The sequence below is a fragment of the Pecten maximus genome, chromosome 7 (genome assembly GCF_902652985.1).
Source record: "Pecten maximus chromosome 7, xPecMax1.1, whole genome shotgun sequence".
In the NCBI taxonomy this organism is placed as follows: domain Eukaryota; kingdom Metazoa; phylum Mollusca; class Bivalvia; order Pectinida; family Pectinidae; genus Pecten; species Pecten maximus.
In genome coordinates this window covers 5,725,444-5,828,526 of record NC_047021.1, presented here as the reverse complement: position 1 = coordinate 5,828,526, position 103,083 = coordinate 5,725,444, and the positions used below count along the sequence as shown (strand labels likewise).

General features: G+C 35.5%; 7 protein-coding genes across 10 annotated transcripts; 5 read left to right on the top strand and 2 right to left on the bottom strand.

Annotated features, from left to right (window-relative positions):
* The first annotated feature begins 2,899 nt into the window (after window positions 1–2,899).
* Window positions 2,900–8,588, top strand: LOC117331427 (ATP synthase subunit gamma, mitochondrial-like). The gene is made up of 7 exons (XM_033890136.1): window positions 2,900–3,002; window positions 4,131–4,165; window positions 4,617–4,748; window positions 5,571–5,772; window positions 6,148–6,291; window positions 7,120–7,340; window positions 8,230–8,588. Exons 1-7 carry the CDS (start codon window positions 2,965–2,967, stop codon window positions 8,328–8,330), a joined length of 873 nt encoding a protein of 290 aa, XP_033746027.1. The 5' UTR covers window positions 2,900–2,964; the 3' UTR covers window positions 8,331–8,588.
* A 1,088-nt stretch (window positions 8,589–9,676) lies between these two features.
* Window positions 9,677–32,800, bottom strand: LOC117331426 (protein SSUH2 homolog). Of its 3 annotated transcripts, none has more exons than XM_033890135.1 (13): window positions 32,688–32,800; window positions 28,842–29,257; window positions 27,614–27,778; window positions 27,268–27,337; window positions 26,651–26,780; window positions 26,210–26,270; window positions 25,507–25,631; window positions 24,673–24,735; window positions 23,880–23,983; window positions 20,000–20,092; window positions 19,293–19,395; window positions 16,207–16,305; window positions 9,677–15,915 (listed from the first exon to the last, which is right to left on the bottom strand). In XM_033890135.1, the coding sequence occupies exons 1-13, from the start codon at window positions 32,693–32,695 to the stop codon at window positions 15,769–15,771; spliced, it is 1,584 nt and encodes a 527-aa protein (XP_033746026.1). In that variant the 5' UTR covers window positions 32,696–32,800; the 3' UTR covers window positions 9,677–15,768. The 3 variants fall into 3 exon arrangements, with proteins under 3 accessions (XP_033746026.1, XP_033746024.1, XP_033746023.1); XM_033890133.1 differs by lacking the exon at window positions 32,688–32,800 and adding an exon at window positions 32,037–32,275; XM_033890132.1 differs by lacking the exon at window positions 32,688–32,800 and adding an exon at window positions 31,319–31,519.
* A 3,167-nt stretch (window positions 32,801–35,967) lies between these two features.
* Window positions 35,968–54,000, top strand: LOC117331425 (monoglyceride lipase-like). The gene is made up of 8 exons (XM_033890131.1): window positions 35,968–36,133; window positions 39,703–39,809; window positions 41,005–41,144; window positions 42,167–42,277; window positions 45,811–45,900; window positions 46,463–46,515; window positions 47,332–47,494; window positions 47,809–54,000. Exons 1-8 carry the CDS (start codon window positions 35,988–35,990, stop codon window positions 47,905–47,907), a joined length of 909 nt encoding a protein of 302 aa, XP_033746022.1. The 5' UTR covers window positions 35,968–35,987; the 3' UTR covers window positions 47,908–54,000.
* Window positions 54,001–57,488: 3,488 nt separating this feature from the next.
* On the top strand, window positions 57,489–66,156 carry LOC117331424 (zinc finger protein 69 homolog). The gene is made up of 5 exons (XM_033890130.1): window positions 57,489–57,622; window positions 60,974–62,435; window positions 62,778–62,983; window positions 63,184–63,386; window positions 64,751–66,156. Exons 1-4 carry the CDS (start codon window positions 57,569–57,571, stop codon window positions 63,271–63,273), a joined length of 1,812 nt encoding a protein of 603 aa, XP_033746021.1. The 5' UTR covers window positions 57,489–57,568; the 3' UTR covers window positions 63,274–63,386; window positions 64,751–66,156.
* On the top strand, window positions 63,332–65,352 carry LOC117331016 (early growth response protein 1-like). The gene is made up of 2 exons (XM_033889609.1): window positions 63,332–63,386; window positions 64,751–65,352. Exons 1-2 carry the CDS (start codon window positions 63,332–63,334, stop codon window positions 65,350–65,352), a joined length of 657 nt encoding a protein of 218 aa, XP_033745500.1.
* Window positions 66,157–67,913: 1,757 nt separating the features above from the next.
* Window positions 67,914–73,563, bottom strand: LOC117331423 (putative alkyl/aryl-sulfatase YjcS). Its single transcript, XM_033890129.1, has 5 exons — window positions 73,478–73,563; window positions 72,435–72,671; window positions 71,088–71,297; window positions 70,151–70,391; window positions 67,914–69,222 (listed from the first exon to the last, which is right to left on the bottom strand). The coding sequence occupies exons 1-5, from the start codon at window positions 73,529–73,531 to the stop codon at window positions 68,120–68,122; spliced, it is 1,845 nt and encodes a 614-aa protein (XP_033746020.1). The 5' UTR covers window positions 73,532–73,563; the 3' UTR covers window positions 67,914–68,119.
* A 10,481-nt stretch (window positions 73,564–84,044) lies between these two features.
* On the top strand, window positions 84,045–95,727 carry LOC117331422 (insulin-like growth factor-binding protein 5). Of its 2 annotated transcripts, XR_004533548.1 has the most exons (4): window positions 84,045–84,131; window positions 86,773–86,921; window positions 93,438–93,533; window positions 94,804–95,727. XR_004533548.1 is itself a non-coding variant. In XM_033890128.1 (3 exons), the coding sequence occupies exons 1-3, from the start codon at window positions 86,716–86,718 to the stop codon at window positions 94,883–94,885; spliced, it is 384 nt and encodes a 127-aa protein (XP_033746019.1). In that variant the 5' UTR covers window positions 86,440–86,715; the 3' UTR covers window positions 94,886–95,727. The 2 variants fall into 2 exon arrangements, 1 of the variants encoding a protein (XP_033746019.1); XM_033890128.1 differs by lacking the exon at window positions 84,045–84,131 and having other exon boundaries at window positions 86,440–86,921.
* Window positions 95,728–103,083: the final 7,356 nt, after the last annotated feature.

The following is a 103,083-nucleotide window of genomic DNA, read 5'->3' as shown; positions in this document are numbered from 1 at the left end:
GAAACCTTTTCGTTACACACACTCACCCTCACACACACACACACACACACACACACACACACACGCACTCCACGCGAAAATGTACGTAAGCGACAAACTACGCGACATGAAACCATTCTCGTGCACAATATCGCGCGTGTGCTCAACCCAACTTTCTCCAAAGTCGCATAAATCGTGAAATAATTCAAAAAAGAAAAACATTAGCATCGGAAATAATATTTCAGTCTTTACAAAAGTAAGGTATTTTAGCAGGAGCACAGAAATGTGTACTTGTGTATGGCTTCGGGAATACAGTATTGTTGTTACGGCTACAAAGAAATCAAACAAAAATATCACAGATTTCAAACTGACACAAATCACAAGGACGTACACGCATCTCGTCTGAAGCAGAAGAAAATTGGGAATGGAAGGCCTCTAAATAAATATGCAATTCTAGAATAATAATTCTGATTGGGTTAGGTCAATGACATCGTCGTTCATAGGCAGTACCACAGGGAATGTCAGTTGGTTAGGAATTGATTTTTACAAGCTCGTCAAAATCTAACGGGAGTATTTTGGTCGCTGTTTTGTGTTGTCCGTCCATCCGTTCGGTGCAAACTTCTGTTACTCCTACAGTTTCGTCACTGACTGACTATTTTCACAAAAGTTCTGTTATTTCATTTACCGAATCTTCCAAAGATCTCTGAAATAGTAGACCCGGTAATGCCGATATATACCGGAGTTATCCTGTGTCCCATTTTGAAAGTTATTGCTCTTCGTTATTAATCATGTCCGATCTCCGTAGGATTTTTACTATCACATACAGTTATGATTTTTTAGCAGTATTTTGTTTGAACAATTCATCTTGTTAGACTTTCATATTGTGTGTATAATTTGGCATCCGACTGTCCCGTATTGTACCGCCCTGCTGCGTGAGGCGGTGTCGGGATCAATTTTAAGTTCTCATCTTTAGTTTACCTTGTAATCAAACGAAATGATGGGCACCAAGGAACAATAAATTTATCTATAACATCCAGCAAACATTTTAATTTGATAAGTCCCATAGTGTTTAACGCAAGTTCTGAATCGCCCACTGCCCAATCATGCTTCGACCGACGTATATTATATATGTATACTCAGTGTATATGTCCCTGGTATAATGTCGGAACGTTTCAGTACGTACAGGCGTCGATCCCTGATACTGTGGTATTTCTGACATTAGCTCGGTTTCCTATAATTCCTAAGCCATTACCGCGCACCCTCCGTTAAATCTAATTTCAACAACGCTCAATGAGTAAAAGGATGTAGTTTACCCTGAGTTAATATACCGTGTGTGAATTATCTTGTCCCTAAAAACAGTATTTTTCATGTTATGTAAATTACAACTGTACACACCATATATAGTGTTGCATATTTATTTACCTTCTACAATTACATATATCAAGATTTATATTGCTTTACTTGCATTATGATGTCATATTGAAAATCGATAAAATATATATAAAAAAAACTCGTTCCTGAAAAAGCCACCTTTATTTTTATTTGCAACAGAAGCATGGTATCCAAAGACTTCTGAACTGCAAAAAAAAAGTATAAGTAAGTCAGATAACGCGATCACCAAACCAAGTATATTATACATGGTCATAAACCATTTACATTTGAAGTTGCTCGGATGTGGAAAGCTGATGCACCCGTGGATGCCAAACTGGAACTGTCCAATTTTATACAACCTGCCATATCATGTGCATAGTTTTCATGCTTTGTCATATTTTTGTGCTTTCTTTTAAAATCACAATCATGCTAATACTCTCTCTCTCTCTCTCTCTCTCTCTCTCTCTCTCTCTCTCTCTCTCTCTCTCTCTCTCTCTCTCTCTCGAAGCTACTACGAACAACTGAAAAAAAAGTTGCTAAAAGGGCGGATGATACACGAATTTAAGCAGCGCTCGTTTGCGTGCACTTCTAATCTAATCTAGCCACGCCCTGCCTTAAATGGGATATATCGTGATATTTTCATTGCATTAATACGCAAATCGTTTGGTGTGGTGTGTATTAGCAGAGACATATATACATGTATATATGTCTCTGGTATCAGTGCGTGTTTTGGAACTTTCCACTTTGCGCCAAATAGCACTATAGTCACCTAAGTTTATGAATATTTAAATCCACAATATTTCTTAACTAGTGAGCGATTTACAACGACAGTTAAAGATCTTCATGATCAGAGTTGAAATTACCAACATGGAGACTGAAACTTCGTTTGTACAATTATAGATTATATATACAGCTGTATCAGCATTATCAAATACACTTTCCAAAAGTTGCTTTAACCTCAAATCTGGAGTTCCACCCGTGCCTTACTTTTACTTGGCCATTGCAAGTTTTAATTACTATCTATCTGTGGTGTTTCTGTTGATTGGTATGTTAAATTTTGTTAATGGTCGCAAGAATAGCTCTACAGAGCTAATGTTAATATCATTTAAAACAATACTTTAAATAAAACATGGGCACCGGATTAGAATCCGCATGTCAAGCGTGGGCATATACAGTAGCCGATAGCTGATGGCATGATATGCACGTGGAAAAATATGTAAACTTGTTCAAAAACGGTTAATGCATTTGAACATATAGACCTCTACCGTAAAATAGATGACGTCCTGGGAAAATGTTTCTGATAGGATTAAAAGGGATATTGGACTAGTGAACCGACAGGCAATATATGCTGCCTCTTATATAAAATATAACGCGAGATAAATTGGCTTTAAAGTTGACAGAATTATTCTAAATATATGAGCTTCGGGTTTTTATCTCAGTTTGTTCATTTCAATTCAGCAAGGTAATCACTAAATAATTGTAAACATGCATCAGATTTTTAAAAACGTGGTTTAGGCTATTATAAACTGCGAATGGATTACCTATCATAGTTATCCCCCTTTGCTACCCTTCACCTTGGTTTAGCCTCGTTTGGAGAACTCCAACTCCATCACCATGTTCTCCCGGACAGCTCAAGTTTTCGTTCCACAATGGTTTGTAACTGCATTTTACTTTGTTCGCTTATAACAGGTAGACCCATAATACGTTACTGAATATTTCTATTGAATCCACATTCCTGCCACTGACGTATGTATTCGCTATCGGACGTGCCGGCAGCTTGACCTCTAACTGGAGAGAGGGGGGGTCACCTTTTATATTAGGCTACTTGCATGAACAGTTTGCTCGATGAAAAAATATCTGGCGTTGTTGTCGATATACCTTTTATCTATGTATACAATCTATTTAATTCAAGCGTTTGTCTTGAGAACTGTTTGGACCATAAATATTCGGCTGATGTCTTTTTGCCTATTGTAGAGACCTATCCATACACAAGGTAGAAATTAAATAAGAAACAGCGTTACTGAGTAGGCCTAGTTACCCAAAGGATCGGTAGAATCTAAAATCTCTTGGCCCTTCTGTAGATGGAGAGGCATTTATAATTAGGCGATCATATTCCCCTGTTTGTCAGAGACTAGAGACAGGCAGCATACAAATATAGAAGCCCTTTGGTGCATTCTGGGGTATTCTGGTATTTGTCATTTGGAATTTTCCTGCCTTTCACTCAAGAATTAAGTTGACAACTGGAGTCACCATAAAATCAAAAATTATTTTTGGTTTGTTGTTTCTTTTTCATTGAACAAGAAATATTTAGAGATTAATATACAATGCATACATAAACCTGACTTTTTTCAGTTACAAAGTCTATGAACTTTCCCTTAGATTCTGTTAATTACAAATGAGTGATATAACCAGTATACAGTGTACTAATTAATATATATTAATATAATAGGTTTATAATTTTTAAATCAGCAATTATGGTAAACAACATCTGGCCAGAATACGGATCCTGAGATTATAAGCAAGTTTAATTAGCCGGCTGTGTTTATTCTTGAATGAAAATAAGTACTGTATTTAACTTTATACACAAGTGTGAGGCCTCTAATCAAATATCTATTCTTGAGTACAAATACCAGGGTATGTGTTCAGTATATATAGTACAGGGATTTTCCTACAATTTTTATAACATGGCATGTTAAAACTAAATTATCTGTACGTGACATATCATGTACTCACTTCACCTTTATATATATCTCTAAAGTGTGAAATACTTCCTTTTTCAGCACGCAAGTGCGTGGAATGGCAACATTGAAGGAAAGTAAGTATTTTATTTTTCTTTGAAGATGTATTTCTAGTATAACTCTTGATCATGTTACCTTATTTTAGCGACTGTACAATACTATTCTACAATTTTCTGATGCAGTCTAGGAGGAATTGCTGTAAAACTGGTATAAATGTGTGCCATCCTGCCATTGGAAATGAAGTTCACTATAAAAGAAGCTTATTCCTGCCAACACAATTGCTACAAAACAATCACTGTTTCTTTCACTTCATTTGGATCAGAACAGGAAAAAAAAACCAGTCCAATAGACATTCTGATTGAATTGATTTATACTGAATATTGTGATGATTCTGATGAAAAAAAAACATTTTTCATATAAAATGATACATGTTAATATGCTTTCTGATATTTCACCTGTAAAATCATTATTAAACACATAGTATAACTAATAATTTTAATGTAATGACATTGATTTTTTCATTTTCAGTTCGACTGCGTTTGAAGTCTATCACAAACATCCAGAAAATTACAAAATCCATGCAGATGGTGTCCGCTGCAAAGTTTGCCAAAGCAGAAAAAGAACTTCAACCAGCGAGGCTGTATGGAGAAGGAGCAAAAGGTAAATAGCCATTGAAACAGCATTATAATTTATCTGAGAAGTAGCTCTAAAACATCACTAATTTACAACAGCTACAATAGGATATACCCCAACACAATAAGGGAGTATAGATAGTACATATTCGCATTGTCTGTGCATCTGGATACATATGTGCATGTGTCTGACATTGGCTGGCTCAGTGGTAACACACAAGCCTTTCATCTAGGTGGCTGTAGTTTAATTCCCCGACCAGATGTGAAAAGTTGATAGACTCTCGCATTAAGACCTTTGAGTATTTCCGTCTTGGCCAACAAGAGTGATCAATGTATTTTGATTTACCTACCATATTTTGCAATTGTTGTAAATTAAATAAAGTTAACAAAGCATGTTTACAAGATATCTCTTTGACCTCTAGACAGATTTAGTTGATATTCACACCATAATGATATAACATCACAGCATGAAATTATGCATCTGATTAGATTTTTATGGTCATCATTCAAGGTCAAAGGTTACAATTGACAACTTTTGAAATAAAAAAGAGTGTAAAAAGATATATCTCTGAAAACTGTGCACAGATTTAGTTCATAGTCATAAATTTTGGTGGTTGTTAGGTCATAGTAAAATGTCAGACAGAAATTGACCACTTCAAAATAAGAAGATCGTGCACAAGATATCAGCTACTAAACTAAAAAATTCATAGGTACCACATTTTTTTCTTTTTAACTTCAGATTAAACTGTGTGTGAAATGTATCGATAAAAAATATTTTCAAAGTATAAGTAAATTCACTTTGTCAGTATAATATTTGCTAATGAAATGAAAATGTTGTCCAATTTTCTAGCTTTTTATGAACATACTGAAGTAGCAGCTCCAGAAAGTGCAGAGGCCAAGGTCTTGTTGGCTATGACGTCCGACAGAGGGCTGTGTGGTGCCTGTCATTCAAACATTGCCAAGAGCATCAAGGCAGAGATGACTAATGAAAAAGTAGCCGCAGCATCCAAGCTTGTATTGGTGGGAGATAAGGCCAAGGCTATTCTACAAAAGTAGGTCTGCCAAATAAATGAACATTTAGCAATGAATATTATATAAATTAATACATGAAAATATGAAATATAGCTCAATGTTCTGAATTCATGGAAACCAGCATACACTGTTACTATCCTTATGTCTAGAACAGGGAGATTTTAGGACAGGAAAGAAAATATTTTTGATAAGATTGATAAATTTCACCCATAGCAGAAATACTACTTAAAGATAATCAATTGAAGTTTGAACCAAACTTACTGCCAGCTGTGTTTGCTAAAACATAATTGGCAATTTGCTGTGAAAATAGCTAGATACCCTGAAATAGCTGTCATAAATGAAGTTCAGGGGGAAAAAAGTTGTTTGTAAATTTGTACACTTTTCTTTTTTTTCAGGCCTTTTGCAAAAAATATGTTGCTATCATTCAATGATATTGGAAAAAAACCACCACTGTTTCAAGATGCCGCCACTGTAGCTCAGTCCATCCTGGACTCTGGTTTCAAATTTGATGTCACCACCATGTATTACAACGTCTTCAAGTAAGTTTAACTTACCTATTATGTCACTGCAGAATGGAGGCATGGTGGTCTAGTGGTAGGACGCAGGGCTACGTGACCGAAGGGTCGCTAGTTTGAGTCCAAACATGGACACTGTGTTGTATTCTTAAACAAGATACTTTACTCTGTTGTGTTCCAGATGACTCAGTTATAAATGAGTACGTAGTAGGGCAGTGGGAGAAATGTCATGTGTAAACTGTCCGTGTCGAAATGGCAGCTTCGGCTGTAACTAGGGAGTTGGGAAAGACATTAGCTGGTTGCTAAAGGCCCAATAACCACAGATAATAATATGTGAACTGCTTTAAGATGGCTATGTTGCTGTGATATAGCTGTGATATAGCAGTATATAGAACCACCTGTGGTGATTGTCAACATTGTCAAGAACTCCTCAGATTGTCTAGGATAATCTCATGTAGTAGATAAACTGTGTGCAATGACAGTAATTGTGAAATAATAGGTCAAATAAAAAATATATTGCATACATTTCCAATCTCTAATTCACAACAATGATGTTAAGACTGCATCAAAGATAAAAAAATGTCATTTGATCAGTATTATTGATGGATCCTGACCAGTCAGATTAGATAATTTCACCAAACTGAACTCTCTTTTAACCAAATTTTCATGTCCCATCCATGATTGGTTTGGAGAAGTTTCAGTGTAACTGCTATTGAAGTACAAATGTATACCATTTGAACTCATAAGAACAGGTAAGCAAACCATACCCAATCAGCCTCTTCTACTCATCAGATATTTTCACTGCTCTATTTATTGAAGTTTTCTGTTCTATTTACTTGATTTGTATTTCAGAACGGTTGTTTCCTATGATACCAAACAGCTACCATTATTTACCCCTGCTACGGTATTTGCTTCCAAAAACATCATGCAGTATGATAGTGTTGATCAATTGACCCTGGCCTCTTACAACGAGTTTACCATGGCTAACTTGATCTATTATGGAATGAAGGAGTCCGCCTGTAGTGAACAGAGCTCTAGGATGACAGCTATGGATGGTGCAAGCAAAAATGCTGGTATGTATTTTGTGATAATCAGTCAATGGTGTTTAAGATGTGTAACATTGGGGTATCCACAACCATCCTTACCTGTCAACTTGTCATTTACTTTGAAAATAAATAGAATTTGTCTCGGCTTAAAATTTTCCATTACCAGTGGTATGAATAGTACTGAACAAGCATTTATGAAAGATTTATGGGTCACCTTAGATGAAGTCTTGAGTGACCTGTACAAATCAACTTTTATCTGTCGTTATGCGCTTTCTTCAGTAAACAATATACATTTTCTTCTCAGAAACTTCCGAATGAATTTCAATCAAATTTTGCAAACGAAAGCTCCGCAAGTGGGATCATGATACTTCTGTCACTGGAAAAGCTACCCTAGGAAATGTGGCATCATTGACAGGCATATAACCAAAACATGATTTCGCTTGAGCTGTTGTGCCATCAAACATTTGTAGCAAGTTTAATAAAAATCTGTTGATAAATAAAGGCTAGAAAGGTGTATAAAAATCTCCTATTTCACTTCCCAGATACAGCAGAATCAAAAACTTTTTGAAGATGGAAAGAGTTGCTTAAAAGCTGATTTGATGATTTGACAATTATTTTTAACTTATTAAAGAAGTTGTTTGAAGAATTATTATTTTAGATAATAAATTTGTTTTGTTGCCTTGATGTAATTTGGATTATTTCAATACACAATATCCTTTATATGATTGTTATTGCCTTATAGGTAATACAAAATCAGGTTATATACACCTTGGGTTGTGTTAGAATTCTCTTAACCATGTGTATGGACGAAATGTAGTCTTTCATTAGTCTCAAGGTCTTTTTATGGCTCTTTGGTCTTCATTTCTAACTTCATAGAATTAATGTTTATATCAAATTCCTCTATTTTTCTGTGCAGGTGAAATGATTGATTCGCTGACACTGACCTTCAACAGAACTAGGCAGGCTGTCATTACAAGGGAACTCATAGAAATCATCTCAGGTGCCGCTGCTCTATAACGACAAGTTTTTCACTGGTACCAGTGTGTCTGGGAAGATTTTAACTGTGTACATGCATCACTTCTTAGTAGTGTGACTCAGTACGAATACAAATGATCAGCAGCATCAAAAAGACCCAGAAAATAACAATTTTTTGACTTGACCGATTTCTGGAATTTTGTTTATAAACATTTATTTAAAAGTGTGATGTGTTGAAAGGACTAAAGAGCAGTTTATTTGTGAAAAAAACTAGTGAAGTAAAGTTGAAAGTATATTTATTGATGGTGTTGCATTGTTTTTCATATATTAAACCATGTAGATACCTTCTTCCACTGCTTCGTATGTCGGATGCCAAGGGAAATTGAATTGTAATTATGGTAATTATTGCAATGCATTACATTTTCATATGGGAGTATTATGGTATGTTTTCATCTGTCTGTCCATCTTGCATAAACCTTTGTTTGTCCAGAGATCTCCTCCTGCATTCTCTTTGGAACTTGGTATGTAGTTGTGTTTTTGCTGAACAGCATTTTCATTCAGCTATTTTTAACATTTCATAAAGAGCATGTTTACAAGTACACTCAACAACAGCTCTACTCACAGGTAGCTTTTGGCTGCTATTCGTCAGATGTCATGTGACTGAACAAGGCTGTGGCGGAGGCAGGGTGTGATGCACTCTGTCCTGGTTGAGGTTAGATCTGGAAGCAGTGATACAAATAGCCTCCTTGTTACCATGTTGGACCCAGTGTAGTCTTAGATGTTTTGTCTGTAGGTCTTACCTTCATCCCCCAAATGGTATTGAAGGGCTTGGTGTGTACTGACACTAGAGCTCCCCCTTACTGAAGTTTTCCTGTTGATGTACAGAAGAATGATGTGTCCTTTTGTTGGTTGGTCTTAGTTTACTTCAGTATTTTACTTTAGTACGGAGATACATTTTTTGACAAATTTCTTTGAAACTTAGGCTATTCAATGATGTTATACTTGATTCCCTGAAAGGCATTTTAATACAACTACATGTATTTCTGCCAAAGCAATTGCTCTTTGTTTATTTCTAGTACTTAAATCTTGTTTCAATGGAGATCTCCGACAGTTTTCTACCAAGTTGGTTATTATAATATAATATACAGATGTACTTGTATATAAAGGTTTGTTCCCATTATCAGGATTTCCATGTCAAACCTAACGGGGTAAAGCATCCTTCTTTGGGAACTCTCACCACAAGTCCTAAATGGAAGATAAACATTACAATATCCCATAACACATTTAATATAGGTAAAAATGATTGCATGGCACAACTGGAACTGTAAGCCATTGGAAACTAATTATATTATGTTCATTGGGGTATACAGATAATGTTAACAAATAGATTCCTTTTTAATTTGATTTATTATAGTCATGTTGTCCTGTATATGTAGCAGTGTCCATTGCCAGCATGCAATATTATAACACTGATATATAGAATAAATGTGAGTAGTGTGATGACAAAGAAATGGTATCGCACGCAGTGTCATTACTGAGATGAAGACAGTCGTTATATACTTCTATAACAATAGAACACAACATTTAACAATTTCTAGATAACAAAAATCATTAACTCTTATATAATATATTTAAATAAACAGAAAATGTCAAAACAATGATATACACAACACGTATGTAATAACAATTATCAGGCCATGGATATAAAATATGACCACTGGGTTTTCATACAAACATACCCTTTTCACATGACCACTGGGTTTTCATACAAACATACCCTTTTCACATGACCACTGGGTTTTCATACAAACATACCCTTTTCACATGACTTTTTACACAATGCTGGTCCCTATGTGTATACTTGTGCTATAGAACAAGACACGGATGAACAGCACTATTGAATTTAATTTTAAAATGTAAATATAGTACATGTTCATGTATGTACTGATTAATGAAAATAAAACTTCATTGATCATCGGTGATACTAGGGTCCATAAAGTAAATAATCCAGCAATAAATGAAAACAAACATTAAAAGGGATGTATACTCTTAAAGAGGCTTGCCCGCAGAGAGATCAGAAAAATTGGCTAATAGAAAAAGATTTTTTACACATGACAGATTGTTGGAATTGTTGAGTTTTTCATTTTATTTTCCTTATAAAACGCTGAAAAGTGATATTAAAACCTAATTTTTTTTAAATATTATTTATTTAATCGCAATCCGCAATAAGTCCCCGCTATAAAGTGGAGTCTAATTTGATTGACACATCAAAGAATCAAGCACGTGCACAGTGCCGCACAGTGATAACTTCAAAGGCAGTGGCGATTTACAAAGAAGATTTGCCATTATATTCCATACATTTCCCTCTCAGGTTGAGTTTTAAAACGTCTTTTAAATACATATTCTGTAATTGTTTTCAAGAAATAAAGTCGGAAAGCCTCTAATTTTGTCACATAGAAACGTGTACTGAGGTTTATTTAGTGATCGGAGATGTGCCGTTTACCGGTCCGTCTGCGGGTAAGCCTCTTTAACTATTAAAATAGATAAGTTTTATTCGTGTCCCGATATAGAAATATCCTAAGATGAATAAATGTCTAAATAATTTACTGATCCATAAATTGTTGAAAGGTTGTCCCATGCAAAAAAAGGAAACAAGTTCGTGCATTACCGACTAGTGGAATTTATATTGTCCCATGCAAAAAAAGGAAACAAGTTGGTGCATTACCGACTAGTGGAATTTATATAAGTGCTTAGCTTGTTTACATGTCTTTGATATATCGTGTTTGTTAGAAATACATTGACTTATTGAAAATACATTAGATTGTACAACGCCATGCTTCAATTATTACCCAGACACATGCACCTCCTGTAAACCACGTTTGAAACCTTTGTTGAGATCCAATATATGTTGTGTAAATAAAAAAAAAAAAAAAAAAATACAAACACAACTAACTTAACAAATCAAAATTGTGACCATTTACATGTAAGCCTTCGATTTGTTTATCTAAAGACTTTCATTTTTGATACAGTGTAACTTACACTGAAGTACCATTGTTGAATGGTTGTCCCATCACATCTTACAACATCCATAAAATCACAACACTGGAAATAGGTTCTTTTTTCTTTTTCCCATTGGCTTCATTTTAGTTGATCAAGATGCCCTTCACCAGGACCCAGTTGTTTAAAAGTTGATTAGCTTCATCACTTGATCAGTGAAAATCTCATTTCTCCTTAACTTCAAAACCTCTGTGTGTAGATACCAGAGACATATATACAGATATACTGTATATATGTCTCTGTAGATACTAAGGAGTGTTATAGTTTCATAAAATTTTGTCAAGTTTGTTTTACTAGAAATGATTTTATCAGGATTTTAAAATTGTTGTTAAATTGTGATTAATTTAAGCACCTTTTGAACAACTGGGCCCAGAACAATAATTATACAACTTGATTACACTATGTCTGTGGTAAAATCTGGTAAGCTGATAAAGATCCGAGTATCTTCGGAATCATAATACATGTACATGAAATATGTACAGTAACTTGGGAATATAAGGATCAATATAAGAGAAATAAACATTGATAAGAAAACAAAATAGATTATGAATTATTGTCCGTTAAGATTTACTCTTGAAACGATCCATGGACAGCCATCAACTACATTATCATAAACTTTTACACAATGATATAAAAAGTCCACAAACAAGGGACATCGAATCACAAATCTAGACCACTCTGTAACAATAAGGACATCACTTGACAACAAGAAAAGCATTGTTTAAAAGACACAAAAGTTGTGGTGAAGTCAAATTACCTTTGAGGAATTTTGGAAAAGTTTGCAGTGATAAAAGTTTATAGACGATGACTCAAGAAAGAACACAAAAGGCTAAATGGCTTTTTGCCAAATATTACCAATTTTGAAACGGAAAATATATTCACTAATGTCCAAGCTCTGTACAACAAGGACTTTGCACAAAAATGTATTCTAAGGACTGCGAGTTTGAAATTTGTGCAAAGTTCTGATGATATGTACACCATTTGTGGACCACTTAACACTGGAAAATTACTACAGCACATAACATTTTCTTTCAGCAAAAAACGTCGGGTATGAATTCCAACACAGACAGGATTAAATAATAACTTTAAATTTCATTTGCCGCTTAAAGATTATTAGATTTGACTACCCTTCCAAAAATAGTACTCACCCTGAGGAATGTTAACAAGGAGTGTAAGTTGATTTTCGGGACCACGTCATAGAGGAGGTAGAAAAGGTTGAAAAAGAAAGAAATGAATGGGAACAAGACTGTTATTGACAGGGACCGTTATGTGATGAAGAGGCCTATGTAAGTACATTATCATATACACTGTACATGTATTTCCAGCTGACAGTTGTGAATGCATAAAAAGAGAAAAATTGTGAATTTGATATAAATAATTTACTTCAGAAACCCGATTTACCACTGCAAGTGAATCACAGACTACATCCCATGAATCTATATAATAGACATGTCAGAAAGTGACAAATACATATTAATATATTAAAATTTGTTCTCATATTTAATATCATCTGCTTTAAAAGTATTAGTCTTGAATTGTATATATACATGTATATCTATAATATAAAAGTCAGAAAAAATGATTTGGTTCTGATGTCCAACACCTATACTGATAACAGTTATCACATTTGGTCTTTCTAAAATGTTATTTTGCCCCCACACCAAAATTAATTCAAATTTAAACAACTGGACGATATCCAACATCTTGAGGTTGAACTAGAACGTGGCCCTGATGATATTATGTTTGAAACCTTACTCATACCAATATAAACATACTTGTGAAAAAAAATGTATTTCTTTCAGCAGTAGAAACATTAACATTCAAATTTGAATCACAGAACTGCTGCCATCAAGACATACATAAACAGGTAATACTGCACACATCCGTGATATAAACAAGAGGTCCATGGACCTTATCAATCACCTGAGTTCTGATATGTTTACAGATGGTTGATCTTTGCATTTAATCTAAGATTTAACATATTTTACCCAGGTGTGACCTTGAAGTAGGGGTATATATTCTTTATAGGGTAGTCAATAATCATGACTTTTGACATAAACTGCATTATGCCATAACTTACAAACAGATATGTCCCAATGTAGAAACTGTTCAAGATGTTTTTGATATAAAGCTCACAGCATACCAAATTTATCAAAATCCATTCATATTTACTCGAGTTATGCTCACAAGGTCCAGTGGTAATAAAACTGCTAAGGACAATAACTCTGTCAGTTACTTTGAATCGGTCGCATTGTTGAACTTGTCCGACCTCTTAATGATATAAAACTACATACCAAAGTTCATCAAAATCCATTTATATTTATTCAAGTTATCATGATCATAACATCCAATAGTACTGTAGCAAAGAGCATATCAGATTAAGGCAGCATACTAAGTTTCATTGCAATTCCATCCATATTAATTTACACTATTATAATTATTGTGATGGAAGATGACAGACAAAAGGCGATGACAATAGGTCACCACGAGCATTTGGCTCAGGTGACAGAAATTAATACAAAACTATTGTACAGTTTTACAAAAATTGCTAAATACACACAAATGTACAAACTTTATCATTGTAAAATACATCACATTGTACACTGCAAATCAAAATTTACTACAAAGCATATATCATTTAAAAAAAAAAAGAAATTATCTCAAACAATACACTTGTACATACAATGTATATATGCTATGAAAATATATTTAATGAAAAAAAAACTTAAGCGTATCCTAAATGCAGAACAGTAGTTAAGGAAGGCACTCAAAACAAGTTTTTTCTCATTTTACAGAATTAGAAATACCCTTATGATACAAAATTATTATACAAAAACAGCACAGATATTATTAGAACATTATATATTATATATATACATTATATATCTTTAGTAATAAAAATTCACCAGAAGGATGTTTGCATTTATTATGTATAAAGTGATAACATCACTTTCTCGACTTCCTTGATTACCTTATGAACACTTACTGATGCCAGAATTAAAACAATCATAACATCATATAGTATTGAATATTACTGACATATCAGGACAAAAAGTTGATCATGAACACTTAATGAAAAATATTCACACAAATTCTTGGTATTGTATCATAATATTATTTCAATGTTATATTTTTAAAGTGACTCATTTCATGACACTTGTAAAGAAATGGAAATATTATAGATCCTTATGAATGTTGTTTCATGAAATCATAAATTACAGATGAAAATTGAACTTGAGACGTGAATATTATAATCTAATGTCATGTGAATTACACATATCTATGTTTTAGATATATTTTCAGTCAAAAAGAATTACCCAAATACATTTTATCGTAACAAGAATTACCAGGTAACTAAACAGTAATTTTTTCAGTAACACTTTAATGCCATGAAAAACACATTTGAATAAAAACGCTTTTAAGAAACCACTAACAATAGGACATGCTACTGTAGCAACCGATTCAAACAGGTTATGTAAAAAGACAAACATTGCAAAATAAAGTCAAAGTACAGTATACTGAATGATTCTCATTTATATAATCATTTATCATACGTGTACATTTTGTCTATTCCTTTATGGCACATAACTGTGTAGATCAATGAGACTATTCTAATCATCGTGTAATCCAAACCTTCTAGCTCTCCTGTATCTTTTGCGTGGTTTGTGTGCTATCAAAACCTTCTGGTGTTCATCTAGTACTTTATACATGTATGTAAATCTTTACAGATATTTACATCTTTGTTCTTGCAGTTTGTAAGTAAATCTTTAGAGATATTTACATCTTTGTTCTAGCAGTTTGTAAGTACATGTAAATCTTTAGAGATATTTACGTTTTTGTTCGTGCAGTTTGTAAGTAAATCTTTACAGATATTTACATCTTTGTTCTAGCAGTTTGTAAGTAAATCTTTAGAGATATTTACATCTTTGTTCTAGCAGTTTGTAAGTAAATCTTTAGAGATATTTACATCTTTGTTCTAGCAGTTTGTAAGTAAATCTTTAGAGATATTTACATCTTTGTTCGTGCAGTTTGTAAGTAAATCTTTAGAGATATTTACGTTTTTGTTCTAGCAGTTTGTAAGTAAATCTTTAGAGATATTTACGTTTTTTTTGTTCTAGCAGTTTGTAAGTAAATCTTTAGAGATATTTACGTTTTTGTTCGTGCAGTTTGTAAGTAACAGATATCTATGTCATCTTAACCTTCAAGGAACAATCTAGACTTTCTTTAAGTGTCCAATGATTCCTTTACTACAGACAATATACTTAATTCATAGATTACATGAAAAAATGGATGTTAAGAAACTCAGTCATAGTTTTATAACTGCATTGGTTAAAAGGAACAGCCAACGGTGTTTTAAGACATGCAGGGGTGTTCTGAAGATGGAAAACCACAGTAGCATAATTTTTAAGATGTACGGGTGTGTTCAGAGGATGGAACAGCCACAGCAACATTGCTGTGGGTAGTTGGGAGCATACACCTTGTGTTCAAACCCATACACAAAGTAATCTGACTCCTCGTTCTTCCACTTGTACATACACTGTGTCACAGGTACAATTCTCACCCGGTGTCTCTGTGGAGAAAAAATGAATTAATGAAAAAAAATCTCTTTTACGTAAGACCAACAAATTAATAGGTTTAAATAAAGCATCCCTTGCCTCAACATTTTGTGTGTGTTTGTGCTTGTGTGTATGTGTGTGGAGAGGGGGGAAGGGAGGGTTACAAATGTACATGCAATTGAAATGCTATTCCCACCACAAATTCCCTGTGACCTGATGAAATGCCATCCCCACCCCAAACTCCCTGTGAGGGGATGAAATGCTATCCCCATCCCAAATTCCTTGTGAGAGGATAAAATGCGTACCTGTTGTAGGATCCTCTCTGTTGGATATTGCTGTTGTTGTATCAGATTCCGGGATGCATCGTTTACCTCAGCATCGGGGAAGTGCTGGATAGGCCAGACCTGTGGATGTGATCAAATAACTTAGATAACTTGACCTCACCTCGATCCAAAAGGAACAGGTAATCTAATTGACCTCACCTCGATCCATAAAGGAACAGGTAGTAATCTAATTGACCTCACCTCGATCCAAAAGGAACAGGTAATCTAATTGACCTCACCTCGATCCATAAAGGAACAGGTGATCTAATTGACCTCACCTCAATCCATAAAGGAACAGGTAATCTAATTGACCTCACCTCAATCCATAAAGGAACAGGTAATCCTAATTGACCTCACCTCGATCCATAAAGGAACAGATGATCTAATTGACCTCACCTCAATCCATAAAGAAACAGGTGATCTTATTGACCTCACCTCAATCCATAAAGGAACAGATGATCTTATTGACCTCACCTCAATCCATAAAGGAACAGATGATCTAATTGACCTCACCTCAATCCATAAAGAAACAGGTGATCTTATTAACCTCACCACAATCCATAAAGGAACAGGTGATCTTATTGACCTCACCTCAATCCATAAAGGAACAGATGATCTAATTGACCTCACCTCAATCCATTCAGGAACAGGTGATCTTATTGACCTCACCTCAATCCATAAAGGAACAGATGATCTAAATGACCTCACCACAATCCATAAAGGAACAGGTAATCCAAAATTGTTTTTTCTGCCATTGTTAATTTCTGAACATCATGAAGATTATCATTATCAATATATATTGATTATGTTAGATACAACACTATCAGTTTCAAATCATACTGCAATTCAATATGATGGAGTAAGAACTAAATGTTTAATAATATTAATTCAAACATAAAAACAATGACATTAGACCGGGTAGACAATGGTGATGATGTCTACACAATGACAATAGACCCAATAGACAATGGTGATGACGTCTACACAATGACATTAGACCCAATAGACAATGGTGATGATGTCTACACAATAACATTAGACCCAATAGACAATGGTGATGATGTCTACACAATGACATTAGACCCAATAGACAATGGTGATGACGTCTACACAATGACATTAGACCCAATAGACAATGGTGATGACGTCTACACAATGACATTAGACCCAATAGACAATGGTGATGATGGCTACACAATGACATTAGACCCAATAGACAATGGTGATGTCTACACAATGACAGTAGACAATTGTGATGATGTCTACACAATGACATTAGACCCAATAGACAATGGTGATGTCTACACAATGACATTAGACCCAATAGACAATGGTGATGATGTCTACACAATGACATTAGACCCAATAGACAATGGTGATGATGATGTCACAATGACATTAGACCCAATAGACAATGGTGATGACGTCTACACAATGACATTAGACCTAATAGACAATGGTGATGTCTACACAATGACATTAGACCCAATAGACAATGGTGATGATGTCTACACAATGACATTAGACCCAATAGACAATGGTGATGATGATGTCACAATGACATTATACCCAATAGACAATGGTGATGATGTCTACACAATGACATTAGACAATGGTGATGATGTCTACACAATGACATTAGACCCAATAGACAATGGTGATGATGTCTACACAATGACATTAGACCCAATAGACAATGGTGATGATGTCTACACAATGACATTAGACCCAATAGACAATGGTGATGATGTCTACACAATGACATTAGACCCAATAGACAATGGTGATGATGTCTACACAATGACATTAGACCCAATAGACAATGGTGATGATGTCTACACAATGACATTAGACCCAATAGACAATGGTGATGATGTCTACACAATGACATTAGACCCAATAGACAATGGTGATGATGTCTACACAATGACATTAGACCCAATAGACAATGGTGATGATGTCTACACAATGACATTAGACCCAATAGACAATGGTGATGATGTCTACACAATGACATTAGACCCAATAGACAATGGTGATGATGTCTACACAATGACATTAGACCCAATAGACAATGGTGATGATGTCTACACAATGACATTAGACCTAATAGACAATGGTGATGATGTCTACACAATGACATTAGACCCAATAGACAATGGTGATGATGATGTCACAATGACATTAGACCCAATAGACAATGGTGATGATGTCTACACAATGACATTAGACCCAATAGACAATGGTGATGATGTCTACACAATGACATTAGACCCAATAGACAATTGTGATGATGTATACACAATGACATTAGACCCAGTAGACAATGGTGATGATGTCTACACAATGACATTAGACAATGGTGATGATGGCTACACAATGACATTAGACAATGGTGATGATGGCTACACAATGACATTAGACCCAATAGACAATGGTGATGATGTCTACACAATGACATTAGACCCAGTAGACAATGGTGATGATGTCTACACAATGACATTAGACCCAGTAGACAATGGTGATGATGTTTACACAATGACATTAGACCCAATAGACAATGGTGATGATGTCTACACAATGACATTAGACCCAATAGACAATGGTGATGATGTCTACACAATGACATTAGACTCAATAGACAATGGTGATGACGTCTACATATGACATTAGACTCAATAGACAATGGTGATGACGTCTACATATGACATTAGACCTAATAGACAGTGGTGATGACGTCTACACAATGACATTAGAACCCAATAGACAATGGTGATGACGTCTACACAATGACATTAGACAATGGTGATGACGTCTACACAATGACATTAGACCCAATAGACAATGGTGATGACGTCTACACAATGACATTAGTCCCAATAGACAATGGTGATGACGTCTACACAATGACATTAGACCCAATAGACAATGGTGATGACGTCTACACAATGACATTAGTCCCAATAGACAATGGTGATGTCTACACAATGACATTAGACAATAGTGATGACGTCACTCTGACATTAGACCCAATAGACAATGGTGATAACATCTACACAATGACATACCCGTGGGTAGGTTTCCTCAAATGCTGTTTGTCCAGACACTCCTCTAATAAGATGGTCTGGAAGAGGAGTCCTCTCAACGATGTGGTCCACAGTATGGTTAGTCCTAGTGATGAAATGAAAGGTTAGAATATTTAGATTCAGATATTTTATTTTACAGCTTATCACAATAACAAGACCTGACACAATATCTACATTCACGACCACATTGACACATATCAACCTTTCATACACAATATACTTCCTCATTTGAGGCAGAAACCCTCACACACATGACATGCTACTGGGGTGTATATTAAACCTCATCGGTCTGCCCTCTAATAACTGTAGTTGTATAACCACATTCTATCATTCATTCAGTAAAGGAGACAAATTATTATACCATAATTCTTTTTCAATAAGTCAGAAAAACTCTGATTTCACATCATTTTATCTTCCTACAGTATGATTTACATACACTCAATAATCCAGTCTACACTGTTAAGGATAATATACTTATATCATAGTAATTTATTTCTATGGCAGTTTACTAGCAATAATATTTTCTGAAATTTGTAACATATGTAGAAATACTGGGAGGCACTGAAGTGTCTGAGGAAGTAGGATCATCTGTAGATGGGACTAGCCGGCTTTTGACTAATCCAGTGTATTCAGGGAAAAGATGAAAATGAAAATTGTTTTTTTTTTCTTGTAGCACATAATGAACTTACCAAAGGATGGTGAGCTTGATGTAGCACTTGAGTTGCCTGTAGCCAGCACAGGAAGTACAGGTCACGGAACCACAACCACAGCAAGTATCACATCTGTAACATTAGTTTTAATACAGATATATTGCTGTGAAGATGACCAAATATACAATGTTATATACTCAATACATATTGCCGACAATAGCTGGTGTAGTCATGCGAGTGAGGTACGTGAATACGTCTGTGTACAAGCTTGACCAGGTGTAGACTACTCCGATTGTATAGTCAGGCACAGCCCAACATCAGCTTCGGGACAAGGTGAGAAAAACAACTTCACTTAAAGAAGTCAGCTCGTCACATACATTCACAACACTCCTCCCCGTTTTAATAATTGAATGTGTTATTATCAGCAACAACTGCAGTTGAATTAGAATAATAAGGTCAATCCCAATACCATTGCATGACGGACTTCAAAAATGCATCAACCTCTCTCGTAGCAGGAACTCAACGGCTGCTCACAAACTGAACAAAGCATCAACTCATGTCAGCAATGATTGAGCCAACTGAGCATATTGCCTGACGTCCCCGAACAGCCGGCTCAAAACCGACAAGTAACTATGTAATCGCACAGCAGGGGAAACAGGCAGGGCAACCATCCAACCAATAACAAGTCCTCTGAAGGAATGCAGATCATCCGACAACATTCCCCAGCAAGAGTGTTTCTCCTCGATTCACCATAGGCTCGTGATCCTTGCAGTACTGGCAAACACCTTGGGTGCTGCCCCCTGTCTCTCAGCAGGATCCAACCCAACGCACATCGCTTAGAGACGACCATCATCATCAACGCACCTCAAATGTCCGAGGCCATCATGGGATACACAACCCTGAGTTATGGCATGGGGAGGGACGCGCTCAACCATCTCCAAAGTACCTAGGGTAAGCCACAACAAACGACTTCCCTCTGACGGCGCACCCGATGGGAAAAAGGGCACAATGCAACATAGCCACCTTTGAAGTCGACACCAGCCCCAGTCTTTATAAGAACGACTGACAGGACAACGACCCTCATTCAATAGAGCAAACCCTGCTCTCCGACCTTCCGATGTACCTTCTGCGGTCTCTTCACCATAATATACAGAAATACTATGCAAACGACATTCGATTCCAGAAGGAACCGACAATGACCCACGATCCCTCTGAATAAGGACTAGGCAGAGTCCCAAGCACGCCAGCCAGCATACTGTAGGGCAGTCTAAGAAGTAGGAGTAAGCCCAGCACGCCTTCGACATCTGCACAGACCCGGAAGACATGATACTACCCTCTGTCCATCGATCATGGACAACAACTGCAGGCCTACCATCCCTTCCCCATCATCATTGAAAAAGGTGTGTTCCCCCAATGATAAAGTCACAATACCCACAATGAGGACTGCAAACTCTGTTACCAATCGCATATCCCATAAGGAATCCGGCGACTCTCCGGTCATCCGACAAGGCGCGAAACCCAACCGCAACCAAGACACCCTAAAAACATCTCCTGTCACAAAGGCGGTCCCGCGGAATCCCTTGTCGACCATTCTAGTGCTACTACGACATGGATCTACATCGTGAACATCAATAAAGACACTTGAGGAGATACAGCTCCCCATTTCATTGATCCTCCTAGGTGAATCAGACTGCATGCAGTTAACAGGACAGAACCAATCATGGACCCCAGTTGAAAACATACACCCTGAACTGTTCTAAAACTCTGCCTCGGTTACTATCCTGTACGTACCTTCCCAAGTAAACGATATCAAGTTCACACTGACCCCAGCAACAGCGTCTCAAGAGGGCAACAACGGTTGGTTAACGCTAAATGGTTGGGTGCAAATAGATCCCCAAAGCCTCCGCATGGTTGATCCAACGAGCCACCTTCCTCAGAATATTTCACTCTCTACATGCACTTCTCTCCCCACATAAGTTTGTCTGTTGACGAGACTCATAACATTCAGCCAATCAGCGTCAACCAATCCACAATCAATGACGCCCGTGTCTAAAACTCCGGACCCTTGCACTGTCCGACGTAGCACTTTGTAAACAATTACAGGAACTCCCTCACAACAGGTACCCCTCTCCCAAAAGATTGTAGAAACTTTCTCCCCCTCACCACTGCCTAACTGAATTAGAAAAGGAATCACAGCCTCACCCTCTGCATGTTGAATTACATCATCGCAAGGTGCAAGGGAATGGGCTATTTGCTGCAGAGTTCCGATTAGGAACACAGTTATCTGATGTAGGGGAGGTACCCAGTGAGGGTCTCCTGCGCTTAACCAACATCATCAGGTTATCAATTTCTGCAATGATATCTGCCAGCGTATCGCCCGTTTGCTGAACCCTTTCATTGTTAGCAATCATACTGACAGCTAAGTACTGAACAATAGTACTGATAGTGCACTGCCCTGCGACGTGTGGCTATAAATAGTTTTCACCAACGACACCGTTTATGTACAGTGAATACTGCTGTATAACTATTTATGAAATTGTGCTTTTACTGCAGACACCAATGTTGTGAAGATGACCAAATACAATGTTATATACTCAATACATATTGCCGATAATGGCAGGTGTAGTCTACGATCATGCGAGTGAGGTACGTGAATACGTCTGTGTACAAGCTTGACCAGGTGTAGACTACTCCGATTGTAGTCACGCACGGCCGAACATCCCAGCTCTGGGACGAGGTGACATAAACACCTTCGCTTGAAGAAGACAGCTTGTCACATACATTCACAACAATATCATATCCTTAACACTAAAACATCTCTCAGTAATTCAAACAGGTCTGCATACACACCAGGGGCCATGGTAAAGGTGTCCTGACACTTTATCACTAGCCCTCCGCCATACTGACAATAGACCTTTGGTTTTTCTCCGGGTACTGCGGCTTTCCTCCACCTCCAAAACCTGGTGTGTCCTTAAATGACCCTGGCTGTTACTATGACATTAAAATAAACAAACGAAACCAAGCATACAGAGCACTCATTCACTTTTTATTCCTATCATTTCAACATGGTCAAGGTAAATACATAACTGTACTCTCCTGTGAAGTGACTCTTTGTTGGAAGAAATGATTATATTTCACTCAGGATAATCTACAATATTAGTTCCAGGTCATTCATTAAGATCCAAAACTTTCCCATAAGCAATCTACAGGCCAAACAATACCATAGGACACTTGTTAATTTAGACTGACATCCAAGCATTCTACGACCACCCATTATATTAAACCATATTTTTGACCCCCTTTCCCTAGACAGACATTTACACTAATTGATATGACTAATCTCTTTGACCCCCTAGACAGACATTTACACTAATTTGATATGACTAATCTCTTTGACCCCCTAGACAGACATTTACACTTATTGATATGACTAATCTCTATGTGCTACATACAAGCCAAATGCCGTGCCCATACACATGATCTTGTGATAACAGAAGCTGTTTACAAGTTGCATCACATGTTATATCTGATTTTCTATTACCTTGAAAGTGGTAAAGGTCATTTGAACACAGACATTTATTCCAGCATGTTATTGTGCCTCTTTCTTATTCACAAGATGCTTTTGAATTTCAACTCATTTGACCACTATGACTTAAATGAAGATGGATCAAGCCAATTTATTAGATGAAAACTAGTATCCCAGGAAGCTACTGGCCTAAGTTCATGACCCTGAGCCTCTTTGTATGCGAGAACTCAATAATAATGTAAATCAAACAAATATTAACTCCAGTTGAATCATTTGTACTGTCAAACACAGACAAATGTTTTATGGTATGGACCTTAAAAACAATACATGCTGGAGAATTACAATTGTCTGTTGTATAACTTGGGAATATTGTGTACAAATATTATTTTTTACCTGCGTCTGCCGTTACCATGACACCAAGTACACCTCTCTCTGTGGCTATCCCCGCCTCTGTGCACGGTCCGATGTCCACTTCCATGACACCAGGTACACCTCACCTAAGCAGGAAAACAGAATATTTGATCAGTATTTCTACCTTTAACCACATCCAAGTCTAATGATAAAGGAGAACATTTATTTTTGTGAGGCACGGTGGCTAGTGGTAGGAAGCAGGGATACGTGAACGAAGGGTCACTAGGTCGAGTCACAGGCGCTATGTTGTATCCTTGATATTGTACTCTGTTGTATTCCAGTTGACCCAGCTGTAAGTGGGTACATGCTAGGGCAGTGCAAGAAATGTCACATGTAAGCTGTTATTGCTGAAATGGCACCTCCACCCGTATGCTCTTCAGGGAGATGACAAAGACATTGGCTGGTAGCTAAAGGTCCAATAACCACAGATAACAATTTGACAGCTTTGAGACAGTAATGCTGCTGTGATATAGTAGTATATAAAACTCCACATTATTATCATGTATTATTATACAGAAGAATAACTGTATAGGGCTATCACATAACAGTAATCTATCTCAAGTGGAAAGTAGGATAAACCATCAATATAATGTCCCTAGCTTCTTCTACTGCCACATTTTTGAGGGCCCCATTTTTGTAATTTTTTCCTGTGAGTTTACTTTATTGTCTTTCCATGTCTCAGTTTGCAGATGTTTTTTTTTTACTCAACATATACCAATCAGAATATCTAAGCCACAAATTTTTATGAAACTTCCTAAAAAAAATTGATACATACTCTACCCCTTCCCATACACCGGTGACAGCGGATAAATCCAGACGAAAAGCAGGTGTGACAGGGCTGTAACAGAGCAGAACCAGGTCACAACATAAACAATAGATATAAAATAGTGTTAATATTTCATATATGTTAAGAAATGGATCCATTCTCAGAAAACTTAAATACAATATCCATCAAATGCCCGAAAGAAAACATATTTTCATTTTTAACTATCATTTGTTTTAGGGTTTGGGTTAGGTGTACAATCCAAGTATAGACGAATGATGTGGATTTATACAGTGTACATCATTTGTTAATTACACCAATAAACCAAAATAATTAAAAAATAGAGCTGTAAGCTAATGGCTAACCAGCTACCCATCATTTACGGACACGAAAACCAAAATAGCATTGCAATCCCCACAAACCCTTACATACTGATTTTCAGCTTATTCAGTATACAAAATACTGTTTCCAAGATAATTAACTATTACTAGTACAGGGACTGTTCCACTAAATGGTATCAAGGGTCATAACACTGGTGAAAATCCATGGAACTTGCTGTAAAATCATGGAGACACAAGAACATGCCATGCTTAACATCAAAGTTAAATTGTTGCAATCCATGCATAATCCTAGGAGAAGTAAGCAGTACAAAACCGTGTCTACAGACAGACAGACAGACAGACAGACACACACACACACACTGATTCCAGCTTACCCTCTAGCTTTGTTGCAGGATTATAACTGTCTTTCATTTTCCTGTCATTTTCTTTTAAGTTATTGATTAAGGAGTTTCTTTTAATTGTTACTTAATAACAGATAAAAACAGTTTCAGTATCTTAGCCTTACCTTGACAGAAGCTGTATGAGGGACCTCAAGGTCAATCTTCTGGTTTTGGAACAGGGCACTGGCTTGGGCAGGAATGTCCCAAGGACCTGGGGCCTGGCCATTCATAGGACCATCAATTACTTGGCCTATATACAGAGTCACAGCATCATTGTGTAGACAAGGCGAAAGAGTTCCCTTATATGACAAGTATACCAGCAGAAATAACCTGCAGTATTCTCATGCATACTTGACGAATACATGTATATTACCGTTATTAAAATGCATTTACCATTGAATAATGAACTCCCTAGAGTGCTGACATGTACATACATGTATGCAGGTTGTACCTATATAGGAAAGGAACACTGATAATCTCCTCCCTGACATCTTTCATATCAAACAACATTACATCCTATGTTCGCATTAAACAAAATTTGAATTTGATTTAATTTATTTGATACATGACACACTACCTCACCTAAGTCAACCTATTGTTAGGCAAGTATTGAGGGAAAAAGAGTCTACTCTATATTAATTGAGTGTGGAAGGACGGATGGAAGGAAGGTCAGACTGGTGAACACAACACTTATAGTTCCCCCTGTTCCTGGTGGGAGGGGGTGGGGGCTAATAGATTTTTACCTCGGCTTGACATACGAGATATGAAAAATGATTGATCAGTAAACATCACTGTATACCCATACAGGTAACACGCTGGAGAACTCACCTGTATATGGCTCATATGCCCATGCTGTCTGTCTACCTTCTCCAAAAGTTTCCAATGTGTACTGTCAAATAAAATTATGTTTCATTTTCTAAAGTTGTGAACTCAACAAATGAATATATCATACCAAATTATAGATTGATTTAGAGAACATAGAATTATTGGAACACATGTTATTTCTCTTTTAAATGTCTGTTATATAAAACGATCTTTTATGCATGTTTTGAAAATGGATTAAACTAAATCAAGATAATTCTTCTGAAAGGTATCCTGTGTTATCTGAATTAAAGAATCTGATATCATCAAACCAAGTACAGGATTCTGTGTGATTTGTTATAAGTCTTAATCAATTTCTCATTTACTTTAATTCTCGGTTATCCTAAAAAAATATGCATACACTAGGAATGATTTGAAAGTTCGACAAACAAATTAGTATCGACTTACATGAAATGCACTTGTTGACTTGAGATCCAAATATTTCAAATCTTCCGCGGCTCCTTTACCATAGCAACAGTTTTCTGCTACATGTTTGAGGAGGGCTTCCCTTGCGTCTTGTTCGGTGATGGTAGGAACACTGTAGACAAAAGTACAAATCTATAGAATATAGGAAGATATTAAAGTATGTACTACTTGGTAATAGAACCTGCTATTCAAACGTGTTTGCACCTATTTTACTTCAATTCAAACACCTAATTCTTCTTGTCTCCAGATGACCACTCCAATACGTGTAGAATAAATAAAAGCAGAAATAAATGAAACAGCGACTTCAATAATGTCTTGGCTATATCCCTTCTTTCCTGAGGAGAAGTCCTCAGTCAATTCACATCTTCATTTGGGCCTGATTTTAGATGTACCCCAAAGAAAGCATACCCCTTAGTATTCAATCTAGGCCACTTGGGTTGTTAAGCTTAGCCTACAGTTGACCGTGGTGACATTGGATTGGCCCATTTACCAGGACACACATAACATACTTGTTCAGGATATAAGACAACAATGGTTGATGTAGTAATATCATAAACAATTTATACAAGGTCATTTAATTTTCAAGACAAAATTCTTACTTTGAAATATTTTGTCGATCTGGAGGTGGTCCTTTCATTGCCTCATCATATGATGGAGGGGGCAGCATAGCTGTAAATTATTAAGAAAGCATTATCATCTATTTCAGGTAAAGGAAAAGACAAATTTGTATCCACATTGAGAAGGTTTGTGTTTCAATCAATCTAAATTTAAAACACGTTTTGTACAGATGCTGAGTTGAGAAATAGTTATCAGTAAAGGGTGCATGAATTATCCTTTGTCATCCCACCCTTATGTAATTTCCCTATTCAGGAAGGGTACTGGTGTAAGTACGATCTGACATGGCATATTGAAATCTAAATCATGCTTGAAGCCATTTCCTCTCACCTCCACCGAATCCGACATTAGAATATCCACCGATATTATCCATTTTCTCCAGTGGTGGGGCTGTGGCCTGCTGTGGGACAGCGTTGGGGTTATCATCTACGTCATCCCCGGGCATCTCTCCCTGGTACTGGGGTGGTGCTCCACCCTGGGCTGGAGCTCCAGGACCTGAAGACCATCAACCATTAAATATAAAGTCACATAATAAAATGTTATCTTATTTCACTAACAAGCATTTAAGTTGAAGATAAACCTCTGAAGTATTTCGCTATTGCTAATACACAGCTGGAATCATTTATCAATTAATAATAGAGTAATCAAAACTAAACTTGCTATTCAGAAACTATTTATACAATAACAATTCCATGAAATTTACAAAAGAAAAAAGATGAAACATGAGTGATATTTAAACTCATTAATGGCATTGGCCACACAAAAACACTGTCCATTTCTTTATATATCTATACAAGAGGTCTATGGGCTATAACATTCACCTGAAGTCTGAAATATATAATTCAATCAGACCCTTTTTTGACCCAGTTCATCAGCCTCTCTAGGTCACGTGTGACCCCTGCAGGGTCTTGAAATTCAAAATTTTGGTAAAGCATCTCAAGATCCTTCCATCTATGAAGATTATTTGATTCTTGAGAAGATTTTTGAAATTTCAGTTTACCCTTTGGGCCCACCCTGAGTCAAATGTGAGACCCCAGGGTCATAAACTTCAAAACTTTGGTAAAACACCATAAGACCCTTACATCTATGAAGAGTATTTGATTCTAATAAGACCCTTACATCTATGAAGAGTATTTGATTCTTATAAGACCCTTACAACTATGAAGAGTATTTGATTCTATCTAATTTGGGTCTTTAGAAGAAGATTTTTGAAATTTCAGTTCAGTTTTTTTCCCAGTCGCATAATCCACTGGGTTGTGGAGACCACATAATTATCCATTGGTCATCAAAGCTTTCTACATGTTATTGAAATTCATTCGGTGGTTTCTGAGAAGAAGTTGAAAATGAAAGTTGTTTGTGGATACAAGACGGACGACGGCGGACTGAAGGCGATTAGAAAAGGTCAATTGAGACTTCAATTCAGGTGGCCTTAAATTGTGTAATGATAAAAGCATGTTTCTTTTATCTTGCATATTATGCAAGAAATGAAAATATATGATAATACAATGAGTTGGCAGAAAACAATTATCAATATTTCTTTAAATATTTTCATCCTTACCTCCTGCTGGAGGGGCCCCACCCCCTGGGTATGCCCCTGCTGGAGGGGCCCCACCCCCTGGGTATGCCCCTGCTGGAGGGGCCCCACCTCCTGGGTATGCCCCTGCTGGAGGGGCCCCACTCCCTGGATATGCCCCTGCTGGAGGGACCCCACCTCCTGGATATGCCCCTGCTGGTGGGGCACTTGGGTAACCTCCCTGGGGTGCACCAGGCTGAGGATAGCCCTGGGTTGGCTGTCCTCCTGGGTATCCAGGTGCAGGGCCTTGTGGAGGTGGTGCACCCTGGTATGCACCCTGTGGTGGTGGTTGTCCCCCTTGATATGCCCCTTGAGGGGCAGGATAACCTCCTCCTGGATATTGTGGAGCTCCACCAGGAGGAGCCCCTCCAGGGTACCCTCCAGAGTAGTTTGGTTGCGAACTGCAAATGAAACAAAAACTATGCATTCAAATTTATCATTGAGATCCTATTATCTAATGAACATTTCAATATTTATGTCCAAAGAAAGAAACTATGGTTCTAAACAAATTAAAGAGATCCCAGAGGGGTCTTGGTGCCCACCGTTGAATGATTTTCATATATTAATTTTCTCTGCTAAAATCAAAGATAGCAAATGGCAACCTAAATATAAAATTTGATATTCTTCCAGTACTTTCAAGAATAAAGCAGCAACTATATCTTGGACTGTCAAAATCTAAAATGGCTAGCTGCCTGCCATAATCAGTCAGCAGTCATACTACAGTGATTTTTTCTGGGGGCATTTTGGGGCCAATAATGGGGCTAATGGGACCCATTCACAATTTAAATTATTTCATATTAAAGCCATGCCTAAAATTTCCTTCACAATTCACTAATTTTCTCCCCAAAATGAGACAAAAAAGGCACCATCCCAAATCCGTGAAAAAGTCCTGTAATATATAATTAAATAGTTATTGTAATCCTCTCATAATATTACTACAGGGGCTTGACACATGCGTGAAGCCTCCGTGGTAACATTGTTAAAACCTTCTACCATAATTATTAGAGAAGCTGATATAGAGACAGATATTACACATGTGACTGGTGACTACACTGAATATAGAGAGAGATATTACACATTTGTGACTGGTGACTACACATGATATAGAGACAGATATCACACATTTGTGACTAGTGACTTCACATGATATAGAGACAGATATTACACATTGGTGACTGGTGACTACACATGATATAGAGACAGATATCACACATTTGTGACTAGTGACTACACATGATATAGAGACAGATATTACACATTTGTGGCTGGTGACTACACATGATATAGAGACAGATATTACACATTTGTGACTGGTGACTACACATGATATAGAGACAGATATTACACATTTGTGACTGGTGACTACACATGATATAGAGACAGATATCACACATTTGTGACTGGTGACTTCACATGATATAGAGACAGATATTACACATTTGTGGCTGGTGACTACACATGATATAGAGACAGATATCACACATTTGTGACTGGTGACTACACATGATATAGAGACAGATATTACACATTTGTGACTGGTGACTACACATGATATAGTGACAGATATTACACATTTGTGACTGGTGACTACACATGATATAGAGACAGATATTACACATTTGTGACTGGTGACTACACATGATATAGAGACAGATATCACACATTTGTGACTGGTGACTACACATGATATAGAGACAAGATATTACACATTTGTGACTGGTGACTACACATGATATAGAGACAGATATTACACATTTGTGACTAGATATGATATGGAGAAAGATATTACACATTTGTGACTAGTGACTTCACTTTTTTTTTTTTTGAGTGAAGTTGAACAAGCAAACTATTTTAAAGTCAATTCTTTGTATCCATGTATAATATGCAGTCAATTTAAAAAAAAACCAAAACAAGTGTACATTATAAGTTAACGTTTATGGTATATGGTATATGGAAAGAAGTGCCCAATAATAATAGAGTAAATCCAAATGTAAACTTGTGGAAGTAAGTTCTGCTGAGTTTTCAGAAAAAGAGAGGAACACTTTATTAATTATCAGATTTCCCTTAAAAATATAATGTGAAAAATAAATGAAGAGCAGTTTAAATGTCTATAACAAAATCTGAAACAAAACAATTAGGTCTTTGTTCCTACATACCACAGCTGAGATTGTATTTCCTGTTGTAATGTCCTAAATACGTGTTTGTAGTACTGTCAATACACGGGTGTAATATTACGGAAGTGTACAAGCAGTTATCGGATACAGATTTGTCCAATTAGAGGCCAATAAAGGACAAAAAATATGCACAAAAGGGCACTATGAATAGTCCAAATCAACAGGTCCAGTGTATCATTAAGAGGGCAACAAAATGATTAAAAAAGGATTTTAAAAATTATACATTGTACCTGAAAAGTAACTTCATGATCACTCGTACTATACATACACACCACACTGCATACAAACCTTGCTTCCTCATTTGGGTAGTATAACTTTGATTTATCGTTGTCTAAGTTGACATTGAACATCTTAATTCCTGACTAAAGCACCAGTATTTCGTTTCAGAATAATGCTATTTAAGTATGAAGAAATTAAGAAACATCCAGTGTTGTGAAATACACAATCTAAATAAGGTAGAAAACGCAGCTCCACCAGAGGTTATATATATACATTGGTATGTAACTGAGCACAGCTGCCTTTAGTGTCATGCTCTGCTACACACCAAGCTTAGGTTATTTATAGCTATATAGAATCTTCATAGTATACATGTACGTAAGCACAGTAAATCAACTCCTAATTTAAATAACATGAATATTAAAGAGTCAACATTTTGCCAATCCCAGTAATTTCAAGATTCACTGAAAATGTTAACTAACATATATTATAATCACTGGTGTGAGCCAGTCTTATTCAGGAAGAATTTCACAATTTTGTATATTGTCAGCAGTTCAGAAAAATTCACTACTGCAGGACTATAATTTCTTTTGAAATAATTACTGAAACTCGAGCAGCAGCGAGTGTGTATTTTTGGTTTTGTTCCTTGTTTTTATTTAAGTTCTAGTAATTAATACGTTTAAATGGTATTCATTAGGCCTAGCTAGTTCAAGATGTCCGCATTCAAACAGAAAGTAGATTGTACTTAATTAGGCCATATAAACATACAGCTAGTCATACTCCTGCTTACCTAGAACTCAGTGGTTGTTTTTCAGACATTCTCTGTTAGGTGTTGCGTCTGTTTTTACCCAAGACTATTTTTTCTATATAAGGGATGTGGTCATTATCACAAGGGAAAGGTAAAATACGCTGACACGGATGTAATCATTTTGTCAAAGTCCGTTGTTGTCATATGACCAAACACGCCCACACGTTAGGGTAAACCCTAACTAGGCAGTTAGGAAAGATATTGCACAATCTTCTGACGCCTCGAACGGGATTGCCGTTCGATACACCTCGTTAATTATCATTACGTGTCATACGATTGATTGTGGTCGTCATTAAACGCCGAAAAATGATTCACCCTACTCAGCAGCCACCAAATCGTTGTGTGACTGACAAACTTAACTAAATAGGCTATCTATCTTGTTGATTGTACACAACTAGACCATCCGGAGACGTATGATATTCCTACTACAGCCCATCCCACTTTAGGCATATATATATCCAGAGACCTATATACTAGTATATAGGTCTCTGATATATCTAAACGTTAACGTTACATTTAGTTTTGTTTGTAACGTTAGGCCTACCAGTGCAAAAAGTGTAGACTAACATTTGAAAAGGTTGGTCATTTGAATCATCTAATTTACAATCAATACAGACACATAAGACAACTCACCCTTGCATAGCGCCAGTCTGTGATGAATGTGAAGGTCGATTGATTAGTTGATGGCAATGGTGAAAAAAACGAGGCCGCGTACGGGTAGCCTATGGATAGTAGCCTAGCTTACTTTCTGTATTGTTTGTAGATCACTATATTAAAAGGCCGATAAAACTTCGGATTAAATGCCTCCTGTGCCAGAGAACTACCAAAAGAAATAAATATGATGATTCTGAAACAATATATGTCTGTGATCAGGGACATATTGATATGATATTATATGTCCCTGCTATGATTTATTGTATTATGGTGGAACATGTCACTTGCACCATAGTACGCCAGCATAAACCTACTTCTGTACCAGAAAAAAAATTCAATATCATCAAATATAAAAACGGGATGCTAAGAGCGTATACTTATGAGATTCATGCCAATAGTTGATATCAATAAATGACTCGTGTTGACCAGTGGAAAAAAAACGTTTAACATGTACAGAGACTATATGAGAAATTTATCGTAAAGTTGACTAGCCGCCACCGACCGTTTGGTCTGAATGGAAACGCGTCTTCACGCGGGTTGGCCACACACGTACCTATATGTCTGGTTATCTTACACGTGATGAAAAACTAGAGAATTCAGAGAGCTTACTGGAGATGTTTTTATGTGAATCAGTTACAATAATGTCATTGTATTAGTGTTTTCTTTTTGTTTTTAAATAAAATTAAAATACCCCCCCCCCCCCCCCCCAAAAAAAAAACAACAACAACTAAACACTTTATATGGTTTATATGAATAGCCCTTTTTTATCATGAAAATTATCCATACAACACTATCTTGATCATTTGAACAAAAACAAGTCTGACGCGACACAGATAAACACTATTATATTGTAACAGTGTAAAAAAAATGAATTCCGTAGGTTCTGATTTTATAACTATATATAAACTAGGTCATTTTATCCAAATAAAACAACTCACATTGAAACATCTTTTTTTTTTTCGTTTGCAGCATCAAAACATTTGTGGAGGGGTTCATCGTTGATTACAAACCGTTTGGTTGTGTACCTAACCTTCAATTACAAGATGTTAATTTATGGATAAAACTTCTCAAAACGGATAATTGTGTCATGCATGTTATAAAGAACTTGTAGAGCACAGCAAATAGTGAAGCCAGGATGTAAAATGCATCTCATGTACATTTATTGTATCTCATGAACTGTCCTTCAGGTAGGGCGTAAGTGATCGTCGGAGGCGACTTAATTTGGGATCTTATCTTTTCTCTTCTATCTGAAAAACTTTCTTCTTCCTAATGTCCCCCTTGACAATGTCTCACTTCTGGCCTTTTGTTGAGCGTTCGCTGCTGTGAGGAAGGCTTTGGGTTCTATCCGCTAGCCGAGACATACCAGAGTCTTTAAAAATGGTAGTTGCTACTCCTGCTTAGCGCTGAAGCATATTTGGACCGGGACGACTGGTTCGCCCGTTGTCATCATAATGTGACCGGGTGGGGTGTCCTGCTGGGTGTCTTCGGCAGTATGCTTCAGTGAGGTAGCACTATAAATCGACAAAAAGTTCCGGTCTATCACTAGGAGACTTTTAAAACACGAACATACCGCAGCCTCACAAAACACATGTATACGCACTCACCACACGCATGCATGTCGCACGCACGGGATGCCGTCCTTAAATGACCTTAGCTGTTAAAAGGACGTTAAACAAAAGAAACCAAACCAAACCCAGATCTGGGAGAGTCCATGTGATATGGATTCACCAGGACCCTCCAATAATCACAACGAGGATGACAGTACCACACCTCAAACGACAACACCTGAGGAAAGCGACCAATATTTGGAGGAGTCGAGTGATAATATGTTTGGCGCACCCCTTAAGGAGCAGACTGGGGCCGGTGCAGATGTGCAAACAGTTTGAACCCCAGAAATTCAACATCCGAGCCCCAGACCAAAAAGGGAGCTTCGGAAGCCCGGGTGTTTTATTTAGTTTCGAAAACGTTTGTTGCCATCTACGAATCGTATTTGCGAATAGTCAGCAAAATGAAGTGTAAGAATTGCGGGGCTTCTCATGGACGAGTTGGAGTTCAGTCAGGTCAACAACCTCCGTCGCCATCTTTGTCGGCGCCATGGTTATAGGCCTACCCTCAGCTGTTAATAGGACGTTAAACAAAATAAACCAAACCAAACCAATCATGTAAAGAAGAGCTTAGTAGTCTTGGATTCTATGACGCCTGGTTGACTTAAGTGTGTTCCTAATGAAAAACATGTTTTGTTGTCAGGCGGTTAAATGATATTTTTAAGAGTTGAGAAACAATTTCTCCTGAATGTATCTTATAGCAGCATATTGTAGATCGATTTGAATTGCAGTTGTATCTCACGAAGTATTTAACTGTTAAATTTAGAAAATATCCTTACTAAGTTTAGGATACAAGCACACAATTAAAGTGTTGAAACTGGAAGATATAATATACCAAGGTATCCCCAGAGCCCAAAGACTGTCTTATGTATGGTGTTCCGTTAGGGTCAAATTTCTAATTTCCTAAACGCGATGGAGCGACGGAGCGAAAACACGATGACGAAGGAAACTTTTACCGGCTCAAATGACCTGCAGATGTAAACAGCATTGGAAAAGTCTTTTCAAGGCCTGGACATCTGAAAAAAGCTCGAAAAAATCAAAAGGTCACGGTTCATATTTCATTCGAAACGATACGGCAAAGTACCAGACCACATTAGGATATACTATAATTTATATATATATAGGCTTCACATGTACATTTGTTAGAAATAATATTGATAAATTAATTAACAAATTTGTAAAATACAAGATTAACTCTGTCATTGGGATAGTCAGAGAAAAAAAAACTGCAAGGAATTTCGGACAAAAAATCATGATTTTTTTTTTATGTGGTTACCATGGTTAGGTCTTAAATACAGAACAATTATTTCACTTTTAATACTAGATAACTACATAGATACAATGTGGTTATATAAATAAATGTCTCTGTATTATTATCCTTCACTAGTCTCTGACTAGTCTAGACATCTACTGTATTAAAAATATTGCAAAGATCACAAATGTATACAGTATATCTCATATAGGTAGGCTAATATGCATGGTTAACAGGATATGTTTACATGTAGGCCTATAAAACACGTGGCTTACTTTTTTCAGAATTGTGCATTTTTTAATTTTACATTTGCTTCTCTATAACTGCCCAGACCGGCGTTACTATAAAGTGTAAAGAACGACAACTGTGGATAATTTCCCGCCATTGTGAAAACTGTGGAACTCTTCAAAAACAACAACAAAAATGGAGTCGTCAGCAGATGTACAGGCTAAGAAAACTGAAGTAGCAGTTAATGAAGACAAGATTACTAATTCTCGAGGACAGAAACTTTACTGCAAGTACTGGAACAACGACAAACAGACTACAGAATCTCAAAATAGGGATTATAGGTAGACTTTTGTTTTAGTTGTTCAAATTTGTGCACAACGTCCCTGTCTGTACTAGTGTAGCTCGAGTTTCCTCTGGGCGACACCATGTCTGGTGTAGAGCCAGAGCGCACTACTATATGAAACGTGGACATTCTCTGACACCGGTTGGTGTCGCAAAGAATTTGGTGCACACAACAAAAACGGGCGTGGCATGATAACGCCTACCTTACATAGTAACGCCACGGTATATGGATAAATGAGCTATTTATTTACCCCATAATTCATTTTGTCCCATTCTGTTTTGAACGAAATATCCGTGGAATAATGTTCACCTACTCTCAAGACGACTTTTATTTTGAATTCTAGAGCTGAAAACAATGTATTGATAGAAACATAACAGGCGGCATTCTATTGATCTGTCACCCAAATCAGAGACTTGTAGGATATATACAATTGTACTTCTCCACCCAAATTAATCATATCGACTGTATACTATCATTTGGTAACAGTTCAATGCTTAAATATCAATATTAAAAGGTATTTGTGTTCAGGATGGATACACTTCCTTTAAGACTATTTCTGTAATGTGGCAAGAGGATTCTTTCCTTCAAATAATGCAGGGCATCTAGCTCCGGGGAAGAATCCTTCTTAATTTCCTTAAAATAATCGAATAACCTATCATCCCATCCCCCATCTCTTCTTCAGTGAACCTATTACCTGGTACTTACTATCAAATCTAATTAAATTCCTGCATATCAATATTAACCGTTGTTCCTGTTCTTTCATAGTGTACAACCATATTACATGACTCATCTCCTAGTCTATGACATGTTGAACCAGATAACTAAATTTAAACATTAGAAGTAGAAGTGAGTAACACAGTGTTCCAGCTAGGTCGGGTTAGCAGGGCGCGGCGCCCTGCCCCTAATTCAAAGTTAGAAATGTGCCCCGCCCCTTTTCCTGTAGTACTGCCCTTTTTCTAAGTGTCATTGATGCTCATTTTGCCTCGTATACTCTAAATCCGATTTGCTGAAGCCATGCAATATACAGTCAGTCAGTCACTAATTGGCCACATGTAACACTAGTCCCCTTACCTGTGTTTAGACCCTTATCCACGGTACTGATGTACGCTGCCCGAGGCAGTGATCGGTCAGCTGGGGATCGAGATGGTGTTTTAATAGATTCATTTAACCGTGACGAGTCGATACTGACGATGGGATCGGTTGGTAATCCAATTAAATCATAATCACGACGGCTTTTTGAAGATTAACAAAGTAATGATAATGGATGGAAATGTTGTTTTACTTATGTAAACAACTTTTGACAAGACCGAAAAGAGCCGCACGTTTGTCGTAAAGTTATCCCATGAGCACGTGTGCATTGGCGATCGATCTATATATCTTTGAAATTTTCTTCACGTGACAACACGAAATCCTTCTGGTTTTAACCAAGCAACTTTTAGGTAAATGATCATGAGATCACTTTCCAGTGATTTTCCAGTAATCAAAATGAGCTTTCGGTTGATTTTATTTGATGAAGTTTGGCGGGACGCCGGAAATGGTTCGTTGTAAATGCAGATGTCGCAAATTCCTTGTTGGATTGCGGATTTCTATACAAAATGTTTATTTTTCATAAATAAATATAGGACATATAAAAATATCTTCTCATGTGAATAATGGTTGCAAAAGTTTAGTTTATATTGTGTTATTTTCGTATCAGAAATGCCGACTCTGCATTAACTGCGGGTCATGTGATAGCCAAGTGAATACATTTCTAACAACACGCGGGGACCGTTTGTTTACGAGAGCAACGGAACAAATGTTTGATCAGAAACTTGCGAATCATAACCGGCTCTAATTCGTTTACCATTTCTTATAAGTAATTCAAGAAAATGTTAACTTGCTATAATTTCCTGATTTTAGTTTACCGTTATTTCTAAAGAGTCTAAAGTGAAAGTAGAAATTTACCGCCGCTTACAAGATGCATCGTAGTTATTTGGACGAAGTTTATTCAGATATTAAATAATAGAATTTCTTTTACTTAATCATTTTTTCTCGTATATGCTTGACCACATTTTCTCCTTTGCTCCATAATATCTTCACTTACAATTAGTCGTCTTACAATCACAACGGACAGACCAGAGACCTATATTAATTAGTTAGTATATATATGTAGGTATATGGACAGACCAACTTCTTGTTGAAAATATCGCTCTGTTGACTATAATCTGATAGTAACTTTTTGATTGGACGTAATTATCGTATATGGATTCTATCAATACACCCTTAAATTGAAATAATGCTAATATCATTTTATTTTTGAATTACTCTAGGTCATTACTTTTACCATCAAAATTTAAAACAATATTTGAAGAATAAAGAGAAGAAAGAAGATATTTTTACACACAAACGAAATAATAAAAAAAAATCAACATATTTCTATTTGTCTCTATGAATCAGGTCATATGTAATGCATGAATGTACTCGAATTGTCCTGTAAAATAAGGTAGAAGATAGGTAGGCCTGGAAAAAAAGTCGCGCACAAAAATGCCCTTTTTTTAGGCAGCGCCCTGCCCTTTTCAAATCCTAGCTGGAACACTGTAACAGTTACTTATGATATGTGTTTTTAAAAACATATGACACATATATTACATGGGTATACGTATGATGTGTAAGTATGTTAACATCTTATTGTTTCTGATAATTGGTGGGTCGCTTCAGTATAAAAGAATATTCTACTCTCTGCATTTGTAGCATCAAGTTATAGAAACATATATTTCTGTCATCAGTTGAGAGCTGTATGGAAAAACCTAACCTGATTAACAGCCAGACTACATCTCTCTTCTGTAATTTTTGGTATTGTTTATCTTTCCAACAATGTGTCCACATGCTCTTAGACTATTTCACCGTGGTGATGGACAAGAATACAATTGTTGACTAATTGACCTTTTTGAAACCAAAAATGAATTAGCAGTTCACAGACATAAACTGTGTGCTATTAGTTAATATAGAATTATTTTGAAAAAATCCTGTAGTTAAATGATAATTGGCGTGATTTTATTTTGCTGCATTATTTATACCGTAAGTGTTACAGCAAAAAATATCAACAATTGTTTGAAATGACACGTCACCTACAGAACGTATTTTAATTTTATGTGGATCACTGCACTATTACCGCACCAATACTGCAATAAATAAACTAAACATCTCGTAGAATCATGGGATATGAATCATTTTTATACCACAGATCAGAAGCTATTACTCATACACAGGATCATTATATTACCCATTACTAGTGTACTGAATCTGCTCATTATAATATAATTAGATGTCCGATAAATCTATGTGAAGCAAATTTTGTTGTTTATTTTAGAAATTTATGTACTGACAACAGGTAATTATGTCAAACAAATTTAAGTACATGTACATGTATTGTCAAAGGTGAAGTATAAAAAAAATCAGAATTCAAAGATATTTCCTTGTTATACTTACATTACTTATAGCATGTAGAGTATATATACTTATTGTACTTTTGATTTTCAGTTATAATTGGTTGATCCTGTTTTGAATTTATTTTCATTTGGCTTCCAGAGGATTGGTATTTGTAGCGCATGGCTTAGCTGAACATTGCTTATTTTACAAGGAGATTGCAGAACTTCTCATCGGCAAGGGGTTTTATGTATTTGCTCATGATCATGGTAAGATATGATTTGAGTTTATGTGCCAAAAATTGAATAGAAACCATCTGCCTTTTTAGTACATGACAATCAGATTGTACCGGGGTGTATAATACCACTAATTTTAACACATTCACATATCCTAGTAAGATTGTTTCAGTATTATTATGGTAATGTCAACCTTTTTGAATTAAAAAAAGCCTGCATGTTTAGTTGGCTTGTAATTACTGATAATATAAGCAATTAAAAAAATTTAAAAAAATCTGCATGTGTATATACGTAGCTTCATGTTATCTATAATTGATTGTATTTAAGACTAATTTTCAGATATGTCCCTTTTAAGTCACCTGAGACGAAGTCTCAATTGACCAATTCTGATGGCTTTTGTCAGTCGTTGTTTGACTGTAAACAATTTATGTTTTCCTTTAACAAAATTGTGAATTATATGACCATGGGGTCTCGCGTTTCCCCCTGGTGAGCGGATAGACTTTAATTACTATAGTTTATAAAAGGAAATCACATTTTTGTCTTTCATTTGTTTGATTTCTATTGGAATTCATACTAAGCTAGTTAACATTATGCAGATTGATGGTATGTACATATTGGTTTGACTGACCCCTACAGGTTGATGAGTGGGATCAAAAAGGGTTCAAATAAGTGAAATTTTAGAATTCCTCTTCTGAAGTCCCAAATAAGTTAGAATCAAATACTCTTCATACATGGAAGGGTCTTAAGGTGCTTTACCAAATTGTGAATTTAATTACCCTGGGGTCTCATATGCATGTTTGCTCCTTGGGAGGGGTAAACATATATAACTATAGTTTATTTAAGGAAATCACATTTTTGACAATCATTTGTTAGATTTCTTTCGGAATTAATTCTTACTTGGTTAGAATTAGCAGCTTTGGAAGACAGTTTGATGGTACGCATATGTTGACCCGAATGATCCCCAGCTGGGGTTGATGGATTCGGTCAAAAAGGGTCAAATTCACATGGGCTTCTTGTTTATTATACTTCTTTCTTTTACTATTTTGATGAATGATAACAATATGAAACTTTGCCTTATCCAACAATATTACTAACATATATTGATGACATTGCTGTTTGCATGATTTCATTTGAATGTTGTTGTATGATTTTAGATAACTGCTTGTGTTAAGAATTATCCCTTCATGTGACTATGTATGCATCATCATTAAATGTTGATATTTTTCAGCTGGTCATGGCCAGAGTGATGGACCAAGGTCTCACATTGACACTTTTGATAACTATGTAGAAGATGTTTTTCAACACATAGATCAAGTGAAAGAGAAATTCCCTGAAAAAACACCAGTTTTTCTCATTGGTCATTCAATGGTAAGCTGTACAGAAGCTCAAATGTATCTTGATAGAATCATTGTATTTATTTGTTAATTTACTCCTCATAATGAAATAAGGAGGGTTATACTGGAATCAGGTTGTCCAGTCATCTGTCCGTCCGTAGACACAACAATGTACCGGCTACTCCTCCTAAACTACTGAGGGAATTTCAACCAAACTTTATGGCAATAACCGTTATGAATTGTAGATGTGCGTAATCTATATCATGTTGTAATTTTGTGGTTACCATGGTAACCAGGTTACTATACTTTGTTTTTTGGATGAGGGGGGAATTTTGTCCAGTTAAATCCTCATAAACCTGTGAACTGCTTCAAGTCAAACTACACAGGAGGGATAGGGACCATGTGTAAATGTGCATGCATGATATTTCTCTACAGAGTCTTTGATATCCATGATTACTAGGTTTCAATACCCATATTCTTTTGGAGACTTTGTCAAGACAACTTGGACAACTCCTATATAGCTATCAGTTTGTCCTATATAGCTATCAACTGATTTCATTTGAAATACACAGGAATGTTAGGGACTCATAATGTGTACATATGCTTGCAGGTCTTTTCCCCACAAATTTAGGTCTCTGTGGTAATCTGTTCATTAAAAGCAGGTTTTTGTTGGAAAATCTTCACCAGAGGGGTGGGTATGAGCTCGAGTTGGCCCTCTGGACGACAGTTCTAATTTCACCTTGTTTAAAAATTATTTAAAAAGTTGCAATTAAGTGTCACATTTGAACTCGTCCTTATCGGCCACCATCTTATCTTTATAATGTGCACGTGGCCAGGGCAGCCAGTGGAGCCTTGAGAAGTTGAGAGTATATTGAACTTAATTGTTTTTCAAAATCTATTCTTTTGAATTATGAAAGAGGATTATACAAACAGAGTAATATTTCGCTTTGACACATAATGAAATTTGCTAGAATCATGTGTATTTTGATAATATTTGCATAATTAAGGACCAGGTTAAATTAATTAAAGAATACATATATTAGTTTTGTTTTACAGGGCGGGGCTATTAGTGTTCTGTCAGCCATGGCAAGACCACAGTATTTCACTGGTGTGATATTAATAGGACCAGCCATTCAACCAAGTCCTGGGGCAATATCACCCATCAAGGTATTTTTTTCTTCTCTACTTATGGTAGGTATCATCACAGTCCTAGTGGTTTTCTAACGTTTTAGACAGCTGTATGGTGTGATTATGTGATATAGATGTCTATATTTCAGTGTCAGTGATACAAAACATTGGGAAATAAGGTTACTATGGTGGATTTACCATATTTTACTTGTTATAAGCCCAGAGGACTAGAGCACTGAAAATGTGGAGAAGTTGGGGGTATGCTTATCTAAGGATATATATAAGACCCTATGCAAGAGGGATATTTTTCAGTCCCCATCTTGGGATTATAACCTGGAGGATGATACCTCGATCCGTATCAATGATCTATGACTGAAATATTGCTCACACTTTTGCCTTTCTGTCCCGAGCCGGAAATACAGCTTGTATTTTAAAACACTGATCATTTATTCTTTTTATCCTGCAACATTAATTAAAAATAAATATATTTAAAAAAGAGATATCAACAATGTTTTAGATATATTTACCTGAATCTTCGCCTTCAGGGGCATGAAAACATGCGATCAGCTGTCAAAGCGAAACTTGGTCAGGTGACATACATCTTGAAGAATTCTAGAGAAAATACAGTGACTTACATTTTCAGCTAAACTTGTGGTTTCTTTATTTTTTTGAAATAAACATTTATTTAATTTAGTAAAATGTGCAAAATGTGCCAAATCCACTATGGTTAATTTACGATGTGTGTGATGTCAGTTTGCTTACAGCTGTTTTCTGTCACTACAGAATATAGCACTGATTTGTCTGTATACAGGTCACTGTAATTGTAATAAGCCAACCATCATCAGATGGTGGGTTATTAAAATCGCCTTGGCTGTGTCTGTGGTCTGTCAACTGTCCGTCCATCTGTAAACAATTTTTGTTATTTCTTTAAAAGTACCAGAGGGGTATTCCTCAAAGCTATGTGTAGGTTCCCCTTAGTCCCTCATTGTGCCAAATGAATTTAGATTTTTAGCCCACCATCATCAGATGGTGGGCTATTCAAATCGCCCTGCGTCCGTGGTCCGTCCGTCCGTCCCTCCGTCCGTCTGTAAACAATTCTTGTTATCGCTATTCCTCAGAAAGTACTGAAGGGATCTTTCTCAAATTTCATATGTAGGTTCCCCTTGGTGCCTAGTTATGCATATCGCATTTTGAGACCTATCTGAAAACAACATGGCCGACAGGCAGCCATCTTGGATTTTGACAATTGAAGTTTGTTATTGCTATTTCTCAGAAAGTAACAAAGGGATCTTTCTCAAATTTCATATGTAGGTTCCCCTTGGTGCCTAGTTATGCATATTGCATTTTGAGACCAATCGGAAAACAACATGGCCGACAGGCAGCCATCTTGGATTTTGACAATTGAAGTTTGTTATCGCTATTTCTCAGAATGCACTGACGAGATCTTTCTCAAATTTCATATGTAGGTTCCCCTTGGTGCCTTAGTTATGCAGAAAGCATTTTGAGACCTATCGGAAAACAACATGGCCGACAGGCAGCCATCTTGGATTTTGACAATTGAAGTTTGTTTTCGCTATTTCTCAGAAAGTACAGAAGGGATCTTTCTCAAATGTCATATATATGTTCCCCTTGGTGCGTAGTTATGCATATTGCATTTTGAGACCAATCAGAAAACAACATGGCCAACAGGCAGCCATCTTGGAATTTGACAATTGAAGTTTGTTATCGCTATTTCTCAGAAAGTACTGAATGGATCTTTCTCAAATTTCATATGTATGTTCCCCTCGGTGCCTAGCTATGCATATTGCATTTTGAGACTAATCGGAAAACAACATGGCCGACAGGCAGCCATCTTAGATTTTGACAATTGAAACTTAATATCGCTATTTCTAAGAAAGTGCTTAAGGGATCTTTCTCAAATTTCATATGTAGGTTGCCCTCTGTGCCTAGTTATGCATATTGGATTTTGAGACCAGTCAGAAAACAACCTGGCCGACAGGCAGCCATCTTGTATTTTGACAATTGAAGTTTGTTATCGCTATTTTACAGAAGGTACTGAAGGGATCTTTCTCAAATTTCATATGTAGGTTCCCCTTGGTCCCTGGTGTTGCATTTTGGGACCAATCCGAAAACAACATGGCCGACAGACAGTCATTATCACTAAATCTTAAATTTTATATATAGGTTCCCCTTGTTTGAAAAGTACTAGAGGGCTGTTTCTGAATTTACACAGATTAGTAAGACTTAGAGGAAGGGAAAAGTAGAGAAAAGATCAATCTGACATGGAACATATAAAGATCATTCAATGGTGGGCGCCAAGATCCCTCTGGGATCTCTTGTTGATCAGAAAAACAAAATGGCAGACAGGCAGCCATCTTGGATTCAGAGAATTGGTGTTTGTTATATCGTGTCTAGTCAAACAGTCATTTTGATGTTAGGAGAGAGTGAATCAGTATCTTGGATTGCCATTGATACATGTGTGTTTCTAGAATTTTAGGTTATTTGGGAGTATGTGGATTTAAATGGAGGGCACTCAAGATCCCTCTGGAATCTCTTTTTGGTTAATACAATTAGGGTTCTTGTATAGTGAATGACAAACTGGCAACAACTATGCCTTATAGGGCATAATAATTGGACCTGCTTCAGTGAGGTAGCACTATAAAAGTTGGTATCAGTTCTGCACTATCATGAGGAGACAAACATGAATAACTGCAGCCCCTCTGTCCTCAAAACACTACACACATCTGGCACACGGAAGGCAGACCTTAGATGACCATATCTGTTAGGATATTAATGATAGGATGTTAAACAATACTAAACCAAACCTGACAAAAGCTTACAAATATGAATACATATTTGGATGATATTTACTCTTCGTACAATTATATGTGACAGTATCTTGTTACAAATACAGAAAAGATTGATCAATTTCAGATATTCTTGCCTTTCAAATGTCTATCTTGGATTTTGAGTTTAAATACTGGTTTACTATAATACAGTATAAGTATCACTGAAAGAACAATGGGGAGGATCACTTAATCCAATGCTGTACATATTATATGCCCTTTATTTAGAATTAGAAGGGCATATCATGTTCTTTGTCATCTCCATCCTCTCAGTCTGTCTTAATAACTTCAGTTTTGGTGGACCATTTCCATTTAAATGCTTCCTCACTGCGAATGATTGCTTGAGATTGTTTTCAAAGTTCAAATTTCCAAGTTCAAAGTCAGTCAAGGCTGTGTAAATAGAAAATTGTTGTTCTCACAACTTATTTAGTTCTGTTTGGTTGGTAATAAACTAAATTCATCGGGAAGATTAATCCAAACAATAAGTTTGTCAAAAGGATGCCATCTGATTAAACTCGTTTATTCATGGATTTGTTTACTACATTCTGCAACAGAACATGTTCAGGCTTAGCATGCAATGTATGAAGCTATGAGCAGATGATTATAATCTGATTGAACAAACATATTAATATATACATACAAAGTATATAAAAAAATATTGAAACTCTTTATACACTTCAGAATTTAGTCATGGTTTATATTTGATTTTTGATTTTATCTCATCAGATGATGGCAGGCAAATTGGTGGCTAGAATTTTTCCACAAATGTGCATTGAAAAGCTGAAAACAAAGGATTTATCAAGAGATCCTGAAGTGGTAAGTTGTGAAAAAGGAAATCCAAACATAACCACCTAAAAGTAAAATGTGGTTTTACACCAATCTGTTTAGGAAATTATACAATTGATCACTCAAAAACTGTAAAACTTATAAAATCTAAACTTTTAGAATCAAATAAAATTGCTCTCTACAGAAGTTTGAAAAAGCATGATATTTGTTAGTAAGTTATTTCCCTTGAGCTACGATTTGACATTGGTCATCTGTCTATACTATATGAGACCCAGGTGATATAAAAAGTCTTAATCTTGTTGTAAGTTGATTTTACTGTATGCCTCCAGAGTAGTTCAACCCCATGAAAGTCATAAAATTGACATTCTTGTCAGCTTTTTGATCCTAGCCATAGACTATACCCACACAGAAAATCGCTGTGTATGAAGAGACATAAAGACTTGCATTGCCTCCTCCCAGTCCTATTTGTGCTTTCTATGTAAGTTAAACACTATCATTTTAATAGGATTTCATCTAATTGTCCTCTTTTAGGGAATGTACATATTTTACATAATTTCATGGCTTTCATGTTTTTTCTTTTGTTTTTTATCAGGTAAATGAATATGAAAGTGACCCTCTAGTTTTTCATGATGGACTCAAGGCAAAGTAAGTATCAGAAGTGACATCAAGATTCCCTTATATATATAACTATCACACCTTAATAAAGGATATAAGTTGTACTCTAACTTTTACTAACTTACAAATTTAAGTACTGAGGAGTTAGTTGATTGAAAGTCATTCATGTACTTTTCAGTCTCGTTGACTACCTTAAAATAAATTTGTCAAAGTGTTGTGATAGCAGAGCATCACATACAAATGATATCCTAATATTCCAATATCTCATATCATGGCCATTTACTCATATTTATTATTTTATACATAGTACTACTACATGTAGTAATTTCTGAGTTTGGCGACTATGGATTGCCAGTGATACTCAGTCTTGTTGATTTTGTGATTCTATCTTCAAAGTTATTAGGTTTCATTGTTAAGTATTCTCTTGTATATTCTTTTTTTTTAAATTCCTTTTTAAATACCAGAGTAACAAAAGTTTTTACTAAATCTTTTGCTTCTGATGAGAAACACAAATCAGTAGAAAGAACAGCATTATTTTTTATTTATTGAACTTCACATTTAAACTTTATACATGTATAATCACTTATGTATGGCTGTACTGCTTTGGAACTAAGGATTTTGTACTTGTATAATCACTTATGTATGGCTGTACTGCTTTGGAACTAAGGATTTTGTACTTGTATAATCACTTATGTATGGCTGTACTACTTTGGAACTAAGGATTTTGTACATGTATAATCACTTATGTATGGCTGTACTACTTTGGAACTAAGGATTTTGTACATGTATAATCACTTATGTATGGCTGTACTGCTTTGGAACTAAGGATTTTATACTTGAATTTAGATGGGGCTTAGAAATGCTAAAGGCATTCGATGTTATGAAAGCAGGGTTGTCCAAGGTAGAATGGCCATTCCTGGCTTTACACGGAGACCAGGATAAATTGTGTGCAGTTGAGGGTTCACAGGCACTGCATGATGAAGCACAGAGCAAAGACAAGCAAATTAAGGTGATTTTACAAAGTTTCTCATATATTTAGACGAAAAGCCAACAAGCTAATGATTATTATTTATATGATATTCAAATACTAGAAGCACAATACTACTATCAGATACTAAAGAAAGAAATGGCACTATACTATTTCTTAGGTCTTCAAATAAGGGATAATTCTTGACCTAAATTATTTATCATTTATTTACTAAAATCACAAACATTGATTCAGAAGTTCTTTTTAGCTGTATGTATCAATTGTTCCTGACAGTTTTCTTTTTCACTTGTATTAAATTCAATGATCTTCAATATTGATAAATGGGTATTTTCCAGATCTACAAAGGTTTTTACCACCAGATACACAGGGAACCGAGAGAAGATCGTGACATCGTTCTGAAAGACATAGTTGACTGGATGGATAAGAGGGCATAAGACCACAGTGACTTTCAAAATGGGACCAAACAAGAAGTATACAAAAATGGCATAGAACGACCGTTTTTACTCTAAAGATGGGACCAAACAAGAAGTATACAAAAAATGGCATAGAACGACCGTTTTTACTCTAAAGATGGGACCAAACAAGAAGTATACAAAATGGCATAGAACGAACGTTTTTACTCTAAAGATGGGACCAAACAAGAAGTATACAAAAAATGGCATAGAACGACCGTTTTTACTCTAAAGATGGGACCAACATGAGAATTTTTTTAACCAGAAAAATTTGTTAAAACCAATGATCTGATTTAACATAAATTAACCTAGTTACTCAATATTATGAATGTTTTGGAAGATCTATCTGACTCATCCTGTTTTAGATGGACTTAATTTTAGTTGGAATTTTTGTGTTATATTGTTTGCATGTATTGTATTGTTATATTTTCACATTCATTTAGTTTTAATCATTCTATCATTTAAGGGTTTTGTATTTATACATATAAATAAGAAACTATTTATTGTGATATATGCAGTTCTAAACCAGAAGGACTATTTCATTATGGATTGCATAATTATGATTTTGTTTTTGATTGTTGATTTTATGATTTGATTTTATGAGTTGACGATGTGAAATCTTTGTTCTCAAGTACATTTTTTCAAAAATTTCCAATAGTACATTTAAGGTGTTAAACATCAGAGGCTGCTAAGTTTTGCTGCTGTTTTCTCATAATTTGAAATACCAAAAGTAGAACAACCTATGGTGATGAATTCACTTACAGAATTAACCAAACTGAGTCTCGTACATGTATAATTTCCATAATGCTGAAAATATATTTTAACTGAAATTATCACATTATTTCATTAGTAATGCATGAGTATTAGTTTACAGACTATAATGTAGTATTACACTATATTAATACATGTACTTGTAAATATGTATTTCAAAAGTTTGACTTTATTTGTTTTAATGCATAATGAGTGTTTTTTGTGTTTTAAAAGTGATATTGTACCTTGTGAAAGTCTTTAATGATGTGACCATATTTTCAGGTGCTGTTAAACAGCCACCTTAAGCAATCCTTGCCAAATTTCGCTAGTAACAAATTCATTCGGAACTCTCAGTGGAATCAAAATGTCACTTATTTCTATGATAAATCCCGATGAGTTCAGAATGGGACCGGAAATAATTCTTCCCAAAAAAACTAACAACACACTAGACAATGATATCCCTTCCGCAAAGTATTTGTTTGTGATTAAGTCATAATATTCACGCTTTTATATATTTGAAGACATCTGTTTAAGATTAATAAATTGAAAAAAAATCAGTTAAAATTCTACACAATGACCTGTTTTATCCCTGAGTATTCCAAACTACTTTTCTGTGCAAATTATTACGCTTGCTTCATGGTTTGTGCGAGGGGATAAACTACTATACACTCTAGTTGATGCAACATTGGAAAGTCGCCTCAAACTCTTGGGTTGATAAAATTGGCCCTCACTTGATTATTTTTACATTTGATACTTAAAATGAAAGTAAAATACTTGTGACTGGTTCATCATTTCCTAGAAATAGGCCACACAAAAATGACCATACTGGTTGAAGTGATTATGAGGCAAAACTTAACGTTAGATTATTTCCAAAACAGAGATTCTGATAGCAATAAAATGTGTGCATGTTTTAAATCAGTCTAGTAGTGAAGTGCTTGTACAAAGTATATAATAGAATGTGTGATTCAACAAGTCACCAGAACAGATAAGGTAGGCCCATTCATCGGGAAAAAAATAAATTTCCGAGATAAGTAAATTCTAACAAAAGTTGTTACATATCTAATTATGATACAGATAAGTTAATACATGTAGAGGGGAAAAAAGCAGTAAATTGAGTACAATTTAAAAATTTAGGAACCGAAATATACTGGGAGAGTAATTCACAGGAATCATATTTGCAATGTGGTTTATCAAGAAATATGATAGGCATCACGGATTAACTGGTCTAAGAATTAAACTTACTTATACATGTAGTATGCCAATGCAAGCGAGGTGTAAAGAAGTAATTCTTCACAGTTCATCACAACTTTAATGCAACCACAGCCTTTTTAAAGTAAAAAAATCCTTACATAGGATAATCATCAGTAAAACATCCAGGAATGTACTTATAAAAAAACAACTTAAATGTCTTCCTATTTCCTGCCATTTTATATTCATATGTTACTTTTCTCCTTTATTTCAATCCCTCAAGCACAAGCACCTATGAGTAGCCTTGGCACTTTGCTTGAACAGTTCTCCATTTATTTAAAGTTTGGGATGTGTATTGTTTAAAGTTTGGGATGTGTATTGAACTGATTTTAACCCACCATCATCAGATAACCAGATAGTGGTCTGGTCGAATCAACCTTTGTCTGTGATCCATCTGTAAACAAGCTTGGTTACCACAATTTCTTGAGAAAGTACTTAACAGATATATCTTCAGTATCATGTAGGGTTCCTCTTTTTCCCACAAGTTGTGCATGTTCAATTTTAGGATTGATCAGAACACAAGATGGCCAACAGGTGACCATTTTGAATTTTGACAGTCAAAAGTTAAAGTCATCGCTCTTTCTCAGATGTATATTCCCTTTGATCCTTAGTTATGTTTGTTCAATTTTGTGACTGAACAGAAAATTATTCATTTTTGCTATTTCCCGGGAGGTATTTTATGAATTTTTTTTCTCTTGAAATTACATATTTAGGATCTTTAGATGGACAATAAGATTTCTCCTTTACAGCAACTACAACTTTTTAATACTTTACTTTAAAATATTTTTATTTCACTATACAAACAACAGTGCACAGTGATAGGTGATAGTTAATTCTATCAAGACTTTATATTAAAATAATTTGAAGGAGTTTTAATGACAAATTTCAATACAATTAAGATATTATTGATATTAAAAGAACAAGTGTAGACCTTTATTGTAGGTAAAATCATTTAAAATTACCTCATAGTTATTAATGCACATTTTTCTCATTTTGATATTTATTGTTTTTAAGGAATAAAGGAGCAGGATATTTTTACACCGGTTTCATTTTTAGCATTTGTTTAACCTTTATTTTTGCTTGTTTTTATATATTGTCATGTTCATATCTGTTTAATTTACATATTTGTTGCCGATATGCAAACTTTAGTATTTGCTTTGGCGGTTAATATTATGAGTATTCTTGAAGACCATTGGCAAATCTTACAGAATTAAATTGAGTGAAGTCTTGATTTTAAAATGTGCAATTTATCAGTGATTATTTCAAAGCTTGAGTTGATTTTAAAATGTGCAATTTATCAGTGATTATTTCAAAGCTTGAGGATGTTTCATAGCACCTTTTAGCAGGTCTTTGTTTACACTGGAATCTGATACAAATATAATATGGAAAGTTGAGAAAGTACAGAATGAAAGGGTAAAAAACGTTTTGTTAAGTACAAAATAAAGATTGAAGATAGATGACTAACTTTTTCAGGAAGAAATTAACTACAAGTGTAGTGTTATGTTTGTGTTAATCAGAACTCCACAACATGCATTTGGTATTTTTTTTAGTAATCTTTTTACTTCTCATTTAAATATTTTATGATTAGGTTTCTTAAAGTTTTATGATTGCATGATATTTTAAATGATTTGTATACACCTTTTTAGAATACTTCTCATATCTAGCTAACAATGTAAATATTACATGATTAGGGTTTTGTATAGTTGTATGATTGCATGATACTTTAAATGTTTTGTATAGTCTTATGATTTCATATTTTATACTCTCGTGGTACATGTAGTTGTTTACATCTTTTTAGGATGTATTGATGTCAAGTTTCTTTTTTCCAGTGCATTGTTTTTCACTTTTACAGAATGATGCTCAAACACTGAATTACCGGTATACACATGTAATTGTCTTCTGCTGAAACTTATCTTTATCACAGGAGCCTATGAAAAGGTGTGGGGTCACCTGCTCGACCCGTGTGCTCCGGTTTCTTCCCACAGTAAGACCCCTTGCACGCTTCTGTCCGGGCTAACAAGCGTGATTGATATAAGTTAATATAACTTGTTTCGCAATTGTTGTGAGATAAAGTTTACATGAGCCTATGATTATGGTCGTTTTACATAAGCAGGCAACTGGTCAGAATTTTGGAGCCTGCAATTATGGTTAGTTTTAGCAGACTTATGTGATGTTTTGAAAAATATGCTGATATTGTTTAAACGACTGTTATTGCTGTTAATAATTTGATTATTTTTCGTGGCAAACTTAATTAAAAATTCTGAAAAACTCACTATATAACAATTGCAACTTATTTATAGATAATAATCAAAGTGTTGGAATTTCATTCTTATTTAAACTTCAGTCTAAATTAGTATTTCCCCTGCATTACATAACATCATTACATTTAAATAGTGACTCATTATAAAAATTTCTAGCTTTCATATTTTTGCACAAAGTTAACATGTAGGCTTTTATCAAGTTTTTTCCGGTATAAATATGGAATTGTGTTTTAAGTACCAAAATCACATTTGTTATTACTTATAATAAAGATTGGCTTTTGTGTCCCCAATTAAGATTAACATTTCAAAATGGCTTCTGTGGCCTCTGAATGACCAAGAAAGTTACAACTAGGATTTCAATAAATACAAATGAAGTTGATATACTCTACATTTTCAGGTCAACATCAGGATAATCAAGTGTTATATTTTTGTCCATTCCACTTTGTCTTCAAGTCTGAAGTTTTCACATTTGATATTCATCAATTTTTGTGTTGTATGTCACTATTTAAAATCTTGCTCCTCGTGAAAGTAAATTTTTAGTTTCATTAAGTAATTGAAAATTTTGCAAATGTTTCACAAAATCTTTAAATTATTCCTTTGTTTGTTTATATCAAAGCAAGATAGTCTCTGGTTTGGTTGTAATAATACATGTGTGGTTTCGTCATATATATATATACACTTACTATATTGTGAAATTGGGTATACTGTATTTATTGTATGTCACCTATCAGGTTCTATATGATTCTAAAAACGTGGTTTTGAAGTTCATACTAGTTGTTTGTGATCTAGTTTGTGTGTTTTATTTTTATGTCTTATCTGTTTTATATGGATTCCATTTTTTTTCTTATTTATTTGCAGCTTTTATTTAAAAAAAGAACAACAGCTGGTAATTGCAATGAGAAAGTCACAAACACATTGTCTCCTGAGGTCATAGAATTCTTAGTGCCAGTCTGTAAGCTAGTTACATTTGTTATTTGTTTTACATCAGCTTTTACTTCATTTTGTTTTTTGAGAATTACAATGTGTAAATTTATTGATATGTAACCTGGCACATCCTTATTAAATGACCCTGGCTGTTAATAGGATGTTAAACGAAATAAACCTAAATGTAATGGTTCGGGTTTGTTTGAATAAACGACCTTCACATTTTTCCTATCAAAAAGTTCAAATGACAACAGCAAGCTTCACATGCTCAACCAATTTTCTGGTTCCTTCATATTAATCATACATTTCCCTACAACATGGCTCATAAATAACACATTGCTAACATTGTAATTGAAATTTTACATTATCAAACGGTTTGTATGACTGAGAAGGGATGAAAATTTGGTTGCGTATCAGCATTTGATTGTCATTGAAGTTTGAAATCTGATGCAAAATTTTCAGTTAAAATAGTCAAAAATCAGAATTAGGGATTCCAATACATATACCATTATATTGATAAATAAGGCACATATATAAACTTACCTTTATTATAATTATTAGAGTGTTACCCCTACAATGTACTGTATCCAATGTTCCAGTATCGTATAAAATTATGCTACACAGGACATTAACATATATAAAATTCATCAAATACACAATGTGTTCAGTATCCAGTACCAGCCTTATTAGAGTTTAGAATACATGCCATAATTAGTTTTATTTTACCGTGTGATTAAATGGATGCATATTTTGATAATATATATATTGTTGTATTATCATTAAATATATAGAATTTTACATCTTTTATTCACTTACACAATGTATGCTTGCCTTATATAGCAGAATGTATTGTATCTTATGAATGTTAATAAATTTTTATGGGTTAATCCTTGATTTGATTTGGATTATTTTTAGGTGACTTGAGCCAAGACTCATGGTGACCTATATCAAAATCGACCTTTGTCCTTCATGTGTTAACTTCTTTTTGTAAACACAATAGTAAATATGAACAGATTTTCTTGAAACTTTGTATGCAGCCTTATATCAATAAGATCTCATGAGTTCAACAATCAGGTCGATTCAATTATAACTTACCTGGGTAATTACAGAGTCCTGGCCTATCAAAGCTTTATTACAATTGGACCTTGTGAATATGATAACTCGAGAAAATTTTAACAGAGTTTCATGAAACTTGGTATGCAGTCTTATATCAATAACATATCTGGTGACTTTGACAATCAGGCTGAATCAATTGTATCTTACAGAGTTATGGCACTTCAGAGTTTTATTAGGTCACCTGACCTAATTCTAACTTCCTTTGTCTTTGTGCATCATCTGTCCGTAAACATTTTACGTTTTTGACTTCTCCAAAACCACTGAACCAAATTCAATGAAATTTGGCAGGAAGCTTCCATGGCCAAAGGTCCACCAAAATTGTGAATTATAAGGTTGCAAGGACATGAGGGACGGGGCAAAAAATGGTCAAATTGACTAAAATCTTCAAAAACGTCTTCTCAACTCCCAGATTTAATAGATCAAATACTCTTCACAGATAAATAGGTCTTATGGTCCTTTACCAAAATTGTGAATTTCATGACCCTGCAGTCTCATGTTTCCCCCTTGGGAGGGGGTAAAGTTTACTATAGTTTAAATAGGGAAAACACATTTTTGAGCATTATTTGTTCCAACTGCTATTGGAAATAACACAAACTTGGTTAGATTAAGCAGTATGGGTGCCTGTTGTAAACTACATGTATATTGGCACTGACTGACCCCAGGGGCTTATGGGTAGGGCCAAAAATGATCAATTAAATTAACTTTAATATTTCAAAAATCAGGTGACTGTTATGGCCCATGGATCTCTTGTTTCCATTGGACCTAGCTTGAATAGATTTTGCTGATATTAATGTACATCTGTTAAATCTCTGACAAGATCAACAATGTAACAGATTTGATCGTAACTTACAGGGTTAGGGCTCTTTGCACTGGACGTTGTGATTACGGTAACTTGAATGAAATAAATGGTTTTGGATGAAATCAAGAGGTCGGATGAATCCAACAATAGGATTGATTTGATGTAACATACAGAGTAAATAGAGTAACTAACATCTGAGGGGTCCTTCTTTATGGTGCAGAGTCATGAGAACCAACAGTATCATTAACATGCTGAATGTCTTCCAGACTAGATGTCTATGCAGAATCTTGTGGATATTCTGGCCTTGTACGATCTCTTATGTAGACATATACAGAACAAAAACTATACCCCTGTCACAGGAAATAAAGTTAAGAAGATGGCGGTGGATTGGGCACGTCTACAGGATGCACCCAGATTCCATCGCAAGGGTGGCTATGAGATAGACACCATCAGGGAAGAGGAAGACCAAAGAACCTGGAGATGGTCGGGCGAAAAGGAAATGAAGGGAGGACAAGTGCACCAATGGACCCAGGACAGACAGCATTGGAAATCTCTGGTAATGGCCTTATGTGCGATGTGGCACGAAGAGGATTAAGTAAGTAAGAACAGAATTATCAGGCCCTTTTACCATTATACCTTGGAGCATAGATATAAATGATTTTGATGAAAATTGGTATATTGTGAGATGACCATAAAAAAAAAAAAAAAAAAATCCAGGAATAAATCATTTCAACAAACCATGCTAAAACCATGATTTGAGAGAGGTAAAACTTCACATGGAAATCATTTTAAAAAGCACTGATATTAGATCACATATAAGTCACTAATAGATCACTAATAAACCATAAACAGATCACTTATAAGTCACTGATAGATCACTAATAAACCAGAAATAGCCTGATCACTTACAAATCACTAATACAAAAATGTAGATCACTAATAAACCATTAACAGATCACTTACAGATCACTAATAAGCCATTAACAGATCACTTACAAGTCACTAATAAACCATTAACAGATCACTTACAAGTCACTAATAAACCATTAACAGATCACTAATAAACCATTAACAGATCACTTACAAATCACTAATAAACCATTAACAGATCACTTACAAATCGCTAATAAACCAATTGAATTCAATTCAATTCAAACCTTATTTATAGTTGTACATGTTGTAACAAATCAACATTATAAAGCTCTAATGAGCTCCAACAGTAAAAAAAATGACATATAATTCACTAATAGATTACTAATAAACCATTAACAGATCACTTAAAAATCACTAATAGATCACTAATAAACCATTAACAGGTCACTTACAAATCACTAATAAACCATTAACAGATCACTAACAGATCACTAATAGATCACTAATAGAACATGAACAGATCACAAACAAATCACTAATAAATCACTAATAAACCATTAACAGATCACTTATAAGTCACCAATAGATCACTAATAAACCATTAATAGATCACTAATAAACCATTGACAGATCACATACAAATCACTAATAGACCATTAACAGATCACTTACAAATCACTAATAAACCATTAACAGATCACTAATAGATCACTAATAAGCCATTAACAGATCACTTACAAATCACTAATAGATCACTAATAAACCATTAACAGATCATTTACAAATCACTAATAGATCACTAATAAACTATTAGCAGATCACTAATAGATCACTAATAAACTATTAGCAGATCACTAAAACATCACTAATAAACTATTAACAGATCACTTATAAGTTACTAATTGATCATTAATAAGCCATTAACAGATCGCTAATAGATCACTAATAGAACATGAACAGATCACTTACAAATCACTACTAGATCACTATAATAAACCATTAACAGATCACTTATAATAGATCACTAATAAACAATTAACAGATCACTAATAGATCACTAATAAACCATTAACAGATCACTTACAAATCACCAATAGATCACTAATGAACCAATTCAAATCAATTTAATTTAAACTTTAAATCAACATTAGCTCTAATGAGCTCCAACAGTAAAATACATACACAAATACAGAATAAGATAAATGAAAATAACCCTTACAGATCAGTAATGAACTATTAATTATTTAGCGTTTTAATCTTTTTATTAGTGTTTAATCTTAAAAAATGTGAGTGTTTAATGTAGGTCTTTATACCCTGGTCTACAACATGGAAAAGCGAACTAGATATATTGGGCAAATCAGTTATGGTCACTCCATTTAAATAATTTAATATATTGGAACCTTTTGACAAAGACAATTTAACAATCTTTTGTCTAAGTTATAATGCTAAGCAATATTCACAGGATAAATATTTCTTAAAAATCCATAACAGAGAAGCATACTATGCTGTTCATATCGGATTTTTATAAAGAAGAAGAATGTGGTTATTTCCCTTCATATGAAATGTTCATCGGATCGCCGGTAGGTGGCGCATTTCCAAAATGGCGACGTTTGCAATGTTTGTTACAGGATGAGATTTTGTTGGTGTAAAGACAACATTTAAACGTATCGAAATGGCCGAGAAGCTCACTAACGAACATGATATTCTTCAACTTTTCAAATCGAAGGTGATAATGTCATATGATGTGATGTTAAATGTATAGTAATCTTATCTGTTCGATCAGACGATGGTTGAGAACATTGATTTACGATGTGATACACGACGACAGTATTATACAGTAGTGTTTTCATTTGATCCTTGGAATTTAGCAAATTCATTGAAATTATTGGTTCAGAATTAAATAAAACAAGGCAATTATGTCAGATTCCAATATCCCGGTCTACTACCTAAAAATACTACTCTGAGCATAATTATATCTATTAGACCCCCCCCCCCCCCCCCTTTCATGCAACACACACAACTAATCCGAAGGGTTCTGATGTTTAAGTTGCCTTGTTGTAAGATCGTCAGAAAATTCGGACTAATACACAATTTGCAATAATATTTATTCATTTATACACAATCTACACAGATCACATATATACATGCCAGGAATTTGACGAAGTCTGTACAATATGCCCTGGGATAATTAAATTAACTAGATCTAGTCATATTATATATTGAATATTACAAATTAGTTACTCATACCAGATAAAAGTCTCTTTAGTAAATTGACGCAATTAAAGAATGAATATAATTGTTACATAATATATCATATTCAGACCATTATCTACTTTACAGTAGACTTAATGTTATTCATTAAAAGAGCCGATTGATTCAAATTTTCAACCAGCAAATCTCAGTTTATTGTATTTCCCCTACTTAAAGGGATATTTCTGGGCCATTTATATATATTATGAAAGTAATCTAACCATGTTTTCATCATTACATCAAAAGTTAAAAAAAAAAAAAAACTTTTACGTTACAGTACAGTATATCAGAGACATATATACAGAGAGATTAGTAACATCGCTATTTCCCCGTACACATAGTGGCTCCCTTTATTCGTGACCACTCAAGCATATCCCTTATCGAGAGCGTCCTGTCTCCTATCAAACACACGCGAGCGCAGGTAAATCGGGCTATGCGCATGTGTGTATCGTAGTATTGGAACTTATTCGACATGTTCTGGTTAATCCGCCATTACGTCAGACCAAAACATCGTCATTTTAAATACACACAGAAAGCACATCGTTTTATTTTGGCCACTACAAAAGTTACCACATTAACCAAAAACTATCAAACTTATGGGATATAGTCTTATTGATCATGCATATTGTTGTCATTTATCCGTATTTTCGAAAATCCATTGGGTCCTATTCGACATGTCCAAGTTTGTAATTAAGCCGCCATTACGTCAGACCAAAACATCGTCAATTTTAAACGCACACAAAAAGCACATCGTTTTATTTAGGCCACTACAAAAGTTACCACATTAACCAAAAACTATCATACTTATGTGATATAGTCTTAGTGATCATGCATATTGTTGTCATTTATCCGTATTTTCGAAAATCCATTGGGTCCTATTCGACATGTCCAAGTTTGTAATTAAGCCGCCATTACGTCAGACCAAAACATCGTCAATTTTAAACGCACACAAAAAGCACATCGTTTTATTTAGGCCACTACAAAAGTTACCACATTAACCAAAAACTATCATACTTATGGGATATAGTCTTATTGATCATGCACATTGTTGCCATTTATCCGTATTTTCGAAAATCCATTGGGTCCTATTCGACATGTCCAAGTTTGTAATTAAGCCGCCATTACGTCCGACCAAAACATCGTCAATTTTAAACGCACACAAAAAGCACATCGTTTTATTTAGGCCACTACAAAAGTTACCACATTAACCAAAAACTATCATACTTATGGGATATAGTCTTATTGATCATGCACATTGTTGCCATTTATCCGTATTTTCGAAAATCCATTGGGTCCTATTCGACATGTCCAAGTTTGTAATTAAGCCGCCATTACGTCAGACCAAAACATCGTCAATTTTAAACGCACCCAAAAAGCACATCGTTTTATTTAGGCCACTACAAAAGTTACCACATTAACCAAAAACTATCATACTTATGGGATATAGTCTTATTGATCATGCACATTGTTGCCATTTATCCGTATTTTCTAAAATCCATTGGGTCCTATTCGACATGTCCAAGTTTGTAAATAGCCGCCATTACGTCAGACCAAAACATCGTCAATTTTAAACGCACACAAATAGCACATCGTTTTATTTAGGCCACTACAAAAGTTACCACATTAACCAAAAACTATCATACTTATGGGATATAGTCTTATTGATCATGCACATTGTTGCCATTTATCCGTATTTTCTAAAATCCATTGGGTCCTATTCGACATGTCCAAGTTTTGTAATTAAGCAGCCATTACGTCCGACCAAAACATCGTCAATTTTAAACGCACACCAAAAGCACATTGTTTGATCTAGGCCACTACAAAAGTTACCACATTAACCAAAAACTATCATACTTATGGAATGTGGTCTTGATTATCATGCACATTGTTGTCATTTATCCGTATTCTCGAAAACCCCATAGGGTCTTTTCGAAAATTGGAGATTCCCGCCGATCTTTCCTGCGTTGTGCTTGACTTTCATACTCAAAATACAAACACTTGGACAGCAAATTGTGATATATTTCATATTGATGACACTTCTGCACTTTGATATTAATAAAATTAAAGCTCATAATTGGATCTTGGTGATGATTTCAAATAGAAATTATCGATAATTATGTGTCTGGTTTTCAAGTTTTCTCCAATATGGCGTCTAGTGAAGACTGAACCGAGCAACCGCAAAGGATTGTGGGAAGGTCAGGGGCCACTATGTAAACACAAGGGCAAATAGAGAGCTGCCAATCTCTCTGTATATATGTCTCTGAGTATATCTATATATCAGAGTAGAGTTTTAACATGGCTGTGGCTATGCAAAAAGTCGCCTCTCAATCATCAAGGATGATTTGGTGTCTAAATTCCTATCTGTAATTATTCATTGGTATACCACCTACATGTACACTGACCATTGCTATATTGCTGATGTATTCTCTTCATGAACTGTGTTAAGAGAAAGATCTGCTTCCTTAAAAATATTTGGTATCTGTTCGTTCTTCTTTTCTGCTTTGTGCACTTACACAATACTGTGACTGTTGATAGGGTATTCAGACCTTCAGTTTGAGTTTGTTGTTGACAATGTTCATATTGTTCAAACATTCTCATTCAATTAATGGAAGGGGAAAGACTAGTATCGGATCTAGAGTGTCTTCGCATGACTCATGGAGACAGTCAGAGTTTTGTCTCTGGGAATTTTTAGACCCTACTCCTGAGTAAACTGCAAAATTTTGGAAATCGGCTATGCTATAGAATAATTTCTTCGTTTTTCTTTCTAATTTGTGTATATTACTCCTGTAAGAAACCATGTGTAATTTTGTTTCTATTTACAACATAGGTAGAAGAAGCTGTTGGAATGGTAGCATTAATTCCTGATGCCCAAAGACGACAGCTTCATGATTTCTGGGATGTGATATCAAATACTATCAATCCATTAAGTAAATGTGATGATAAAACCAAGACTGCTGCTGCCAGCAATGATATTTTAAAGACAGGTGATGATCAAAGTAAGAATGATGAAGCAAGTAATAGAATTCAAGAGGAATGTGACAGTACTGTTCAAAATAAGAACAATGAAACCAACTATAGTATTGAAGAGGAATGTCTGCCACCAGATAACACTGGACAGGAAATTCAAGCAAATGAACATGGCACGACAAATGAGGATGGGCAACTGGTCTCATCGGATATTCAGGACTTTCTGGACATGGTCTCTACTTCAAATCAAATAACTTATTCAGGATCTCCAGTGACAAGCACTCTGTCCGGTCAAAGTCTATCAGTAACACCATTCTCCTTACCTGAGGATACACCTAGTCAATTTACATGCACCAGTGGTCAACAGGATGTAACATTAGAAGTTACTGCTCACCACAATTTTGATAATCAGGATGTGACCAGTAATGATGTGTCTGATACAGAATATCTGGACAATAAAAACGTTATTGAAATAGAAGCACATCCAGGTGCTCCTACAAAGGAAGGTATGGTGAGCATACTCAAAAAAGAAATTGCTGCCCCAACAGAAATTATGTGTGAAGTCAGAGAAGATAGTCAAACGATAGAGATCCATCTTCCGCCAGATTTTGCAGAAGGAGAAATTTTGACACCAGAAAAACTCAGTATGTTATTACAAGGTCAGTTTCAAAATTATTCACCTGTGAAAGCAGAAACTTCAAATATTCATGAACATCAGTTTGTGGATGATAGTGTTTCAGTAAATACACCATTGATGGAAAATGTTTCAAAATTAGACTTCAAAAATGAGGTTCAAGTGTTTCATGAACAGAGTTTAGCTACTAGTAACAAATCTACCAAGAATGGATACAGTGAAGTTCTTCATGAAATCACAGATAACAAACATCCCAAGGCAGACTCTCATGTTGTACCTAGTTACAATGAACCATCCTTGTGTAATGGTAAAAGGAAGAGAAAAAAGTTAATGTCTTCTCCAGAAAGATCGAGTAAACGAATAAAACAAAAAAAAGATAATGTATTAGTTGAGGGAGACATACTGACTCCAGATAAGGTTTTGGATTATTTGTATGGTGAAGAAATTGATAAGGAAATCGACAATAAAGAGTTGGATCAAGATGACAACAATGAACATGCAGTGAAAACAGGTAGTAGAAGAAGAAGAAGAAACATTCGGTTAAAACAAGACATAAGCTCTAAATCTCTACCACCACAGCGCTCTTCCAAGCGACCACATGCTGAAAGGAATAAAACAGGAAACGGTGAATTTCCTTGGGAATGTAAAACATGTGGAATTAAACTATCAAATTCAGGAGCTCTATTGGGTAAGACTACCAAGCTATATATAAAATTGGTTTTGTATTCTGATTTATATAATAGAGGAAAATATTTTAGTTTTATCTTCTTTCTTCTTGCTTAGTTGAAGATTTGAAAATTGATAATTATTTGAAAAATTTAGAAGCATTGATAATTAAATAGATATCATATGGGACCATGGCCATGTACAATTTTTTGTCGGTGAAGAAAATAATTTTTATGATTGATTTACAATTTATAAACTCCTACATTTGTAATAAATTATATATATGATATGTTGGTTTCAAACTCCCAAGACAAAGTGATATATATACAAATATAAAGTATGAAATGAACAATTTCTATTTTAGTTCACGAGAGAAAGCATACCGGAGTTAGGCCATTTTCGTGCAAGGAATGTGACAAGACATTCACAACTAAGCAGAATATGAAACGTCACGAGCTCAGTCATACGGGAGAGAAGCCTTTCACTTGTGACCTCTGTGAGAAGAGTTTCACAGAGAAGAAAAGCCTTATCATTCACAAAAGGACTCACACAGGGCGAGAAACCTTATGTGTAAGTTGTTTATCTCTATTTTATATCAACCCCCCAGAAAGGCAAATATTTACAGCTTTATAAATGTATATGCAGTACCATTGGAAATGGAATGTTATGAGTATATGAAAAGCTCAAGGTGTTCAAAATATAATATTTTCATTAGTTATATTTATGTGTTTGTGTTGTGAGATTTCAATTATCTATTCTTTTTTTGCCAGGTGTACGATTTGTGGCAGAGCCTTCACCCAGAGTGTCACACTCCATACACATATGATGATACACACAGGCGACAAGAAACACTTATGTGAGCTGTGTGGGAAGTCCTTCAGGCAAAGGGCAAATCTCCTCTCACACAAAAAACGTCACATGGAGGAGAAATCTTACAACTGCCCAGATTGTAGCTTCTCATTTTTTACTAAAGGTAAAAAATCTGCATGATGTATTTTTAGGTGCATGTGAAACAGCAACCTTAAGCGGTCATCGCCAAATTTCGCTAGAACAAATTCATTCGAAACTTCCAGGGGAAACAAATTGTCACTTATTTCAATGATAAATCCCGATGAGTTCAGGATGGGACCCAAAAAACAATAACAACACACTAGTCTCCTTCTGTGAAGTATTTGTTTGTGATTAAGTAATATGATTCATGTTTTATATATGTTTGAAGACATTTTTTGAATTTAAATAAATTATGGAAAGTTTAAATCGTACACAATGACCTGTTTTATTGCTGAGTATTCCGAACTATTTTCTGTGTAAATTATTACGCTTGCTTCCTGGTTTGTGCTAGGGGAGGTAACTAGTATACACTCTAGCTGATGCGACATTGGAAAGTCACCACGAGCTCTTGGTTTGATAAAAATGGCCCTCGGCCGTCGAATACTGTTTTTAGTCTTAGATTTCCCAATACAATTACATTCGATCAAAAGCATCAATAGCTGTTACATGTACCTACCTGACGATCTACATCATAGTACATGTGTATAAGAGGGGCCAAAACCCAACTCCGCCTATACGAATACTCCGGTTATTTGCATATTTTGTCATGGAAAAAGGGCTATGCAAATAAGAGGGTTGCTCTGTATATATACATGTATCTCATTTGAATAACAGCCATTTATAGGCCTCAATTCAGGAGCCAAAATTTGCAACTTACAAACTGAATGGTATTTTGCATGCTGGTTTATTTTGCAAGCTTAACAATAATATGCAACAAGCTAATCAAACTTTACACATTGTTGTACTTTGACAATTTAAGAATTTTTCAATTTCCTAGGGGGGGGGGGGGGGGGGGGGGAGGAGGGGGTGATCATGAACAGAGATTGCTTTTAGACCTATGAAGCAATTTATGTTATACTTTTCTATCAGAAAAGCATTTTGATGTATCACCCCTTGAAATACTAGATCAAAGTAATATTCAGTCCTTTGATTTCAACACTCTACATTAATTATTTGTTATCAAATGCCTTTAACTTGTGTAAGCTTCCATTGGGGACACAATATTGAAGCTTGAGTAAATCCATTCTATAACTTTCTAAACTGAATGTTTTTGTATTATTGATAATAAATAATTTTGAATGCAACAAAAAAAGTGATATGGGTATCTAATTTGTATTCATTTTCTTTATGGAAAACTTTACACTGCTTGCTTTCATTGTTATCTATTGACTTGCTATTGTTTTTCTCATTATTTAGGTAACTTCTGAATTCTGTTTTAATTGATAATTGATCTGTTAGTGATCCTTATCATAAATTATTAATTTGTGATTTTCTTTGAAATTGTAGGTGAATTAGATCGCCATATCCTGCGACACACAGGAGAAAAGCCATTCCAATGTGACATATGTCCGAAACGTTTCACTCGACAACAATACCTCAATGAGCACCTGAACATTCACATTGGCAACAAGCCTTATAGTTGTAATAAGTGTGAGGAGAAATTCCATGACCAGTCAACCTACCATCGTCACCTTAAGAAGCACAAGACTAAAAAGGAGCTGACGGTGAAAGAGGAGGTGGTATTGGAACCATTAAATACTGGAGATTCTAAAGAAACAACAACTTACGTGATGGAGACAAACAATTTACTGGGTCATGATGCATTAGAACAGTTACAGGCCGTCATTAATAATGAGGTGGAGAAGATCCAACATCAATCGGGAACAAACCAACAGTATCAAACAGTCATCCTAAAGGGTAGCAGTGCTCAGCCAGTGGAGGCATTGGAGGAGGGGAACAAGAGCACGGCCGATGTCAAGGAGGGTGATCAGGTCTATCAGATCACGATGGTAGACCAATCACAGGAAGTTGTGGCCACTGTGGACTTCTCAGCGTTCAATCTTCTAGCCAATGCCACAGCTAAACAGTATGCCATATCATCTGAGTAGTGTGTTAAGTGTCATAGTAAATCTGGCAGACACTCTGTCTATCTATTTCTTCTGAGTAGAGCATGGTGTGTCGTATGACATTTCTGTCCTCTGGCCAACATTTAACAGTATACTATAAATTCTGACTAATGCCACAGCACAGTATGTTATATCATGGAGTATTTTGAACTTTTTTGTCTTCAGTGTTTGAGCTGCCATATGATAATATATTTTCTTTTTGATAGATATTGATATTATGAATAAATCAAGTGAAATCCAGTGAAATAAATTTCTTGAAATTTGATACCTCTGAAAAAACTTGGATATGTGTTCTGAATAGAATGAAAGTGGCAACAACAGTTTATATGTCAAGTGTTTTTAACAGTGCTGAACTTTGGGAGTTATATATTTTTATTTCTAATTTTGCCTTACATTACTAACTTAATGTAAAGTGCAAGTGATATGTTTATAATATACAAGAATGCTATCTACTTGTTTTTAGTTTCGACAATCTTAGCTCAGAATGCACAGCGAATTGACCATTCATTTGTATAAGCATGTGAAATGCAACTTCTACTAAGTATTTTGAAGGGAATTTTCAAGTTTTTGAAATGTCACTGTGTAACTAAAGTCATCTACATTGATGTGTTCGTTTGTAAGTGACTACCCTGGTAGTTGTTTTCACTCTGATATACTGGATATGTGCATGTACTATCAGTATGATTATTGTTATAAATATACTGTATGTTTGATTTAATCAGTATCATAAATATAATCCGTATGAATAAAATAAAAGGTGATTGCCAATAATGTTTTGAATCAACATATTGTATTTTGTAATGGTTCTTCTTAGTCATAACTGCTATACTGTTGAAGATATCTGGACAAATCTTGCAGTATATTTGCTTCACCTATAACTGATGTGCAGTGCACTGCTGTCTAGGTCACCCACTGGCAAAGTGCTGGGATCATATTGGATCATTGTTCAAATAAGTGCAAATGTTGCTAATAATTTCTTGTCAGGGCATAACCTTTGAACAGTGAAAGAATGAGGTCATTTTCAGGAGGTAATGACTATGTTGGTAGGTGAAAGGGGTTTGTCATATGAACAGCCTTGAAAACTATCAAGTCTAGAGCTATTTGATAAATGGGACTAGATATTGAAAGTTAATTGGTTCTTATGAACACTGCTAAATATGATAGGGTATGCAGAGATATTGGCTATGACACAAGGGAATATTAAAGAACGTGATATTGACTGTTAAAGTTAATTGGTTCTTATGAACACTGCTAAATATGATAGGGTATGCAGAGATATTGGCTATGACACAAGGGAATATTAAAGAACATGGTATTGACTGTTAACGTTGTGTCTCCTGATCCCAGTAAAAACCAACTGCATGGACTTAACATTGTAAATAACACCAGATAAAACTGAGGGTTGAGTTTGTTTGATAATGAGAATTACATAGTACATGTACACTTATATTGATGATTTATATTCACGATACAAATTCATCATTAAAAATTCACGATTACAATTGTATTTATTACCCTGCAGGTTTTTAATTACTACCAATAAATTGTGTTAAATTCTTTTTTTAATTCATAAAAGCTCGCAAAAACAAAAACAAAAAAACATATCGGGATCGTTTCATATGTATTACGTAAATTTCTTTTAATAAAGTGGTCATTGATCTAACGGTTATCTCCCTTCTTACTGCCTAATCGGTTGTATGACCTTTCTAAACTTGATGCCAAGTCTTTCTTTGTGACATGGTTTAATTTCGTTATTTGGAAAGGTGTTCTAAAAAAAAAAAAAAAAAAAGAATCAAGATATATCCAGATAATCAATGCATTCACAACATTTTAGTGGCGTATTTGCGTGTATGTTTTAAGTAATAAAAAAAAATGAAACTCGATTATAAAAAAACATTTATGTACACTTTTTTGAACTTTGAATCGTCAATACTTGTGGCAGAATCATACTCTGTAATGGCTGAAAATGTCACTAATTATAAAAGTCAGAAAATAAATAGTTCTGGAAGATTGTTAGATAGATAAAATAATGTCCATCCTCGATGGTCCATGGGTTTCGTTCACTTTCGCTTTCTGATCTCCTGTAAGATGCCGTGACAAAATCGACTGGAAAAAAGGCTACATTTGATGTACATCAAACGAATCGGTCGCTTTACCGTTAAACTATCTGGTTGTCAGTTTGATCTTAGTGGTTGCTCCTTATCTTCAAAAGAAATGCACCGGCTTAATAATATTATTAGCGATTGGTTCTTTTACATGACGCCAATCAAATACATGTAGCAAGCTGTGTGTCTTCGATTTTATAATCCGAGGAGTGTCGAGGATGGATAAGACAATTGTTGACCATCATCTATATACAAAATGTACTCAAATCTGATAAAGAAAGAACAATTGTATTTCTGTTTTGAGGTTTGATATCATCTTTATACTCAAATCTGATAAAGAAACAACAATTATATTTCTGTTTTGAGGTTTGCTATCATCTGCATGATCACATTATAAAGGAAGTATCGATGGAGAGAAATAAAATACAAAAACGCCCTTTATATTGATATTGCAAACATTTATTATTAAGACTATATATGTTAATATGACCAGGAGTACAATACACTCGCTTTGATATACCTATTACCTACGTGATACAGAAAGTGTGTTAATTCATGATAATGAAATGCACACTCGTACTAAGATATGATATATATGAGGACTAATTAAATAGATGCTGGATGAATTTTAAAATCATATCGTATCACATCTTTCCAAATTCAAAACACTTTCTAAGGAATCGGAATCCATAACTACTGAATAGAACCTCTGTTTTCTGACGTTGTGTGATCCTCGTCATTACAAAGTTTTTGAATTTTTCTTCTGTGGTGTCCATCCCGAGAGAATAATTTTCGGGAATTTTGTCTTTTCTAACAACCAAAACAGAGTTGCGGTTTTGGAGAGAGAAGGTTTTGCCCGTGTCTGTGAAGTTCAGTAGTATTGTAAAGGTGTCATTCTCGCAGACTTCTGGCATGAATGCTGTAGGCAACATGTCAAATAAGTGTTCGATACCAAATGTTTTTATATGGTCGGCGGTTACAGTCGCCTGATCGGAAAAGTCGAGTTGTCCCGTCGTTTCAAGGGCAGCGGTTCTTAAATAGTTTTTAGCGTTCGTGTTGATTTGCTGGTCGGCAATGGCGTTCAGACTGTCAACTTTCACCATCTTGGCCATCTCGTCACTACCGTTAAGAGCAAGGGCATATGATGCTAGTTCTAGCGCCCACTGTGAATTTCCCTGGTCTTGTGCTGACCGTGCTGCTGTTACGAGATTGTTTGCACCGCCTGCCAGATCAGCCATGTGTTGTGCCTTTTCGTTAACTGTGAGTGGGAAGAGGTCCATAGGGTCGCCACTAAACCAACCTAGATACATCTGGAAGACTCCTTTAACAGACCATCCGACCATACCATACTCTTCATATAAAGAAGAAACATTGACTAAAGATGGAGGAAGTTTCACCTTACGGACGACCTCGTCTGGGGCGAGTCCTTTGTTGATGTAGCGAAGGGCCTGGTCATGAATGTATTGAATGCCATCGCGGTGAGGTATTAGGGTGTCCAGGATAGTTTGTTGTCCTATGATAGGGGACAAGTGACTTGGTACTAGGTAGGTCAAGTTCAGGTCAATGATGTAGTCTAGGGACTGGTACCAAGCCTTAGTGTCCCGCACCTTGGCCCCTCGGATCGTATAGATGTTGGGGAAGGCCTCGTAGTATGTATCGCCGCTCATAAACATATTCCATTCTGGGATGTACACACCCATGTGATCATTGGTTTCGCCGACGATTCTCACCAAACGAACCTTCAGTCCTACGAGTGAAAAAAGACAACAATATCTTTATCATAGTAAAGTTTGTTTCTAGATTTTTGGATGGAGTTTTAAAAAAAATATGAAAATAAAGCTGTCCTCCTTTCTAAATAATAGTCTTTCGAATAGGTTTAGCCAACGACTCTGGTAGATTTATTATAATATGCCATCTACGGATAGTAACCATAAAAAGAAGATTAATATTAACAACTTTTTAAACGAAAAGCTTTAGATAAATTGATATAAAATATTAAGTACAAAGTAACGCCCCCATGTAGAAAGTGAATATTTTTTCTTTAGAGGGAAAATACTACAGTAAGATCATATCTATTGTAATTTACAATATTCGTATTAATTATAACGGCGGAACATAATGTAATGTATGCGGTGTCTTGTGTACCTTCTGTCTTCAACTGTTGCTTGTTTATATCATAACTACCGATATTGTACCATCAGGGATAAGTATAGTATTATATCGACCTATATTGTACCATCAGGGATAAGTATAGCACATGTATTATAACTACCTATATTGTACCATCAGGGATATGTACAGTATTATAACTACCTATATTGTACCATCAGGGATATGTACAGTATTATAACTACCTATATTGTACCATCAGGGATAAGTATAGTATTATAACTACCTATATTGTACCATCAGGGATAAGTATAGTATTATAACTACCTATATTGCACCATCAGGGATAAGTATAGTATTATAACTACCTATATTGTACCATCAGGGATATGTACAGTATTATAACAACCTATATTGGACTACATGTATCAGGATATATATAGTATTATATCAACCTATATTGCACTATCAGGATATGTACGGTATTGTAACAACCTATATTGCACTATCAGGATATATACGGTATTATATCAGCCTATATTGGACTATCAGGATATGTACAGTACCTGCAATCACAACGTCCATTTCCGTGTCATTCAGGAATTTATTGGGATAGATGAATCCGAATGTAGCCCCTTCCTTGCCAAAATCAACCGAGTTCTTGCTGCCATTGAGGAACACTCCAAATTGACGCATAGACCTGGCATATCTTGCAGAGGAAGCATACGCGAAGTAGTCCTCTAAATCTTTGGGAAGGTCCTTGTAGGCCCAAATGTCAGGTGGCGAGGTGGAGTTCTCAACAAATGCCTGGGGTATACATAATGATAAATGACAAAACTCGTGTAAAATATGTTGAATAAGATAATTTTCCTTTGAACAGACCATTTCCCTAAAAATGTATGGCAAACTCTTACATAGACCTCTACTACTACTACTACTACTACTACTACCACCACTACTACTACTACTACTACTACTACCACTACTACTACTACTACTACTACTACCACTACTACTACTACTACTACTACTACCACTACTACTACTACTACTACCACTACTACCACCACTACTACTACTACTACTACTACTACTCTACTACTACTACTACTACTACCACTACTACTACTACTACCACTACTACTACTACTACCACCACCACTACTACTACTACTACTACCACCACTACTACTACTACTCTACTACTACTACCACTACTACTACCACTACTACTACTACTACTCTACTACTACTCTACTACTACTACTACTACTACTACCACTACTACTACTACTACCACTACTACTACTACTACTACTACTACTACTACTACTACTACTACTACTACTACTACTGCTGCTGCTGCTGCTGCTGCTACTACTACTACTACTACGCGTTATTTAGAATAAAATACATGTATGTACAAAATGAAGGTTTTATACGGGGTTAATCCTGATATTGATAAGAAATTTGTGTGATTATATAGTCTGACGTGATACCTACAGTTGCACCTCCAGTGTGATCCATGTGGTGATGTGTGTAGATGATGGCCTTGATTGGGGCTGATGTGATGTTCCGGAAGTCCTCAAGCATCAGACTGGCCGCTTGATGACTGTCGGCAGTGTCCACAATTATCAAACCATCAGGCGCGATAACCATGATGGAGTTCCCCAGGGATTGACCACCTGTAGCCACATACACATTGTCATTTACCTGCAATTTAGAGATATGATTGTAAAAGGCATTTTGAGGTTTTGGTTTGTCATATAAAGAGAGATTTTGTTCTTGATTTGTCTTCGTAAATTATTTAGCTTTGGAATACTAAGTTAACACTTGGAAGTAGCCATTTGGTACACCACTGATAAACATAGGACGGTAAACATAAGACAATAGTTGGAGTAAGAACAACAGACCTGTTGAGTATGCTATCAATACTAGTTTCTCGCAGACTTACAAAGTAGAAAGATATGTTTCGCGTTAATTTTGAAACGGGACCATAATTATTTTGATAATTTTCATTTTCAGGTATCATTTGTTCGCCATTTTATTCTTTCAAAAATAGCCAAAAAAGAACATATACTAATATCTAGTTATCCTATTGATACAAATAGAAAATAACGCCTTGATAGTTGATATCTTGTAATCCCATTGATACAAATAAAACAACTCCTTGATAGTTAATATCTAATAATCCCATTGATACATATTCGTACTAATATATCATAGTCAAGATATTAAACATTGGCTAAACAGTTATTTACTGCAATATCAGCTGAACATCCACAGTTATTACGTATGGATGGTTATTTGGCACTTGTTTATATATCCTTACAATATAGGTTGAACAAAACAGAACACGTAATCATGCTGGGGACCAGACAAATGTAGACATCAACAATAAACGTCTCGTTACTAGACGCCAACAGCTATACCTATGACGCCAAACACGGCACTGGTTCCTGGTGGACACCACGAACAAATATAACCGTCTAACATAAAGACAGTATGGAATGGTACTGTCTAAAGATTAGCATGCAGCTTTAATCTAAGTAACACAATAACTGCTGTCATATATTCGACTCTTTTCAGATTTTGTTTTCACTTATACTTCCGGAACATCGAATTTAATTTCCACGTACTTCAATTTCGAGTTAAAATTACGGTTTGGTTTTGTTGTCTGTATTCACGGTTATTCCTTTATTCGAACGTAGTTTGATATAAAACATAATGGAGCAACCCGTGATCTAAAGTCCATCATAAAAATTAATAAATGTAAATTTGAGATATTGTAATTCTCCATACAATATTATCTACATATATTGGTGATTAAGTTTTGATAAAGACACGTACCTTTTCAATTTTTCTGGTATCGCCAACAACTGCCCGCCGAATTCTCGGTATCTGGCCAGAATAGTCACTCCATGACCCAGGATAACCACCCCCAGATCTCAAATATCCCATTCCACCTTGGTAATTCCCAGCTCTTCCTTGGTAGCTTCCTCTAAGTCCTGCTGCCCCTGCATATTGGCCTTGTATATAACCGGCACATAGGGTAACAGTGATCAAAATCAGCTCCAGCACGTGCATCTTCAAATGAATATAAAAAGAGAAACATTACAATACTGTCACAAACTAGGCACAAACGAGATAGAAAATAGGCACAAACTAGAAAAAACTAGAAACAAACTACAATGTAGCTTAAACTAGGTAAAAACTAGAAACAAACTACAATGTAGCTAAAACTAGGTAAAAACTAGAAACAAACTACAATGTAGCTAAAACTAGGTAAAAACTAGAAACAAACTACAATGTAGCTAAAACTAGGTAAAAACTAGAAACAAACTACAATGTAGCTAAAACTAGCTAAAACTAGGCACAAATTAGATAGAAAATAGGCGCAAACTAGATAAAATCTAGGAAGAAACTAGGTTCAAAATAGGTACAAACTAGGCTCAAACAAGGTACAAACTAGGCACACATTAGACACAACATAGGAAAACAATAGGTTCAAAATAGGTACAAACTAGGTATAAACAAGGTACAAATTAGGCACAAACTAGGTACAAATTAGGCACAAACTAGGTGCAAACTAGCCACAAACAAGGTACAAATTAGGCACAAACTAGGTACAAATTAGGCACAAACTAGGTACAAATTAGGCACAAACTAGGTGCAAACTAGCCACAAACAAGGTACAATCTAGGTACAAATTAGGAACAAAACAGGTACAAAAAGGTGATTCTATCGCAAAAAGGTACACAATTAAGTGAATAACATCTTAAAATATCAGTTTAACGGTTAGCACGTTATGTTTAGTGAACGGAATAATTGTTTTATGTAAACCAGAATTGAATTCGGAATTGAAATAGGATGAAATGCATGGATGTACATACCTTCAAGTAGTTGCTAAGCGAAAGTTCCTTTAGATATGATGAGTTCAGCAGCATTAACTTACATATATATGCATGTTAAACTACCTGGGAGGTTACAGTAATTAATTATCTCTTGTCCTAGGAAGGTCAAACCATGGTCAGTTTATGTCTATAATCCTCTAGTACTTACAGGTACCCATCAATCACCGCGTACATCGCAGTTGTTAGCAGGTAAATAGGATGTCGCCGGTCATAGCGTCTACATACTCAAGTGTATTATGGTAGTTTTAAGGTTCTATGTAACTTTACAAAATCATATCTAATTTGGATTTTAAATCCATATAAATGAAAGCAGGTGTGTGGTGTATGATTACGAAACCTTTCCTTGATATCAGTTTATCCAGCTGGAGAGACAACTTTTTCTGACCTGAACAGTGTACAGGATCTCTTTTACCAATTCAATAATACGAAGAGAGCTATAAGTACTTTATGATAAAAAAAACAACAAAAAACAAACAAAAACAATCAAAGAAGCTAAGGTTCATTTTATGACTTCGTGATATTTTCGTTGAAATAATGCTTTTTACACTTTGATACCGATAATATGTGGTGTATGGGTGACTATCAGTCCACTAGTCCATTCGCTTGAAGGTGAAACGGGGAACTGCAAAGGCATCGGCACAAAAGACCCAAAAAAGATTTCAGTGATCCAAACATGTTTTATCGCACCATTATAATCAGTACAGACAAAAAAAAACTGAATATCGCCTTTAATTTGAATTCAGTAATAAGTGAAGAACTGCATCATAAAGCTGTTTCGTTGGGTTTGAATTCGTCAGTGATTTTAGGGACATCATACAGCTGTTTCGTTAGTCTTGAATTCGTCAGTGATGCTATGGCCAAAAGTGCGGAATTTTAGAAACATCTAGGTCAACAACTTATGATGAACTAGAGAAGATTAAAATGTAACGTTCATTTTATTTCAGCGATTCACGAGAACAGATTGCCATATAAAGCTGACAAATGGCTGTAGATCTGGTTTGTCGCGTCGTAGTTTGTGATACTGTCACTCAAAAACAGTTTGTCTCGTCTATCTCCTCGTCTTTCTCATATGTCAAGTCATGATCGTCATATTTTGGAACATAAACATCCAGACGCACGTTTTTGCACCAGCCGAAACTATACGTACATTGTACACAGAATACGTATACCCATTAATTTTTTGTTTACGTGTGCTGAAGACCTTGACATGACAAGGATGGATATCCATTTGTCAATTTTATATTCTATTTGGCCCCTTTAGTATGTCCCCACAGATTTAGTAGCTAAGATGTAAATTAAGATTCAATTATCCCATCATGTTTACCCCTCCGGTACCTGGCATTCAACTTCGAAAATGTAACAACAGCCATTTGCTTCTGGTTAGTGTTAATAGAAAAAAATATTAGACTATTTTTTTCCTTTTAATACTTACCAGAAGCAGGCGCCTGTGATGTAACTTATGTTTATAACTTTTAGGTTAAATGATGTTATTTATTTGCTCAATTGTATAAAAAAAAAACCCCGCTTTTCATTGAGAGTAAGAAATTATCGACAATCATGCGTTTGACTTATTTTGAAGCTTGAAATGTTCTTGCTTAAATTCATCTCAAGTAGAAAATGTCTGAGAAAAAAAAATGATATACGAAGGAATACTGAGTTGTGATTACTTGCCTTCAATGTGGTATATGGGTATTTAATCTGCATGAGCGCTGTTACATTTTACTCGGAAAACTTTACCGATTGTGGACATTAGTCTTAATGAAAATGCTGTTAGTTTGTAGTTCGATATCGAGCGGTGTTTTTACCTAGTTTGTGCCTAGTTTTTATCTAGTTTGTACCTAGTTTGTGCCTAGTTTGTACCTAGTTTTTATCTAGTTTGTGCCTAGTTTTTATCTAGTTTGTACCTAGTTTGGGCCTAGTTTGTACCTAGTTTTTATCTAGTTTGTGCCTAGTTTTTATCTAGTTTGTGTCTTGCTTGTGCCTAGTTTTTACCTAGTTTGTACCTAGTTTGTGCCTAGTTTGTACCTAGTTTGTGTCTTGCTTGTGCCTAGTTTTTATCTAGTTTGTGCCTAGTTTGTACCTAGTTTTTATCTAGTTTGTGCCTAGTTTTTATCTAGTTTGTATCTAGTTTGTGCCTAGTTTGTACCTAGTTTTTATCTAGTTTGTGCCTAGTTTTTATCTAGTTTGTGTCTTGCTTGTGCCTAGTTTTTATCTAGTTTGTACCTAGTTTGTGCCTAGTTTGTACCTAGTTTGTACCTAGTTTGTGCCTAGTTTTTATCTAGTTTGTGCCTAGTTTGTGCCTAGTTTTTATCTAGTTTGTACCTAGTTTTTATCTAGTTTGTGTCTTGCTTGTGCCTAGTTTTTATCTAGTTTGTGCCTAGTTTGTGCCTAGTTTTTATCTAGTTTGTGTCTAGTTTGTGCCTAGTTTTTATCTAGTTTGTACCTAGTTTGTGCCTAGTTTTTATCTAGTTTGTGCCTAGTTTGTACCTAGTTTGTGCCTAGTTTTTATCTAGTTTGTGCCTAGTTTGTACCTAGTTTGTGCCTAGTTTGTACCTAGTTTGTACCTAGTTTGTACCTAGTTTGTGCCTAGTTTTTATCTAGTTTGTGCCTAGTTTTTATCTAGTTTGTGCCTAGTTTGTACCTAGTTTTTATCTAGTTTGTGTCTTGCTTGTGCCTAGTTTTTATCTAGTTTGTGCCTAGTTTGTGCCTAGTTTGTGCCTAGTTTTTATCTAGTTTGTGTCTAGTTTGTGCCTAGTTTTTATCTAGTTTGTGCCTAGTTTGTGCCTAGTTTTTATCTAGTTTGTGCCTAGTTTGTGCCTAGTTTTTATCTAGTTTGTGCCTAGTTTTTATCTAGTTTGTGCCTAGTTTTTATCTAGTTTGTGTCTAGTTTTTATCTAGTTTGTACCTAGTTTTTACCTAGTTTGTGCCTAGTTTTTATCTAGTTTGTGCCTAGTTTTTATCTAGTTTGTGTCTTGCTTGTGCATAGTTTTTATCTAGTTTGTGTCTAGTTTGTACCTAGTTTGTGCCTAGTTTGTGCCTAGTTTTTATCTAGTTTGTGCCTAGTTTTTATCTAGTTTGTGCCTAGTTTGTGCCTAGTTTTTATCTAGTTTGTGCCTAGTTTTTATCTAGTTTGTGTCTTGCTTGTGCATAGTTTTTATCTAGTTTGTGTCTAGTTTGTACCTAGTTTGTGCCTAGTTTGTGCCTAGTTTTTATCTAGTTTGTGCCTAGTTTTTATCTAGTTTGTGCCTAGTTTTTATCTAGTTTGTGCCTAGTTTTTATCTAGTTTGTGTCTTGCTTGTGCATAGTTTTTATCTAGTTTGTGTCTAGTTTGTACCTAGTTTGTGCCTAGTTTTTATCTAGTTTGTGCCTAGTTTGTGCCTAGTTTTTATCTAGTTTGTGCCTAGTTTTTATCTAGTTTGTGCCTAGTTTTTATCTAGTTTGTGTCTTGCTTGTGCATAGTTTTTATCTAGTTTGTGTCTAGTTTGTACCTAGTTTGTGCCTAGTTTGTGCCTAGTTTTTATCTAGTTTGTGCCTAGTTTTTATCTAGTTTGTGCCTAGTTTGTGCCTAGTTTTTATCTAGTTTGTGTCTTGCTTGTGCATAGTTTTTATCTAGTTTGTGTCTAGTTTGTACCTAGTTTGTGCCTAGTTTGTGCCTAGTTTTTATCTAGTTTGTGCCTAGTTTTTATCTAGTTTGTGCCTAGTTTGTGCCTAGTTTTTATCTAGTTTGTGCCTAGTTTTTATCTAGTTTGTGTCTTGCTTGTGCATAGTTTTTATCTAGTTTGTGTCTAGTTTGTACCTAGTTTGTGCCTAGTTTTTATCTAGTTTGTGCCTAGTTTTTATCTAGTTTGTGCCTAGTTTTTATCTAGTTTGTGCCTAGTTTTTATCTAGTTTGTGTCTTGCTTGTGCATAGTTTTTATCTAGTTTGTGTCTAGTTTGTACCTAGTTTGTGCCTAGTTTGTGCCTAGTTTTTATCTAGTTTGTGCCTAGTTTTTATCTAGTTTGTGCCTAGTTTTTATCTAGTTTGTGTCTTGCTTGTGCATAGTTTTTATCTAGTTTGTGTCTAGTTTGTACCTAGTTTGTGCCTAGTTTGTGCCTAGTTTTTATCTAGTTTGTGCCTAGTTTTTATCTAGTTTGTGCCTAGTTTGTGCCTAGTTTTTATCTAGTTTGTGCCTAGTTTTTATCTAGTTTGTGTCTTGCTTGTGCATAGTTTTTATCTAGTTTGTGTCTAGTTTGTACCTAGTTTGTGCCTAGTTTGTGCCTAGTTTTTATCTAGTTTGTGCCTAGTTTTTATCTAGTTTGTGCCTAGTTTGTGCCTAGTTTTTATCTAGTTTGTGCCTAGTTTTTATCTAGTTTGTGTCTTGCTTGTGCATAGTTTTTATCTAGTTTGTGTCTAGTTTGTACCTAGTTTGTGCCTAGTTTTTATCTAGTTTGTGTCTAGTTTGTGCCTAGTTTTTATCTAGTTTGTGCCTAGTTTGTGCCTAGTTTTTATCTAGTTTGTGCCTAGTTTTTATCTAGTTTGTGCCTAGTTTGTGCCTAGTTTTTATCTAGTTTGTGCCTAGTTTTTATCTAGTTTGTGTCTTGCTTGTGCATAGTTTTTATCTAGTTTTTATCTAGTTTGTACCTAGTTTGTGCCTAGTTTTTTTTTTTCTAGTTTTTATCTAGTTTGTGTCTAGGTTTTTTTTTCTAGTTTTTATCTAGTTTGTACCTAGTTTGTACCTAGTTTTTATCTAGTTTGTGCCTAGTTTTTATCTAGTTTGTACCTAGTTTTTACCTAGTTTGTGCCTAGTTTTTATCTAGTTTGTGCCTAGTTTGTGCCTAGTTTGTGCCTAGTTTTTATCTAGTTTGTGTCTTGCTTGTGCATAGTTTTTATCTAGTTTGTGTCTAGTTTGTACCTAGTTTGTGCCTAGTTTTTATCTAGTTTGTGCCTAGTTTGTGCCTAGTTTTTATCTAGTTTGTGCCTAGTTTTTATCTAGTTTGTGCCTAGTTTTTATCTAGTTTGTGTCTTGCTTGTGCATAGTTTTTATCTAGTTTGTGTCTAGTTTGTACCTAGTTTGTGCCTAGTTTGTGCCTAGTTTTTATCTAGTTTGTGCCTAGTTTTTATCTAGTTTGTGCCTAGTTTGTGCCTAGTTTTTATCTAGTTTGTGTCTTGCTTGTGCATAGTTTTTATCTAGTTTGTGTCTAGTTTGTACCTAGTTTGTGCCTAGTTTGTGCCTAGTTTTTATCTAGTTTGTGCCTAGTTTTTATCTAGTTTGTGCCTAGTTTGTGCCTAGTTTTTATCTAGTTTGTGCCTAGTTTTTATCTAGTTTGTGTCTTGCTTGTGCATAGTTTTTATCTAGTTTGTGTCTAGTTTGTACCTAGTTTGTGCCTAGTTTGTGCCTAGTTTTTATCTAGTTTGTGCCTAGTTTTTATCTAGTTTGTGCCTAGTTTTTATCTAGTTTGTGTCTTGCTTGTGCATAGTTTTTATCTAGTTTGTGTCTAGTTTGTACCTAGTTTGTGCCTAGTTTGTGCATAGTTTTTATCTAGTTTGTGTCTAGTTTTTATCTAGTTTGTGCCTAGTTTGTGCCTAGTTTTTATCTAGTTTGTGCCTAGTTTTTATCTAGTTTGTGTCTTGCTTGTGCATAGTTTTTATCTAGTTTGTGTCTAGTTTGTACCTAGTTTGTGCCTAGTTTTTATCTAGTTTGTGCCTAGTTTTTATCTAGTTTGTGCCTAGTTTTTATCTAGTTTGTGCCTAGTTTGTGCCTAGTTTTTATCTAGTTTGTGCCTAGTTTTTATCTAGTTTGTGCCTAGTTTGTGCCTAGTTTTTATCTAGTTTGTGCCTAGTTTTTATCTAGTTTGTGTCTTGCTTGTGCATAGTTTTTATCTAGTTTTTATCTAGTTTGTACCTAGTTTGTGCCTAGTTTTTTTTTTCTAGTTTTTATCTAGTTTGTGTCTAGGTTTTTTTTCTAGTTTTTATCTAGTTTGTACCTAGTTTGTACCTAGTTTTTATCTAGTTTGTACCTAGTTTTTACCTAGTTTGTGCCTAGTTTTTATCTAGTTTGTGCCTAGTTTTTATCTAGTTTGTGCCTAGTTTTTACCTAGTTTGTGCCTAGTTTTTACCTAGTTTGTGCCTAGTTTTTACCTAGTTTGTGCCTAGTTTTTATCTAGTTTGTGTCTTGCTTGTGCATAGTTTTTACCTAGTTTGTACCTAGTTTTTACCTAGTTTGTGCATAGTTTTCATCTAGTTTGTACCTAGTTTGTGCCTAGTTTTTATCTAGTTTGTGCCTAGTTTTTATCTAGTTTGTGCCTAGTTTTTATCTAGTTTGTGTCTTGCTTGTGCATAGTTTTTACCTAGTTTGTACCTAGTTTTTACCTAGTTTGTACCTAGTTTTTATCTAGCTTGTACCTAGTTTTTACCTAGTTTGTGCCTAGTTTTTATCTAGTTTGTACCTAGTTTTTACCTAGTTTTTATCTAGTTTGTACCTAGTTTTTACCTAGTTTGTATCTAGTTTGTACCTAGTTTTTACCTAGTTTTTATCTAGTTTGTGTCTTGCTTGTGCATAGTTTTTACCTAGTTTGTACCTAGTTTTTACCTAGTTTGTGCCTAGTTTTTATCTAGTTTGTGTCTAGTTTTTATCTAGTTTGTGTCTAGTTTTATCTAGTTTGTACCTAGTTTTTACCTAGTTTGTGCCTAGTTTTTATCTAGTTTGTGCCTAGTTTTTATCTAGTTTGTACCTAGTTTTTATCTAGTTTGTACCTAGTTTTTATCTAGTTTGTACCTAGTTTTTATCTAGTTTGTGCCTAGTTTTTATCTAGTTTGTGCCTAGTTTTTATCTAGTTTGTGCCTAGTTTGTGCCTAGTTTTTATCTAGTTTGTACCTAGTTTGTGCCTAGTTTTTATCTAGTTTGCGTCTAGTTTTTATCTAGTTTGTACCTAGTTTGTGCCTAGTTTTTTTTTCTAGTTTTTATCTAGTTTGTGTCTAGGTTTTTTTCTAGTTTTTATCTAGTTTGTACCTAGTTTTTATCTAGTTTGTGCCTAGTTTGTACCTAGTTTGTACCTAGTTTGTGCCTAGTTTGTGCCTAGTTTTTATCTAGTTTGTGCCTAGTTTTATCTAGTTTGTGCCTAGTTTGTACCTAGTTTGTGCCTAGTTTGTGCCTAGTTTTTATCTAGTTTGTGCCTAGTTTTTATCTAGTTTGTGCCTAGTTTTTATCTAGTTTGTGCCTAGTTTTTATCTAGTTTGTACCTAGTTTTTACCTAGTTTGTGCCTAGCTTTTATCTAGTTTGTGCCTAGTTTTTATCTAGTTTGTACCTAGTTTTTATCTAGTTTGTGCCTAGTTTTTACCTAGTTTGTGCCTAGTTTTTATCTAGTTTGTGCCTAGTTTTTATCTAGTTTGTACCTAGTTTTTATCTAGTTTGTGCCTAGTTTTTATCTTGTTAGTGCCTAGTTTTATCTAGTTTGTGCCTTGTTTTTATCTAGTTTGTACCTAGTTTGTGCCTAGTTTTTACCTAGTTATCCCCCGCGAAACGCATTTGCGGGGGATATTAAATTGGGCTCCGCCCGTGCGTGCGTGCGTCCGTGCGTCCGTCCGTGCGTGCGTGCGTCCGTCCGAAATTCTTTTACGGGCTATAACTCCATAACCGTTCAACGTAGCTCCTTGAAACTTTCTGTATATATCAGACTAGTGCCCTAGTTGTGCCTTTTGCTATTGCGGACCTTCCATTTTCGGTATTTTTTCTGTCACCATGGAAACTTAGTCAAAAATACCAAATTACTGTTTCCTTTTGTTTCCGGGCTATAACTCCAAAACCGTTCGACGCAGCTCCTTGAAACTTTCTGTATACATTTGTATATCAGACTAGTGCCCTAGTTGTGCCCTTTGCTATTGCGGACCTTCCATTTTCGGTATTTTTTCTGTCACCATGGAAACTTCATTAAAAATACCAAATTACTGTTTCCTTAATAACTCTTACTTTGAGCTTGATATTTACATGTATTTGGGTTTTCATACCAACTGCGGAGCGCGGGGGATAATGCCAAGCTTTGTGGCTCCTTGTTTGTACCTAGTTTGTGCCCTGTTTTTATCTAGTTTGTGTCTAGTTTTTATCTAGTTTGTGCCTAGTTTGTGCCTAGTTTGTACCTAGTTTGTGCCTAGTTTGTACCTAGTTTGTGCCTAGTTTTTACCTAGTTTGTACCTAGTTTTTGCCTTGTTTTTATCTAGTTTGTACCTAGTTTTTGCCTTGTTTTTATCTAGTTTGTGCCTAGTTTTTACCTAGTTTGTACCTAGTTTGTGCCTAGTTTTCATCTAGTTTGTACCTAGTTTGTACCTAGTTTTTATCTAGTTTGTGCCTAGTTTGTATCTAGTTTGTACCTAGTTTGTGCCTAGTTTGTACCTAGTTTTATTCTAGTTTGTGCCTAGTTTTCGCGTGCTCTAAATTGAGTAGTTAAGACTGAACCATTAGCCTGTTTAGTATGGTTTGGTCTACATCTGTATCTCAATTTGTATTGGAAGAATCTAAATCTTGTTTTAAAAATCCTTTATATCCTTTGTCAGAAATTGGCCATTTTGATGCTAGTCCAAAGATTGAGGAGTGATACATCATTGCTACCGAATATTGAAGACTTATGCCAACTCCCAGTCTAGTGGCAGAGATAACTTCTGATTAGTTGATTTGCTTTAGCAAAAGTGACCATTTAAGTTGGTTTCATCTAACTTGTTACAATTCATATGATTCAAGTTATTATTTCCATGCGTCTGTTTAAGTATCTATGATTACATTAACCTCAGTGTTACACGCAAGTTATGTCTCCAGCTTGATTCCAAGTATTTGTTTTTTTCATACGAGGCCGTTTATAGGGAAAAGCTTATCAGAACAGTTAACAGAGACCTTGTCAGAACAGGTAACAGAGACCTAATCAGAACAGGTAACCGAGACCTTATCAGAACAGTTAACAGAGACCTTGTCAGAACAGGTAACAGAGACCTTATCTGAACAGGTAACCGAGACCTTATCAGAACAGGTAACAGAGACCTTATCAGAACAGGTAACAGAGACCTTATCAGAACAGGTAATAGAGACCTTATCAGAACAGGTGACACAGACCTTGTCAGAAAAGGTAACAGGACCTTATCAGAACAGGTAACAGAGACCTTATCAGAACAGGTAATAGAGACCTGATCAGAACAGGTAACACAGACCTTGTCAGAACAGGTAACGGAGACCTAATCAGAACAGGTAACACAGACCTTGTCAGAACAGGTAACAGGACCTTATCTGAACAGGTAACACAGACCTTGTCAGAACAGGTAACAGAGACCTAATCAGAACAGGTAACACAAACCTTGTCAGAACAGGTAACAGGACCTTATCTGAACAGGTAACAGAGACCTTATCAGAACAGGTAACCGAGACCTAATCAGAACAGGTAACATATACCTTATCAGAACAGGTAACAGAGACCTTATCTGAACAGGTAACAGAGACCTTATCTGAACAGGTAATAGAGACCTTATCTGAACAGGTAACCGAGACCTTATCAGAACAGGTAACAGAGACCTTATCTGAACAGGTAACATAGACCTTATCTGAACAGGAAACACAGACCTTATCAGAACAGGTAATAGAGACCTGATCAGAACAGGTAATAGAGACCTTATTAGAACAGGTAATAGAGACCTTATCAGAACAGGTAATAGAGACCTTATCAGAACAGGTAATAGAGACCTTACCTGAACAGGTAACAGAGACCTTATCAGAACAGGTAAAAGAGACCTTATCTGAATAGGTAACAGAGACCTTATCAGAACAGGTAACAGAGACCTTGCAAAGTCCTCCAATTTCTTAAAAACACGAGTGACATGTACTATATCGCCATTTCTTGTCGTCGTCCTTTAACGACCTTGTTATGACAATGATTGATGTCCAGCTGTCAATTTTATATTCCGAATGGGCCCATACGATACTACACGACGTATTATGTAAATTAAGATTTGATGACTCCATCTAAAGACATCTAAGGATAACGTTTGTTCACTCGCCTGGTACATGGCGTTCATTGTTAGCAGATATATCACAAGCGCAAAGGCCATACTCAAATATCATACGTATTTAATTGACATTCATTGTATTCGCATTTGATGCTTTTTTCGCACATAAAACGTTTACCAACTTTCGGTCAGAAGGGGTATTGTATATTTGCTTCAAGTGTCTAAGGGCATACCTATCCTTTTTAGTTGTCTACACTTAATTATGTTAAATAGTTACTACCAGTGCATACTCACCGACGTGTACACAGTAATTCCATGTTTCCTATTTAATATAACATAAATTTAACGAATACGACAGAATATCGATAGTTTTACGAGTGTGAGTGTTACGAGTGTCATACGAGTGAAATATATGTTATATTAAAAGTTTTGTTGTTGTTTTTTTTAATTTTTATTTTTGTTGTATTTTATATACTTACAAACAAAATTAAAAATATCGAAAAATTGATAGTGTCAAAAAGTGCGGGAACCAGTAACATAATTCGTGACGTCATCTTTTTATGACGTTACTCCACGTGAACTTGACAGCGCCATATTGAAAGGACTGAGCAACGCATTTAAGGGTTTTTCTGCCGTACTCGGAGAATCTGTGCATGAAAAGCTAACGTCAAGTGAGTATTTTGTCAAACACTAGTCTGAATATTTCATAAATATAGCAAAATAACCCATTTATCTATCTTCGTTTCGATTGGAAAAATCAACTAAGTGAATACATAGGTTAGCTCTGATTGGCCAAAAAAGAAAAATCTTATATTTTTACTGCAAACTCTTACTTTTTCACTGCTCATCGCTGCAGTAAAAACATAAGATTTAGTAGTTTGATAAATTTCCATATTTCTCTGGCAAAAATGCAATAGATATATATACATTTATATATATATAAACGATATGTACGATTGTCCTATTGAAATAACCGTGAGTGGTTTTTTACCCTCCTACTTCACAAACATAGGTTGTTCCCCCTCTCCCAGCAAACACACACGGCAAAGAACTGCTAAGCGAGACGTGAATTCTTTTGATATTTTACATGTTATGAATATAATGTCTATACATTTTCATTAAAAATTAAACCAGTTGCAGTTTCCTCTTGTGGACGATGAACATACTATGCGGCGAGTATTGGCATTATTTCTGATATATTGCCTTGTATTAGTTTGTTTTTGAACTATTTTCTCTTGAATTAGTCTGAACTGCTTCCTTCTGTTTTAGTCTTTTACTCGAATTTTTTGTACTGTTTTTTTTATTTTCTGTTGTATTAGTCTATCACTCGTGTTTTCCTCTTGTATCAGTCTATTACTCGTGTTTTCTGTACCATTTTCCTCTTGTATTAGTCTATCACTCATGTTTTCTGTAGTTTTTTTCTTGTATTAGTCTATCACTCGTGTTTTCTGTAGTTTTTCTCTTGTATTAGTCTATCACTCGTGTTTTCTGTAGTTTTTCTCTTGTATCAGTCTATCACTCGAGCTTTCTGTAGTTTTTCTCTTGTATCAGTCTATCACTCGTTTTTTCCGTAGTTTTTCTCTTGTATTAGTCTATCACTCGTGTTTTCTGTAGTTTTTCTCTTGTATCAGTCTATCACTCGTGTTTTCTGTAGTTTTTCTCTTGTATCAGTCTATCACTCGTGTTTTCTGTAGTTTTCCTCTCTTATTAGTCTATCACCCGTGTTTTCCTCTTGTAGTAGTCTATCACTCGTGTTTTCTGTAGTTTTCCTCTTTTATTAGTCTATCACTCGTGTTTTCCTCTTGTATTAGTCTATTACTCGTGTTTTCTGTAGTTTTTCTCTTGTATTCGTCTATTACTCGTGTTTTCTGTAGTTTTTTCTCTTGTATCAGTCTATCACTCGTGTTTTCTGTAGTTTTCCTCTCTTATTAGTCTATCACCCGTGTTTTCCTCTTGTAGTAGTCTATCACTCGTGTTTTCTGTAGTTTTCCTCTTTATTAGTCTATCACTCGTGTTTTCCTCTTGTATTAGTCTATTACTAGTGTTTTCTGTAGTTTTCCTCTTGTATTAGTCTATTACTCGTGTTTTCTGTAGTTTTTCTCTTGTATTAGTCTATCACTCGTGTTTTCTGTAGTTTTTTCTCTTGTATCAGTCTATCACTCGTGTTTTCTGTAGTTTTCCTCTCTTATTAGTCTATCACCCGTGTTTTCCTCTTGTATTAGTCTATCACTCGTGTTTTTCTCTTGTATCAGTCTATCACTCGTGTTTTTCTCTTGTATCAGTCTATCACTCGTGTTTTCACCTTGTATCAGTCTATCACTCGTGTTTTCACCTTGTATCAGTCTATTAATCGTGCTGCTTGTATTGTTTTCTCTTGTATTAGTCCATTATTCGTGATTTCTGTTGTTTTTCAATTTTTGTCGTTTAGCTAAAAGTTTGAAATGATGCGTCTTCATAAAATCATGAAACGGAAGATATACTTCTATTACTTTAATTTTCAAGGAATATAATTTTCGTGAGTGTATTCCATTCAGAAAAAAACCCCACATACACACGTTGGGGCGTATCTCATTATAAGACGCAGTAACAAGTTTACACCACACATCTCTGGTAAGTGTAGTTTACGTTTCAATAATTACCAGGGAAAGATAAACATTCTGACATTTAATCGTTTGCATGTATTTTAATGCATAACTTGACAATGTGCATATCCGTTATCAAGTTTTCCGGCGACTGTGTTCATTGGAACCGAGTTAGGTATCTGTCTGTAGGTCACGTGTCTGGGGTCTGTCACCGTGTAAACACATCCCCTCCTTAATAACATGCTATTCCGCCTCATACCGCAAACCGCCCACGCGTAAATTGAACACTGCACGTGAAACTTCAGTCGTGTCGTGCCCCATCTCAACCGTAACTAACTTGTCTACACCGACAGCGCACACAGAATGTCTTCTCTACTCTCCACTACAAACTGGCAAAATTCTCTTTCCGCCGATCATGTGATCGCAAAAAAAAAAAAACACTCTTGAGAAAGAAAAAGTAAATATATCCTTTCCGTGTCTTACTGGTTCGTAGACAAAGAGATACAAGCTACATTAGTTCGGCGGTGTGTGTCTACTCTATTACTCTGGCCGTATGAATTACGTCTACGCAAGTTAATGACAGGATATAATTGTAATGCAAGAGTAATTTATTGACTGGCTGTATTCGGTTTAGATACATCTTTTGGTGACCGTTATACCTGTAATACCGGGAATGCGAGATTCAGCGTTGTTTCTTAGTTTCTGTATTTTGTGTATAACTATACTCCAGGCCCCGGGGGCACCTCGGTGTCCCCCATGTACCGGGCACCCCTCATGCCCCAAACTCCGGGAAGGATGTGAGAGGGTGGCCTTGCCATGCAGTTGTTGTGATGACTGTGCCAGGCTGATTGGAGAGAATTGCTCTGCCTACAGTCCAAGGTATGAACTCTTTAAATACTACTCTATATAGCAAGGACACCATTGAACAATAGTATTCTTTCATATCTCATTTCTGACTTTCTCTTTTTAGATATGCGAACATTCAAAATCTGTTTAAACGTTTTTGTTAAGAATTTGTTAAACTTGTCGCTTGAATTCTTAAATCGTTGACTTTGTATTTGTTTCATGGACAATATAACTCGGTTTTATTTCTTATATTTAGTTAATTTTATTACAGTTGTGATGAGCGATAAAAACGTTAAAGCGTGTCATAAGATAAAACTTTATAAATTAATGTTGGCGTCACATTTGTTCTTACCCGTTTACGACAAACTGCCTGAAACATTACACATTTAGTTAGCTATAATATACATTCTGTATTCACTACTGCATGAATGTTCCTGTTATATATTCTAGTAAGTATTATAATCTAGTTAATTACCTGTACCTAAACTATACTGACCATATCACGTTTTGCAATCAACACAATGAAACAAATATACTTTTATAGACAATTTAAGCCTTGACTTTCAGAAAACTATTTCTATTGAATAACTGTGGTGTCTACAATCATTATATTTGTAAAGGCATTATACATTTGATATAGGAGAGGAGTTATGATTTATCTAGTGACCTCGCCAGTCAGTCATTAACTTGGCCGTTGTCAGTTATCTTGTCATATCATTGAAATAAGCAATTATATATCAATTACTGTTTTATTTTAGTTTTTATTGCGAGCATACATCAACGTATTTTGAAAAAAACCCACCCCATCCATCATTAATTCCGTTAGAAGATATCACTTATCTGCAGATTTTCTTTTTTGTTGTTGCATGATATATTCATTTTCATCTTTTCCATCCGTATACAACATAGTTCACATCTGTCACTCAATCTTGTCTGATGATTAACCAATGCAATATATTTGAACTGAAAATATCGGGATATGTAGATGGTTGCATGATGTACTACGTCCAAACCTGCCTAAAATATATCGAGAGGTGGACGGTGACTGGATATTCCCCTAGGTCCAAACCTGCCTAGATTGTATCGAGGGAAGAAAGATGACTGGATGATGTGCTAGGTTTAAACCTGCCTAGATTAAATGGGGAGGATAATCCCCTAGGTCTAAACCTGCCTAGATTATAAGGAGAGAAGGAAGGTGACTGGATTATCCACTAGGTCCAAAACTGCCTAGATTATGACGAGAGAAGGCAGGTGACTGGATTATCCACTAGGTCCAAAACTGCCTAGATTATGACGAGAGAAGGCAGGTGACTGGATAATCCACTAGGTCCAAAACTGCCTAGATTATGACGAGGGAAGGCAGGTGACTGGATTATCCACTAGGTCCAAAACTGCATAGATTATAACGAGAGAGGGAAGGTGACTGGATTATCCACTAGGTCCAAAACTGCCTAGATTATATGGAGAAAAGGGAAGCGACTGGGTTATCCACTAGGCCCAAAACTGCACAGTTTATATGGAGAGAAGGAGGCGACTGGGTTTTCCGTAAGGCCCAAAATATTTAGAGAAAGTGGCTAGATTACCTGAAGAACATGAAGGTAACTGGGGTATCTGTGGAGGACGAAAGTGGCTAGATTAACTGTAGAGAATGAAGGTAGCTGGGGTATCTGTGGAGGACGAAAGTGGCTAGATTAACTTAAGAGAATGAAGATAGCTGGGCTATCTGTGGAGGCAGCAAGTGGCTAGATTACCTTTAGAGAATGAAGGTAGCTGTGATATCTGTAGAGGAAGAAAGAGGCTAGATTAACTTAAGAGAATGAAGGTAGCTGTGATATCTGTAGAGGAAGAAAGAGGCTAGATTACCTTTAGAGAATGAAGAAAGTGGCTAGATTACCTTTAGAGAATAAAGGTTGCTGGGCTATCTATGGAGGAAGAAAGTGGCTAGATTACCTGTAGAGAATGAAGGTAGCTAGGATATCTGTGGAGGAAGAAAGTGGCTAGATTACCTGTAGAGAATGAAGGAAGTGGCGAGATTACCTAAGGTTGATGGGTTACCTGTATATACTTGTGATGCATGGCTTGATCATCCCAATAATAAAGGTTATTGGGTTTCAAATGTAGAGAAAACTGTTGGATGAATCATCTGAGGAGGATGAAGTTGAGTGGATTATCGTAACTCTTATACATCCGACATTTCTTTTATAATGTATCCCCATGTTCCTATATATTTGTACCACAGTAATATCCTATGTAACCAGAGCTATAGTCATTTTACTGCAATATCAATAACCTTACACATACATTGTATATCTTACTCCAATGTATAAACCATAAGAAGGATGTTGACACGCTAAGATATTCCAGATGAAACATACTACGTGAACATGTGATTTTAAACAGCTGATGTTCGAATTACAACTGTGGTAAAGACTGATATCGCACGCTTTGTTAAGTATTTAAAGTTGATATTAATTATGGGTGTAGTCTACAAGTTTCCTAATATAAAGCTTTAAATGTTTGTATCGGTACAATTGTCATTCATGTGTTAAGAGAACCAGCTTAATGTTGCACGGACATAAATATCCTCTTAAGTGGGCAACTGTAGCATGGGATGCGTGCTTAAAATGCGTATGTAAGTGTACATATCAATGATTGGAATGCATGTTTCACATCCAACCCTCTAACAATGTCGACTATAACATGTGATACTCTCCCAAGTCATTTGGTAGGCATGACCGAGTTTTCTTTTTCCGGTCAATCCGTACAAACCAAACTTACGTCATTCCTTATGACTAATACATGTGTATCCCTAATGTTAGGTGACGAGTGTGTGTTATTGTATAGTGTGTTTTCTGTGCAATTTCATTTTTATTATTTGTGTAGTCTGATATAAACCATTTTCACAAATACACTTATACTGGAAGGGCTTTATCAACGAATGTTTAAAGAGAAATTACAATATGAATGCTCTAAAACACTTTCACATTTATTCTGAATAAAACTCTTCAATTTTGAAATTGATTTGCATCAATTGAAAATGGTTTGATAACGTAGCCAATATGTATAAACTGTTGATATAATGACGGGTTTCATTGAGTAACAATCAGCGGAATCAACAGTAACTTGTTATGGGACATTAATACTATCATCATTGTAATTAAATACTTTAGCTTAAGATAAGATCAGATAAATTTTAATACCAGTGCAGGACCTTTTGATCCTCTATACCGGACTCCGAAATATGATTATTATTTATCAAGTATCTAGTATTATCTACTCTGTTTTTGAAAGAACTTACTGTTGGTTCTAGGACAACATGTTCTGGGAGATCGTTGTTTGTTTTGTTTAACGTCCTATCAACAGCCAGGGTCAATAAAATACAAGACACCTATCGAGATCTACTTGTTCACTGTCATATTTAAGCTATTTTTGTCGGAAAAATGTGATAAAGATAATCATGAAGACCGCCCTTTTATAAGAACTTATTTTGAATGTTTTTTTAAGATGTATACCATCCGTATTTTTGTATAAGTTAAATGATAATACAAAAAAAAATTGTACATAAAATTTAATCTTATTTTCTTGGTCATATCGTTGACTCCGACAAAGTCAAAGTCATCTATATCGCATTCGACACATCTTTAAAAGAACCTCGTGATCAACAAAAGCGCCAGGGTCATATAATGATAGGATCAGTTCCACCAACGAATGACATGACAGTTTGTTCAAATACATTTCTAGTCATGTCAGATGTCATAGACTCAGATCTATTTCTGTATCTCTGTTGGGTGTATTTAACAGTTATTTTATAACATACCACTGTCGGGTGTGTTACAGTAATTATATAACATACCACTGTCGGGGGTGTGTTACAGTAATTATATAACATACCACTGTCGGGTGTGTGTTACAGTAATTATATAACATACCACTGTCGGGTGTGTGTTACGGTAATTATATAACATACCACTGTCGGGTGTGTGTTACAGTAATTATATAACATACCACTGTCGGGTGTGTTACAGTAATTATATAACATACCACTGTCGGGTGTGTTACAGTAATTATATAACATACCACTATCGGGTGTGTGTTACAGTAATTATATAACATACCACTGTCGGGTGTGTGTTACAGTAATTATATAACATACCACTGTCGGGTGTGTTACAGTAATTATATAACATACCACTATCGGGTGTGTGTTACAGTAATTATATAACATACCACTGTCGGGGGTGTGTTACAGTAATTATATAACATACCACTGTCGGGTGTGTGTTACAGTAATTATATAACATACCACTGTCGGGTGTGTGTTACGGTAATTATATAACATACCACTGTCGGGTGTGTGTTACAGTAATTATATAACATACCACTGTCGGGTGTGTGTTACAGTAATTATATAACATACCACTGTCGGGTGTGTGTTACAGTAATTATATAACATACCACTGTCGGTGTGTTACAGTAATTATATAACATACCACTGTCGGTGTGTTACAGTAATTATATAACATACCACTGTCGGGTGTGTGTTACAGTAATTATATAACATACCACTATCGGGTGTGTGTTACAGTAATTATATAACATACCACTGTCGGGTGTGTTACAGTAATTATATAACATACCACTGTCGGGTGTGTGTTACGGTAATTATATAACATACCACTGTCGGGGGTGTGTTACAGTAATTATATAACATACCACTATCGGGTGCGTGTTACAGTAATTATATAACATACCACTGTCGGGTGTGTGTTACGGTAATTATATAACATACCACTGTCGGGTGTGTTACAGTAATTATATAACATACCACTGTCGGGTGTGTGTTACAGTAATTATATAACATACCACTGTCGGGTGTGTTACAGTAATTATATAACATACCACTGTCGGGTGTGTTACGGTAATTATATAACATAGCACTGTCGGGTGTGTGTTTAACAGTAATTATATAACATACCACTGTCGGGTGTGTTACAGTAATTATATAACATACCACTGTCGGGTGTGTGTTACAGTAATTATATAACATACCACTGTCGGGTGTGTTACAGTAATTATATAACATACCACTGTCGGGTGTGTGTTACGGTAATTATATAACATACCACTGTCGGGTGTGTGTTACAGTAATTATATAACATACCACTGTCGGGTGTGTGTTACAGTAATTTTATAACATACCACTGTCGGGTGTGTGTTACAGTAATTATATAACATACCACTGTCGGGTGTGTTACAGTAATTATATAACATACCACTGTCGGGTGTGTGTTACAGTAATTATATAACATACCACTGTCGGGTGTGTTTAATATTGATTATATAACATACTAATGTTGGGAGTAATAATATACCACTATTCGCTGTAATGATATAATATACCACTGTTGGCTGTAATGATATAATATACCACTGATGGCTGTAATGATATAATATACCACTGATGGCTGTAATGATATAATATACCACTGTTGGCTGTAATGATATAATATACCACTGTTGGCTGTAAAGATATACTATAACATTGTTGGCTGTAATTATATACTATAACACTGTTGGCTGTAATGATATAATATAACACTGTTGGCTGTAATGATATAATATACCACTGTTGGCTGTAATGATATAATATACCACTGTTGGCTGTAAAGATATACTATAACATTGTTGGCTGTAATTATATACTATAACACTGTTGGCTGTAATGATATAATATAACACCGTTGGCTGTAATGATGTAATATACCACTGTTGGCTGTAATGATGTAATATACCATTGTTGATTGTAATGATATAATATACCACTGTTGGTTGTAATGATGTAATATACCACTGTTGGCTGTAATGATGTAATATACCACTGTTGGCTGTAATGATGTAATATAACATTGTTGGCTGTAATGATGTAATGTTACACTGTTGGCTGTAATGATAAAATATACCACTGTTGGTTGTAATGATGTAATATACCACTGTTGGCTGTAATGATGTAATATAACACTGTTGGCTGTAATGATGTAATATACCACTGTTGGCTGTAATGATGTAATATACCACTGTTGGCTGTAATGATATAATATACCACTGTTGGCTGTAAAGATGTAATATAACACTGTTGGTTGTAATGATATAATACACAACTGTTGGATGTAATGATATAATATACCACTGTTGGCTGTAAAGATATAATATAACATTGTTGGCTGTAATGATGTAATATAACACCGTTGGCTGTAATGATATAATATACCACTGTTGGTTGTAATGATGTAATATAACACCGTTGGCTGTTATGATGTAATATAACACCGTTGGCTGTAATGATGTAATATAACACTATTGGCTGCAATGATACAATATACCACTGGTGGCTGTGTTACATCATGAAGCTAAAACACTGATAAAAGCATGTATATTATATAGAATCTAGAGTGGAATATCAGTGACGTTGTGAATGTTACATCACAGGATAAAGTGGGACACCTTTGACTGGTGTGTTTTATCTGCTGATTGATCTGTTTGTCTTTATAGATGTGCCTCGGGACTAATGTGTATGAACATGCGAGGAGAGGCACTGGAGCGGGTCCCTCGGATTATGAGAACCTACCATGGGATATGTCAAAATGTGTAAGCTCTTTAGCAGTCGTCAGTATCTGTGTAACATAATATTGGCATCGTGTATGAAAAGTTCTGCTGTTTTCGCAACTTATTACTCATGTTATTATGCCAGTTTAACGGTACGTTTAGATAACGCCATTAATTCACTCCAATAGTTCACCCTTTTGAGAATGGAAATGGGAATTTCAACCCGATTGACGAGATTGAACTACACGAGGCTTGTTGAGATTCAAGATTGTCAGTCACAACAAATACTGCTCTTTACTTTGTACATAACTTCGTAACAGGTTGATTTTGTACTTATCGACCATCCTCCTGCATGATCCAGTGTGTGGTTTCTCGTGTGTCGACTATTTAGGGTACGACGGAGGACCACGGAATAGAGTTAATAGTATCACTGCCTGAAATCTTCGGTAGTCACTAAAACTGGCACCTCTGGAACTTCTCCCCATTGCAATACTTAAAAAAAATATCCTTTCCTTTCTTTAAGGCATACGCTGTGTTTTGTTTTCCTCTGTATTTCCTTCCCTAGACGCCCGTCCGCATATGACCCTAGCGGTTACTAGGATGAGTAGTACTCGGCAGACATAACGTATAGTCTGCTATCTGTGTTATGTGACGGGCCACACTACTCATGATGTAACAACTACGACCGAAGAACAAAAAACCGGCCCCCTAATTAACCATTCTGTCGCTCTGTATCCACATCAGGAGAGAATCTCAACCAAAACAACAAACAGTTTGGCTGTTGAGTATTTCTTGTTCATTACCAAGCTGGAAAAACCTCTCAAAAATGTTGACACTTTCATATGTTGACATTTATAACCGACGAAGTGATTAATGATAATTGGAAAATAATCTTTGAAATAATCTTACTGTAGATATGAGCAGATACAAGTCGTCTTTCTTGTGTATATGAAGCCATGGTCCAATTATAAAGCTTCTGCTGTTACTAGAAGTATATTTTCTTTTTAAGTTTTAGTATTAATTTTTACAGCAAATCGATCGTCAGAAACTCGACAACTAAAATAAAAATCACAGCCTTTTGTTAGTGTTAAGAACGCAAATAAACTTCACTGAATATGTTTTCAGTTACTTCGTTTAGAAAACACTTCCTTGATATCGATTTTCATATTGTTTAACTACAAACTTGTGCATGTAAGACAATGGATATAAACACGTCATTTTAATTTTGTTGAACACTGTAGCTAAGTCATGCAAATGCAAGGCTGGGCACACCTGATAAATATTCTCTAATTTTGATATGTTATTATTTCAGTGTGGTTCAGCCAGTTGTCGTGGAGAACACAGATATTGAAGAGAGGCAGATAGGATCAAAACATTACAGGAATGGAGTCTAAACAGACGCTCCGTAAACCACTATCATACATGTACACCGCGTGTTTGTAAATTGATTGCAATGTATTGTACCTGATCATTGTCTCACATAGCCTTATAGTGATCTTACACAGTACCTGTTTATAAACCGACACCATCATATTTTATGTACTTGTTAAACCATAATTCGTATCTTACTTTCTGGTTTTTTTAATCATGAAAAAGACATCAGTTGTAATTTTACTATTTATAATCAAACCTGTCGACATTTGCCTCCATCACGAGCTTGTTGTACGCCAGACCGTTAGTTTACTAATCGATGGTGTTACCTATACTGTCGTGTTACATTGTCTGTTTCAATGTAAGGGTACTGATTCAATGTCGAACATAAAATAATACTTCCCTGTTAAAGGTAAATGTTATTTCCTGTATATCAAAACAAAGCCAATTGTAAGCAGCGAACATTTTGTCGAGTTAAAGAAAAGCATCATGTGTATTTTGGACACTTGTATTTTTTGCATTAGTAAAAAGAAAAGTAAATCTAGCCGCGAAATACTGACTGAATACTAACTCTTATCCGTTAGGAATGGTATACTCTGTGTGTAGTAAAGCGAGACGGCACATTTCTACTGGATGTATCTAGGTTTTACACGATATCCTGACAGTGTAATCATCAAAGGGTCATGATCATCAGGTAGCGCTTTTGGAGACACGTTTTCCTCCTTATCCTGGTCACTTTTATTTCATCGAATCAGTAACACAGCAAGTGTTTATGGCTTCTAATAGCTCTATGTTATCATCAGAGGTGTAGTGCTAACCTGTGCTTATGTTCATGTTATTGTAATAAATACTGTTATCATTCCTATAAGCATTGCTGTGTTGTTCACCCGAGAGGAAGTCTCAAGGGACCCATTGTAATCACCTTCAGTCCGTCGTCGTGCATCTTCAGCCTCTATTTCGTAAACGTTTACCTTTTCCGACTTCTTCTCAATAACCAGGAGGCATAGTGTCCGGATATTGGGGCAGTAGCATGCTGAAAGACAGGGCTACGCCATTTTTTCAATGGATGATTTTACCTTCTTTTCAATATATCATTGGTCCAATGTATTGAAAGACTTTATCGACTTTTCAAGAAGCTTAAGGTTATTCGGCCAATAACATGTTGGGACGAAGGGCAAATTAACGACATTGGAATTCTTAAAATGTCACAGAAGTCAATTTGTGTTAATATGTTTAAACGGTGTCTTCTCAATAACCAAGACGCCAAGGGTCATTGGGTCAGGGACATTCTGAGACCACGTTTGTTCAAATAATGACTTTGATCTACTTTCAAGGGGTAGGGGTCAAATGAGTAGTACGTTTCTGGTGTTGTATTAAAACACTTTACCCTGTTGGTAAATCATGTATATCCCCGCACCTGTTTATCTCCCAACAGTTCATTTGATAAAACAGTATTCTTGGCCCGTCTGACATGGAACCTGAGAAATGAGTAAATTTTATTATCTCGATAGAAATATATAACTCCTGAAATGTGTTATCAACTGTTGTAAACTACTGAATTACGAAGATTTCTCTTTTGTACGAAGGAGAGATAGTCAGCTGATATAGGCCTTGGTGGTTGGTTTCTTCCTCTTCGATGATGTCAGCTTTGTTGATAAATGAGGACAATGTCATGGAAGAAATCACGATAAAACATCCCAACTAAACGTGATCATATGAGAATATTTTAAAAGCGGGTTACAGGAATATTAATATAGAACAGTATATCAGTCGTGTATTGAGCGTTGTGTGCGACTAATGTTTATATACAGTTTTGGCGATAAGCGTAAATGATTGTCAATTCCGCTCCGGTATTCTGTGAAGGAGTGTTACTACTTCTGATATTATATGAAGGAATGTCAGTGTAGTTCCGATATTGTGTGAAGGATTGTCAGTATAGTTCTGGTATTGTGTGAAGGACTGTTATTGTAGTTCCGGTATTGTGTGAAGGATTGTTATTGTAGTTCAGATATTGTGTGAAGGATTGTTTTTGTAGTTCAGATATTGTGTGAAGGATTGTCAGTATAGTTCTGGTATTGTGTGACGGATTGTTATTGTAGTTCAGATATTGTGTGACGGATTGTCAGTATAGTCTGGTATTGTGTGAAGGATTGTTATTGTAGTTCAGATATTGTGTGACGGACTGTTATTGTAGTTCAGATATTGTGTGAAGGATTGTCAGTATAGTTCTGGTATTGTGTGAAGGATCGTCAGTATACATGTAGTTCTGGTATTGTGTGACGGATTGTTATTGTAGTTCAGATATTGTGTGAAGGATCGTCAGTATAGTTCTGGTATTGTGTGAAGGATTGTCAGTATAGTTCTGGTATTGTGTGAAGGATTGTCAGTATAGTCCTGGTATTGTGTGAAGGACTGTTATTGTAGTTCCGGTATTGTGTGAAGGATTGTCAGTATAGTTCTGGGATTGTGTGAAGGACTGTTATTGTAGTTCCGGTATTGTGTGAAGGATTGTCAGTATAGTTCTGGTATTGTGTGAGGGATTGTTATTGTAGTTCAGATATTGTGTGAAGGATTGTCAGTATAGTTCTGGTATTGTGTGAAGGATTGTCAGTATAGTTCTAGCTAGCTAGCTGGTATTGTGTGACGGATTGTCAGTATAGTTCTGGTATTGTGTGCAGGATTGTCAGTATAGTTCTGGTATTGTGTGAGGGATTGTTATTGTAGTTCAGATATTGTGTGAAGGATCGTCAGTATAGTTCTGGTATTGTGTGAAGGATTGTCAGTATAGTTCTGGTATTGTGTGACGGATTGTTATTGTAGTGCAGATATTGTGTGAAGGATCGTCAGTATAGTTCTGGTATTGTGTGAAGGATTCTTATCGTAGTTCCAATAGTGTGTGAAGGATTATCAGTATAGTTCTGGTATTGTGTGAAGGATTGTCAGTATAGTCCTGGTATTGTGTGAAGGATTGTCAGTATAGTTCTGGTATTGTTTGAAGGATTGTCAGTATAGTTCTGGTATTGTGTGAGGGATTGTTATTGTAGTTCAGATATTGTGTGAAGGATCGTCAGTATAGTTCTGGTATTGTGTGAAGGATTGTCAGTATAGTTCTGGTATTGTGTGACGGATTGTTATTGTAGTGCAGATATTGTGTGAAGGATCGTCAGTATAGTTCTGGTATTGTGTGAAGGATTCTTATCGTAGTTCCAATATTGTGTGAAGGATTGTCAGTATAGTTCTGGTATTGTGTGAAGGATTGTCAGTATAGTTCTGGTATTGTGTGAAGGATTGTCAGTATAGTTCTGGTATTGTGTGAAGGACTGTCAGTATAGTTCTGGTATTGTGTGAAGGATTGTCAGTATAGTTCTGGTATTGTGTGACGGATTGTCAGTATAGTTCTGGTATTGTGTGAAGGATTGTCAGTATAGTTCTGGTATTGTGTGACGGATTGTTATTGTAGTGCAGATATTGTGTGAAGGATCGTCAGTATAGTTCTGGTATTGTGTGACGAATTGTCAGTATAGTTCTGGTATTGTGTGAAGGATTGTCAGTATAGTTCTGGTATTGTGTGAAGGACTGTTATTGTAGTTCAGATATTGTGTGAAGGATCGTCAGTATAGTTCTGGTATTGTGTGTAGGATTGTCAGTATAGTTCTGGTATTGTGTGAAGGATTGTTATTGTAGTTCAGATATTGTGTGAAGGATTGTCAGTATAGTTCTGGTATTGTGTGAAGGATCGTCAGTATAGTTCTGGTATTGTGTGACGGATTGTTATAGTAGTTCAGATATTGTGTGAAGGATCGTCAGTATAGTTCTGGTATTGTGTGACGGATTGTTATTGTAGTTCCGATATTGTGTGACGGATTGTCAGTATAGTTCTGGTATTGTGTGAAGAATTGTCAGTATAGTTCTGGTATTGTGTGACGGACTGTCAGTATAGTTCAGATATTGTGTGAAGGATTGTCAGTATAGTTCTGGTATTGTGTGACGGATTGTCAGTATAGTTCTGGTATTGTGTGACGGATTGTCAGTATAGTTCTGGTATTGTGTGACGGATTGTCAGTATAGTTCTGGTATTGTGTGACGGATTGTCAGTATAGTTCTGGTATTGTGTGAAGAATTGTCAGTATAGTTCTGGTATTGTGTGACGGATTGTCAGTATAGTTCTGGTATTGTGTGAAGGATTGTCAGTATAGTTCTGGTATTGTGTGACGGATTGTTATTGTAGTTCCGATATTGTGTGACGGATTGTCAGTATAGTTCTGGTATTGTGTGAAGGACTGTTATTGTAGTTCAGATATTGTGTGACGGATTGTTATTGTAGTTCCGATATTGTGTGACGGATTGTCAGTATAGTTCTGGTATTGTGTGAAGAATTGTCAGTATAGTTCTGGTATTGTGTGACGGATTGTCAGTATAGTTCTGGTATTGTGTGAAGGATTGTCAGTATAGTTCTGGTATTGTGTGACGGATTGTTATTGTAGTTCCGATATTGTGTGACGGATTGTCAGTATAGTTCTGGTATTGTGTGAAGGATTGTTATTGTAGTTCAGATATTGTGTGAAGGATTGTCAGTATAGTTCTGGTATTGTGTGACGGATTGTCAGTATAGTTCTGGTATTGTGTGAAGGATTGTCAGTATAGTTCTGGTATTGTGTGACGGATTGTTATTGTAGTTCCGATATTGTGTGACGGATTGTCAGTATAGTTCTGGTATTGTGTGAAGGATTGTCAGTGTAGTTCCGATATTGTGTGAAGGATTGTCAGTATAGTTCTGGTATTGTGTGACGGATTGTTATTGTAGTTCTGGTATTGTGTGAAGGATCGTCAGTATAGTTCTGGTATTGTGTGACGGATTGTCAGTATAGTTCTGGTATTGTGTGACGGATTGTTATTGTAGTTCTGGTATTGTGTGAAGGATCGTCAGTATAGTTCTGGTATTGTGTGAAGGACTGTTATTGTAGTTCTGGTATTGTGTGAAGGATCGTCAGTATAGTTCTGGTATTGTGTGAAGGACTGTTATTGTAGTTCTGGTATTGTGTGAAGGATCGTCAGTATAGTTCTGGTATTGTGTGAAGGACTGTTATTGTAGTTCTGGTATTGTGTGAAGGATCGTCAGTATAGTTCTGGTATTGTGTGAAGGACTGTTATTGTAGTTCTGGTATTGTGTGAAGGATCGTCAGTATAGTTCTGGTATTGTGTGAAGGACTGTTATTGTAGTTCCGGTATTGTGTGAAGGATTGTCAGTATAGTTCAGATATTGTGTGACGGATTGTCAGTATAGTTCTGGTATTTTGTGACGGATTGTCAGTATAGTTCTGGTATTGTGTGACGGATTGTCAGTATAGTTCTGGTATTGTGTGAAGGATTGTTATTGTAGTTCAGATATTGTGTGAAGGATTGTCAGTATAGTTTTGGTATTGTGTGAACGACTGTTATTGTAGTTCAGATATTGTGTGAAGGAATGTCAGTATAGTTCTGGTATTGTGTGACGGATTGTCAGTATAGTTCTGGTATTGTGTGTAGGATTGTCAGTATAGTTCTGGTATTGTGTGAAGGATTGTCAGTATAGTTCTGGTATTGTGTGACGGATTGTCAGTATAGTTCTGGTATTGTGTGACGGATTGTCAGTATAGTTCTGGTATTGTGTGAAGGATTGTCAGTATAGTTCTGGTATTGTGTGACGGATTGTTATTGTAGTTCAGATATTGTGTGAAGGATCGTCAGTATAGTTCTGGTATTGTGTGAAGGATTGTTATTGTAGTTCAGATATTGTGTGAAGGATTGTCAGTATAATTCTGGTATTGTGTGACGGATTGTCAGTATAATTCTGGTATTGTGTGAAGGATTGTCAGCTTAGTTCCTGTTATTTTGTGAAATAACTGTTTTGTGATAAACAGGTTCGGAGATATGTACGATTTACCAACAGTATAAAGTGTTTTAATACAGAAACTTAATACCCATTTGACCCCTGTGACAACCAGGAAATCATATTCAGTATTTTATCAAGATTACAGATTCCATTGGGTAATAAATGACGACGTATGTAATGATGGTTCCTGAGAACGGGTGATATTTACCTCAGTCATACACAGTTTGCCGTTAATATCATCAAATAAATTATGGAAGGTCGTGTGTACTAATACTCAGCTTCATACTTGAACACCATTATGTTGCTTTGGGCCGATTTTCTATGAGAATAGTATTTATTTGTACATCCAACGCATTAAGCAAGGGAGAATTTATTATGTAATCGGGAGTGCAGCTGCATATTTATATCCCGTACAGTTGAAATGTAAGAAGACAGACGTAATGGAGACGACTCGACTTAAATTAGAACGAGTGAGAGATAGTATCCAGTGCCAAATAAATAATACAGATGTCCCCGGGTCTGGTCTGTTTGGAACACTCCCGGTATCACAGTCGTGTAATTGACACGCCTAGCACGTGCTGTGGAAGCCGTACCTACAAACACTCCGTCATCAAACTGCTCCAAAACAAAGTTTTAATGCGCCACAGAGCTGATTTAACGGCTGTCCATGGACATGTTGCAATGAAGACAGATTAATGCAGGTTCGCGTATAACTGCAAGTGGCGAATTAGCCCAAGTGATTAGGAGTATCCACGTCCAATTAGACGGGGGTGAAGCCTGAAGGAAATGTCTGCTATTTTCAGAAATAAATTAAGCGTTGAAGGCTGGGGAATATATAAATATATTTGCAGAATTTCGGTCAAGGTTTTCTCCATGGCTGACGCGCACACACATATATAGATTCTACAGAATATTCACAGTGGCGAGGATTCATAAATACGATATATCTATTGAATTCGCTCAATTTTTTGCTTCCTTGGCAATTGTTGTAAGACAATAAGAGTAGTACCGTAAGGTTAATGACACAACAGTTAATTTGTCAGTATACATTTATATTTGCCAGAAAAAATATCACAAAATCAATTCAGAGGGATACAAATGACGCGATGATTCCCGACAAAGCACAACGAAAGGGATACCCTGGACCAAACAGCGTACCCTATTGATACGACGAGCCAAATCAATCTTACATGGTGAATCAAGTCAACAAGATAATAAAACACGATCTAGAGCTCTAAACGGACAAAACAGCAAGTATTCTTTGTACTCTATTTAGAAGGCATCAAAAAGTGCATGGGTTTTGATTTGGGCTTGGACTATCTGCCTATAACTGATAAAAATGCATATGTACATTTGTATGTTTAGCATCGATCATTAAGGTTGCAACGTTTTCTATGGCTGTACAATGTGTATAATGAATACAAAAACAACAGAAAATAAGGACATAGACGTATTTTTAATTCAAACTTGACAAAACGGAACAAAATAAGAAAAGTATTGATTTTACTGCAAATCCATGAAAAAGTAAAAGGAGAATAAGACCAGGTGCTCAGCAAGAGTAAGCGTCTTCTGCTTTATCAATAACACCCTCATTGAACATCAAGTTCAAGGACAATGGAACCACTAGGCATCGAACATGTCTGACTTTATATTACTTAAGGAAATAGAACATGTCTGACTTTATATTAAGGAAATAGATCATGTCTGACTTTATATTAAGGAAATAGAACATGTCTGACTTTATATTACTTAAGGAAATAGAACATGCCTGACTTTATATTACTTAAGGAAATAGAACATGTCTGACTTTATATTACTTAAGGAAATAGAGCATGTCTGACTTTATATTACTTAAGGAAATAGAACATGTCTGACTTTATATTACTTAAGGAAATAGAACATGTCTGACTTTATATTAAGGAAATAGAACATGTCTGACTTTATATTACTTAAGGAAATAGAACATGTCTGACTTTATATTACTTAAGGAAATAGAACATGTCTGACTTTATATTACTTAAGGAAATAGAACATGACTGACTTTATATTACTTAAGGAAATAGAACATGTCTGACTTTATATTAAGGAAATAGAATATGTCTGACTTTATATTACTTAAGGAAATAGAACATGTCTGACTTTATATTACTTAAGGAAATAGAACATATCTGACTTTATATTAAGGAAATAGAACATGTCTGACTTTATATTAAGGAAATAGAACATGTCTGACTTTATATTACTTAAGGAAATAGAACATGTCTGACTTTATATTACTTAAGGATATAGAACATGTCTGACTTTATATTACTTAAGGAAATAGAACATGTCTGACTTTATATTACTTAA

Excerpts from the sequence above, each read along its gene's own strand:
- LOC117331427 (XM_033890136.1), top strand. The coding sequence starts at position 2,965 with ATGTTCTCCCGGACAGCTCAAGTTTTCGTTCCACAATG. Across the intron at positions 6,292-7,119 it reads ATGTATTACAACGTCTTCAA|AACGGTTGTTTCCTATGATA; the intron begins GTAAGTTTAACT and ends TTTGTATTTCAG. Across the intron at positions 7,341-8,229 it reads TGGTGCAAGCAAAAATGCTG|GTGAAATGATTGATTCGCTG; the intron begins GTATGTATTTTG and ends TTTTCTGTGCAG.
- LOC117331426 (XM_033890132.1), bottom strand. The coding sequence starts at position 31,380 with ATGTTCAATGTCAACTTAGACAACGATAAATCAAAGTTATACTACCCA. Across the intron at positions 27,779-28,841 it reads TGGGGCCCCTCCAGCAGGAG|GTCCTGGAGCTCCAGCCCAG; the intron begins GTAAGGATGAAA and ends GATGGTCTTCAG. Across the intron at positions 27,338-27,613 it reads TAATGTCGGATTCGGTGGAG|CTATGCTGCCCCCTCCATCA; the intron begins GTGAGAGGAAAT and ends AATAATTTACAG.
- LOC117331425 (XM_033890131.1), top strand. The coding sequence starts at position 35,988 with ATGGAGTCGTCAGCAGATGTACAGGCTAAGAAAACTGAAGTAGCAGTT. Across the intron at positions 36,134-39,702 it reads TCTCAAAATAGGGATTATAG|AGGATTGGTATTTGTAGCGC; the intron begins GTAGACTTTTGT and ends TTTGGCTTCCAG. Across the intron at positions 47,495-47,808 it reads GCAAAGACAAGCAAATTAAG|ATCTACAAAGGTTTTTACCA; the intron begins GTGATTTTACAA and ends GGTATTTTCCAG.
- LOC117331424 (XM_033890130.1), top strand. The coding sequence starts at position 57,569 with ATGGCCGAGAAGCTCACTAACGAACATGATATTCTTCAACTTTTCAAA. Across the intron at positions 57,623-60,973 it reads TTCAACTTTTCAAATCGAAG|GTAGAAGAAGCTGTTGGAAT; the intron begins GTGATAATGTCA and ends TTTACAACATAG. Across the intron at positions 62,436-62,777 it reads AAATTCAGGAGCTCTATTGG|TTCACGAGAGAAAGCATACC; the intron begins GTAAGACTACCA and ends TTTCTATTTTAG.
- LOC117331016 (XM_033889609.1), top strand. The coding sequence starts at position 63,332 with ATGGAGGAGAAATCTTACAACTGCCCAGATTGTAGCTTCTCATTTTTT. Across the intron at positions 63,387-64,750 it reads CTTCTCATTTTTTACTAAAG|GTGAATTAGATCGCCATATC; the intron begins GTAAAAAATCTG and ends TTGAAATTGTAG.
- LOC117331423 (XM_033890129.1), bottom strand. The coding sequence starts at position 73,531 with ATGCTGCTGAACTCATCATATCTAAAGGAACTTTCGCTTAGCAACTAC. Across the intron at positions 71,298-72,434 it reads ATACCAGAAAAATTGAAAAG|GTAAATGACAATGTGTATGT; the intron begins GTACGTGTCTTT and ends TCTAAATTGCAG. Across the intron at positions 69,223-70,150 it reads AATGGACGTTGTGATTGCAG|GACTGAAGGTTCGTTTGGTG; the intron begins GTACTGTACATA and ends TTTCACTCGTAG.
- LOC117331422 (XM_033890128.1), top strand. The coding sequence starts at position 86,716 with ATGCGAGATTCAGCGTTGTTTCTTAGTTTCTGTATTTTGTGTATAACT. Across the intron at positions 86,922-93,437 it reads TGCTCTGCCTACAGTCCAAG|ATGTGCCTCGGGACTAATGT; the intron begins GTATGAACTCTT and ends TTGTCTTTATAG. Across the intron at positions 93,534-94,803 it reads CATGGGATATGTCAAAATGT|TGTGGTTCAGCCAGTTGTCG; the intron begins GTAAGCTCTTTA and ends TTATTATTTCAG.